This window comes from Odocoileus virginianus, unplaced genomic scaffold (genome assembly GCF_023699985.2).
Source record: "Odocoileus virginianus isolate 20LAN1187 ecotype Illinois unplaced genomic scaffold, Ovbor_1.2 Unplaced_Contig_21, whole genome shotgun sequence".
Lineage (NCBI taxonomy): Eukaryota > Metazoa > Chordata > Mammalia > Artiodactyla > Cervidae > Odocoileus > Odocoileus virginianus.
Window position 1 is genome coordinate 1,347,562 of NW_027224338.1, and position 144,179 is coordinate 1,491,740.

Consider the following 144,179-nt stretch of genomic DNA (forward strand, 5'->3'; position numbering starts at 1 on the left):
CAGGCAAGAACACTGGAGTGGGTTGCCATTTCCTTCTCCAATGCATGAAAGTGAAAAGTGAAAGTGAAGTCACTCAGTCGTGTCCGACTCTTCGAGACCCCATGGACTACAGCCTACCAGGCTCCTCCATCCATGGGATTTTCCAGGCAAGAGTACTGGAGTGGGGTGCCATTGCCTTCTCCGGTACTCAGCTCTACAAAGGAACAAAAGATGGTTATGGGCAACTGCCTTGAGGCATCCCAAATGCACAGTTTCCTGTTGTAATCTTCACAGAGTAGGCATGATACATGAGAAAAGGGAGACTTGAAGAGGGTAAGTTACTCATCTAGGGACACACAGACAGGCGATAGCAGAGCCAGGATTTAGCTCTCGGGCTGCCTGAAACTTTAGCCTCGCCTTCTTCACTGGGGAACCCTACCTTTCTTCGGTCTTATATTTATTTTCTGCTCTTCATATAGAATACCCAGATGAGAATTGTTGGGACTTCATCACTTGGTTGAAAAGACTTCCAGGGCCTAACCTGCCTTTTTTCAGTCCAATCTATGCCTCCTCACTTCCTCATTTCAGTCTTTTGAAAGCACTACTTGCACCTTTTGACTCAACTTACATTATCTTTCCCCAGGGTATTGTGCCACCATTATCTGTCACTGTATTTCATGACAGTCATCCAGATGAACCTGTACTTGGTCAAAATGTTGTCATCACAGGCCTCAAAATCCCCACTCCTCTTTGCCCACTCCTCTTTCCCACTCTTCCCCATCCTTCATGGTCCAAAGGGAGACCTACCTTCTCTACTCACTTGCACATCAGCCTTGCACTGTCTTGGAAGTTTTCCTGGGCATATTTTGGGCTTGAGGCATAGTGAGAAGTGACTGTGTCATTGAACTTGGACTCAGAGGGTCTTGATTTAAGACTCAGAACCGGTTTCCTCACCCATGAATTATGGAAAATAATGCAGGCTTCACAGATAATTCATGTGGAAGCAATACCTAAACACTGCTGCACTAAACAAATGTGTTATTAGCAGGAGATTGCCTTCACATGGAATTCTTTCTTCACCAAAGAGTGTGACACTTGGAAATCATACTATAGGAAGGTTGATTTTGTGATAGTCCCTGGATGGATGGATGGAGGGAGGGAGAGGCTGAAGATCACTTAGGCGTTGGCTCTGCAGTTCAGACAAGACGTAATGGAACCTGGACAAGGGCTGACGGAGGTTGAGTGGAAAGAAAGGCTCAGTTTGGGTTTTTAATGAAGAGAGAAGAAGTGTATAACAGTAGGATAACAGTAGGCAACACTGGCACAAACGGAAGTATGGCGAGATACCTGGAGCTGGTGATTAAATCTGTAAACACAAATGAGCTCTCAGAGAGAAGAGAAACTAAGGCAAACTTCAGGTACTGGAGAAAGAATACTGAAGGGAGGTAAGGAATAAGGAGACAGGAACAGAGCACACCCATTAACTTCTTCAAAGTCGCTGATCCTTCTATTACTGGTACTTCTGTAAATCTGCAGAGGGACCAAGAGGAAGAGTGGCATCCATGGAACAAACAGCAAATTGGGATGAGTGTCCTAAGGGCTGTGCATTGTCTTGTGTTTTTTTTTGCTAGTGTCTTTCTCCACATGGATATGGATCCTACCTCCCCAAGCAGGGTGCCAGCTTCCCAAAGGTCTCTGGTCTTTGGAGTTTCTAGGGCCTTTGCAGGAGAAGGCAATGGCACCCCACTCCAGTACTCTTGCCTGGAAAATCCCATGGATGGAGGAGCCTGGTAGGCTGTGGTCCATGGGGTTGCGAAGAGTCGGACATGACTGAGCGACTTCACTTTCACTTTTCACTTTCATGCATTGGAGAAGGAAATGGCAACCCACTCCAGTGTTCTTGCCTGGAGAATCCCAGGGATGGGGTTGCACAGAGTCGGACACAACTGAAGTGACTTAGCAGGTCCTTTGCAGAACCAACTTTTGCACACAGGAAGTAGTCAGAACACAGCACTTGGTTGGTTGCTTTCTTTTTTTCTTCAAGTTTTCATTCTTCTTTTTAAAATTAATTAATTAATTTATTTATGACTGTGCCAGGTCTTTGCTGCTGAAGGGGCTCTTCTCTAGTTGCGGCACATGGACTCAGCTGCTCCACGGCAGGTGGGGTCTTCTCAGATCAAGGATTGCACCGTGTCTACTGAGCCACCTGGGAAGTCCATTTGGTTGCTTGAAAAGGGGCAAGGGAGGAAAGTTTCCTGGTGAGATCTAGGCTGAAGACAGGCTTAATTTGTCCAGTAAACTCTTAAGAGTTCTGAAGTAATCACTAACATTTAAGCAACAGGAGATTTCTGGGAATTCCCTAGTGGGAATCCGTAGTGGTCCAGTGGTTAGGATCTGACACTCACTGCCGTGGCCCAGGTTCAATCCCTGGTTAGGGAACTAAGATACTGCAAGCTGCACTGTGCTCCCAAAAACAAAATATCAAATTTCAGATACAATTCTAGGTCTTTTTCCCCCTGGAAAACTGCCCATCAGGCAAGAGGCATTCAAATGAAAAGCCTAAAAGACCTTTTGGAGGCTGCTGGGGGTAGGGTCAAAGAATCCTGAAAGAAATCAGGACCTCTGCGAAGGTGCAAGTGTGGTAGTCATTTTGTATAGACAGGGCTCTGGACACTCAGAAGCAGGAGCCATCAGCTCTTTTGTGTGGGGGGATGCAGATCCATGAAGGTTTTCCAAGAAGAGGTGCTATCTCAGCTGAGTTCTGTTTTTATTTTTATTTTTTAATATTTATTTGGTTGCACCGGGTCTTAGTTGCTGCATGCGGGATCTTTAGTTGTGGCATGCGAACTCTTAGTTTTGGCATGTGGGATCTAGTTCCCTGACCAGGAACTGAACCTGGACTCCCTGCATTGGGAGTGAGAAGTCTTAGCCACTCAGCGAAGTCCCCTCAGCTGAATTTTTTTCTCAGCTGAATTTTGATGGATAAGTATGAACGACTTGTCCGAGGAATGGAGGGGAATGAAAAAGTATTCCCAGCAAGGGCAGGGTGAGGATGCAGGCATGATGGAGAATGGTGATGCATTCTTGTGGGGCCAAGCACTAGATACAGAGAAGGGAAGGGCCAGTGAGAAAGTTGGTGATGGAGACTCTGGCCCAGTAGCAAAAATCCAGAGCTGTCGAGTGACTTGGCAATTGATCTGGAAAGTAATACGGTACGATGCGGGGAGAGGCGCAAGGTTAAGTGATGGCTGTGGGGTGGCTGGGTATGGTAGGGGAGAGACTGGAGGGCTGCGAGACAATCAAGTATTAAGGAAGGAAGCGATGTCCTATTCCTCATCCGCATGTTTGGCAACCAAAACAGCTCCTCAGTGGGCCATCTCTTGGCCATCTCATCCCAAAGCTGAGAGAGTGACCGGGGCTCGAGTAGTTTCTGCCTTGGAAGCCAGCAGCAGTGAGTATATACTTTGTTCTTTCCGCCCGCCAGCGAGTGACCTTAGTGCCACCTCAGGAGAAATGCCTCACCTGGAAAAACCAACTCTACCACAATACAAGCCAAATACATTTTGGCTTATTTATCTCTCCTCCCTCTCAGGCTGGGTAGCATCTGGCATGTAGTAGGTGCTCAATGAACATTTATTAATCTGAAATAGAGACATTCATATGGAATTCGGGCTTCCCAGGTGGCGCTAGTGGTAAAGAACCCACCTGCCAACACAGGAGACATAAGAGATTCGGGTTCAATCCCTGGGTCGGGAAGATTCCCTGGAGGAGGAAATGGCAACCCACTCCAGTATTCTTGCCTGGAGAATCCCATGGACAGAGGAACCTGGTGGGCTACAGTCCATAGGGTGCAAAGAGTTGGACATGACTGAAGCAACTTAGCACGCATGCACGCATATGACTAAAAACGCTGGCTTAAAACTCAACATTAAAAAAACTAAGATCATGGCATCTGGTCCCATCACTTCACAGCAAATAGATGGGGAAACAGTGGAAACAGTGGCAGACTTTATTTTCTGGGGCTCCAAAATCACTGCGGATGGTAACTGCAGCCATGAAATTAAAAGATGCTTGCTCCTTGGAAGAAAAGCTATGAACAACCTAGACAGCATGTTAAAAAGCAGAGACATTACTTTGCCGACAAAAGTCTGTCTAGTCAAAGCTATGGTTTTTCCAGTAATCATGTATGGATGTGAGAGTTGGACTATAAAGAAAGCTGAGCACTGAAGAATTGATGCTTTTGAACTGTAGTGTTGGAGAAGACTCTTGGGACAGAGGGGAGATTAAACCAGTCAATCCTAAAGAAAATCAGTCCTGAATATTCATTGGAAGGACTGATGCTGAAGCTCCAATACTTTAGCCACCTGATGTGAAGAACTGACTCATTGGAAAAGATCCTGATGCTGGGAAAGATTGAAGGCAGGAGGAGAAGGGGACAACAGAGGATGAGATGGTTGGATGGCATCACTGACTTGATGGACATGAGTTTGAGCCAGGAGTTGATGATGATCCGGGAGTTGATAATGGACAGGGAAGCCTGGCATGCTGCAGTTCATGGGGTCACAAAAAGTCAGACACAACTGAGTGACTGAACTGAACACATATGGGATTCAGTCAAGGGCCTTACATTTTTTTCAGTCTTGGTTCAGCTACTTAAGAGCTCTGTGGCTGTAGATAAGCCACATAACTTCAGTGAGACTCAGTTTGCTGATCTATTTTCAAAATCACTAAAATGTTCTATGAGTATGAGCATGTGCCTAGAAGCACTCTGCAAACTCTAAAGTACTGTTTAACCCAAAGTGGTGTATCCATAAAATGGGATACTATCCATCCACAAAAAGGAAATGCTGACATGCCACTACATGGATGGATCTTAAAAAACAAACATGATGCTAGACACAAAAGGCCACATATGACATGATTTCTTTTATGTAAAATGTCCAGAATTGGCAAATCTATAGAGACAGAAAGAAGATGAGTGGTTGCTAGGGGTTAGCGGGGGAGAAGGGAATGGACTTTACTTGCTTAATGTGTTTTCTTTTGAGATGCTGAAAATATTCTGGAACTAGTTAGTGGTGATGGCTACACACCATGGTGAATGAATTAAATGCCACCAAATTGTACACTTTTTTGGCCACACTAGGTGACTTGCAGGATCATATTTGCCTGACCTGGGATGGAACCCAGCCCCATGAGTAAAAGCAAAAGTCCTAATCACTGGACCACCAGGCAATTCCAGGTTAGTGTATTTTATCTCAATTTAAAAAACAAACCCCAAAGGCAATATGAAAGTTGATCATCCTGAGATGTTGTTGTTTCCTGCACTCTACCTGCAGCCCCCAGTCCATTTTTTGGCATTCAGAGAACTTACAGAGTAGGTGCATCTCCACTAAGGAGTGCAGAGAAACTGGAATGGGAGTGAGGGGGATGGGGAGGAGAGCTACAGGCCATCAGAAAAGGGAAGCTAGATGGTATTTGTTTCGCAGATTGCCAGTTGTTCACCCTGTTTGTATTTAAATGAAAGGAGGCTTTGAAGTGGGAGCTGCCTCTGAGCAGGGTTTGGGGTTCCTGCCTCGTGTGGTAAAGTTCAGACTTGTCCAGATTCGTTTCTAGCCAGAGGTTACTGTTTCTGGTGGAAAAGGCTCAGGTTTTGGTTAATAATACATGAACAGGAAGAGCTAAAGTAAATTGGGGGGCAAGGAATGAGTTCACCATGTACTTGATGTGAAAGGAAGTTTTCTATGATTTGGGCTGCAGAGTTTGGGAGTATCTTTTTCTCATTTAAGGTGGTTGGGTTTCATTTTATTATTAAGGTTGGTCCCATCTCAGATCGTATTCTCTTTGGGAAAGAACATCTTTAAGCAAATGCATCAGCGAGTGAAAGTTAAAATTGCTGGGCTAAGTTCTAGCAATGCCTTGAGGACCTGATGATTATCAGTTTAAGGAAAACCTGGACCATTTGAAAGTCCCTCGAAAATGGCACGAAATTCATTTGTACTGGAGTTTGTTTCTGCCAACCCACAGAAACTGGAAGTCCCACTTACAGATGGGTCACAATCCCGTCTGTTTATGCTGATGATCTCCAAGAGTTAATAAAATGTAGAAGAGTCTATAGCGAGCTTTCAAAACAACAGCTAGCTACTTTCTACAGCTCCTCACAGCCTGCCACATCAACCAGGTTTACAAACAACAGGGGAGGGGGAAGTCTCAACAAACCCTATGAGGGCGATAATTGTAATGATGGTTCATATCTTCACCCTATGTAATTTTATGGGAATTGAGAGTCTAGCCAAATAATAAGTTCCAGCCCCTTTTATCTGCCCAGTTCCCAGCACACTCCCGAGGTGTCTGAGGCACTTCTCACCCTAACCTCTTACAGCAGATTGTAACAATAACAAGGGTAATGACAAGTTCCCAATCTGCACAGTTCCCTTCATTAAGGAGCCCTGGGAGCTTCAAAAACATTCATTAATGGAATCTGACGAAGCTTAGAAGGTGGGAAGACTCACCCATTTCCAGTTTTCAGCTGGCTACGTGGAGACAGGGTCCTAGAGAGGTCTGAGTTTCTGTCAAGAGGCTTAAGGGCAGAGGGGAACTCGGTGGTCCTTGGTTACCTCTATTCCATGTGACCTGGGAGTCATCTCTGGATCTGGGGGCAACCCCAGCCGCATGCCAAGTGACTTTCCTTCTCTGGGCCTCAGTTTCCCTTCGTGCAGAAGGAGATTTGGGGCCAGAAGGTGAGTTTGGGCCAGAAGGTTTCCAAGGTCAACCCTGAATCTGCCAGCTCGCCCCCTGCCCCGCCCGCGCGGCAGTTGGGGGTGGGGGGTCCAGAACCTCCCGGTTTAGGGTTTGATTAGACTTGTAGCAGAACCAGCTTGGGGGTGGGGGGTGTGTGTGTGGGTGGGCTGAGAATGCCTGCCAGGTTTCCAAACAGGTGAGCACCATTTGATGGAAAGCAGGTCTGAGGAGGCCAGGTGAGGCTCTCTAGGGCCAGCTCGTAATCACAAGTCCCTAGGCTGCCTGCAGCAAACAATGAGATTAATGCCAGCGTTTTCCATTTCTAGCCCAGGAGCTGGGCGGTGAGGAGCGTCCTCCAGGCTGCGGGGCGGCAGCGGCGGGGTGGGGTGGGGGTGGGGGGATGGACTCGGGGGGTAGGTATGGAGACCAGAGGGCTCGGTCTGGCTTTGGCCAGCGGGCAGCAGGTCAGGTGGCGGCACGCAGAAGGCCGAGGACTCGGACGTGGGTTCCAAGTCCCAGCCGCTCGGCCCGGTCCCCAGGGACTTGGGCCTTTCGACCCGGAGAAGTTAGCCGGTCCTCTCCGGGTGGGGGGCGGCGGGCAGGCTCCCCGCCTCCCGGGAGGAGGGAAGGAGGGAGGAGTCCGGCGGGGCGTGTCGCGCGAGGGAGCGCCGCGCGCCCGGCGCGGCCCCCTAGGAAGTGGATTTGGTTGCTCCGGATCCAACCCCGCTTCCAGGTTTTCTCCCGTCCCGGCCCTGCGTGCTCCCGCCCGTCTCCGGCGCCCCCCCCGCCGCCCGCCCCCTCCCCCTGGGTGCCGCCCGCTGGGCCAAGTTTGTCGAGCGTCGCCGCGCACGCCGGCCAGTCAATCAGCGGTAGAGCTGAAGAGGGCACAGCCGCGCGGCCGAGGCCAGAGCGAGCCGAGCCGAGTCGAGCCAGCGGAGCGGACCAGCGCCGGGCAGCCCGAGCCGCGCGCCGCGAGCGCCCGCCGCCGCCCACGCCCTCCTCGGCCCCCGCGGCGCCTGCCACCTTCCCCTCCTTCCCCGCGCCCCTGTCCCGCCGCCGACCAGCTCGCCGGGATCGCTGCCCCCGCGGAGCCCGGAGGTCACCGGCCCGCGCCTCCGCTCCCTCTGGGCCGCGCAGCGCCTCCACGCCTTCCTCCTCCTCCTGCTCCCCGGGCCGGGCGCCTGGCACCGGGGACCGTTGCCTGACGCGCGAGGCCCAGCTCCACTTTTCGCCCCGCGTCTCCTCCTCCTGCTCTCCTTCTCCAACTCCTCCAACTCCCTCGCCCTCTTGACTCCGCTCTCGAGCCCCCGTCTCCGAGCCCGCCCGCCCGCCACTTTCCGTCCGGTCCCAAAGGTGGGAGCGCGTCCGCCCCGGCCCGCACCATGGCACGGTTCGGCTTGCCCGCGCTGTTCTGCACCCTGGCCGCGCTCTGCGCCGCGCTGCTGGCTGCCGAGCCCAAGTCGAAAAGTTGCTCGGAAGTGCGACGTCTCTACGTGTCCAAAGGCTTCGACAAGAACGATGCCCCCATGCACGAGATCAACGGTAGGTGGGAGCCCCCGGGAGGCGAGCACCGAGACGGGCACCCCGGAGAAGGGGCCGCGGCAGCCCCCTGGCCCCGCCGGTCTCCGCGCCGCCGGACGCAGGTAGCCGAGACGGAGAAATGGACGGGCGCGCTGGAGCGAGCCCCGGCGCAGAGCGTGCCCCGCGGCGCGGCGGCCCCCGGTGCGCGGCGGGCGGAGGGGCACCCGGAGTTGCCCGGTGTCACCCTCGCTCTCTGCTTTCATCCCCCAACTCCCTCCCCCGGTCTCCCGGGTCCCAGGAAGCCCCAGAGGACTCTGGCCCGCGAAGTGCGTGTCACGGGCTCCCTCGCCTTTTCCGGGTTGAACTCCTTACTGGGCTCCCCGCTTTTGTTGTCGGGGTGACTAGAGGTCGGGTGGGGTGGGGGCCGCCATTGAGGGGGGTTTCTAGAGCTTGCCAGATTCCCGGGGGCGCGAAACGTGGAATTTGAGTTGAAGTTTCATTGATTTTCTTTAAACCCACTCCCCGCCTCTCCCACCCCTGACATGGATGAGGACTTTTAGTAGCTCCAGCGGCTTTAGAAGTGGCCTTTAAAAAGAAAAACGACTCTTCAGCCCTCCAAACCCTGACTTTTGGGAACTCTCCTGCTTTCCGGAAGGTGTTGGACGAGAAGGGTATCCCCCCCCTTTCTTTTTTTCTCACCTCATTTTAAGGGTTAATTGCACTTTCAATTACAAACCTTTGAAAGGACTGATTACGGGAAACCTGAATCTCAGTTTGGAGATGGTTGTGCAAATAGAGACAGTTTAGCCAGTGAAAAAGTTACCCGGATTTCGGCGCTGGGGGTGCGTGGGGTGTTTGTGAAAGCCCTTCTCCGAGCGCCGGTGAGGCAGCTTTGCGTCGGGTGCCCTTCGGCCCTCCTCGCCAGGCGGGCGGCGGTGGCCGGGCCGGTCCCCTCTGGGTGGCACTCAAGCATTCGCAGAGAGGCCAACTGTTCCGCGCAGCCCCGCGGGCCGCGCCGGCGCAGGTAGCCTGTTCGCCCTGAGGGTTCAGAAGGAATCACGAATCTAGCTGGCCGATGGCCAGCTTAACCTAACGGAGAAGTGAGCGATTCGAGCCCCGGGGGCCAAGCCTCCATTCCGAACCTTTCATGGAAGTGAGCAGAGCGCGCCTTTGCCTCGCGGTGTTGGTCACCCGGGTGGGGCGGGCAGGGGGGCGGTAGCCCCAGAGGAAATACTGTAATTTCAACCAGGCGCTTCCAAAGGCTTAGGAAGACTCGGGGGTCATTTTTTGGAAAGGGCTATTAATACCCTTGGAGATTAAGTGCAGTCATCAATTACACATAAATTACAAAGGTAATTGAGGGAAGTTGCTGGGCACTTTTAAGAGTGTGACCGGCATCTATCTAGAAATAGAACCCAAGAAATCGGTGGAGCAGCCTAGGAGCCCACGGCACCTGGGCAGTTATCAAGTAACTCGCACATTACTGATTAGAGACTGTTTGCCCTTGAGCTGCTTGTCTTTGGGGGAGCTCAAGTCTGCCCAGTGGCACGAGTTTATTGGCTGGAGAGCCCTAAAAAAAGCCCTCTTTCTTTCTCCTCTCCCTCCCGCCCCTCCTGAAAAAGTAAAGCCAGCAGCCACTGAAGCTTGGAGGCTCCACAAGGTCAGACCTAGGGTCTTTGTGCCCTGCACGGTTTGGGCCCCGGGGCCCAGCGGAGATGATTGGCGTGAAGATTACAGTTGTCATTCCCACGTTTTGAAGGGATAGATGCAGGGATGCACTTAATGGGAATGTGACAAGTTTTCATCTTCTGCCCATGCAAAACAGTATGTGCCTTTGAGGTGCAGTGGAGGCGTTGGGGGAGTGGGTGGTGAAATTGCCCTCCCCACCTTCTCCAGCTTTGCTCTGTGCAGCCTTGCCAGGGAGGGACATCTTTCCTAGCCAGCATCTCAGGAAAAAGGAAGTTTGCAGGGTGCTCAAGGACAGTGCTAGGTGATCCCTTCAATTGTCATGGTCCCCAGAAAACACCTGAGGAATATTTTTGCGTAAATGTTTCTCTGGACATATCCCCCCCCCATCCTAAAGATAGGAGCGTTATTACTGACCAGCAGCAGGAAATGGAAGCTAATGTGCTCACACCCAAAACATTTTATTCTTTTTGTCTTGTCCTTCATCTCCCTCCCAGGGCTGCTGCTTTTATTTCCCCTTTTGAATGACCTACTGGACTGCATTCTCCCGAGGAACAAAGGAAGTGCCTTTTTAGCTGGAATCCTTGGAAGACCACCAAGGACTTGAGCTCATGCAGTGCAATTTCGCACCACTTTCAACAATAACAAAAATGCATGACTGAATGGCTCAAAAATGTGGAGTGTTAGAGGCATTCATTTGAGTCTAGGACACTGTCACAACACAGACAGACCCAAGTAAATACCTTTAGATGGTCAGTATAGAAACAGGGGTAATCTTTACTATCACCCTGGCCTCTCCAGATGCCTACATTGTCCTTGTCTCTCCTATGCTCCACTCAGATAATTTTGGTCATTTGGGAGAGCATAGTCAATGGGATGATTTGAATGAAATAATTGCCAGGCACTTTCCTTGGTTGAAGCGGGAGGTGTGTGTATTTTCTTAAGTGCAAAAAGTCCGCGATTGTTTTCCAGGCAAAGGGTCACGGCGTCTGAGTGCCTAGCCCCAGGCTTAGCCCAAGTTGAAGGTTTGATTCCCAACGGCCTTGCACTTGCCTTCTAGAGGTTTGAACAGGCTTTGAGACTGCTCCACGTTCTTAAGGACTCTCAGTCTTTTAAGATCATAATTAAGATAATTTGATGTGCTCTCAAGGGTGTCAGGGAATATATCAGGCTGACAGGGCCTCCAACCTAGGTCTTTCTTGCGTTGCCTATCCACTTGACCCCTGCACTTACCAAATAATGGGCAGCTCAGATGCCATGATCAAAAGGGGTCTTTAATACAAAATATAGATTTTTGTTCAGCTTTCATTGGGCATATCTTCTGGAGCACGTACTATGTGTGATTTTCTGTGGAGGCAGTAAAGAGGACAGGAGGGCTCTGCCCCTAGGACCTTCCCAGGTAATAGGGAGATAAGCTGTGTATACACATGACGGGAATACAACATGGTGTGTGATAAGTACCATATGAGTGGTGCAGATGAGGAGAAAGGAGGGCCTGGGGAGTTCAAGGGAGAAGGGATTTGGGACTAGGGTATTAAGTCACTAATGGTAGTTCAATAGTTAAAAAATAAAATAATATTTATAATGAAAAATTGTAAAATCTTAGCATTTTCATTGTGCCTCCCTCCATAAGGACAGGATAAAGGACATGCAACAGTTGGCGTTTTATTACTCATCTAATCATTGCTTGAGATTATCTTGAGGAGTGAGCCAGTTTGGTTAGAAACCTTAAGCTTGCCAAGGTGAGGTCGAAGGCTACCAAGGAGAACTTGGCATCATAGTTGTGACTTGGGAGCTTTTGTTTTCCTGTTCCCATTTACGTTTATGACCAGTGCATCTGTGAGTGTGCTCACACACTCGTGTGTGTATCTCCAAGGGAATCACATAAGCTATGCTAGGATTACGTGGGAGAATGTGTGTTGGAGAAGTAGGAATACTTTCTGCTATTACATTGATTATTACATGTAAGACACAGCGTGTCTTCAAGGTTGTATTCCCTTTTACATTCTTTAACTCTGTGAGTTAGATTTTGCTGAGAACTTGTGATTTTTCTCACCTGTCAGTATAAAAATTATCCCAAGTTTCCTGGACATGCTCAGAAAAGAATTTAGGAAAAGTTCTAGCTTACGCAGCCCAGTCTCTAGTTAGAACATACAAATATAAAATGTTTGATTCAGCATAATTACTATTTTCCTTTTTGATTTGACTCACATTGGGTTGCATGCAATTTCAGGATTAGCTGGAGACTAGACTGAGGAATGAAAAAGGAAGTTTTCTTTTGTTGTCTCAACAAGGGAAACAGCATCAGTGTTCATCTAAGTCACTTGGCTCCTGAATAACATCATCTGTTTTAGCACTGAATTGGTTGCAATATATGTTTTCCAAAAATGCATTTTGGCCTCAGTGAAAAGATTAAGTGCTTTCTCTGGGCCTGGTCCTAAACATGATCATCTCGACTCTCGTAGAGGGCTGGTTTTGGAAACATAGGCTATGAGAGAACCTATACTTGCACACTCAGTGGTGTTTGACTCTCTGTGACCCCATGGGGTGTAGCCCACTAGGCTCCTCTGTCCATGGGATTATCCCAGCAAGAATACTGAAGTGGGTTGTCATGCCCTCTTCCAGGAGATCTTCCTGATCCAGGGATCAAACCTGTGTCTCCTGCATTGGCAGGCAGATTCTTTACCACAGAACCACCTGGGAAGCCCATGAAAGAACCAGTAACTAACTAGTTAAAGGTCATCACCACAGCACTATGCTGATGCTATACCCTAATGGAGACAATCTAATGCTAACTGTAAATTGTATTTCCTGGGCCATGGGGAGCCAAAGATAGCTTCTGAGAAGAGGAATGTTATTAGTCACAGTGTTTCTGGAAGATAACTAGTGGCACTGGGAGTTCAGGGTTGGTGAGGCAAGGGGGATGGATAAAGGTAGGGAGGCTGTTTGAAATAGTTCTGAGCTGGTCTACGTGCCTCTTGTCTGTCCCCCTCCCCTATTCCATCCTAAGTATCACCAGCTTCCTTTCCCTTCAGCAGTGCTGAGTGGACTCCTTCCTCCGCTTTGAGCTTCCCTGGCTTCAAGCATCTCAAATGATAGTTTCATTGAGTCACTCCTGAAGCCCCCAGGGTTATGTGCCTTCTTCTTCTGAAACCCTGGCTTGAGTCAGATTCAAGGTCTTTGCACCCAGCTGTCTTGTATCCTGGTTCATCGTGTGCGCAGGCACACGTGTGTCTTCTTGCCTCAGCTCTAAGTGAACGAGGGCATATAGCAGCTCCTGGTGTTTTGTGTGCCCAGTGGTACCAGGTACAGGCGTGCAGTGCAGTATTTGTTAAACAGGTGTGTGTATGGTGGGGAGAGTCACATAGACAATTAGATCGCGTTGTCTGGCAGGACACCAGTGCTCTCATCGGATTATGCTGCCTTGATGACAGATAGATCGTCATTCCGAGGTCTCTTGCTCTCCTGGGAAACTTTTGGGTCTAAACATTCTGAAAAGAAGTAAGTTTAGAGTAAACCCTCCTAGAAATGTTATTATAACTTGGAGACTGTTTTTATTCTTTGATGGGACTACTCGTCTTTACCACTTCATTAATAACTGAGTGTCATACGAATTTTTCAGAAGGATTTGGAATTCTGATTTTCTTCCTGGTTTCTTTAAGAAACAAACAATTGAGACTTTTGTGATTAGGCAATTTAAAGCAAATGGAGAAGAGTAATTTAACACCTTAGATTCAGCATATAGAGCTGTTCGATGCACATAAATGACCTTTTTAAAAAATGTTGTTTGTTGTCTTTACCAAGGTGAAAAACACAGGCTTCAGGATATCGATAGTTTATATGAGCAGGGACTTCCCTGGCGGGCCAGTGGTTAGGACTCCATGCTTTCATTGCCAAGGGCCTGGGTTCAATCCCTGGTCAGGGCACTAAGATCCCACAAGCAATGCAATGTGACCCCCAAAAAAAAAAAATTTTTTTTTAATACAAGCAAACACACTAAAATGTGAACAGGTAAAAACTAGCATTTTTCAATTCCACTTGGTTAAACATCTGTTTCTTACTATCGAGAACATGAAAGTGCAGAAAATTCATGAAGTGATTCCATCCTGGAGGTAATTTGAAATATTATATTTAAGTTCTGATGCATTTAATTCAGCAATCTGGTGGGAGAGAAAAATCAAAGAGATCCATCAGCCAGGTATTCAACTTTTGAAAAAGAAACTCTAACAAATGTTAGAAATTAGGAAAAAAATTGAATGGAAGAGTTAAAAAAAAAAAGTCAATAACCTCCAGGAAGCCTGGAAACTATGTAAAAACATCTTATTGGAAGCCCAGATAAATGTGTGCCAAACATCAAAAAGACCAGCTGCTTGGGGGAAGAAAAAAAGAACCCGGCATGACTAACTGGCAGAGTAAAAGAGGCTGCTTCAGGGAAAAAGGCATCTTTAACAAAATGAGAAGAGTTTAGGAAGTCCATGAGGTACAGCAGGGCAGGTACAAACTAGAAATTAAGAGAGCTGAAAGAGAATCGGAGGTGAGCCTTGCCAGGGACTTGAAAGAGGGCTCGGGTGATGATAATGGTGAGAAGGATGGGCTAAGTGAGTCCAGCCTCAGAGGAAAAGCAATATGGCTTCTTTAAGGGGCAGCCATGCCTGATTAACCTCCCAGAATTCTTTGAGAGAAAAGAACCAAGTGCATACAGGAAACAGACCTAGTTTAGACTGTTAAGAATTAGGCAGTGGGATTCCAAGGCAGAGTATATTCAGGAAATTAGTTTGGGATAGGTGAGAATGTTTATTGAAAAGAGGAAAAGGGAAGAGAGGGGTAGAGGGAAGAAACCCCACTGTCCTAGGTGGAGTAATTTACATTGGAAAGACCATGGTTTCTTAGAAAGAGCAGGTCTAGCCCAGCTCTGTGACAAATTAGTTATTTGATCCCTATGGTCAGGTTCTTTTGCCTCTATTTGAAAAATGGGTGTGGGGTTGTTAGAAGACTGGATTACATCAGGGATTCTCAACCCTGGCCATGCTTTAGAAGCACCTGGAGATCTTTTAGAATCCACTAGTGCCTGGGCACTACCCCAGGCCAATTAAATCATACTTGCTGGCAGTAGGGCTAGGTAAGTTTTCAATTTTTCTTTTCTTTTTTTCCTTTGGCCATGCTGCCCGACATGTGGGATCTTAGTTCCCCTACCAGGGATCGAACCCTCACCCCCTGTGTTTGAAGCCCCTTGTAAAATTTTCAAAGCTCCTCAGGGATTCCGATGAGCAGCCATGGTTGAGAAACAGTGCCCTAGATGATCTGAGGTCCCTTCCACCTCATATTCTGTGATTCTGAAGTTTCCAATAAATTTAATCACAAACTTATCTCAGAAGAGTGCTTTGATTGAGATCCAGTGCATGTTTGTTTTGATTTTGGTTAACTTGGTTTTAAGAGAAGGATCTGTTAAACTTGGGGAAAATATTTTGTAGTCAAGATGCAAGTACATGCCATCACCAGTGATGCTTTGCTGATGGTTGAGAAATAAAGACTGGGACATTGAGAGTACTTTGGAGAGATTTAGACAGGAATCCAGCCTTGCTGTTGTTTATTGATTAAGTGTCAGTGTGCTGGGTGATACTTCTTCCCTTTATCTTTATTGGTAAAATAAAAAAATCTCTTTATCCCTTACTTTAATGTCCTCTTTGCCATGTGTTTATTCTCTTCAAGTATCTTATCAAGAAATAGAAGTACAGTAAATCCCTAGGCTTCTGGCCGGCATAGTCATCCAGAACGCAGCTGGGAATGTGGAAGTAAGCAGAAAAGCTAAATGATGGAAACAGCTGTCATAAAGCCCATGCATTCTACTTGGAGAAAAGGCCTTCAGAAATTTATCATCCCCAATCATTGATTGAATGCCTTTTGTATCGAGCAGAATGCTAGGTGCTGGGGATTCAAAGGTTTTGTTCAAAACCAGAATCCAGCTTTTTGGAGGCACTTATTCAAATTTGGTAGATAGGGTTTATAGGTGAGAAGATAAAAAGCTTAAGTTGCCTGGCTTCCCAGTCCAAAACTGGTTAGGAGTAGGCATAGGAGTAGCCAGTAGTGCTGGTTGGAGAGTGGATGGGTCAGAGGAACGGGTAGGTTTAGAGGCAAGATCTGGGAGGAGAGATGACAGTGTGAAACAGGTTGGGTGGCCAGAGGCTGAATAGTAGACCCAGAACTTGCTGATCCTTGGCAGTTGGAGCCCTATTAGGATGGGTGAATACTCAGAGACACCTCTCTAACATAACCGTTGAGGGCACTGATATATTTCAGGGCAATATTAAATAATTGTGTTTGGAATATTCTGATTGAAAAGTTAAGAAAGTATATATGTGTGTTTGTGTATGTTTGGCTATACTGCATAGCTTGTGGAATCTTAGTTCCCTGACCAGGGATTGAACCCACATCTCCCTGCAGTAAAAGCACAGTCTTAATCACTGAACTGCCAGAAAAGTCCCAGAAAGTATATTTTAGAAAAAGTGGACGCCTTCAAAATACAGAAATTGCCCTTGAAAGCATATTGCCTTTTTAGAGCACCTAGTTTCCTGACAGTGCTGGGTCAGTAAGGAGTCAATTCTGTGTGTCACTTTGTTGTTTTCTAGGGTGAAAAAAAAGGCTGTGTATCTTCCTGACCCAGGGATGAAACCTGGGTCTCCTGCATTGCATGCAGATTCTTTACCATCTGAGCCACCAGGGAAGCTCATTAATAAATCAGGGGTTTACTCACAGCCAGAACTTTTTGGTTGGTGATTTTGTTGCTCTGCACTTTGTCTTCTAAGCCCCCTAGAACGTCCCAGGTAGATTTTGTTCTTACAATCTCACCACCTGCTAAACTCACCTTGGGAAACTGACATTCTGACCTGAAGTTATCAAAGGCAAGGGTTGGTTTTGAGTTAGAAGTGACAGGTTTTTTTTTTCTTTTAATTTAATTGAGTGTAGATATTTCTTTTTCATCAGCCAGATTTTCTTTCTTTCTTTTTAAAAATGTATTCTTATTTATTTATGTTTGGCTGTGCTGGGTCTTCGTTGCTGCACAGACTTTCTGTAGTTGGGGCGATCAGGGGGCTATTCTCTAGTTGTGGAGTTGAGGCTCTAGGGCACACAGGCTTCAGTAGTTGTGACACACCAGCTTAGTTGCCTCATATAAGTTGCATATAAGATCTCCCCAGACCAGGGATCGAACTCATGTCCCCTGCATTGGCAGGTGGATTCTTAACCACTGGACCACCAAGGAAACCCGAGACAGGTTTAAATATGTGTATGTTGGTTTCCCTTTTAAACATTTACCAAACGAAGTAAATGGATAATCATATATAAAGAAACAGTAAAAGTTAAGGCTAGGGGTACTATAATAAAAGTGAGGAGACATTTGAGGGTTCCCATCTCTGATGAGGTGGCTGTTTGAACCTTTAAAGAAAAGCCGTTTCTGGTGGATCACACGTGCTCTGAGAGGTGTGTAGCTCCAGGTTCTATCACACTGCCTGGCACATGGGAGGTGTTAGAGAAATGTTTGTGGTTGACGAATAAGTTCAAGCATGATTTGTGACTTTGGTAAATTCATTCGAGGAATGAAATATTTCTATTCATCCATCCCTTTAAATTCAATTAATTAATTTTAACTATTTATTTTAAAATTTCTACTACATTCAGTACTAGATGCCTAAGTGAGAAAAATAAATAACCTTAAAAAAAAAACAAAACCAAAAACCAACTTGTAGTGTTATTTTTCAGTTCGTCCAGAGATGGGAGCTAAGTATTTCATGTGCTTTGTTTTAATCCTGGTGGGACAAATGGTTGCTGCTGCTTACATTGTCTGCTCCAGACATTAACAGGAACCCCACTGTACCTGCCGAGGTGCTTCTAGAGAAAAAGAACCACTGCTCCTGTTCCTTGCTTTGGCTCCTCAGCCTGGTGTTCATGTCCTTCCCCTTCCTCAGGCAGCTCAGGTTGGGCCCCAGGCAGGATTGCCTGTCTTTGTCTAGTCGAGCTCAAGGTCACCTGGTTCCCGCCAACCCCCCAGCCATTCTTTTCATGCCAGTCCTTTCTCCTCCCAGCTACTTTGTCCGTTGGCTTTTGCAAGCCTCTTTAAGCCTGGCTTCTTCTTGATGTTGGGCTTCTGTCCACAGGAGCAGCCTGGGAAGTGGTTTCTCTTGGACTGCAGAGGTTTCCTTAGTTCTCCAAACCCTTGACGTCGGCATCCCAGCAAGCATCAAGCCACAGGAACAATTTTTTCCCTTCAGTTATTGTTTCTATTCCACCACCCGGGTTTGTCTCCATTGAGTTTTCAGTCTGGTGTTTGGTTAATGAAAACAAAGCGCTGTGTCCTTGCAAACTGCAGTGTGAAGCATGTGGTTAACAGTTACTACTTGCAAAGGTCCAGCCTGAGTGGGAGTATCATTTTTCTTGGCAGTCACTTCACAGAAAGTCCTGCCTCTTTGGTGCCAGAATAAGCAGTCATTACATTCCTTACAATTTATAGTCAAATTATTATCTACTATTGTTAAAATTGCCTTAATTATAGAATATTTCCCCATGTGAAGATTTTAAAAAGCAACGCAAGACAACTTTTCACTGGTGTACTTCAGAAATGGTCCTTAAAAATCACTCACTGACTAGCATGTCAGAAGCTATGATGAGGAATAGTTTTTTTGTGTGTTTATGGGGAGACTTTTTTTTAAGGGGAGGCATGTGGTGGGTTCACTTTAAACTGAATCTGAGCTAAATGCCCCCAGCTGGCTGGTTCGTTAATATTCTGCCTTGTTTATCCTGAGTTTGGAACTAATTTTTTTTTTCCCCTGCCCCTTCAGGTCCCATGGGCCTGGATACATTTCTGGGAAGAAGGCTCTACTGGTGGGAGGTGGATTGGTCATTAAGCTGTGTGGCGATAGGAGAAGATGGTCTTGTATCTTTCAGTTTGGAGGGCAAATGAAGAAACCGGAACCTTCCAAAATAAGAGACTGTCCATTTTCTTGTGATCAGAACACAGATTAAGGTGACTGTGGGAAATGTTTCTGTTTAGATTCTTTCAGAATCTCTGCCTTTGGGCTCTGCTTTCAAGATGTATCCAAGAATCTGTCCTCCTCTTTACCACCCCGATAACTACAGTCCTGATCTCATCCCCCATCACTTCTGCCCTGGATTATCACAGTTGGCTCTGACACATCTCTGCTCTGGCTCTCAGTCCCTCCTCCTCCCCATCAGTCTATTCCCAGCACATCAGCCAGTGTGATACTATTCTGTTAAACCTCACTGGGCTCTTAGCACTTCTGCTCAAAGAGCTCCAGTGACTCCCCTTGCCACCCAGATGGAAAGCCAGAGCTTAAGGAGCCTTATGGGGTCTGCCTCTTGCCCCCTCCGATGCCAGATGGTACTGTTGTCTTTGTATTTTCTATTGTCTCCACATGCTGGTCGTTCTTCCTTCTGGGTTTTGCTTACCTATCACCTTCATGGGGAAGTCTTTGCTGACTTCTGTGTGAACTAGAATGCCCCCCTCCACATAAACTTTGTCTCTTCCCCAACTGCTCTATTCAGATCTCACAATCTGACCCGAGGGCAGGAACTGCCTCTTTAGTCACTGTCCTATTTACGCCTGGTGTCTGACGCATTGCCTGGTACTCGGGTGTTCATTGAATGAATGCATGAGTGAGTACTCCTTGCAAGTAGCATGCTGTTTACCCTCCAAAAGCCTTTTCCTAAGAACATTCTACTTGTGAGTGTGAGGCTACATACCTTACCCGCCCTCTGTAGAAAGAGGGTGCGTAGGCTGAAGATTTATTTAACAACTGTTTACCAAGTGCCTCTGAATTGAGGGGCATCATCCTGGGCACTGGGGGTAAGACAGCCACCAGTGCCTTATACAGGCCTGGCCTCACATGCGTGGGGCTCACGGTCTAAATGAGGAGACTCATATTGACTTGACAAATCTCCAAATCAGTATTTAGTGACATCTGTGATAAGTTCTTCCAAGGAGAAGCCCTTGGGCTTGGGTGAATGATGATCAGAGTGAAGCAGAGTGTTTGGGGACTTTAGAAACTGCACTTGGGCCCATAGGCCTCTTCTCACTTCCTAGGTGTGCGTTTTACACCATCACACCCCCCACGCACACACATACACTTGAATGGCAGGGTCTTGAGATGTAAGTCTGGAGCACTTGGGGCGGCGCAGGGGAGATGGGCCTGCATGAGCACTCTTATCTGGTTTTATCCCTTGGCCATCGTTTTAGAGTTGGGGCTTCCGTAGGCACCTGGAAATGCAGAGAACTCTTGTGTCACTTTGCACAGATGACTTCTGTCTTCGGAGTGCTCTGCAGAGGAACCACTAGATACTCTTGAGTCCTGAACCCTCCAGGTTTCTGTGAAAGCTCAGTGTCCATTCTTAATCCTGCAGAGACCACAGAAGTGCAAGTTAAGAAAATTTATTGAAGTATAGTTGATTTACAATGTTTAATTTCTGTTGTGTGGCAAAGTGACTCCGTTATACATATTCTTTTCCATTATGGTTTATCACAGGATATTGACTATAGTTCCCTGTGCTATACAGTAGGACCACTGTTGTTTATCCATCCTATATATAATAGTTTGCATCTTGTTTTTGTTGTTCAGCTTTTCAGTTGTGTCTGACTCCATGGACTGTAGCATGCCAGGCTTCCCTGTCCTTCACTATCTCCCAGAGCTTGCTCAAACTCATGTCTGTTGAGTCAGTGATGCCATCCAACCATCTCATCCTCTGTCATCCCCTTCTCTTGCCTTCAATCTTTCCCAGCATCAGGGTCTTTTCCAGTTAGTCGGCTCTTCGCATCAGGTAGCCGAATTATTAGAGCTTCAGCTTCAGCATCAGTCCTTCTGATGAATATTCAGGGTCGACTTCCTTTAGGATTGACTGATTTGATATTATCTATGCTTTTTTGACCTTATCTGTGTCTCAGTGTGCCTCCGTCACGTCTGACTCTTTGAGACCCCATGGACTGCAGCACTCCAGGCTTCCCTGTCCTTCACTATCTCTCAGAGTTTGCTCAGATTCATGTCCATTGAGTCAGTGATGCCATCCAACCATCTGCTAATCCCAAACTCCCAATCCATCCCTCCCCACCCCTCCCCCTTGACAACCACAAGTCTATTCTCTATATTTGTGTTTGTTTTTGTCTTGTATATATGTTCGTTTGTGTTGTGTTTTAGATTCTACATATAAGTGATATGATATTTGTCTTTGTCTGGCTTATCTCAGTATGATAACCTCTAGGTCCTTCCATGTTGCTGCCAATGGCATTATTTCATTCTTCTTTAATGGTTGAGTAATGTTCTCTGTGTGTGGAGGAGGAGGGGGGGCTTCCCTGGTGGTTCACTTGGTAAGGAATCCATCTGCCAAGCAGGAGATGTGGGTTTGATCCCTGGGTCAGGAAGATCCCCTGGAGAAGGAAATGGCAACCCACTCCAGTATTCTTGCCTGGGAAATTCCATGGACAGAGGAGCCTGGTGGGCTACAGTCCATGGGGTCGCAAAAGAGTTGGACATGACTTAACTAAAATAACAACAAGTGTGTGTGTGTGTGTGTGTGTGTGTGTGTGTGTGTGTATACAGCACATCTTCTTTATCCATTCATCTGTTGATGGACATTTAGGTTGCTTCCATGTCTTGGCTATTGTAAATAGTGCTGCAGTGAACATAGGGGTGCATGTATCTTTTCAAGTTACTATAGCGTTGTCTGGGTATATGCCTAGGCATGGCATTATAGGATTATATGGCAACTCTGGGGCTTCCCTGGTAGCTTAGATGGTAAAGAATCTGCCTGCAATGTGAGAGACCCAGGTTCGATCCCTGGGTCGGGAAGATCCCCTGGAGAGGAAAATGGCAGCCCACTCCAGTATTCTCGCCTAGAGAATTCCACAGACTGACCATGGGATCACAAAGAGTCAGACACCACTGAGCGACTAACACTTTTCACTTTTTTCATGGCAACTCTACTAGTTTTAAGGAACCTTCAGACTGTTTTTCCATAGTGGCTGCGCCAATTTACATCCCATCAACAATGTATGTGGGCTCCCTTTTTTCCACACCCTCTCCAGCATTTATTATTTGTAGACTTTTAAATGATGGCCATTCTGACTGGTGTGAGGTGGTACCTCATTTCAGTTTTGACTTGCCTTTCTCTAATAAATGGAAATGCTAGGTGTTTTTTTTTTTTTTTTTTTTTTTTGACCGAGTGGCTCAGACCAAAGCCCTCTGGCCCCACGGTGACTGTTCCAGTAGAATTCTGGTTCAGCAGAAATGGATCCAATACTCCTGCCAGTCGGCAGTAGGATTCCTTAGCTCTCCAAGCCTCTATGAATGGCAACCAAGTGTGTGTGTCTCCTTGGCTGTGTGTGGGGGGGGGAGGGAGGTGAGCATGGAGACTGGCCAGGGAGATAGGATTGTAAGCGAATGCAGCCTGAGTGATAAGTGTTCCCGCAGTTATCAAGGAAGCAGAATGGGAAGGAGCCTTCCCTGCCATACCCGTGCCCCTCAGAACAGGGTTGACTCCATTTCAGAGTTTGATACTATTTTATTTTTTAAAAAGTTGAAATAGGATCGATAGTTTTCAGTATTTTTGATGAGTGCTCTGGATAAAAATAGGGCCTTATTTTTGTTAGTATGTTCAGAAATTCCGGGCTCTAATGAGGGACCCTGAGGCTGAATTATGTATAGGCACCACCTTGCATGCTTGGCTGTTTTACGTACTGGTACACAAGTAGTCATGAGATCCTAGTATTACCAGTGTTTTGCAGTGTTGAAGGCTGAAGTCCCAAGTTCTTGATTTAATGCAGTGAACTGACTGCATCTGTAGTAGATAGGTATATATGTTTGTATGCAAGAACCAAATCTTGTTTAGATATGCAGATTTATGTGTACCCTGTTTTATATATGGATTAAAATATGAAGCTTTTGCTATATGTCCTATTCTAAATAACATAAGCTTGCACTGTCACTATATAAGGATAAATTGCCTGATTAAAAATAGACATAAGCATTTTGTTTCTTGTTGTCCAAGCAAGCAAATGGTTCAAATGCTATGAAGTACTCATGGTGTGGACTAAGATATGTAGGTTCATGCTGAGGCAAACCAATCATTAGCTCTCTAAACATAGCTTTACCTTTAGGGAGAAGAGATTAATTGTCCCTGCTTTCATTTTAAAAAACAGACACAGCATGGACCGTTTTTGCCAATAACCTAGTGTTTCTCTTGGAGCCTGGAGATTTTCTCTTGGTTCCTTCTGAGTTTAAGAATGAGAGATTCTGGGATGAAGGAAGCTGAGGCTAAGCTTGTTTATCTTTGCTGGGTCTGTAATAAAAGAGCTTGCTAAGCAAATGAATAAGTACATTAGGAGATGTTTGACACCTGCATAGGGTAAGGGAGTTATCACCAAACACCTCAAGGACAGCCATTTTCATTGAGACCATTGTGTTCATTACAAATATGTCTGTTTATTGAAGTAGGTCTCTACGTTGCTTTAAAACTTTGGCGGGGGTGTGGGGAGAAGTCACTTTGTGTTTAAAAAGTGATAAGTCTGCGTTTCTTTAAAATATTGTATAATTCAACCCATATTCCCTCCAATTAGTCAAATTTATAGAAGGCATTTCTATAATTGACCATAGCAACATGAGCGACTAATGGCAGTTCTGCTGTTAGGGTAGGATATTTGTTTTCTTTCTTGAAATCCCAGCAGCTGTTGTATCCTCAGAGTTTGCAGAAGGGAAAAACAGCCCCCCCAAATTGAGATGTGTTTTTCATGTGAGAGAAATGCAAGCTGATCATTAAGAATAAAGGGAAATGATTGCATTGGCACAGTTATTAATTTCAGAAATGTCTTTGAATCTCTGCTATATGCTGGCGTGTTATGCCAGTGCTTTGTGGCTTCCTGGGGTGACATTTAAGAAATGTAAGACTTAGATTGTGTATTTTGCCAAATATAAATTGCCTCTAATATTAAGTGTTTTTCTTAACAAAAATTTGTTGTAAAGGAATTTTTCACCATTTTCAATTACTTGATGTGTGATCAAAGCTTCAATTTTCATCATAGTGTATGTTTAGTAGTATACACTCTTGTGGGAGAAAGAATGCCAACTGTAGACAGCTTCCTTAAGGTATGTCACTTATGATAGTCATTCTTTGAAATGAAGGACAATCTTGATCGTTAATTTTAAAAAGGAAGAATAGGGACTGCCCTAGTAGTCCGGTGGTTAGGACTTCGCTTCTGCTGCAGGGGGCATGGGTTCAGTCCCTGGTTGGGAAACTAAGATCCTGTAATGCTGCACAGAGTGGCCAAATAAATAAATAAAAACTTAAAAAAAAGGAAGTATAGGGCATTTTACCCCAGCTAAATGTAAAATACTGGCAATTTCTTTAAATACCACATCACTCCAGTATGTTTCTTGGTTATATTGAATTCTGTCCACTGAAGCAGTTGACTTTGTGCTTTTGTTCCTTTTTAAACAATTTATTGTAACCTTGATGGGACCTTTCTGACCTCCTTTCTCTTCTCTTCCTTTCCTAATATTTGTTTTGTTTAATCAGTCAATATTGATACATTTTTACCATTAAAAAAAAACAGCCAAGAGGCTAACATGATTTCATCAGCTTTCTAATTGCTTTACTAATGGAAATCTGTTGGTCCCTTCAACATCAAGGGTGCAGTTTTAAAAGGAGCTGGTGACCGATTCTTTAGCCATATGTCTTTAATCTTTAAAAATCTGGCAGGGCCTGAAATTTTCTTCCAAGGCTTTAAAATTTTAATTGTAAAATAAACCCTACCAACTTAAGATCATTTAATCCATATTCAGTAAGATTCCTACAAGCATAGTAATCATTATTATTTTAGTTACCATAGATAGCATGTACTGAGTACTCGCCTTGGGTCTTTTTGGAAAGCATTATGTAGATTAACCCATTTTATATAAATAAAATTAAAAGACACATGATGAAAAGAGAGGGGAATGAGGAATTCTAAAAGAGAGGCTTATGTCAGTGAATGGGCAAGCCAGTAGGCTTTCTCGGTAGCTTTTATTGACAACTTAGAGGAGTGGGATGGGGTGGGAGGTGGGAAGGAGGTTCAAGAGGGAGGGGACATATGTATACCTGTGGCTGATTCATGTTGATGTGTGGCAGAAACCAACACAATGTTGTAAAGCAATTATCCTTCAATTAAAAATAAATAAAAAGAAAAGAAAAAATATAAATCAAATCACATTGAAAAAAAGAAAGCTGACAGTTCTTAAGGCAAGACATTTTCTTGTTGTTACTAAACCTAGAAAGAATTTATTATATAGGATCTTAAGTAAAAGACATCAAACAGTGTAATAATCAGTGTCGTCAACATGATTTCATTTCTTGTACTGATCTCTCATAAAACCCCAAGAAACAACATTTGAGAAATTCAGTCTGGCTTTTGAATCCATGGGATTATCTTTAGTCGAAAGAATTCAACTCTTCTATCATTCTAGATAACTGCTTCCTTTTCGTGTATGAATTCATGTCTCTCGGTTTCTGAGTCAGAGCTCTCCTGTAATGGCCCCCTGATGGCAGCCATTACAGCCACCTGCAATGTTCAGAAAACCAGCAAGAGTTAGACTCCAAGGGAAGTGAGAGCCTGTGGGCTGAAGCCGCTTTAGATCCAGGGACTGAAACCATTAGAGGGAGGCTGGACAGCATCTTTGATTCTTAGCCATTTTCCTTCTCGCTGTCCTGATTAACTCTGCTCTCAGGACTTTGTACCTGGCCCTCAGAATTGTCACAGTGTCATTTGGTCTCCAGAAGTGAAAGTGTTAGTCACTCAGCCTTGACTGACTCTTTGTGACACCATGGACTGTAGCCCGCCAGGCTTCCCTGTCCATAGGCTTTTCCAGGCAAGAATACTGGAGTGGGTTGCCATGCCCTCCTCCAGGGAATCTTCCCAACCCAGGGATCAAACCCAGGTCTCCCTCATTGCAGGCAGATTCTTTACCGTCTGAGCCACCAGGGAAGCCCATTGGTCTCCAGAGATACTGTTTATAGTAGGCTAAATTTTTTCCAATTGAAAAGATGATATGACAATAAAAAGTAACTTTTATGTCCTTTTCACATCATAGTTCAAACCCTATTCACATGAACATGTTTTTATGTGATTGAAATTATAGTGCTTGGTGTATCTGCTGTTTTCTTCCAGTTTTATTGAGGTATTGTTGACATACAGCATAATGATATGACTTACATATACCATGAAGTAATTATTACAAGTTTAGTGAACGTTCATCATCTCGTGTAGATATAACATTAAAGAAACAGAAAAGAACTTTTTTCTTATAATGAGAACACTTAGGATTTACTCTTTTAACAACTTTTATATACAACATACAGCTATCATGCTGTACATTACATCTTTAGTACTTATAACTGGACATTTGTACATTTTGACCACCCTCATGCAATTCTTCCTGGATCTGCTATTTGAAACAGAATATGAGAGGTGCTTCTGTAGTTCTATACAGTTCAGATTTTCTAATGGCCACATAGATGTCTGTGAAGTTGATGCACTAGAATCTATTTGACATATGCCATGCAACTGTGTAGTTATTTTTGGTGGTTTGTAGATGCACATGTTTGTGTGTTGGGTATTAAATTGAGTGCAACAGTGATCATCTACATACCTATGTGTTTGGCTTCTGTTGAAGAACTTCCTTCAGTTAAATTTTATGTAGATCTGTTTTTTGGGTTTTTTTTTTAACTTTCAGAAAGCTTGGGGGGAAAGAAAATGACACATTGCTCTGGTGTCTAAAGCCTGTTGGCAGCACACACCAGACTCCTTTGTTTTAGGTGTGCAGGGAAGAGAGAAGAGAGAAAATCTGAGGTTTAGCCTAGGGACTTGGTCAGCTCTAAGAGTTCAGCTGTTTTTTCCAGCATTTCCCAGATGTACTCTCTCTCAGCTCTTGCCAGGAACCTACATGTACTTTGCTGCCTAAAAACGTAGTTCAGCAATATTTTGAGAAACAGCTCAAATGTTGGCTGCTGGGGGGATGGTGATTAAACCTGAAGGAGAGTATGAATTTTTTGCTTGCAGGGCCTTTTTCTGTGGTTCTTATGCCCTTTGACTGGAGGAAAGTTTCCCACATGTTTGTGCATCCTACTTAAAAAAAAAAAAAAAAGGTGTGTGTGGGGGAACCCAAACAAAACCCGTCCTAAAAACATTTGTCATCTAAACAGAACTTCCTAGAAAGCAGTGCCATTGTTTCTCAAAGGAGGGGCTCGTAATAACCCTCCTTCTCACTCCTCTCCCAGTTTTTGACAATGAAAAGATTTTATGACTATTAGTTGTGAAATGGCTTAATTCAGCTTCTTATTCTTTATGGAAACTAACTTTGCTATGCCTAGTGTCTGGCTCTGGTCAAAGGGCGTTTCCTCTGTCATTGGCTTCCACGGTTTGTCTGCTTTCAGCTTTGTGATCGGGAGGGTACAGTCTCGCCTTTTAAATTGTCTGCTTCATCTTTTATCTTTCAACAGGTCCTGGAAGAAAAATCGTCCAACGGCTTCTTTCCAGGGTCAGTTTTTGAAAGATCCAGGGCTTGCTTTATTTTGACAGGTGGCTGGTGAAAGAGGTGTTTACAGGGTGGGGTAAAGGAGGAGGGCAGGAAGAGGAGAATGGTTGGCTGTTGCTTCTGGGGCTTTCTGACACAACGGCGAATAATTAGGATGCTCTTTCTCCTCAAATGGGGCGTTGAAGGAGGAGTTTGCCAACAAGTCCTCCAGTTGGAAGACAGCTGTACCCTTTTTAGAACCATTTTGGGGTCTTTTGGAACAGAATTAGGATCTGTAGAAGATGCAACTGTGTAGATTAATTGGCTGCAGTGATGCACAGGAGTGATGAATCATTCAAACGGTGTCCTTCTCCCGAGGACCTGTCGCTATGGATCAGTCCCAGAGGCCAGGCCAGCGTGGTATCTCAACGACCCTGGTGTTCCGGGATATCTTCCAGTAGTCCTGACTTGCTTTAGCCACGCTTGCTTTAGTTTATAGCACTCCTGGGGATGGCTAATTACTGACTGCCTGCTGGATAAGGTAGTGCCTCTTTGTTATAACTGAAGCAACTCCCCAGGTCATTTAAATTTGGGTTATTTGTAGCTTCCAGAGATGGCCACTTGTAGGGTTCATGGGCCTTTGTGATGTCTGAAGCGTCAGAGCTACGCATGGATCCCTTACATCTTCTCTCCTGTACCAAACTGCCCTCACCCCTCTTCCTACTGTGCATCCGACTGTTCATCACTTCAGCTTCTCTTTCCTGAGGTGTCAGTTATGTCTTGTTTCATTTGCACAACTCAGAATTATACAATAATATTCCAGGTGGTTGGAAGAAAAGGAGGAGAGTATTTTCTTTTTTGATTCCTACAGCCTCCCCAGGTTCAGGAACAGTTTCATTTTTGGTGTTTTTGATTACATTTAACAGATTAAGCCCTGGTAATAATTAAGAACAAGATGTAAGATGTAAGCCGGTCTAAAACATTAACTAGTAAAACAAGTGAAGCTCAGACAGTTCAGAACTGAAGGGCTTGGAGATCCAGGAGGTTCTTTTCCAGACCCCCTTTTCTTGCTCTAGGCCAGTTTGGGCTTCCTAAGTGGCTTCGTGGGAGGATACAGAGTGATCAGTTAGGGTGAAAACAGGGAGCAGAAGATAGTCCATGTTGACTTTTTGTACTAGAACACTGTGATAACAAAGGCCTCTTGGAAAGAGGGCCATCTGTTAAGGCAGCATAAGCCTTCTATCGTGATGGAGGATGCTTGTTCCACGGGGTTTTAGAAATTCACTGTAAATTAAAGAGCCTTGATATGAAAGAAGATGGCTCAGTTTCCTAAGTGAAGGCAGGTGCTGGCAACAACAGTAATAATAAGTTTTTTTTTTTAATGGAGGGGTTTCAAGAAACTCGACAGTATGCTTTTAATAGCCTTTAATTCCTTTGCTGACCTTTTCCGAAGTTCTAAGCTATTTCATTATGCTATTCAATTTCAGTATTTACATTAGACTTTAAGCCAATTTGTTTGGTTTGGTTTTTCCCCTCAGCGGACACAAGCTATAACATAAGCACAGAAATATAGCACTGCCAGGCAGGAGAGAGCCTTCCTTGGACCATGTGTGACTCAGGAAGCCTGGGTCCTTTGCCCTGCTTGGCCCCCGACCAGCAGAGTGATGGGCATTCAATAACTCATCATATCGGGGCCTTGTTTGTCCCTGGTGTTCATTAAAGGAGGGCATTTAACTAGATTATCCCTAGGATCGTTTCCAGCTCTGATACTCTATATTTCACTGCAAATGTGTTGAGAGCTGATGAGATGATCTGGAAAGATGAGAGGAATATGAGGAAAGCCCTTTCCTCATTGCATATGTATTCTTGAGTACAATAAAACCTTGAAATGAGCGGTTCTGGGTAACTGAGCCTTCTGAATGGTTTTTGTCTCCTTGCTCGCTGTCAGCTGTCATTCTGTACCGCTGTCAGCATGCCCGCTTTTAGCAACTCCTGTCCGTCCCCCCCGCCTTCTTGGCTGCTTCCCTTGTGGTCTTAGGAACCGTAGCATTACGCTCATCAGGACTCTGTGCCAAGTAAGCATACAGAAGCCACGGGGGGAGGGCCTCTCCTGTGACCCTAGCCCACGGACTTTGGCCGATCAGAGCCTCTGGAGGCTTATTTTTAGGTTCCAGATAGGCTGTGTGTCACTCTATCCCTGTTTGTCTCAGGCTAGACATTAGTGTAGTTAATAATAAGCACATTTCTTCTCTAAGCTAACCAGTAAGAGTAGGTGGATGAGAGGAGGCTAGGATGCACTGAGACTGGAAAGGGGCTGGGAAGGCAGTGTGTATCCCAGGGCCTAGCCAGACGGCTCATCTTGTAAAAGATCAAAAAAGTGGTTTGAGGGTGAAGTAAGTCACAAAGAGAAAAATAAGTTGTGTATATTAACACATATATATGGAATCTAGAAAAATAGTACTGATAAACCTATTTGCAGGGCAGGAATAGAGACGCAGACATAGAGAACTGACTTGTGGAAAGACACACAGCAGGGGCAGGAGAGAGGGGGATGAACTGCGAGATTAGCAGTGGTATACATACGCTGCCATGTGCAAAACAGAGAGCTGGTTGGGGTGGGGGGCGATGGAGGGGTAGGAAGGAGGCTAAGAGAGAGGGTATATATGTATGCGTGAGTGCGTGCTAAGTTGCCTCAGTTGTGTCTACCTCTGTGACCCTATGGACCGTAGCCCGCCAGGCTCCACTGTCCACGGGATTCTCCAGGCAAGAATACTGGAGTGGGTTGCCATGCCCTCCTCCAGGGGATCTTCCTGACCCAGGGATCGAACCTGTGTCTCCTGCAGCTCCTGCATTGCAGGCAGATTCTTTACTGCTGATTGACTGGGAAGCCCTGTAAAGTAATTATCCTCCAATTAAAAAATTAAAAGAAACATTTTTTTAAAGACAAAAAAGTGGTTTGGGGTGAAGAGCTAGGCTAAGGAGCTATTTGAGAAAGTTGGAGTCACATTGTAGCTTGGATGCTTGGATTCTAAAGAGAAACGTGCCCTGGGCGTGCCTCTCTGCTTGAAGCAGGATGCTGGCAAGCGCAGGCTGCCCCAGCAAGTGTGTGTATGTTCAGGGTTTGCTTGTCTGGCTGGGGCCTGGAATGTTTCATGCGAGCTTCTGAGAGGCCACAGACATCCTGCTCCCTGTGACTCAGGGCGTAGTCCCAGAGTGGGAATTTGAATCGAGTTAACCCTTCAACAAGTTCAACGGCTAGCCATTAACGTCCCGATATGCTTCCTTATTCTGAAGTCAAAGGATTCATCATTATGGCACAGTAGTCTCTCTGGCCATCAGGCCAATAGCAGTACATATAACCCACAGTCAAGGGCGCTGGCCACACAACGTATTTTGTGGTCACTACTTCTGCCCATTGAAGTCTCTGCATCTCTCTCAGACGTTTGCATCCATTTTCTCTGATACCCACAGTTGGACAACTCTTCTGCTTACCTGTAGCATTTTGCGAGGAAGGAAAGAAGGACGAATGCGTGGACATTCGAATAATGAATATTCATTCATTTATTCTGTAAGTGTTTATGCAACATCGTCTATGTGCCCAACTAAGTGGCAGTTACTAGGAGCATAAAACAGACCGTGTCTCAGTCCTCAAGGAAGTAATCCTCACCTATTAAAATTGGCTATCAGTTTTATTACTTCTCCAGGTCTGGAAGCTCCATGAAGTCAGGCACCCTTTCTTGCTCAGTTCTATAAGCCCCCCATCGTGCCTTGCAACACAGTACAGAGGCTTCATAAGTGTTTATTAGCTTGATCTGAAAACCACCCAGCATTTTGCCCATGAAAGAAAAAAAAGGGGCTTACATTCCCAGAAGCTTTTTCCAGACCATCGTCTTTGGCTTGATGCTTTCTTTGATCTAACACCAGCAGGCATGTTAGTCTTTGAAGCACACACTGCCCTCGACATCAAGTGGACTGAAAACACGGGTCACTGTCAGCCAGGTACCGAAAGGGTCCTCTTTTTATTGTGAAGCCTTCAAAGTAAGGACTGTGCCCATTCGTACTCCCGGATAAGTGCACGTTCCAGCCCACCACCAATCTTGTTATGCCCAGAGTTGCTGAAGTGCTTTAGCCACAAACATGCGTATCTATTGAAAAGATTTGATGCCATCTCCTCAGCTGTAGGAAAGCCCAGCAGAAGAATTGTCCCAGGAAGAATAAGGCTTTTAGACCACACAGCAGTGTTGGAAAAAACGTCTAATCATCTAGTTCTTGAGCTTAAGTCTAGCGTGAAAATAATATAGCTAGGGATAATTTACGCTGAGGGTAAATGGGTGTTCAGAGTTAGCAACTGAAGAACTTACTGGGGGAATTCAATTCAAGCATTGGAGCCTTTTGATTCAAGCATAAGTGCTGCACGGAACTTGAAGGGCTGCTACCTCACAGGTCACATGATTAATAATCAGCAAGCCTTTCGAAGTACAATGATAAAATTAAATCCAGCTCTCATTTACAGGAAACGCTGCCTCTAGTACAGATTATAGACTTATTAGGTTTATCTGGCAAGGCCTGTCCTTTAAGTGCTATATAATTATTCCTAAACCTTTCCGGAAAGAATTTGAGAAATAATATTTGAAACCCATAAGCTATAATTCACTAACAAGGTGGAAATTTCATTTAGTCGTCTGTGCTTGCTTGCTTATTTATTTATTTTATTGTTCAAAAATTAACCTTTACTCACCAGAATTGCTTCCAGTTCTCTGCTGTTTCCATTCCAGCAGACAACTATAAATAACACAGAATTAATATCACTACAAAATGCTTTATTCGCAGCATATAATTGAAACCCACTGCTGTTTGCACGGGGCATGACTGCAATAACAGGAAATGCTGGGAGACAAAAGGAGACACTCTCAGCCCACCCCAAGGATAACTGGAGGCCTTCTCCCATAAAGCTACTTGGCCCTCGTGAATGGAGGCTGGTGTGTTTTGGCCAAGGATGATTTAGCAGACATCTGTACAAACAGGCTCCTGTCAGGACACAGCGGTCAGAAGTCACAGAGCAGACTGGAACAGCCCTTTGGCCAGCCGCACAGGTATCTGCCTTCATGGGCTGCAGGTCCCAACCTCTGCTGCCACTAGCGGGCCGGGGTGCATGAAATTTCTTGATTGAGCCCTCAGAGGGAGGCTCTGGGGGCTTCTGGCTGCTGTCCCCCTTCGAGGCTTACAACAGAATCTGGCCTCTAATCGCCATGAGAATCAGCTTGGGGTCCAGAAGCACCGGGTGTGAGTTCTTTCTTCCTAAAATCAAATTTCTGCCTAAAATGAGCCCTCGTCTGAAACACATAAACTAAACGGAGTAGAAACTGGGCGGGGGGGGGGGGGGGGGGGGCGTCCTTTGTACTCAGAGAATAGGTACTTTTACTTCAAATGTGTCAGCGTGAATTAGCACTATTAATGCTTTCACAACTCAGCTAGTTATTGAGCCGGTCCTTAAAACAAGGGAGGCGAGGGGAATTTGAATAGACAGATCTCTGACTTAATAGCCACTTCTCAGGTTGTTCTTTAGGCTCTGAGCATGTGCACCTGCCTCCCATTTCCATTAACGTCATTAAGAGCTGCGTATCGTGTGTAATACAGGACCATCAGGGTTCTTTATGGCTGTTCTTTGAAAGGGAATAAAATCATGTTCTTTTCATTCTCCTTAAAACATGACGTGTTAAAATTAAGAGCCGTGGTGCTTTTGCCCAATTACTTTTACAGATAAAGTTTCTTGATAATCGCCTAGAAGTGAATTTTCATTTAAACAAGCAAGTTGTGTATTCTTTGTTTAAACATTTTCCAATTCCATTTGTGTCCCTGGTAGAATCTTCTGAAAGAACTGCCGAGATTTAGGGGAAAAAAATCAAAGAACACCCCTCCACCACCAAACACAAGTAAAATTGATGCCAGTGCCCTTACTGCTATTTCACAGCCCACTACTTCCCCAAGGGGCCCCCATATCAAAAAGCTGCTGCACAAAGCTGAAACCCCCATCCTATCCCTTCTGCCCAACTATTGTTTTAGAAATCGCCCTTAATTTTAGCATTAGCTTAATAAGATAAGCCATCCACAAATCACACATGAGGGAGTTTTGGCTCCCTCACTTTTGGAGATGTAGGTCAGAGCAGCAGAAGGACCTCAGCAGTTAAATGACCTGTATTGTGACTAGTACTGAGCACCTATTCTGAGATAAGCTTCAGGGAATGTTTCATCAACTTCATAAGTATCTTAGAAGACGATTATTTTCTTCTTCATTTTTCTGATCAGAAACTGAGCCTCAGTTTTTCTAACTGTAAAATAGGATACTACTTTCAGGGCTTCTGGTGATGACAAAATAAAACAATATATGGAAAGATGCTTCAAGAACCATGTGAACCATACCAGGCGCCATTATTGAGACAGCTACTTCTGATTACGCATAGGTGCTTGGAGTGAAAAATGAAGCAGGGCAAAGGCTAACAGTTTTTTCAAGAGAACACACTGGTCATAGCAAACACCCTCTTCCAGCAACACAAGAGATGACTCTATACATGGACATCATCAGATGGTCAATACCAAAATCAGATTGATTATATTCTTTGCAGCCAAAGATGGAGAAGCTCTATACAGTCAGCAAAAACAAGACCAGGAGCTGACTGTGACTCAGATCATGAGCTCTTTATTGCCAAATTCAGACTTAAATTGAAGAAAGTAGGAGAAACCAGGAGACCATTCAGGTATGACTTTAGGATTATACAGTTGAGGTGACAAATAGATTCAAGGGATTATGTCTGGTAGATAGAGTGCCTGAAGAACTATGGATGGAGGTTTGTTGTAACATTGTACAGGAGACAGTGACCAAAACTATCCCAAAGTAAAAAAGCAAGATGGCAAAGTGTTTGTCTGAAGAGGAAAATAGCTGAGGAAAAAGGAAAGGCAAGGGAGGAAGGAAAGATATGCCTAACTGAATGCAGAGTTCCGGAGATTAGCAAGGAGAGATGTGATTGAGTTGCTAAGTCATGTCCGACTCTTGCAACCCCATGGACCATAGCCTGCCAGGCTCCTCTGTCCATGCGATTTCCCAGGCAAGAATACTGGAGTGGGTTGCCATTTCCTCAAGGAGAGATAAGAAAGCCTTCTTAAGTGAACAATGCAAAGAAATAGAGGAAAACAATAGAATGGGAAAGACTAGAGATCTCTTTAAGAAAATTGGAGATACCAAGGGAACATTTCATGCAAGGATGGGCATGATAAAGGGACAGAAGTTGAAGAGATTAAAGAAGAGGTGGCAAGAAAACACAGAAGAACTAAACAGAAAAGGTCTTAATGTCCTGGAGAACCATGATGGTGTCCCGTCACTTTATGGCAATAGAAAGGGAAAAAGTGGAAGCAGTGACAGGTTTTATTTTCTTGGGCTCCAAAATCACTGCGGATGGTGACTGCAGCCATGAAATTAAGACACTTGCTCCTTGTAAGGAAAGCTATGACAAACCTAGACAGCGCATATATTAAAAAGCAGAGACATCACTTTGCCAACAAAGGTCCATATAGTCAAACCTATGGCTTTTCCAGTAGTCATGTAGGGATGTGAGAATTGGACCATAAAGAAGACTGAGCACTGAAGAATTGGTGGTTTGAAGTGTGGTGCTCGAGAAGACTTTGAGAGTCCCTTGGACTGCAAGAGATCAAACCAGTCAATCCTAAAGGAAATCAACCCTGAATATTCATTGGAAGGACTGATGCTGAAACTCCAATACTTTGGCCACCTGATGTGAAGAGCCGACTCATTGGAAAAGACCCTGATGCTGGGAAAGATTGAAGGCAGAAGGGGCGACAGAGGATGAGGTGGTTAGATAGCATCACTGACTCAATGGACATGAATCTGAGCAAACTCTGGGAGATAGTGAAGGACAGAGGAGCCTGGCGTGCTGCAGTTCATGGGGTCACAAAGAGTCTGACATGACTTAGCAACTGAACAGCAACTTTCAAGTAAAGATTGCAATCAAATGAGCCCAATCTTTTGACTGTTTCTGATGTTTAACAACAGAATTAAGATTTTAAAATCATTTCTGACATTTCTCCTAAGACCACCTCGATTACATTTTTAGACTTCTTTTCCCCAACCTGCCGCCCCATAAAAATTGATTTGTAAATATCACTGCAGGTCACCCTATTTGTGAGCAATATTGAGTCCTTAAATGAAATGCTTTACTACAAAGTCAAAAAGGACATATTCCTGTGAGGCAGAGGTCGTGTCGTCCCAAAGTACATTTTCTTTATTCACTTACAAGTTGGAAAGGTGCAGGGACTTGGTAAGGAAGTAATCCTAGGCTCCTGGAGGCATCAATTACCTGTATTAAGGTACATTCTGACACTCTTTTGCACACAGATGTGTGTTTGTTACGAGTCCTGGCTTAGGGTTCTCTGGCCCTGATCTGGGTTCAGAAGGGGTGCTGAGGGGATCCTCAAGGGCAGTGCCCCTCAAGAGGCTCTTAGAGACTAGAGAGAGGGGTTAGTTAGTCTTTTCAAGCTGGATCCAGTTGGTCTTCCTGTTTTTCAGGGGTTGGGGTTATACCCCTGTGCCCAAGATGTGACATCTGTGCTAGGAACTTCTTAAAGTGAAAGTGAAAGTCGCTCAGTCATGTCCAACTCTTTGTGACCTCATGGACTATACAGTCCATGGAATTTTCCAGGCCAGAATACTGGAGTGGGTAGCCTTCCCTTCTCCAGTGGATCTTCCCGACCCAGGAATCGAACCAGGGTCTCCTGCATTATTGGAGGTGAATTCTTTCCCACCTGAGCTACCAGGGAATCCCAGGATCTTCTTAGGGCTCCTGGTTACTGGTAAGGTCTTTGATGACACCCTTGGGGAGTGATCTCTGACCTAGGACCTTTCAAGGTTCCTACATGTACCCCAAGGTCTGAAACCTTCCAGAAATGCTTTACATGTGCCAAAGATAAGGGCCAGAGTCTGCTTTTGCCTTGAGCTCTCCCTCCTACTCGGGTCGTTGTGCATCCTTAAGTAACCTTTCAAACTGAAGACTGACACATTTATAGCAACCCTAAAGTTCCTCTCATCTCATGGTCTCCCTTTCCCCTTTCAAAGTTTGAACTTTGAGATCCAGGGTGGCGGCAGGGGTGGGGTTGTTTTTTTCTTTCTTTTTTTTTTTTTAAGAAATGAGTTTAATTCACTGAAGATTTAACAACAGGGTATGGCCCTGCTCCCCTTTGTTTGAAAAAGATCCTTGAGACTTATTAACTTGAAAAAACTGATAGCATGATCCCTTCCAGGAAAAAGGAGAAAGAAAGATTGTATGAGTCCTTCTCATAAAGGAGTCAGAATTGTCCCAATCAGTTAGGGCTTTTTTATTTTGCTCATGGCCATTTGCTGTAGGTGGTGGATTCCTATGGACACGTTAAAGTGCGATTCTTTGTGCATTTTTAGTTCTATGAAGAAAATTCTCATGTTGCATGTTCACAATAATAAGCTACATGTTTTTGAAAGGGCTTTTTAACTTTAAGAGCACCTCGTAATATTTTTAATGGACTTTATTTTTTTAGAGCAAGTTTAGGCTCAGAGAAAATTTGAGCACACAGTACAAAGAGTTCCCATATAGCTCCTGCCTGCCCACATGCACAGCCTCCCCCACTATCAACATCTTGCACCAGGGTCGTACATCTGTTACAATCTGAGACTATGTTGATGTATCAGGGAGCCTGCATTATCAGCCAAAGCCCATCCTTTCTTTACATTAGGGTTCTCTGGTACATTCTGTGGGTTTTTGACAGATGTATGATGACAGGGATCCACTATTACAGTGTCACATGGAATAGTGTCACTGCCCTAAAAATCCTCTGTGCTCTGCGGATTCATCCTTGCCTCCTCCCTCCTACCCATCTACCCCACCCCCAACCCCTTGCAAGCCCTGGACTTCCAACTGTCTCCATAGTTTCACTTTTTCCAGAATGGCCTATAATTGGCATCAGATAGTATGTGGTCTTTTCAGATTGGCTTCTTTCAGTTAGTAATGTGCATTTAAGCTTCCTTTGTGTCTTTTCATGGTTTGATATCTCATTTCTTTTTAGCACTGAGTAATATTTCATTGTCTGGATGGACCAGTTTGCTTATCCATTCACCTACCCAAGGATGTATTGGCTGCTTCTAGATTTTGGTAATTATGAATAAATCTGTAAACATCCTTGTGCAGGCTTTTGGGTGGACATAGTTTCCAGCTCATGGATAAATACTATCTAGTATGTTTAGTTTGATAGGAAACTTCCAAACTGTTCCAGAGTGATTGTGCTGTTTTGTATTCCTATCAGCAATGAATGAGAGTTTCTCTTGTTCCACATCCTCACCAGCACTTGGTATTGTCAGTGTTTTGCATTTTAGCCATTCTATTAGGTGTGTAGTGGTATCTCATTGTCGTTTTAATTTGCAGTTCTCCAGTGATGACATGGAACATTTTTTCAAATGCGTTTTTGCCATCTGTGTCTTTGGTGAGGTGTCTTCTTAGGTCTCATGTTTTTAATCAGGTTGTTCATTTTCTCATTAATATTTTTTCATCCTATGATAGATGTTCATTTGTTCTCTTCTAACTGGCTGCTGGACATTTTAATTTTGGTTACATATCTCACCTGAGATATGTAGGTTTTAAGGTGGATCATACCTGGTAAATGTTCCCCCTGGATTTGCTGAAGGATTCACTTTTATTACCATGATTCTGGTGAAAGGGCAAGTAAAAAGTTAGTGATCAACTCAGTGTACAGCTGCCAGCTAACCTGTTGAATGTATAAACTTGTTGAATGTATAAGCCCAGTTGGTTCTGTTATATATAACACAGGGTATTCCTTCTTAAAATTATTGTGCTATGCAAAATCGTGCAGTAAAACCAGAGGCCTTAATGGGAATATTGGGGTTAGGGTACAACACTAAGTATCTTCACCAGTGGCATATTTAAATAGCAGGAAACATAATAAAAGCAATAACCTAGTTTTGTACATTCTAAATGGTTTAAAAATATGTACAAACTACAATAAAGATGAGCCACCTCAAGTTTGCATGGGGGTTCAGAAGGGTTTAGCCTGTGAGTTGTGGTGAAGAGGTGAATGGAAGGTTATCTGAAATCAGATGGTAAATTAATGTGAATGGGTGTGACTCAGTCCAGTGAACTGAGGGAACTAGTTGATGTTTGTGTGTTTATGTGTATGCTTGCATACACGTTTTGTGGATTCCTACATGATTTGTTTCAGCTGGTGGAATTGTCTGCTTTTTATTGTTTTTTTACCTAGGATTTCTTGATGAAATCAACATGAAGGAACCATGTGGGGGCTATGAAATTCACATTGTGCCCAAATTGTTTCCTAACACAACAATCACAGTGGAAGAAATTTACATTTTCAAAATAAGCATTGTAACCTATTAGTCAATTTCTTGAACAGGGTGTGGGGGGTTCATTTCATCCTCACATATGACCTCCTTTGTCCAGCTGCTCTTGAGGGCCCACCGACCAGGGCGCTTATCACCAGTCATTCCCTCCATGGGGGACCTCTTGTGCTGCCTGGGGAAGCTGGTTGGCATGCGAAGAGTGATTTCTGGTTTTATATTGATGGGAGAATGCTGGGTTGTTTAAGACCTCTGGCTTACTCAAAATTACTGCTGTGGATGAGGCATTGGCCAGCACTGAGTGGCGAACAGGCTTCACTGGAGCTGGTCTAAGTAAGGCTGGCTGCATATTTGAGCCCTCGAATAGACTGTCTTCCTAGAGTAATTAAAAGCATATTGAAAGCTGGTCTTCTTTGCCATCTCTGGCATGGATTGTAATAGGACTGGATTCCAAGTGTCTCTTTTCTGTGCACTTTTCCCCTTATGGGTTATAGAAACCATCTCTTGCTAAGGAGAACTTTCAATCAAGTCAAAACTTCTGTTTTCCAAGGGAAAACAACACCTTAGAGAGGAATTTATTTTAAGAAATAGATATTCACCTTGCATGTAGACAAGTGCTCTAACAATACCACCATGTTGCCCTTCTGTTTTGGGAAATAAATACATTATTGTTAGTTTGGAGGGAGGGATTCTCCATAAAAGACAGATGCTCTGCTCTATGTGTATTTCCAATGATCCCTGCTCAATAAAGATGCCGTGGCTCTATCATTCTTGGGAAGCTTTGGGGTTTCCTGTAGATTGGCTGAGACAGATAGGGAGGTCCTTAGCCTTAAAACTTCTTGCTACCTGGGAGCTACATCAAAGGTATGCTCTGCTTGATTGGGAATGGGTCCTTGGAATTAGGAGCTAACATTTTAAAAAGGTTTTGTGAACAAAATTCAGGACCATCCCATCTCCCGGTCAAAGCCATGTAGTTCTCCTGGAGCCCCATGTTTCTATGTTATTGCTCTTTAGAACCACTCTCTTGTCTGCAGAAACCCCATTTCAGCACTGCTTTTCATGTGTTTCTCCTTTCATCCTGACAAAACATTGTAAAATTACTCTTCTCCCCCCAATTTTCCACTTACGGGACTTAGCTCCAAGTCCCTTGCACTGGATTAAGCAACATGCAGTTTGAACACAAAACTTCTGTTTTTTAACTCTTGTTATTGTTGCATTAGATTTCATATAATAGAGAATCTACTATTTTTCACCTATTTCCTTTTTTTTTTCTTTTTTGGCCATATCACGTGGCTTGTGGGATTTTAGTTCCCTAACCAGGGGTCAAACCCACGCCCTCAGCAATAAAAACGCAGAGTTCTAGCCACTGGACCTCCAGACAGGTTGCCATTTTAACCATTTTAAAATGTCACAGTTTGGTGACATTTAGTACATTCCACAACATTGTGCAACAGTCAACACTAATTTCTTTTTTCATGTCAAAAGTAAAATCCTGTATCATTCTTCATCTGCCCCCCCCCCTTGCCTTGGCAGTCATTGATCTGCTTTCTGTCTGTAAGCATCTTGTCTATTCTGGATATTTCCTATATATGAAGTCATACAGTGTTGGAACTTTTGTGTCTGACTTCTTCACTTAGCAAAGTTTATCCCCACAGTTGCATCTATTGGTATTTTGTTCTTTTTACAGCCAAATAATAGTCCATTGTACAGACATACCACATTTGTAATCCATTCCTCATTTCATGGATGACCTGTGGGTTGTTTGTACCTTTTGGCAATTTCAGCAGTGGTACTATGAACATTCATGTACATGTTTCTGTCTGAACACCTGTTTTCATTTTTCCTGAGTCTGTATGGAGGAGTGGAGTTTCAGGTCATATGGTAATTCTGTGTTTCACTTTTTGTGGAGCTGCCAAACTGTTCTCCACAGTGGCTGCGCTGTTTCACACTCCCATCGGCAGGTGAGAGGTGCACGCAGGTCTTTCTGAAGCTGGAGGCTGTGTTCATTTTCTTAGGCCATACCATCTCATAAGTCCCAAAGGTTCCAGCAGCCCCTTGCCAGGTGTTCCCTCCAGCCAACAACAGAAGCAGGTTTCAGGGGGTCTTGTGTTGTGAGGGGAAGTTGTTGGTAATTACCACTTGGGCTTGGGGAAGAGAACAGATGTTTGCAATCAGACATGGTCAGTGGCCATCCTCCTCTTCCTCCATGTCAGATAATGAAGAGCATAGGTGCTGGAACCACACACTGTGTGAGCTGCCAGGGAAGCCCAAGAAATACCCAGAAAGGGCAAATCAGTTACTACCTAGGATTTAGGGAGTGATAACTGTGGTAGCTTCCCTGGTGGCTTAGATGGTAAAGAATCTGCCTGCAATGTGGGAGACCAGAGTTTGATCCCTGGGTGGGGAAGATCCCCTGGAGAAGGAAATAGCAACCCACTCCAGTATTCTTGCCTGGAGAATTCCATGGACAGAGGAGCCTGGTGGGCTACAGTCCATGGGATCACAAAGAGTCAGACACGACTGAGCGACTAACACACAGCTGTTGTATGGAGTTTTTAGGAGTCACAAAAATATTTTGATATTGACCTTGGTGATGGTTGGAGTAATTATACTGAAAACCATTGTGTGGTATATATATTTTTTGCCACACTATGCAGCTTGTAGGATCTTAGTTTCCTGAGCAGGGATTGAACCTGCATTCACAGCAGTGAAAGCACTGGACCACCAGCGAATTCCCTGTGTTTTACTTTAAATGGGCAAGTATTAATATCTCATTAAAACATTAAAAACCAGAGTTGGCTCTGGAGCCTTACTGCTGCTTATTAGCTTTGGCCTGGGACAAGTTCATTAGTGCCTCTGTTCCAGGGTTCATATGTGTAAAAGGTGATAAAATAATAGGTTGTACCTACCTCATATCAACGGGGCTAATATACATAATATAGTGCTTGGCATGGTGCCTGACACATAACCAGTGCTCGGTGCATGCTGGTAACTATTAATATTAGCATCATAAAATAGTTTTTGAAGATCCAACTGATAGATGGTGTTCATGATGGGACAATGAGGACAGGAAATAGGTAGAATTCCTCTTAAAATTTGAATTCTTAGTTCAGCCCTACTGCTGAGGGCAATCAGCAATGCAGGACCGCGTAATGAGGCAATAATTCGGATAGTAATGGGAGATGAGGTCATGTGGCAGGGGGTGTTGGGTAGACCTAAGGGCTAGAAAAAGAATATTGGTACTGATGTGGGAGAGGAAATTGTATTAAAAGGCTGCTCTACCTTCACTGACAGCACATGTTGGGAGGTCTCGGGCTCTGGGCTCCAGGGCCTCTGACCCCCTTGGAATTCTCTCCAGTTCCTTTAGAGGTCACGATCCGATAGTTGGAGGAGTTGTCGTGTGGAGGAGTCGTGGTATAGAGTAGCTCCCTTGGATAGCTTTGCCTAATGTATCCCATCCCTAGGAACCTGTGAGGTGCTTCAGTTCAGTCGCTCAGTCATGTCCGACTCTTTGCAACCCCATGAATCGCAGCACACCAGGCCTCCCTGTCCATCACCAACTCCCGGAGTTTACTTAGGTGCTAGCAAAGAAAGCAGCCACTTTTCAAGAGCAACAGAGGAAAAAGCTGGAATGGGATGGGAGGCAGGCGCCTAAAGGACAGAGAAGGACCTATGAGTGAAAAAGAAAGCTGAACAAAATGCCGAGCTGCTCCTGCCGGTCCAGTTGCTCTCAGGCTGAAGGGCTTCCAGAGAGAGCCGAGCCATCGTTTGTGTTCACACTTGCAGGCTCCAGGCATGGGACAGCCTCCCGCAGGAGGGGCACACAAGAGCCGAGACAGCCACCCTCCCCCCAGTACTTGAGAGAGACTCAGAGTAAACACACAGAGGGACTGAAGATCATGTCCAGAGAACAAGCTCACAAGTGCCACAGGCTGGCTGTAAACCGAGTGTATCAAGTGCCCAGAGAGTCAATATGGTTGTGTTTAGGTTCACCGGGTGCTTTTCTTCTATCTCTGCGCCCCCTTTCCATAACCCGGCGTCCTGCATGGACTGATCATGTTTTACAGCTGGGAACACCCTGGGTTCCCGACCCGCCAAGTGATTTGTCACCAAGAGATGGTTCAGCATTGCTGTCTGCTTCTGCGAGGGTATTTGTGTTGGATTCCATCATCGGGGTAGATTGCCTCTGCCAGCTGAAGCCACACACGCACACGCCGTGCCCGAGCCCAGGCCCTGGGCCATCGCGGCAGATACATTGCCAGGATGCCGGCGAGTGTGAAATGCCATTGGCAAGGACCAGGGGCTGGAGCGTGCAGCCCTGTTCCCCTGGGGGAGGTGGTTGTGGGCTCAGATGTACAGCTTCTTCCTGCCTGCTCGCCAGCCCCTCCCCAGCCTGCTGTCTGTCCATCAGCTGCAGGACTGCCGGCCGGTGCCCGCGGACTGCTCCTTGGCATCAAGCCAGTGGCGAGCTAGGAGCCTGTGACTTTGAGACTTGGCCCTTTTCAGTTCTCTTTGTTTCGAAAGAAGTTTCATCCTGGCTCTCTTCAGTGGCTGCGGAGGATTAGGAGAACCCCGGGGAGACTTGGCTATAGGACAGCTCTCAATGCTGTGCTGGGAAATTTGAAGAGGGGCCATCTCTCTCTGTCTTAGTTCAAGTGACATTCTTCTCTACTTTCCTAAATGGGTTTTTACTGTTGCAAACCCTACAGCATAATCCCCGCGTGTACTTTTGTGATTTTGCAGCTATGGAGGGGATTAGACCAGTATCTGGACCAATAAAATATGGTAAGGACTGTTGAAATGGACAATATGAAGGAAAGTTCAAATCTCAGTGCTTATTTTTAACAGTTGGACTAGTTAGAATCAGTGCTAACTTTTCCAGGTTAGCATTTCTCATTCTTTTTTAAAAAAGAAAAAAAACGAGAAGTCTGCTTTTTCAATGCCTTGATAAAAGAAAGAAGGGAGGCTTTGCTCCCCTGAACAGAGCTTGACAGTCGGATCATTAAATGGTCAAAGGTTATGGTATCCCCAAGTACAAGTGGGCCATTTTCCAGAATGTGTAACTACTTGTACTTTTCCTGGTTTAATATTCTGAAGAAATGGAAATCACCTCAGTTGTAAAGTGTTTTCGTATTAAGCTTTTTTATTAGTGTCAATGGCTTTTAGCTTTTTTTTTTAAAAAATGCTATTTACTCCATGACTATGAATAACTTGTGTTCTGAGCATCTGATTATTAAAATAGATGGACAGATTTTTCCATTTTCCATAAACTGCCCTTTGGTGTAAATATGAGATAAATGCCTCTCTCCACCTTGTTAACCATGTTTCTTTTGGTATCTTGGGGAGAACTTAACTGTGAGCTGCTTCTGTTAGATTTATTACCTTGAGGACACATTAACAAATCAAAAAGCTGTAACCGGCTGCATATATACATACCAGAGGTGTGGAGTTCAGTTTCTGTAATCCCACAATACACAAATGTTGGCAGAATTTCCATGATTGTATTAATCCTGTGAGTTACTCTGTCATGCATGGTAGCTGATATTTACAAATTGAGGTCTGGAATGGTCAGAAGCTTTGAAGATGTTTTATTATGCAGTATGTGAAATTGGAAGTGTTTTAGACTCTTGGCTAACCGGGCAGCAAAAAGTACACAGTCTCCTAATAGGGTGCAGCAATCTCCTAACAAACCTGAAGGCTGCTGGAGAGTTTTTATAGCCTAAACCAACAATGTTTGGTCAAAGGTTTCACCAAGGTCTTACTCCCTGTGGATGGGTTTTTGATATCTGCTGTGAAATGTTAGTTCATTTCTATGTCATCTACCTACCTGTTGACTGACTTGCTTAGTCAATTTCTGTATTGTGAGCTCAAATGGAATAGGATAGCCCTGCTACAAGGAGTTCCTGGGTCTTTGAGGGCTCCGCTTGATTAATGGGAGAGGATTTGAGCATAATTAGGAATCACATTGTGTTTGAAGACTGGAAGTGGAAGCCCAAGAAGGGTCACTGATTTGTCCTCAAGGTCATAGAGTTAGGTTGAGTCAGCCTTGCTTCCTTGCAACATATGTAACAGTCTGTATAGAGGTTGCTTTTGCGCCCCGCCCCCCCCATTGGATACTGTCACCCTTTAAAGGTTTTTGTGATCAAAGAAAGCCTTGGCTCACCCTAGCCAGCTCTTTGTGACTTTCCACATTTCTGTTTCCTCCCTTCAGCTTCCACCAGTTGTCTTTCTCTCCCATCTGCCTTCTCCCTTCTTGTTCCTTTCATTTTGTTGTTGTTGCCCCTCTCTAGAAAGTCTCCAGATAGTGTTCAGTAGTTTCAGAACAGCAGATGATGTTCCAGGGACAAATGAATTACCCTTTGGTTTGTCTAAAGAGGAGGACTTTCTTTTTCCTTTGGTGGCTATGAGGGGAGTGTTTGTTCTGGTTTCTCAAAGCCTTCTGCAACCACAGCAGTCTCATGGGTTGGAGTATTTTTTCCCCCAGCTCTACAAGTCATACTATGAAAGTCACCGTGTTAAAGTGTACAATTCAGTGGTTTTTAATATAGTCACAGAGTTGTGCGACCATCACTAACTCTACTTTAGAACAACAATTCAGTGGTTTTTAATATAGTCACAGAGTTGTGCGACCATCACTAACTCTACTTTAGAACAACAATTCAGTGGTTTTTAATATAGTCACAGAGTTGTGCGACCATCACTAACTCTACTTTAGAACAACAATTCAGTGGTTTTTAATATAGTCACAGAGTTGTGCGACCATCACTAACTCTACTTTAGAACAACAATTCAGTGGTTTTTAATATAGTCACAGAGTTGTGCGACCATCACTAACTCTACTTTAGAACATTTTTGTCACCCTCCCCAAAGAAACCCCTTTAGCAATCAGTCTCCCTTTAGCCCCCTGCTTAGTCCTAGGTAACTACACATCTGCTTTCTGTGGACAGAGGGGCATCCTGAGGGCCCTGTCTCCAGTCCCTTCCCTGTGATAAGAGTCATCGTGGACAGTGGCCTTCCCGATTTTTGCCCGTTTTCCCTCAATAACCTGGAGATGAGTGTGCCCTGTATTCCAATTCCTATTCTGTAGGCTCCACAGTCGGACTTTGCAGAGCCTCCCTTTCAGATGTCTTGACTTCCTGCAACCTTGTTGTCAGATGATGGCATCCCCTTTGCCTCGGAGCCCTGGTAATGGGAAAGCCCAAGACTGGAAGCTTCCTTAAGGCGGGGACTTGGAGACCCCGGCTCTGAGCCCGGTGCATGCCTGCCACATGGGAGACGCTCAGTGTTGACTAAATAAGTGAACTTATGCACTGATATTAACGAAGATGAATGCCATTGTGTGTGTGTGTGTGTGTTTTCTTTAAATAACCCAACTTTGGAGTCATTTTTAAAATAGCATGTAAAGCTGTCGTCAGAACGCATTTGAAGTGTATCTCATTTTGTGTACTAGTGAGACATGGGTACTTTTCTCTCAACCATTTTGTGTATTGTCTTCTGAGTCTGGTGCTCTGTTTGAAGGGGGGGAGAACTGAAGGTTTAGAGGATACAGTCAGACTAGTGCTATAGACATCAGTACTCCATGTAGCTGCTTTGGTTCTTTTTAGCATTGTTCTCCTTTATCTGAGGATGAGCATCTGCTAAGGAATGCTTTTACTTGCCATTGAGGACATGCATGTTGTGCATTCAGAAAATAAGTGGTATTGAGAGATTCTATCTCAAATTCCTCTGAGTACTGTAACAGGGGGCCTGGCATCCAAGTTGAGAAGGTGTCAATAAAACATTAATGGGGAGAGTGCAGGAGTTCAGGGCATTTTGAAGCTCAGCACATGTTCGCATCCCTCTAAAATTGGTGAAGACTCCAAAGTGAAACCTGTAGGATCATGTGGTTTTAATGTTGTCCTGCAATAAGATATGAAAAGCCACACACTAAGGAGCACAATATTGAAAATTGCTTTGAACTTGGAAAGCTCGCTATCTCAGCTGTCCCAGCAACTTTCAAAACGTGATAAGCAGGAATGCAGCAGTTCCAAAGACATGTGCTTGCTCTTAAGCAAACGCCTCAAATGCTCCTAATTTGTACCAGAGACCTTATCAAAGGCCTTGGCAAAACTTCCAGTTTGGCAATTATGAGTATTAGTTGAGCTTAACCTCTGAGGCGTGGGGTGGGGGTGGGGAATGAGCATTTCATGCAACTCTCAAGGCAGGTGGACAGAGAATGGAAAAAGAATTGAGAAGCAAAGGGGCAGGAATTTGAGAGGACCCTCTTTTTTGAGCCACTAGAACTTTCCCTCCAAGAGCACTGTCCCCACCAGTCAGGCTGTGAGAGCTCATGATTTATTAATAACGTTAACCCCATTGGTGAACACTTGGCTTCATGTTAAGCTTTGGATTGTCCCTGCTCCCACCCTTAGGCTCCATTTAGGAGCCTGATACCGCTAGGAATCAAGGCTTTCTAAAGAAATTGCTTTCATTGTTTACTCTTATTAAAACTTTTTAACAGTCCAGAAGACAAATTTCGTGTTAGGAAAATAAGTGATGCATATCTGGATGTCTGTGACCTTGAAGTAATGACTGGTTTTCCTAGAATTAGAATCTGTATTTCTTGAGAAGCTTTTAAGTAGATTGTAAAAGAGCAGGTCAGAGGAATATTTTCAGAGATGCAAAGTATCTATAACTTTGCAAATACAATGGTCAGAAACAAAAAATAACTCCATCTTCCTCAGGAAGGCTGAACAAATAGTGTTTATCAGTAAATGGAGGCCATAGCTCTTTTTCTCTAACATGTGACAGGGAAATAAAAATCTTTTCCTGTATTTTGGCATTTAGGAAAATGTTATAATTTGCTTTTTGGAGGAGTGGGGAGTGTATGTGTGTGAGTGAGGAGGGGGAACACATTTTCCTTTATACTATGTGTTTCAATCTTTATTCATTTTCAGAAAATGGAAGAAATGGGAAGAATTTTGAAGGAACTAGTAAGTTAGGTGTTGCTATTGAACCAGAAACCACATTTGCTGGTATTTTCTCCGTGAACATCTGAGAGTTTTGGTTGTCAGGAGTAGTCCTGAAGCTGATTGACTTGGGGGGGGGGGTGTCGTTGGGGTAGATGTAGGGGTAGTAGGTGTAGATATAGGGGTAGATAACTCGGAAGAGAGGGACCCAAGTGTTAAGCTTGAAAGTGAGTCAGGAGGTTTCGTTCCAGAAAATGAACACCAGCATGTTATGATTGCCCTTAATTTATACCCTTAGGGCCTCCTTAAAAAACAAAAAGACATAAATTGAAAAGCAAAATTTGGGCTTTGTGGAGACTCCTCAAACTGTTAAGCCAGGGTCTGGGTAGAGTGGCCTTGGGTGTTGAGGAAATGGAGGTGCTTATTTAGGGTAGGTGGCCTCACTCTTTGCTTTGAAAACACCTGCAGCCCTTGGCTCAATCTTAGAATGACTTTTAGAATGTCCTGGAAAGCAAGTTATCTTGGGGCCTTAGTTTCTGTTGGTTCGGTGAATTGTCTCTCCCTGTGAGAAACCTTGTAACTCATATAATGGCTTAAGGGTTTTCTTATATTTATATGAACCAATTTGGAAAAAGAGAACTCAACTCAAGCTTGTTTTTTTCTATCAAAGAAAGGGTATGCCCATTAAAGACAAGCTTTGTGTATGAAGATGGCTTTATTTATATTTAGAAATGATGGCTTCAGGCTTCTCTTTGAGTTTATTTAGATTCCAAAACCTGAGCATGTTTCAGCACTGGGGCAGGAGGGACACTGATATTTCCCCGCGAAAGACAGTAGTGATTTGAATAAAGCAGAAGTTTGAGTAATGTGTGTGTGTGTGAGAGAGAGAGTTTTTAGTCCTGCAACTGAAAGTTATTTAAAATAATGAACACCGTAATTCAAAGGGCTGCCTTAAGAATATCAGTGAGTATGAGTTGCTTCTTAGCAATTTTTGTAGTTCTGCCCTGTCTTGTTTGTTGTGGGGGTCATGACAGACTCTGAGAGAAGAGATATTGAGGCTAGTTTAGGCCTGAAAGCCGAATAAAGTAGGCTTTTAATGAACAGTTTAAAAATTTGCCATAGTTTCCAACTACATTTATTATTTGAACACGAAGATGGCTTAGGACTTGTAAGAAAAATGATGTTCATAAAACACACTGAAGGGGAACTTGCTGAAGACTAATTTCATATATGTGTACACACACACACAGCAGCAGCTAAATTGGGATGCCACAGCTTGATGAATTTTTCAAATATTTTAGCAAAGGTTTCAGAGCACTCATGAAACAAACTAAGGATTGCTTGTCATAGCTAATAAAGTTTGCTTGGATCTCACTTAATTTTTCTGCTTCACTTCACAAAGTAATTGAAACTTCCTTTTTGCTTCAAAACCCCCGCCCCCTACCCCAAGAGCTAGTCTTAAAAGAACCTCTCTTTTGGTTAGCAATTCTATGGAATTTTTCTGAATGTAGGACTAGGTCCTTAAATAGTTACTGAGCTAGTGGTCATTCAGTCCTCGAAAGGGAAATTAGTTAAATCTGTAAGTGGCTTCTGGAGGCTGAAGAACATCCAAGGAGGAAAAAATGGCTTATTACAACTGGAGCATTTAAAGCATTTCTTGGGTAAGACTGGAAGTATGACCCAAGTCGAAAAGTGGAGATGAAACTGTCCACCTGGAGCAATGAAGGTATGAAAAAAGGATCTCCAAGCAACCTGAAGAACTTAGGTATGGGAACCCTGAATTGATGCAGATGAGTCCAAATGAGCTTTCCCAGTGTTCCAGCGTCTGCTTGTTGGCTTCTCTATTTCAAGTGGTTCTCTAGAAAATTGCTTTTTTCCATCAAATAAACCAACCCAGAACCCTTAACCAACTCTTGCAAAATAGCCTCTCCCTCCCTCCCTTCCACCCATGGTTTGTTTTGGGTTGACAGTAAAAGACGAGACAGATTGTTGACTTTACCATAAAATTTGGGGAGGGGAACGCTGTGGACAGATTTTGCTGCTGTAGTTGTGAGGTGAACAGAATCCTCAGATTGCATGTCCCATATTCTCAGGGCAAAAACGCTTATTTTGGGAGCAATGTGGGTGGGTTTTGAGGCACTTTTCTGTTCTTGTTTTAAAGCATTTGGTAAGAAGACACTTGACTTTGAAATTTTACTTTCATATGTACTGGCTTGAGAACTCTGACCTCCCACCTCCGCTCAATCCACCTTGTCAGCTTTCATTTTTAACTAAGTAATCAACTGGTTGACATAACTTGCTTATTTTAAAAGCAATCATATGGGAGTAATTTGGCCTTTTTTTTTTTATCAAGTCGAGTGTTAATTATTTTGATCTGCCTCTTGAATGGTGGGTTGTTAATAGTAATATTAGTCACAGCTGGGCTGTGAGTGCTTGATTCCAGATTCCTTGGTTGAATGTTTCATAGGTCACTAAACAATTTTCTGATGAAAATGATTTATTTAAAGCCTAATTCTTGACCTCTCTCTTCCCCCAGTGCCTTAGGATAATTAAATGCTCAGTACTGTACCTCTAGTTACTTGCTGTTCAAGAATTCCTCATTTCAATGTTCATATAATATGCAGAAAGAATTATGTATCCTAGAAGGAAAGCTTTGTAAATACTGGGGGTGTTTAATTCAATTTAAATTCATTTAGGAGAGACTAGTACCATGGATGGAGTGACTGCATTATAATTCACCATGCAAATGAAGCATTTGAAAAAAATTTGATATTCTTGACTAGGTTTATTGTCATTCATAATAGTATATTAGGTTTCTTAGCTTAGCTCAAATGGCCTAATGTGTATACATTTAATATCATTTAAGACAGACTCTGGTTATCTCATGTAAGTGACAGTGGCTCTGAGAACTATAACTTCCCAAAAATATAAGAAAAAACAGGAACTAGGGTCAAAAGCCCCACAGGGTATAAAAAGGTCATAACCTTTCTCAGAGGAGGCAAACTTAACTGATGAACTAGTTTTTGAAGAGCACTTTATTACATGAAGGAATGTAGTAACAGGACTGAAAGCAAACATATAGCAGTAGTAAAGGTTAAATCAGTTGTATGTTCTGCTATGGGGGGAGATTAAAGGATGCGGTTTTGTATAAAATTATTTAATTATAAGTAGGCTAAAAATGTCCCGTTTTTGCATATCAAAAAGGTACAGATCTTCCTCAACTTAACAATAAGTTGAAAATGCATTTAATGCACCTAACCTACAGAGCATCATAACTTAGCCTAGCCTACCTTAAACATGCTCAGAACACTTAACATTAGCCTACAGTTGGGCAAATCATCTAACACAAAGCCTATTTTATGATAGTGCTGGAAATATCATGTAGTTTATTAATTACTGTCCCGAAAGTGGAAAACAGAATGGTGGTCTGGATACAGTGGTGTATGGCTGGTTTCTCCCGTGAATGCATGGCTGACAGGAGCTTCAGTGGCAGCCACTGCCCAGCATCACCTACCACATATCCCTAGCCCAGCACAAGATCAACATCAATGTGGTTTCAAGTGGAAGAATGGTGAGTTGAACCACTCTAAGTTGGGAAGGGTCTTCACTGTATTTTATGACATCTTGCACGTATACATCTATGTATAAGTAGGATTTGGGCTTCCCTGGTAGCTCAGATGGTAAAGAATTTGCCTGCAATGCAGGAGACCCAGGTTTGATCCCTGGGTTGGGAAGATCCCCTGGAGAAGGGAATGGCTACTCACTCCAGTATTCTTGCCTGGAGAATTCTATGGACAGAGGAGCCTGGTGGGCTGCAGTCCATGGGTCACAAAGAGTTGGACACGACTGAGTGACTAAGCACACGTAAGTAGGATTTACACTTGGATATGTGAGCAAAATCAAGAAGTCATGTCAAAGTCTAAAGGTCCAATTTTTTTTTCTTGCCACACCAGTTCCCCAGACCAGAGCTCGAACCCCTGCCCCCTGCATTGGAAGCAGAGTCTTAACCACTAGCTTGCCATGGACGTTCACTCTTATATCCTTTAATATTGAAGTAATGGTGTCAATATTTTCTTAGATGACAAAATTACCATCTTCTTGAAGATCCTGAGAATGAAGCTCTAAGTGAATCAATAAAATCTTTTAGATGATAAGTAATGAGAGGACAAAGATGTCGAAAAGCTAATACTTAACAGTGCTTTTGTGAAATGAAGACATTCCATTAGACCTTGGTGTGGTGGGTGGAAAGAATGTGATGTATTCGGCATGGATGTTGCAAGTTCTATAAAATATGCTGCATCACTGGCCCTGGGGCTTCCAGGTGGCCCAGTGGTAAAGAACACCTGCGATGCAGGAGATGCAGGTTCGATCCCTGGGTCAGGAAGATGCCCTAGAGAAGGAAATGGTAACCCACTCCAGTATTCTTGCCTGGAAAATCCCATGGACAGAGGAGCCTGGTGGGCTGCAGTCCATGGAGTCAGACATGACTTAGTGACTGAGCATGCATGCATCCTTATCAAAGGGTTTGGTTTGACCACTCAGATAATTGAGATTGAAGGATGGTTTGACCATCCAGATAATTGAGATAAAATTAAGGCTTCAGATGCTGCCAGGGAAAATAATAGCATATACATTTCATCCCCAGTTCTGTTTCAAGATGATTCACAGTTGGAAGATAGACAGCATAGAGTTTAACCACCAGGCATTTTTTTTAATCCCTTTTATTTGAAAATCTCAGAAAATACTTTACTTGAAATAGTATAGGTGAGGGAGAGGCTCATTTTTCCGGTCTGCCCAGCACAGTCCAGCCAGGTTCACACCTGTTGCCAGCGTGATTGTTAATAGTACCTTTTTTCACTCTCTTAATGTGTTCTGGTGTGGGCTGTAATTTACGGTCACCTTAAGGACAGGAAATGGTATATTCACAAAAAGAACTCAATAATTTAAAATGATTTAAGAGTCTTGCTCCAAAAAAAAAATGGGTAAGTGAACTTGCAAATCTTTTCTAGACGTGACTTAGCATAAGGTTGAGGAATGAAGCAGCAGCAGGTTGATGTCCTGGCAGGTTCTGTGTATGTAGGAAGAGCACTAGAGGCAAGAAAGCCATCTAGATGATGTCTAGAAAGAAACACTCAGAATTGATTCTGATGACATTCCAAGGCCACCGTTGGGACTAGCACTTCTGTCACTGGCTGCGCACGCAGCTGCAGTAGGTTCAGAACAGTCGGGCCTTCTGTCCTGGGAGGGGTTTTGTGGGCTTAAAGTGTCTGCCTCCCTCCAGAGTGCTTCTGCCTGAGAGTTGAATATGCAACTGCCTTCCTCCAGGACTTGCCAGTGTTTTTGTTTTTGAAATGACCAATAGGGAATCTCTTCTTCTTTGTGAACCTCTTTCCAGGGAACAACAAAGAACAGCAAAGAAGTGCTCTCTTCTGTTTTATTTGTGCATTAAAAAAAAAAAACTGGTTACAATACTATAGGGCGAAACTATGAATTATGGTTTTGTGCTCAGTGATCAAATATCCTCAGCCTAGGGAACACCATAATACCCAAGGTACAGTAATGTCCAAATAGTGCAGAGGTGTTTTTTGGATCAGATTTATGTGTTTATTATGATGGCATGTAGTTTAGTGGACTTCGAGCTGGTAGACTGATTTCCGGGCTACATTGGATGACCTTGGATAAGTCACTTAATCCCTCTGTGCTTTAGGTCCCTTTTCTATTTTTTGAGGCTTAACACAGCTATAGAAATCCTCTTCAGGGTTGAAGGAGTGAACTGCTGGCTTCCAGGAGTATATTCACTCACTCAGCCTTGTGTCTCACTTGCTAAAACAGGAGAGGTCATGGAGGGCTTTGTAAGTGCCTTCAGCTCTTACCCTTGCCCCAAGCAGAATGAGATTCCGAATGCGGAAAGTTCCCTGGACAGGAATGTGCAACCTAAGTGCAGGGGGAGGCAAGAGGGCCTGGAACTGGCCTGCCTGCAGGACTATTTTTAGTTCTGGGGCACTAGGGTGGGTCAGCTCCTTTTCCAGGGCAATGTTTTAAACTAGAGCCTTGAGTGGCAGGCCCCTCTGGGGAAGCTTTAAATTGGGCCAGGATGGGGTCCCAGTCCAGCCCTGGCTGATGATAGGAAAACTTAGTTTGGGCAGCAGTGGTGGGGCAGTTACAAGTTATTTACAAGCAGAGTATCTCAGTTGAGAAACCTGGATTACCTTGGAGCAGTCAGAAAGTGCTTCTTAAGCAGTGTGGTTCAGAGAGACATGTCAGAGAGAATAGGGCAAGGAGCAAGGACAGACCCACAGATCCCCGTATTTTAAAAGCACCTTCGTTCATTAAGTCCAGATTTGGACCATCTCAGCCTGCTTTCTGTGGAGCCCTGTCCCCTTGGAGTGCATTGTCAGAGAGCTTCACCTGTGGACCTTTATGGTCATGGGAACAGGTTAATGTTCATCCTGCTGTCAGTGGTGATTAGAACACTTTTTAGGCTTTTCCTACCTTAATCAATTGCAAGTGATTTGGCCTCAATTCTTTTCGATATTAAATAGAGAAAGACCATAGTATATTAGACCTGGAGCTAGCCCAAAACTTAAGTTTGTTGCTTGGACACAGTTTATGAAGTTGGTCCTAGGGACTTCCCTCTGTCCTGCTAGGCTGGCAGTGAGAGTAGATTAGTCTGGCAGTGGTCCTGGGAAGAATGTTTTGCTTTAGTTAACTACCGTTTAACTCATCACTGCTTTTCAGTTCTCTACCCTTTGATAGAATGGGAATCATTTTCTATTTGTCTGTGGTAGAAGTTTAAAATTCATTTCCAAAGCACAAGTCTGCAAAGGGGCTCCATTTATTTGTCTAGAAATGTCCCCCCATTAGCCTTGGCAGGCCTCCAGCCTTGCAGACGTAATGGACCGAAAACTCTGCTAGTTCCCAGATTTTGGCATTCATACATTGGAATGTACAAACTGAACCACCCCCACAGAGGTAGACAAAGCTGTAGTCTCATAATTTACAAAAATACAGCTACTCTATTTGGCCTGCTACTATATGCAGAATTTAGAAGTTGCCTTTGAACTCGGAGAAGTGGGCTTGGAGAAGAGAAAGTACACTGCAGAAGGAATTCAAAGTGATCAGGAGATCTACCTAAGAACCTCTAAGGACTTCCGTTGACTAAGAAATCAGAGGTTTAGTCTGAAGGCCGTTTCGAGCCCTCCTATTCATTCACACATTTATTGAGAACTCAGCCAGGTACTGTGGCCCTAAGGACACTCGGGAGAAAAAAAGAAACTGTTGACTGCCAGAGGAGCATTAAGTCTAGGAGCTCATTTGGGGACTGATGTTCCTCAGCTCTGCCCTCCGCTGGAAGTTCCTGGGTGCCCCTGAGAAGCAGAAGCGTGGGAACATAAGATGTTAGAGCTCTTTTGAATGTTAGAGCCAGAGGAGAGGTCAGATTCATTTAACATACGAGGTCATTGAGACTAAGACAGCCAGTTACTTGCCCCGCTTCACCCAGCTGCCTTGTTGCAGAGCCAGTTCGAGGACCAAGGCTTCTCATCTTTATTGCTCTTTAAATGATACTGTGCTACTTATGCTCTTTTTGGCCTCAATAGAACTTGGGAGACTTATAAATCCATAGATGTTTGGGAATGTCTCTTAAGACCAACAGGTTGGGAACCACTGAACTGAACCATTGAAAACATATGTGTGTGCTTTAATGGAATGACAACATTTGGCGCTTTGGTCTTGGAACTTAATGTTATGATCTGAAATGCTTTTAAACTTGAGTCACCTCAGTGCATACCTGATCCATGCGTGGCTTCATTACATACTTTTGACCTGAAATACATAAAGCTGATAAGGACTTGAGAAGGCTGCTCTGATAGCATGTAAACACTTGGAGGGCTGATGAATGTCCTGCTGTATCCTTGCTGTCCAGCTCTTGAGGGATTGCTTCTTAACATTTCATCAGCCAGTCATTTGCTATTTCTGATCATACTGTCTAAAAAGCACACACTCTAACCTAACATCCAGTACAGAATGTTGCTCCATCCTTTTGCAGGGAAAAAGCATGTGAAACAGCTGCAACTATTTAGGAAAGATGAGTAATGCAGAAAATAGTGCATATTTGCAGGTTTTAACAGACTTGTTTCCTTTTCTAACAAAAAATAAAGGAAAATAATCAGTCTGTAGGTTTGGAAGACTTTTGAAAATAAAATCACTCTAGCTTTGGTTTATTAAATGATGGAAATTCTTAAAGACTTTCATGTTCTGAAGAGATTTACCACTCAGTGTTTCTATTGAACATCAGAATAAAAATGGAGTAATTTGAGTATGAAAGATCAGTAAGTCAGAGGGTATTCTGGCAAGAAATCTCAAATTCAACAGGCTTTCCAACAGATGGTTTTGACCTGGATGCTTGGTAGGATATTGTTATAACTGCAATAGAAATGGGAATGGGTGGGGTGGGTTGGTGGAATAATCCATACTAGACTCCGAGCTCCTTTAGGGCAGAGAGTATGCTTATTTTTTTCCTCACCATCTGGCACCATGCCTGACACATACTGGGTCCCCAGTAAATGTTCATTGAGTGACTAGAGAAAGAAAACTGGTGGAGATAGGTACAGCAAGCAAGGTAGTAACCTGTGAAGTCGCTCAGTCGTGTCCGACTCTTGGCGACCCCATGGACTGTAGCTACAGGACTCCTCAGTCCATGGAATTTTCCAGGCAAGAGTACTGGAGTGGGTTGCCATTTCCTTCTCCAGGGGATCTTCCCAACCCAGGGATCAAACCCAGGTCTTCTGCATTACAGGCAGACACTTTACCGTCTGAGCCAACAAGAAAGCTCAGGTAGTAGTGAATGACTAATGTAATGATACTGGGATAAAAAGGGGAAGTTTTAAAAAGGTGGAAGCCATAGGTTGTATCTATAGGCAGTCACCAAAACTACAGTTGAAGTAGAATGAAAGATTAAGAAAAAACAAATTAGGGATGTTGAAAAAAATCACTTGTCTTTGGGGCTAAAATTCTGCAGCTGTAATCAGGGGAAAAGCTCAGCCCAGCAGCCTGAGTAATGAATAAGAAGAATTTTTCAGAATGAAAATAAATCAACAAGCTCTGTGACTCTCCAGTGAAAGGCCAATTGCTGCCTCCCAGCATCTTTAAGAATGACATTTTACTCACCCAAGCCATTCTCCTCTAAAATGAATTGATAATGTTTGCCTTAGTGGTATCTCTTGTTAGAGAATGAGACTGCCTTAAATTTCTTACTCAGGTTTTAGCTGTGTCAGAAGCAGTGGATATTCTTAGATTTTCAACAGCATTCATATCTGGATGTCTTTGGGATATAATTTGTTGTGTTCTGATCCGGAAAGTTGATTATGTGTTTCTTTTACCATTTCTGAAAAATGTGATTCACATGAGAGTTATTAAAAAACGAGGAGAGTGTTATTGGATTCTTATTTACTGTTTCATTCCAGTTTTATAAGTGTGTGTGTGTGTGTGTATTTGTGTGTGTGTGTGGAAGTTCAGAATGCTCTGGCTAAATTCTAGGATGAAAACAGGAAGTAGTGACTATATTTAAGTGTTTTCTTATTTGAGGGATTAAAACCCATGTTTTAGAGTTTGTTCTGTTTTGGTCATCACTCCCAATTTAAATGGCATTGTTGTTTTGTGGTGGCTAGAGCAGCTTGTGGAGACCAATAACTTGTGTGAAACTTGTGAGGCCATTTCAGATGGTATTCTTAACTCTAAGATGTCTCTGGGTGGCATTCAGCATACTCTTTGGCCTATCTGACTGACTCAGTAATTCCACTCCTAGGTACATACTTAAGAGAAATGAAGCCTTTTGGGCAGAAAAAAGAAAAACAAAACACGTAAATTTGGGGATTACTGAGATTTTAGTGTTGTAAAGATGGTTTCCTATTTAATGTTTGTATCCAGTATCAAAATAAAAACCTACTATAATATTTGTGACAACATGATCCACAGTTAGTTGTCACAAGGTGGAAACAATCTAAATGTCCATCAACTGATCAACGCATAAACAAAATACAGGCCTACCTCATTTTATTGTGCTTTACTTTATTACACTTCACTGATACTTGCGTGGTTTTTTTTTTATATATATATACAAATTGAAGGTTTGGCAACCCCGCATGTTGACTAATCTGTCAGTGCCATTCTCTTGACGTTAGTTGCTTACTCCGTGTCTCTCTGTCACATTTTGGTAATTCTCACAGTATTTCAGACTTTTTATATTTGTTCTGGTCGGTAGTCTTTGTTACTATTGTAATTGGTTCTGGCATTTTTTTAGCAGTAAAGTATTTTAAAATTAAGGTCTGTACTAAAGAATGAATGTAAAATTAAGGCATAGCACAGTGTAAACATGGGGTTCCTGGTGGCTCAGGCGGTAATTCACTTTATTGTGGTGGTCTGGAACCAAACCTGCAGTATTTCCGAGATATTCTTCTTTGCTATATCCATACAATGAAATATTATATAGCCATAAAAGGAAATGCTATATAGCCACAAAGAGGAATGAAGCACTGATACATGTTACAACACAGATGAACCTTGAAATCTTCATGCTTTGTGAGAAAAGCCAGTACAGAAAGACTGTATATTGTATGATTCCTTCTGTATGAAATGTCCAGAATAGGTAAATCCATAGAGTCAGAAAATAGATTACTGGTTGTCTGGGGCTGATGTGTGTAGGCGGTTGGATGGGGGAGAGTGATGGTGACTACTAATAGGCATGAGATTTCTTTTGGGGGTGAGGGAAATGTTTTAGAATTAGATAGTTGTGATGGTTGCAAAACTCTATGAACATACCAGAACCCAGTGAATTGTACACTTTAAATGGGCAAAGTGTATAGTATGTGAATTATATTAGGATTTTTAGAAGTTGGTGGGGTGGATGTGGAAAGAAGCATGTTAGTGTCGTTTCTGATGTCCAGTTCTCAGATGGCTAATGTCAGGGTTCACCTGACTGATGGGATTCAAGAATTACAACCTGGACCACAAGAGACCAGAGCGCTGCGGCTGCTGCTGCTTCAGTCATGTCTGACTCTGTGCGACCCCATAGATGGCAGCCCACCAGGCTCCCCCTTAACCAGATAAGTTGTGCCACCTTGCACAAGTTCATCCACATTGGCAGGGAACTTCATTTCCTCTTCTACAGACTGAGGAAACGTGATCTCAAGATCATTAAGTCCCTTCTAGTTTTTAGTACTTGGAAACTTTGATAGCATTACTAATATACAAGCTTATTTCACCATTTTCTATTCCCAGAGAATGAAGGGTGATGTTGGGAAATGAGCAGTGGAAAAACAGCATATCCTTTTTCATAATAAAAGGATTGAGGATGTCTGGAGAAGGGTGAAAGAAAGAAATGGAACTTGGCTTAGTCTCTTTGAGCTGCTATAACAAAAATACCATAGATTCGGTGACTTAACAGAATTTTTTCCTCACAGTTCTAGAGTCCAAGACCATGGTGCCAGGAGAGTCTAGTGCATGTCCAGAGTCAGTGTATTGGAGAAGCAAATGGCAGCCCACTCCAGTATTCTTGCCTGGAGAATCCTGAGGATGGAGGAGCCTGCTGGGCTGCTGTCCACAGGGTTGCATGGGGTCGGACACGACTGAGGCGACAGCATGCATGCGCATTGGAGAAGGAAATGGCAACCCACTCCAGTGTTCTTGCCTGGAGATTCCCAGGGACGGAGGAGCCCGGTGGGCATCATCTATGGGGTTGCCTGGAGTCTGAGGCGACTGAAGCGACTTAGCAGCAGCAGCAGAGTCGCTGTCTAGTGAGAGCCCCTGGAATATTTTTATAAGGTCCCATAGCCCATTCACGAGGGCTCCACCCTCATGACCTAATCACCTCCCAAAGGCCCCAGCTCCAGATAGCATCACATTGGGGGGTTAGGTTTCACCATAGGAGTTTGGGAGGTGGAGGTACACAAATATTCAGCCGATAGCAGAGCTGTATGTTTAAAAAAAACAAATATGGTTTTTCAGATTGTTGGGGGTCAAGGGCACAAATGTCAGGGTAATTCGTATTAGTGATCCAGGCCAGGAATTGACAATAATTTACCCATGCACCCCTTGGCCTCTCAGTCATGGCATTCCCAGCTCTCAGTCATTCCTCAGTTTTCTGTCCCTCATCACCATTTGTTTTACCAATAGGAGCATCGTCTCTGCCCCCCCCCCCAAACTCCTTCTGCCCTTAGGCTCGCTTGCCTGACTTGACTTACCTGTTATTTGTTTTATTTATTTATTTTTGGCCAAGGGGCCTGTGAGATCTTAGTTCCCCACCAGGGATGGAACCCACACCCCCTGCAGTGGAAGCACAGAGTCTTAACCACTGGATTGCCAGGGAAGTCCCTGACTTAACCTGTTCTTTGTAGTGGGAGGCAGCTATGCAGATCCACAGCAGCACCCATTCATCCCTCTGAGAGGAAGCAAGGAGGGTACAAGCTTTTTCTGAAAAGTCATCATCATGGAGGTTTTCAGGAAATAAAGCAAGTGTAAGCAAGCCATCCCAGGGGACCGTTTTCAGGACATCTCTCATCAAGGAGGCTCGTTCCCCTCAGAAATGCTGGCAGCATGTAGGCTTTCCATCCCTTCTTTAGCAAGGCATTTCTCAGTATCCAAATCAGGGCCCTTTAAAATTGTAAAACCGTGCATAGAACATTTGTATTGTGTTTGTGTTCCATGTAGGGTACAGGTTTGGCAAGTGGCATTTGGTCCTAGCAGTAGAATGAGAAATAGTGAGTTACTGTTGGCTCCAGCTTCTTCCCTTCTCTGTCCTTTTTCTTCATGGTTTTGGTTTCTGTATTGTTTCCCTTGTGGTTCAGCTGGTAAAGAATCCACCTGCAATGTGGGAGACCTGGGTTCGATCCCTGGGTTGGGAAGATCCCCTGGAGAAGGGAAAGGCTACCCACTCCAGTATTCTGACCTAGAGAATTCCATGGACTGTATAGTCCATGGGGTCGACTGAGCGACTTTCAAATTGTGTTTAGTTTGTTAGGGGTCTTTTCCTTGCTGAGTCCTTCCTTGTCACTTGTTCTCTTTTGGGAGAGATGAGCCACTTTTGCATGGGTACTGTAAAATGAATGAATGAGAAAACTTATGCAATTTTGTTTTCCAGAAACTTTGGTTATTTTCGTCTTTGATATTACCCAGGTTTTCTTCCATTTCATTTCCCTGGAGTACTTCAGACAGCAGTGGTGTTTTTCCTGGTGTGTGCTTCTTCTAAAGGCATGTGGTTTGAAAGATTGCTCCACTTCAGGATCTTATTTTTGCTTTCTTCTTGGATGTTTCAGATCAATTTCCTTCACTAAGATCCGGTTGTCTTGAGAGAAATAAAGAATGATCTGAAGTGCAGATAGCAGAGTGTCTCCTCTCCCCAAATGAGAAAGTAGGTGTTTGAAGAAATAAGCCCACTTTGAGAAATAAACCTTATTTTCATGTTTACTTAACTCTTCTCTCTTTTTTTTTTAACTCTTCTCTTTTAAATCTTCTGGGATTAACATTTTTGGTAATATGAATCAGCCGTTTGATGTCCTTTGAAAGGAAAAAACAGCACTCTGGTCAGTTGTATCTCTGGTATGGACACCACACTCAGGTGAAAGGAAGAGGAATGTTTTGTTGAAACATAAAATCTAAGGATTTAAATGTATACAAAAGAAGCCAGTTTTCCCTAATGAATTGCCCCATTGATCTCTCTCTGAACACATCTAGAACTTTGCATGAAGCTCTTGGGTTGTAGCCTCAGACACTGTTGACCTTACCCTTGTGACATTAAAATGTTATGTGTTGGTTGTGTTGCTTCCTCTAAAAAGGAAATATTTGGGGTAACAGATTTTTCTAGATGATTATTCTCTTACACATCAAACAAACTTATAAAATGTTCTAAACATCTCTGTGAAAATATCTTGGAAATATTTATTCTCTTGCCTAATTAAATAGAATGATAAAAATCATAATTAGTTAAAGAAGACCCAGGGCCATCATGAAAATCATTTAATAAATGATGCTCTGACGTGGTCATGTCCTTAGGGCTTTTTGAAGGAACTCATTGCCCCTAAGCTAAATGGCCCCATACTGTTCTGCCTCTGTGGCTCTGCCTCCCTTTTCAGCCGTCACTTGAGCTGTCATTGATTTGGGTTCCCTGTTTGTCCTCTTTCACCCAAGGCAGAACTGAACGTCTAGAAATCAGACAGCAGCAGCAGAGTGGGTTAAATAGGCAACTGGAATATTTGTGTGCAAAATAAAGGCTATGTCCCAGAGGGTGGCTCCAATATTCTACAGTAAATTTCACAGACTTTGTCCCTGCACCCCACCTCCACCCCCCACTGTTGTTGTTAAAGTCAGGCTTCTCTTGCTCATTGGGTTGTCTCAAAAGTTGAAGCAATGTGTAAGTGAGAGATTGCTCTGCTTCTGGGGTTGTTTATTGAATGAGTTTAATATATGAGGAGTCAATAAAAAGAATACTCTTAGAGCCTCTTTTAAAACTTTGGCATTCTGCTTATCTCTTTTGTATCTTTTAAGGTTCAGTGCCAGTATGCAGGAGCACGGGTACGTGATAAATGCTTTCTGTTGGCACCCTCCATAAATTGTATATTCAGGGTCCCATTTATTCAAATGCATATTCTCCTTGCCTCACCAACCTGGCAAGCTCTGGTTTATTAGATGAACAGGAATTTTCTCCTTTGCCAAAATATTTGGTGTTCTGTCTCCTCCATCGGCTTTATTTTTGTAAATATGCAGTGATTTCACCTTTATCATAAAGTTGGCCAGCCTGCTTGATTTGGAAATGAGCCCTACTGGTTTCTACTTCCCAGGGTCCCCTCTGGAACCCTTCTTATGAATAGGAATTGCATTGACAAGCACCAGTCTCTCTGGCAGTGGCTGTTTGTAAAGATGGCCTACACATGTTGGCCGAAACAGTTTCACCCTTGAGTTACTTCAAAACTGACTGGTGGATACCATCTGGTCCCAGTGATTTATCTACTCCTTGTTTGTGATTAGATGCATAGCATCGTGTTGACCACCATTTGATCTAGTACCTCTGACCTGCTGAGTTCAGTGTTCTGCTTTGGGAATGCGAACCTCCAAGACAAAGAATTCATTCAGTCTCTCAACCCGTCTCCTTTTTAGCTCTGTGACTGTGATTAAGTGAGTCCTTGGATGCTCTAAATGGCATCCTCTCTTTGATAGAGAGAGAGCGCGCCTCTTACTCTGTTGACTTGGCAATCTCTTGCAAGTTGCTTCTGCCTAATTTTGATTTTGTGTCTAACCTGCATGTCTTTTGGGCTTTTCTATATACCCAGTCTGGAATTAACTTTTTATTTCATCAAGATACCTTCACTTCTTTTTCACTCTGCCCTTTTAGCTGTGCTGAAGTTTCTCTCAGAGTTCTCTCTCTCCAGCCCTCTTTCAAAATATAAGTGCTTGGGAGCACTTAACTCTGAAGTAACAGGTAAAGGACTCTTCCCCTCACCCCCGATTTTCAAACTAATCTCCAAACATGTTGCATGATGTTTACTTTTTGAACCCTTTTTTTTTAATCCCTCAATAATGCCTGGTTTTGTCATAGCTTCTTACTCTAAAATGGGGCAGGGGGGAATCCATGCATTGTGTTTTGCACTTTTCTTTTCTTCTCCTGATGAGTTGTTAAATTGCATAGGGCTGTGATCCCCATTATATACTCTTTATCCTGTTCCTCAGTGCCTGAGTTCTGTATTCTACTCAGGATCAAGGCCAGGATCAGGCCCCTGTTCTCCCCTCCCTCCCTCCCTGCATACCCCCCCCCCAAAAAAAATACTTGCTCAGGAAGCATTTTTTATCTCTCTAAACCTTGCCTACACATCCTGGCAAGTAAGTATTATGGTGATGAATTTTCCTTTTCTCACTCATGTCCATAAACCTTAGGCACAATTGTGAGGGATAATGGAGGGAAGTCTATGGTCCCAGTCTAAAACCTAGTAGAGGAAGACCTGTTTGACAGAAATAGCAAAGAAATAAAGCGAGTAGAAGGAGGTGATCAGGTAATAAACTGACAGATGCTCTGAGGTCAATATACTCTCATCAGCAACATCAAAAAATCAGCACTTAAATGCACCACAATTGTGCAGGGAGCTGTCATTTCCATCTTTGTTCTCCCTTCCTTTGATGTGATAGGGAACGAATTCCCTTCATCTCAGGGTGAGTGTTTTTTTTTTTTTTTTCCTGGTTTTTATTTGACACACATTTATCCTTAGATATTCTAAATTTCTGAATCATTCACCTTTATCTTATAGAGCAGAGTGTTCTTTCAACAAAATGATTGGCTAGTAAGAAAGAACTGATCATTTGTCAGGATAGTGCAGTTAACTTGGTGTGTACTCCAGGCATGCATATTCTTTTTTTAAAGTAATATGCTTATTTAAGTAAGTAAATAGGAGTGTCTTATTTCAACCTTTTGATTTGTATTTGTGAGTGCAGGAGTCCTAGAATGCAAATGATTCATACTTTACATGTAAGAATACTTAGGTATTGATGCAGAGTTGATTCCTCAAAATATTAGGCTAGGCTATTGCTGGTATTTCACCCTTTTGACCTGAAATAATGGCAGCTTCATATGAATCAACCTTTATCATTTTGTTTTTTTAAAATCTCCCAACAGTGTAAGAGAGTCATTTTAAAACTAAAGAAAAGGTTCTCTAACCTGTAATCCCAGAGTGATATTGCTATAGCCTGAATTTTTACCAAGGGACAGTCTGTGTTTTGGCTAAATAAAGCTAAATTGCTGGTTTTTTCTGTAATTTTTAGAAATATGGTTCCTAAGCCTAATAATAGTAGCTGTAGTAGTAGTAGCAGAAGTAATAATCACAACAGGAAAATACTCTTCCTTTAATTAAATATAGTTGAACCCCAAGGCATAGAAAGGATCCCCCTTCTGAGAAATACACAGCCGTTCCTTGGGGTGGGGGTTTATGGTTACAAGATCCCCCAGGAAACCAAAATCCACAAACATCCTAGCACATCGTTCCACATGCTTTAACTCATCTGTAGATTATTTATAATGCCTCAGTTCAGTTCAGTCGCTCAGTTGTGTCTGACTCTTTGCAGCCCCATGAACTGCAGCACACCAGGCCTCCCTGTCCATCACCAACTCCCAGAGTCCACCCAAACCCATGTCCATCGAGTTGGTGATGCCATCCAGCCATCTCATCCTCTGTCATCCCCTTCTCCTCCTGCCCTCAATCTTTCCCAGCATCAGGGTCTTTTCCAGTGAGTCAGCTCTTTGCATCAGGTGGCCAAAGTATTGGAGTTTCAGCTTCAACATCAGTCCTTCCAATGAACACCCAGGACTGATCTCCTTTAGGATGGACTGGTTGGATCTCCTTGCAGTCCAGGGGACTCTCAAGAGTCTTCTCCAACACCACAGTTCAAAAGCATCAATTCTTCAGCGTTCAGCTTTCTTTATAGTCCAACTCTCACATCCATACATGACCACTGGAAAAACCATAGCCTTGACTAGACGGACCTTTGTTGGCAAAGTAATGTCTCTGCTTTTTAATATGCTGTCTAGGTTGGTCATAACTTTCCTTCCAAGGAGTAAGCGTCTTTTAATTTCATGGCTGCAGTCACCATCTGCAGTGATTTTGGAGCCCAGAAAAATAAAGTCAGCCACACTGTTTCCACTGTTTCCCCATCTATTTCCCATGAAGTGATGGGACCAGATGCCATGATCTTAGTTTTCTGAATGTTGAACTTTAAGCCAACTTTTTCACTCTCATCAAGAGGCTCTTTAGTTAACACAATGTAAATATTATATAAATAGTTGCTGGACATTGAGTGGGCTTCAGCTTTTGAAATGGCCTTTCCTCACTACATTGAAACCGATTCCAGAATATGATTGAAAATCTTGAACTGTGGTAATGCAAAAACTGAAACTCCAATACTTTGGCCACGTGATGTGAAGAGCTGACTCATTGGAAAAGACCCTGATGCTGGGAAAGATTGAGGGCAGGAGAGAAGGGGGCAACAGAGGATGAGATGGTTGGATGGCATCACCGACTCAATGGACATGAGTTTGAGCAAGCTCTGGGAGATGGTGAAGGACAGGGAAGCCTGGCATGCTGCAGTCCATGGGGTCACAAAGAATCAGACATGACTGAGCGACTGAACAACAATGCATATGCTCCTGTAACATTGGCTGTAGTTTGGGATCATGCTACCTTGACTCAGAGTTAGAACGTAAGATTAAATAGATTTTATTTTTCAAGTGAAAAATAAAAATACAATTTTCCAAGTGCACAATTTATGGTTCTATGAAAAGGGACAAAGAAAGCTATTTTCTATTCATTATTGCTAGTTACCAATACTCATTTAAGTACACTAAAATGTTTTCTAATTCAAACAGATAAGCACACTGTTATCTTTAAAAGAGATGGACATTTAATATCACTTGGCATCTGTTTTCATCCTCAAAGACAGTTTAAAAAATTGCCTCTCTTGGGTTACTGTGGGATCTGGAAAAACTACAAACTTGCACAAATATATGTGTGTCTGCAAGGAGAAGGTTACTTTAGTTTTATTTTCCTTTGAAGTATCTTTAAGAACCACGTACCATTGTTCATTTTTCACATAGGATAAAACATCTTAAAGGAGAGGAGCCGAAAACAAGTATATTAAAGTGACATACTCTTTTCTGGCAGAAAGTCCCAGTATGAAACTGGGTCCTTGAATTTTGCAAAGGAGACTGTATTTATTGCCCTTCTTTTCTAAGAGGGGCCATTTTAATAATTTTGCCATCACTTCAAAGACTTTTCACAATAATTATAGTCAATAATTGCAGTAGTAATGTAGTATGCCATCTGCAGACTCTGTGTAATGGAAACTAAAGAGAAAAACATGTCCTTCTGCTTGATGGAGGTTACTGTGAACTTGAGGCCCTGGTGCCAGATTGCCACTAGCATCAGCTTTAGGCTGCCCTTCCAATACTCAGCCTTGGGTCCTATACCAGTTTCCTTTTCTTTCCCTGGACCCATTTCTCTTTAGTTCTTGCTGTCTCTCTCTCCCCTACCCCTGCCACCAGCACCTCCCCCATCCCCCTTCACCAATGGGTCACCTTCTCAGACTGGAGGAGTAGTTGGAGCTTCTTTGGGGATCAGATATTTGACCAGATCAGTTGCTTTATGAGGGAGTAGTTGGCCAATGGCCCCAAAGATTTATGGAAAACAAGTTGGATATTGAAATAATGAAACAGATGCTTACTCTCCCATTGCTCCAGGCTGTGGAAAGCTGTTTGATGCTTTGGATTTGTGAACATCAGGCCTCCAGACTGTGTCCTGGCCAGATTCAGATTCTGATGCTCTGGTGGTTCTCTTAGGTCCTGTGACAGACACTGATCTTTAGTGGCTCCAATGGCAGCTCTAGGGCAGGAACCTTCCTGTCTTCTTTGAGGCTCAAACCAGAATGGCCTCTCTCCTTTCATCCCCACCCAAAGCAAAAAATGGGAACAGGAAACCCCTTTATACCTAGTTTTCTGACAGTTCTGCAGGAAACAGGGCCAGATCACCTCCAATGTACTAGTTGCTTTCTGGGACATTCATATCTATCTCTGTGGCCCTGGATCTGGCAGGCCTATATCTGAGTATGGTCAGGAATTGAATAGGCCTGTGGGGACTTGAACACAACAAACAACTGGCTTTTCTCTTTTCCTTGTCACTTGCTGGCAAGGGCAATCACTTTTCCATCTTCTTCTGTAAGGAAGTAAATTTGTGTTTGTGTCATAAATAAGTAATCACGTTAATCCGTTAATTTAGTACCCAAGATCTGCCCTTACTTTTCCCTTCTCTGTGATAACTTAAACCAGAGGAAAATGGTAGGTGACTGGCATGGCAGCCCAGCCGAAGAATTTCCTAACTGATACCTTACATTTAAGTACCTTTTTATTGGAGTTTCAGAGCCCAGAACAAACAGGGATTTTTTTTTCTAGCATGGTAGAAAGGAATTGTATACTGTCTCAGTTCCTTTGCTGTTTGGTGGGTCAGTCACTTGAGGGCATAGAAGCTCCTCTCCTAAGACCACAGCAGCAAAACTTGAATGGGGTGTCACACCAGTGATTTATTGACTATTGGGTATTAAGGTTAGGGAAGTTCATCATCAAGGGATCAGGTTTAGATTCACAGACTTTTCAAAAATCAAAGCATGAACATTGTCTGCAAGATGGGGTTTTAAAATTAATTTGAGTGGTTAGTGACCTGATTTGGCAAACCAAATAGCTAAAGCATTTGTGTGAAGCTTTTCCTTTGTGGATTTTGCTTTATTGACCAAGAAAGGCAGCAGAAATAGACCCTTAAGGAATTTGTTCATTGTAGGATTTTGCTTTGAGTCTAAACTAATATATTCTGTTACTGTTGAGAACTGAAAAAATGGCCACAGCATATCTGGCAAGGTATCATATATGAATATGTAACTCTCTCCCAGCTTGTCAAAAGGACCTACTATAAGGCACATCTCTTGAAGCCTCAGTGTAGGATGCATGAGTTGTGGTGGATTTACCTGGGATAGAATCACCTCTTCTCCTGTCTTTTGAACTTGAGTTGTTTCTAGATAAGATCAGAAGACCACAGAGAGAGATCTTTTGGGGAGGGGATGGAGGAGTGAAGTAATTCAGAAGATACAGTAAGAGGGAGAGAGAGAAAGCCTATAGAACAACAATAAAGTCTACATCAGATTATCTTGTCATTTTCAAGAGGGTGGAGCCCAAGCATTTTTGCCTTCTCTGCACTGAGGAATGGCGTCTGGCATGTAAGACACACCGGGTAAAAATAACTAGATTAAGCGCCCCCAATTTTTTGTGCTGCCAGATTGGGCCAAAGGTTAGTTTTGGAGAAGTGAATCAATCCTTTGATATAGACTTGGGAAAAATTTTAGGACAGGGTTTCATTTCCAGATAGTCTCTTGAGGTGGACTGGTTGAAGTAGTAAATATACTGAATTTTCTAATTCTAATGAACAAATAAAATATAATTAAATCAACAGGTCTGAGCCCAAAGGAGAGATTCTGAAAGCTGAGATTGGGGAGTTGGATGGTGTCAAGGAGACAGTCATTAGAATAAATAGGGAGATGACCATTAAAATAAATCCCAGTTAGACCTGGGATGCCTCACTTATAAAGACAGACGATATAATAAAGAATGGGACCATGGAAAGTTAAGCAAATTTAATCTTCTAAGGAAGGCCAAGATCATTTCTACAAGCGGAGTCTCTGCTTGACTAATGACCTTGTGTTTTCCCAGAGACTAAAGCATATGTGGATGAAGGGAAACCAGTGAACTTGATCTATCTAGGCTTTCAAAAAGCTTCTCCTGGGATTGCACCAAGTCAAGGCAATGTAAAATAACTGGTATCACCATAGAATTGTGGGACTGTTTCACCAAGTACTACGATTGGCTTAGAGGCAGGATGCAGAGGGTTAGGGATAATAAGTCAAGTCTCTGTATAGCTACATTAAAGTGGCATTCTCTCCAAAATTAGGATGAAGAAAATTTTGCTTAAAACTTTAGTAAATGGCCTAGGAAAGGAAGTGTACTTTACTTTTGGCAACAAAATGGGAATGAATTCTAGGGGACTGTCCCAGGCGTGGCAGGCCCAGGTGTGAGGATACTAGATAATGGTGAAGAGGAGGGTTTTTTTGAGGGTTGGGGAAAACCTTCAAAACAAGGGCTCTGCCTTTCTTCCATCTGCCTGTGCTAAGATGTGCTAAGGCTGAGTTTTTCTCTCATGTTATAAAAATGAACCCCTATTAAACTGTGGTCCGTGCCCATGTCCATGGGAATGGAGACCAAGAGTCCTTACATGCAGATCTGTAGTGTTCTTCAGTCTCTCAGGCATGTCTGACTCTTTGCGACCCCATGGACTGCAGCTTGCCAGGCTTCCCTGTCCTTCAGCATCTCCTGGAGCTTGCTCAAACTCATGTCTATTGAGTTGGTGATGCCATCCAACCATCTCATCCTCTGTCAGCCCCTTCTCCTGCCCTCAATCTTTTCCAGCATCAGAGTCTTTTCCAGTGAGTTGGCTCTTCATCAGGTAGCCAAAGTATTGGAGCTTCAGCATCAGTCTTTCCAGTGAATATTCAGGGTTGATTTCCTTTAGGATTGACTGGTTTGATCTCCTTGCTGTCCAAGAGACTCTCAAGAGTCTTCTCCAGTACCACAGTTTGAAACAATTCTCTATTAGGGTAACCTGTAACTTACTGTGACCCTTAACAAGAATTTTGTGAAAGTGGATTTTAAGGGTTGTAATGAAGTGCAAACTAACCTGTTTCATTGATATCTGGCTGGAATTTTTAATGTATTTATTTATTTATTTGGCTGCATCAGGTCTTAGTTGTGGCATGTGGGATCAATTTTCCTGGCCAGGGATTGAACCTGGCCCCCCTTCACTGGGGAAAGTCTCCTGGCTAGAATTTTAAAGACTGGTTCATGTGGCTTGAAATCTGTTGTTAGAGAATCATTTTTCTTTATGTGAGTCAGTGAACTTTGTTATCATTCAAAGTAAAAGCATTCTAAATAGCCATTTGGAGAAATATCTTTGGGAGAATTCCTAATGAATGACTATGTTGTTCTTTAGGTATATTTTCACTAGAAAGTAGATTTACTGAAAACCTATTTGCACACTATTCTGGAGAGAGGAATTTTAGGTATGTCTTCAAAAGGGGTGAGTAAAGAGAAGCTTAGGAGGGTTTTTATTTTTCTAGTTACCCAAGCTGAAAAGAAGCATGGAAAAAAAGAGAAAATATGTTTAAAATATTCATGTCCCACTCGACCTGTGACATGTCTATAAAACAAAAGGTATTAATATTTGTATTAGATCAAGTATCTGGTATTGATAAGCCTCCCCACCAACTACATTTTTAAAAAGAAACTGTTAATTTTGTATCGGGGTATAGCTGATCATGGTTTCCCAGGTGGCTGTAGTGGTAAAGAATCCACCGGCCAGTGCAGGAAACAAAAGAGACCCAGGTTCAATCCTGGGTCCAGAAGATCCCTGGAGGAGCACATGGCAACCCACTCCAGTATTCTTGCCTGGAGAATCCCATGGACAGAGGAGCCTGGCAGGCTACACAGTCCATAGTGTCTCACAGAGTCGTATACGACTGAAGCAACTTAGTACGCACACACACATAGCTGATCAATAAACAATGTCGTGATAGTTTCAGGTGAACAGTGAAGGGACTCAGCCATATATATACATGTATCCATTCTCCCCCAAACCCCCTTCCCATCCAGGCTGCCACATCACATTGAGCAGAGTTCCATGTGCTATACAGTAGGTCCTTGTTGGTTATCCATTTTAAATATAGCAGTGTGTACATGTCCATCCCAAACTCCCTAACTATCCCTTCCCCCCCTTCCCCCAGCAACCATAAGTTCATTCTCTAAGTCTGTGAGTCTCTTTCTGTTTTGTAAGTTCATTTGTATCATTTCTTTTTAGATCCCACCATATAAGATATGCTCACCGACTGCATTTTTCTCCTACACATGGAATAAAGTTGGTACCCAGATGTTGATCCTTTCTAATCTTGCTGTGAAACCTCAATGGCTGTGGCAGATTATCTTTGAATGAGGCTCTTGGGGGATTCTTTAGAGATGAGTGAGAAATAATAAGGAAAATCGCTCTCTATTAGAAGTGTGGTGTTCAATCAGCCCCTGGGAGGAGGGGGAAAGGAACATAGTCAGTGTTTTTTCTGAGAATGGCTTCTCCCTTGCCTTTCTCTGAGGTCTGATGTGCTTGCCTGCAGGAGACTGCTCACAGAGACCATCTTAAGACTTACACTAGGGGTGCAGAGAAAGGACAAGATGCTGGTGGCCAGCATCGCCCCATCCTGAGACTCCTCTGAGCCTGGTCTTAGAGATGTCTGAGACCTTTGAACTGTCTTAGAAATGGCCTTCCCAAGGCCTTGGTCTACCAGGAATTTGGACACACGGCGTGGGTACATAGGTTCCAGAAAGAAGTACCATTGGTCACCAAATAAAAAAATGTTCTAGCCAGTAGTGTTTCCTCTCTAGGCTACCTTTTATTTTTAGTTGAATATGAAATAGGCATATTTGGTCTCAAGCTTTCTGTTAAATGATGAGCCCAATGGAAATCATAGATTAGTATTTGCAAGAAACTCTGAAATGATGCTACCTGACTCATTGACATGAAAGCTCTTTGTTACTTGCAAAACAATTAAGAGACCTTCTTTTCCTGCCTCCTGCTCCCCCTCCCCTGATCCAAGATCCCCAATACATTTCAGTGAGCCTTTTATTAGAAATGACTGCTTATGTGGTATTTACTGGATCCTCAGAATTGTTGAAGAGATTTGGGTTAATTGCCAGTATTATTATTCCTGTTGAGTCCTAGATCTGGATGAAGTGGTTGGAAATGTGCAAAATAGATGCAGTCACTCTGGCTGGTCTAAAGTAATGGTAACATAAGGTCAAAGTATGCATTTCAGGCCATTCACTCAGTTTGGTGGTTGTGCCTTTCTTTGGTAAACCTTTGGTACAGTTAAAATGGGGTTTTAAGATTGTCGGATAAAAACTTAGGTTCATAATTTGCTTATCAGTATAAAGCAATAAAAAGCCCTGCTTGATTTCAATCTGGAGTGGGTTTTAAAGCTGTCGCAAGCTCCCTGAAATGAAGTGTGGAGTTTGAAAGTAGCAACCCTAACTCTTCCAGCTACACTTACATGAAGTATTCTTAGAAAAATATAATAAAACTGATGTTTGAAATGTATGTGTTTCTGATTGGCCTGCTAGAGAACCTTGCAGGATTAGTGGACCTAAAAATAATTGGCAGCTAAGCCCTCCAGAGCTATATTTTGGCAAGGTTTTTCAAAATGCTCACTAGCTGCATTTCTCCTACTGGTTGGTAGGCGATCTCAAATCATACATCTCCATAATGACTATAATTTATGTGCTTTATTATTAAGGTTTAGGTCAAGTAACTTCAGGCTTTGGATGTGCAGAGCACTTTACTTTCAGTCATTTCACTGCTGCTTTGCAAGGGAGGAAGGATGGGTTAATATATACATTCCCTCACCCCCCCGGGATTATTAAAACCTTTAGAGATTTTGTTTCTTTGTTCCCATGAAGCAGAGCATTGTATATTCCTCCTGGGGTTCTTAGATAACCTGGAGGGGCTGGAGTTATACAGCAACCTGTGTTTTAGCTCACTTTGTGGCTCCATGAATTTAGATCGAGAAAGTGAACAGAAACTATTTTGGCAACCCTTGAGACCAATGGCTAGGAATTGTTTACTTCAGAACAAATAAAAATTAGTTACAGAGTAAAGTAGCAATTGAGGGATTAGGAAAATTACCCCAGCAAATAATAGCTTGATGTGATTCCCCAATATTAGGATTAAATCAAGTGTTTGATGTAATATTGATGAAAGGCAACTCCCCCACATATTTATGCTTTTTACTTTGAAAACTGAAGCTTTCTTTTTAAAAAGAAAGAAAAAAACTTTATCCTGGAAGTGTTAGATTTACAGAATTTGGGAAGATAGAGCACAGAGTTTTCCTGTACCCCACATCCAGTTTCTCCCATTATCAACATCATATGTTTCTGTGGTACCTTGACACAATTGACAAACCAATATTGATGCATTATTAACAACCAGTACATTTTTTAAATTAATGATTTCATTGAGATATGATTTATAACCCAAACAATTCACCCATTTAAAGTATACAGTGACTTTTAATATACTCACAGAATTGTGTGTTTATCACTAACATCAATTAGAACATTTTCATTATCCCGAGAGAAATCATACCTTTAAGCTTTAACCCCTTCCTTACTTCTCACCCCTGACCTCCACCCTCCCCCCTCAGCTCCAGGCAACCACTTTCTGTCTCTATAGATTGACCTAGGCTGGACATTTCACATAAATGGAATCATAGAATATATGGACTTTTGCAAGTGGCTCACTCACTTAATAGAGTATTTTCAAGAGTTCACCATATTGGAACACATTTCAGAATTTCTTTCCTTCTTATGGCTGAATAATATTTCATTGTTCAGATACATCCCATTGTGTTTATCCATCCATTGTTGGACATTTGGCTATTATGAATAATGCTATTAACATTTGCATGTAAGTCTTTGTGTGATTTCCTTTGTGTGTTTTCCCCTAATTTTTTTTTTTCTGGTCCAGGATCCCAGCCAGGGCACCACATTACATCTCATCATCATGTCTTGCCTAAGACAAGGCTTTGCTTTTGAAGGCCCTTTAGATAAATAAATGTCTGTACTTACTTGTCATCAGTTCCCTGTCACTTATGCATGCCACTCAACTTCTAATTGATAATACTCTCTCTTCTGGCTATCTTTATTCCCCTAAATTCCACTTCCAATAAGAAATTTCCCTGTAATACCTGGAAGAAAGAAGATGCCCCTCTTCTAGGCCCTCTCCCTCACAAAGTACAGGTCATCAATGAAGTCTCTTCCTGGAGAACTTTAGTAGCTTATCAGTATAATAGATGTTCTTAATTTCTGTCTTGGTTTTATTATTCCACTGTATTCACAATGCTTCCTTCTTTACAAAGGGCTCAGCCTCCAGTGGGCAAGTGACTTCCCCTCGAGCTTACAGTGAATCAAGTAGGGCTGAGACTCAAACCCATATTTCCAACTCCCTGTATCGGTCTTCTTATCCCCAGACTACCATTAGACTCTGCAGAATGAAAGACTCAGATAGTATCAAGTATTTGAAAGTTTTTAAAATTCAGTTCTTTAAAACTGCTTGTCAAGAGCTGAGTTTTCATAAGCCTCACCAAGGAGGTAAAAGAATTAAACACTGAGAAATATAAAACATTAATAAAGGAAATTGAAGATGATTCAAAGAACTGAAAAGATATTCCATGCTCTTGGATTGAAAAAATTAATGTTGTTAAACTGGCCAAAAAGCAACCTGTAGATTTAATGCAATTACTATCAAATTACCCATGACATTTTTCACAGAACTAGAACAAATAATCTTAAAATTTATATGGAACCACAAAAGATTCAAAATTGCCAGTGGAATTCTGAGGAAAATGCACAAAGCAGGAGGCATAACTCTTTCAGACTTCAGACAATTCTACAAAGCTACAGTAATCAAAACAGTGTGGTATTGGCACAAAAACAGACATATAGATCAATGGAACAGAATAGAGAGCCCAGAAATAAACCCACACACCTATGAGTCAATTAATCTTCAACAAAGGAGGCAAAAATACACAATGGGGAAAAGATTGTCTTCAAGTGGTGTTGGTAAAGTTGGGCAGTACATGTAAATCGGTGAAGCTAGAATACACTCTTACAACATACACAAAAATGACAAGATACCATAAAACTCCTTTAAGAAAATATAGGCAAAAGACTGTCAGTCATAAATTGTACCATTGTTAGGTCACTCTACCAAGGCAATAGAAATAAAAAATAAACAAGTGGGACCTAATCAAATTTATAAGCTTTTGCATAGGAAAAGAAACCATAAACAAAGCAGAAAGACAACCTATAGACTGGGATGTAGTATTTGCAAATGATGCAACCTACAGGGGCCAAATTTTCAAAATATACAAATAGCTCCCACAATTCAATAACAAAATCCCCAAACAACCAATTTTTTTTTTAAAAAAAGGACACAATACCTAAATAGACATTTCTTCAAAGAAGACATACAGATGGCCAATAGGCACATGAAAAGATACTCAACATTGCTAATTATTAAAGAAATGCAAATCAAAACTACAATGAGGTATCACCTCACACCAGTCAGAATGGCCATCATCAAAAAATCTACAAACAGTAAATGCTGGAGAGGGTGTGGAGAAAAGAGAACCCTCCTACACTGTTAGTGGGAATGTAAATTGATATAGCCACTATGGAGAATAGTATGAAGGTTCCTCAAAAAAACTTAAAAAAAAAACAAAAACAAGCTACCATATGACCCAGCACACCTACTCCTGGGCATATATTCAGAAAAGATAAAAACTCCTAAAAAGATACATGCACCCCAATGTTTATTGCAGCATTATTTACAATAGCCAAGACATGGAAGCAAAGTGAGCATCAATAGACTTGGTTTAAGAAGATGTGGTACATATATATAATGAAATATTACTCAGCCATTAAAAAGAGTTAAGCAATGCCATTAGCCACAAATGGACCTAGAGATTAACACACTTAGCCAGAAAGAGAAAGATAAATACCATATGATATCACTTATATGTGGAGACTTAATACAGTGCAAATGAACATATCTATGAAACAGAAAGAGACACAGATGGAGAACCAACTTGTTGTATTCAAGGGGGAAGGAAGGACTGGGAATTTGGGATTAGCAGATGTGAACTACTATATGTAAGATGGATAAACAAGGTTGTTCCCTATATAGCACAGGGAACTATATTCAGTATCCTGTGATAAATTATAATGGAAAAGAATATACATGTATGTGTGTGTGTGTATAACTGAGTCACTTTGCTCAATAGCAGAAATTAAATACAACATTGTAAATTAACCATACTTCAATAAAATTAATAAAGCAAAAACCCAGAAACAAACAAAAAGCTGAGTTTTCTCCAGATTCCTTTCTGCTTGAAAGGCTTTTGCAAAATCAGAACCTCTTACATTGGCAGTTTTTCTAAGTACTTTCCAGTCGGTTCTTCTCAAATGCCCCTCACTGCAGTGCTCACCCTTAGGGTGCAGTTTGTATATTTGTTATTTACCAAAGGCATTTGGTTTGCGTTTTGAGGAAAATCAGTTGGGCATCAGAGAATGTCTGTCTTCCAAATTGTGTTGGCGCAGGCAAGCCTGAGTTTTCTGCATTGTGTCCCATACACTGGCTGCTGTTTCCTCCATTTAGAACTCTGGCAGAGTAATCCTGAATAGACTTATTCTGTCTCCTACAGGTACAGAAAGCTGATACCCTAGTAGTAATTACAAGTATTCCTGTATAACCATCTCCCTCCAAATGTGTGAGAATCTGAGAGACATTTTCTTGACTTCTAGTTGGAGTTCAAAATGAAATTACAGTTAGAAGTAGTTAGGTTTATAGTAAATAGGCTGGGAACCCAACCACCATTTTTAACATTTTCTCTAGGTAGGTGGGTAATGAGTAATTAGAAGTAAATGGACGTTAGCTCCACCTCGTCTGTACATCAGAGCCAGCTTTAGTGGGAGGAGTAAATGAAATAAAATGAGAAAGCCCAGTTTTGCAGATTGCCTGCCGCAGATCCGTGTTAAAGGATGGACTGGATTCCTCATTTTCAATGCCTGCTTCTTTAACCATTGATTGGAAGTGCTGCAGGAAAAAAAAAAAAGAGCCAATCCACACTCAGCAGGATTGAGTAGTAATTTATTGTGATTGTCTTTGTTTAGCTTTGAAAAACGAAGGCATTGATATTAGGACTAAGGAGAAATTACATCGAGCTGGTGTGATTGAAAAAAGTTTGGCTCTTTCGAGTGATTTTTTTGTTTTTAATGCTGCAGAGTTAGGCTTTAAAAGCACGCTTCATTGACTCTCATCCAAGCCTCTGAGGACAAGGCTAAGGGACCTTTTTTCTTTTGAGGGCCACTGACCCACAAAGAAAAAAACCTAATCAAGGGCCATGTACAAAAAGCAACTTAATTTAGGTGCTTCCTTAGAAATCCATAAAGCCTTCAATACACCTGCTTTTGAACTTAAGAACAGGGAACTCTCAACAAGTATAACAAATACAAAAAGTCCTTCAGTTTCTCATTATGTGCTGTTAAAAGAGGTGGAGTGGGTTAAGAGAGAATAAGATGAGAAGAGTGAAAAGGGGTGAAAAGCAGACAGAAGAGGTAAGGGACCAGAAGAAGGCTATGGAGAGCACAGCCAGCGTCCCAGAAGCAGGAGGTTGAGTTAGGGACGTAGAGGAGGTAAATGATGGCTGTAGATCATAGCCCTGTTTACTTGAACTATTGGATGAACTAAGACTCCCAAGTCTTCTGTGGCTCTAATGCTTCAGGCTTTAAAGCTAGAATTCTTCAGAAAGGGCATGTGTCAGAAGCTCCTCTCACGATCTCACCCCCTGTCCCACATTGGATCCTGATGTTCCTATACTCTACTCTTTCAGCCTAAAGACCAAATTGTGACATCCTTCTTAAATGAGAAATACATAGGATCACCAAGTTTAGAGGAGATCTCCAGAAACAAAAGGCATTTCTCATTCAGACCAAGCATTTTAGAAGCAATCTCCAACAAAGTGGAATGTCTTTCCATCGATACATATGGCCTGGCTTTGAATCATAGAAATCATTTTTGGGTGTTAAAGTAAAACTATTTATGTTTTAAAAATCAAATGAGTTGCTTGAGTTCTTGCCAGGATGCAGGACTGTAATTTCTTCTTCAGATGCACCAAGAATTGTCCCTTTTCCTCCCTTTGAACTTCTCATCAGCCAAAACTGGTTATGGCACCAAATCCCTAGTAGCCCAAGTATGGTTTGGGATTTATTTCACAAGTGTGTCTTGGACAGGGCTTCTGGCAAGAATGTCACATTACATTTTCAAGTAACACCTTTTAGAAATGCAGACAGATTACATGGTGTATTCAAGGCTCAAATGAGCAGAAGTGGCTCTGTGATGATTTGTAGCCTGTAAAAATCTTAAAAAGTAGCTGCTCTCTTATTATAATTCATTTATGTAGTTTTGTACATCCTAAGTTCTCATTGTATTTCAGTTCATTTTCTATGTGGGATGTGAGTGTGATATGGATTTGTTTTAAACACAGTTACAAGTACTGTAACTTGAACTTGCTGTAGTAGTTGGGGACCTTTGCATTATTTTTTTTGTGTGAAGATTGTGTTGCGGGGGGGCTCTTCCACCCTAAAACCAGGAGACAACTGGGTATCTCTTTGCTAATTAGATGTCTCAGTACCAAAGACCTGCTGCGAACTTGTTAAGCCAGTGAGGAGGCAGTTTTGTTTTTGGTTCTAACAAGGTGTTTCCAGAAAACTGGGCTTCTTCCACTAATGAGATCTAAGATGTTCAGCAACCTCACAGCTCTAAACTCTTTCACATCCTTCCTTAGCCCCCATCCCCACCCCAAAGGTTTCAAAATGGCAAAAGAAGCATTTTGTAGTTTCTGGATGAGGAAGTTATTTGAAGATTATTTCCCTTCTCCTCTTCTTTAAATAGTCCTTTAATGCTGCAAACCCGTTTTTGTCTGGCAGTAACACTCTCCCTACTTTTTAATTGCCAGGAAGGAAGAATGATCAGGAATATATCTGATTATGTAATTATTTGCATCTGTGCAGTTGACAACACTAGTGTTAGTCAAATAAATTGCCAATACCATGTTATCTGAAGTCTGCCCCTGCCACAAGGCTACTTTACTATCTGTCCGAGGTGAAGACTTATTTCCTCTAAGCAGCCACAGCCAAGAAGCAGCAGTGGTCGGCTCCTGGCCCAGTTCATGTCCACCATTAGTGTTGTTACACAGATTTTATTCTTCATTCCTCATCCCTTGTTTTATTATTCGCACTTAACCATTGAAAGGTTCATATGTCTTCAGCATATGCCTTCCTGAGTTCCTGAGACCTTAGGTCTTTTCAGAACCCTTTGTCTATCATGGAACATGAACTGCAACAACAGGAGGAACAGTGAAGATACATCCTTGTAAACCAGTAGAAAATTATACAAGGGTACCTATACCACACACTTAATATTGGCATAACTAATGTGATGGTACCTGGTGGGATTATTTTTGAGTGGCATCGTATCTGTCAGTCATTATAAGGGAAAGGCATGGTCTGTTCGAAGGGTAAATTTTGGTCTGTGACAGAGGAACAAGGCAGGAGTGAAGTTTGGGGTTTGTTAAAAAGAAACTCTAGACTCACGTCCAAACCACAAACAGAATGCTGTTGGTGTAGGGGAGGCAGATGGTTTGTGCATTGAGCTGCTATGGAGTGAATGTGTCTTGGACATTTTCCTTGACTCTTCGAGCTACATGAAGATTACATTTATTGAAAGCCATTAGTCTGTATTTGGATGAATGAGTGACTTCACCACACACAATCATAAGGTCAATCTTCTGGTGTCTTAATACCTGTAACAAGAAAATCTTGACATCTGGGCTTTTGCAGGAATATCACAGAGATGAAGCCAAGCATGTGCACCTAAATCAACCTCTTCCCTCTTGAACTTGATGACTTATGTTGGAGATTGATTGTCCTACGTTTTCTCTTCCAGGTGATCATTTGAAAATCTGTCTCCAGGGTTATACCTGCTGCTCTCAAGAGATGGAGGAGAAGTACAGCCTACAAAGTAAGGAGGATTTCAAAAGTGTGGTCAACGAACAGTGCAATCATTTACAAGCTGTATTTGCCTCCCGCTACAAGAAGTTTGATGGTATGTATTGGAACTTTGGTCTCAGTAAGTGTAGTCATTTACTTATTTATTTATAGCCATGTTGCTTGTAGGATCTTATTTCCCTGACCAGGCATTGAACCTGGACCACGGCAGTGAAGTACTGTGTCCTAACCACTGGATGGCCAGGGAACTCCCTTGAATTCACTTTATACCTTTTAGTCAAGCCACATCCATGAGCTGCCAGTGAAATTTGTACAGTTGCTTCTCCCTGAGCGCCCTTCTTCTCTCAGTGCTCATTTTCTCTCAAGATGCTCTCTTTCCTGGATCCCAGGGGCAAGTGAGCCTTACAGTTTTAGTGCTAGAATCCTTCCAGATACACTAGGATCTGTATGGTATGGTAGCCATTATGGAAATATGGTCACAAGAAGCCAAGGAAGAGATTAAAGTAGTTTAAATGCTTTCATTTATTTTCTTGGGTGAACACACAATAGTGTTGTTGACGCAAGTCACTTACAAAAAAGCTTTCTAATAAAAAACAGGCATCTGAAAACTTAGCCAAAATAACCATAGATATTCTGCAGATGCTGGACTTCAAATTTAATTTCAAAATGGCTCCCCTAAAGCCAAGCAGAATTCCTAGAAACCATGTAGAACATAGGATTAAAGCTCAGCTCTCGAGTGTCCATGCAGCGGCGACCCAGAGGTAGCTCCTGGGCTCTAGTCTTCAGTATACTGGGCTCCATCCAGGGCCTCATTTTAGCTGGAACTTCAGTGGTTCAGATGGTAAAGAATCTGCCTGCAGTGCAGGAGACCTGGTGTTTGATCCCTGGGTTGGGAAGATCCCCTGGAGTAGGACATGGCAACCCACTCCAGTATTCTTGCCTGGAGAATCCCCATGGACAGAGGAGCCTGGTGGGCTGTAGTCCATGGGGTCGCAAAGAGTCAGACACGACTGAGTGACTAACACTTTGAATTTCACACTTGGTCTATCTATGTGACACTTGATCTTAGCCAAGGCCAAGAAGCAATGGTCTATACACATCAAAGCCACAAACAAACCCATTTCAGTCCTCTGTGCCAAATACGGATTCTCAGATGCACACTTCATCTTTTCAGAGTGAAGAAATAGTCAATCTGAGTTATATGAGAGGGACTTCAACAAACCTGAAGCAATGTAATAGATAACAGACTTTCAAAACTAGAGTTACATGGTCCCAAACACCTCAGGATTCCTTTCTCTGGTGCTGTTCACTCAGTCTGAAGATTGTTGTGAAGTAGACTTTAATTTTAATAGAAATGATTTCCTTTGTGCCTGTTGTAAAGGCCATTCTAATTACATAGTACCTTTGAAGCATGCTTTTCCTGACATTCTGTGTGGTGAAGAAGTACAAGGCAAATTTTCAAGATGTGAAATGTCTTTGAGCATTTCTGCAAAGGGCTCATTACCATGGTGAGAAGTGGGACTAAATTAGATTTGATCTAGCTGATAAGGCAGTCCCCAGTTAAAGAACAGGTTGTATTTCAAATGTTGGCTTTGAGATTCGTTACTTGAAACTGATAACTGATTTAATAAGTGTTAGTAGGTTCCCAGGCTACATGACAAATGCATAATTAAACTGTAATATAGGTGAACTAAATTTTTCTATGTACCGATTTTTGTGCCCACTTTCCCCAACACTTTGTGTGAGGAATTATGCTTAGTCTGTATCTCCTTTGCCTAAATAGATGGAAATAATTTATATATTTCTGTATCCTGTTGACATCACGTGAAGATGAGTGTTACTGGCAAAAGACATCATTAGACCACCTGTGTCTCCTGGTCACTAAATTTATCAGTATGATCATTGAAAAGAATGGTATTCTCTTGACTATGGCATTTCCCATTCAAGACAATAACTGAGAAAAAACTTAGAAAGATAGACAGTCATTTTTCAAAACATGGGATGCTAGTAATTAAAAATTACCACTTGGGGGTTTACTAATGGGACTTAAAAGGGAAAATTCCAGCTCTTTAGAAGTGGCTAGCCTGTTTGTCGGAGAAGGCAATGGCACCCCACTCCAGTACTCTTGCCTGGAAAATCCCATGGATGGAGGAGCCTGGTGGGCTGCAGTCCATGGGGTCGCACAGAGTCAGACACGACTGAGCGACTTCACTTTCACTTTTCACTTTTACACACTGGAGAAGGAAATGGCAACCCACTTCAGTGTTCTTGCCTGGAGAATCCCAGGGACTGCGGGGCCTGGTGGGCTGTAGTCCATGAGGTCACACAAAGTCAGACACGACTGAAGCGACTTAGCAGCAGCAGCAGCCTGTTTGTAGCCTGCTGGAGTGGAGATGAGGCTGTTAACTTCCAAGGTCACTACCTCCAGATCACCACATTTCTTATTAGACATGTGTCCTGGTGTGGAGCACAGACATTTAGTGATTTCTCTTGCTGATGGGCCTGCTGGTTTTGCTGTTCTTTCCCCTTCACATTCCCCATGGTTTTATAGCATTATTCATATGACTCCAGTGTGTAGTTTTTAAAAAGCCATACAAAGAAACTTTATCAGTAAGTGTTAACATATGTTTTTTTAAAAAGTAGAGAAAAACAGTTTCTCTTGCCCATCCCTACCAGCCTTCACCTTCACTATATGTGTTTAACACTGTTTCTTTGTCAGTTTTCAAAACTGGCCATGAAAAATGATTATGAAACTCCAGCTTGTTTCTTCTGACTTCACATTAGACTATGGCATAGACAATAAAGGTAGGCGGCATAGATTTAAATTATTTTGAAGGTGTAGTAGCTAAAATGTGTTTGACCTGCAGATCAGAACAGAGCTTGGATATTTTGCTTCCCCTCCCCCTCCAAGTTAGGTCTTCTGAGACAATTAACTGCTTCTATATGGTAAAAGTTGATTGGTAGCCAAGAAACCATAATCTGGTGGGTGCTGCATTTATTGATTGATTTTTAAGGTTGGCAGTTACGACCTGCCAGTGCTCCACAAGGCCTAAGGTGATGTTGAGTGAAGTTGTACAGAGGCTGTTGTGACTCTCAGAAATTCAAGGGTGGGGTGATTTGGTCACCACCTTTGTAAAAGCCAAACCAAGGGTTATTGATGTGAATGGAAGGCAGGAAGTTGAGCAGAGTAACAAGATGGTGACTGGAAAGACAAAATGGGGCAGCAGGGTGGCACAAAGAAGGCTAGTGATAAGTACTGAGAAAATAGTGAAGGACACATGGGAACAGGGGAGGTCAGACTACTTCAAAGAAGCATCTTTGGCCATCTCCAAGCTTACAGTTTAAATTCAAAGTGACTATCCTGAGCTCAGGCAACTTCCTCTATCATCAAAGCCTCAGTCATGTTTATGAGATACCACGTTTTTCTAAAGCAGGAACAAGTGTTTTTTATAACATTTTAAATAAAAACAAGGTTTTTTGAGGCTTTTCAGGAATTCACCCTTTTTAACCAGAAAGCATCCAATTATCATACTGCCTCAATGAGCTCTGGGCAGAGTCCAAGCACCAGCTCTGGCGTTTTGGAATCAGTTAGTCCCATTATCTCTAAGGTCCATTGTTCTACACCTTTAATTTTCTATTCTTTGCACCTGTACAGTGCATAAACCAGTTTTTAAGTTGTAAACTCTCCCCATGTGTGTTTTGAGACCTGACTGAAGTACAGAACTTCCTTAGGCATCAGTTCCCCCACCCACACCCCCTTTCTCAGATATCCCATGTATTAAACCAATACCTCTGAGTTTAGGACTCATCTTTGTATTCTCCTATACTTTAATCTACTCTTTGACTTAGAATGTTCAATACCAGAAATCTACTATCCTGGGCTAGAGACATGGAGCCAGACAGAGTTAGCTGCTCCCCCTCTTGGTCAGATCTGGGAATTTTTCTTTTTTTTTTTTTGAAGTATAGAACTGCTAATTAACATAGCTGAATCAGTTGTCTCATAAATATGCTAATCAGATACTTCGTTCAGGGGGCTTTGAAAGAATTGCTTGGCAAAAGGAATAGAAATAATAGAAGTAGGGCATAATCCGTGTTTGGGGACCACAACATAAAGACCCGCCCCCAAATGTCACATTTTGTGAGGCTAGTTGTTTTTAAAAGAATCAGAGCTAAATCAAACAACCCAAATAGATTAAGAAGATTAGAGCTGCCATGTTAAATGTATTTTCAAATGACATAGTAAAAATGATGGGAACAACCACAAAGATAGATTCTTACTTACAGACTCCCCAAATCAAATTATTTGCATGTTGTTTTGCAGGTTCAAAAAGACTTTTTAAGGAAATTGCAGTGTTGTCTGATGGTAATCCATTGGGGAAACTGCTTTCCTTTGCCATTGTGGGAGCAAATGTAGCAACTTTGGGCAGGAGGCGGAGCCTACCGAGTTATCAGCCTGGTTGGTTCTGCTGTGAACCCACTGTGACCTGGGGCAATTAACTGGTCTCAGTTTTCCCATCCATAAAATGAAGGGGTTGAGTTGGATGTTCTGTAAAGACCCTTTCAATTCTACAAATTCTGTGAATCTTCTAAACATGTGACCAGACCAGCTGCTTCAGTGAAAGGTCTTACAAGATGTTAATTAGGCGTCTGCATGGTCCCCTCTATTTTCCTCCTATCATTTCTTAACCCTCCGCTACTTTCACCAGGTCTTTGAAAACCCTCTCATGGGCCTGAAGCTTGTTAACTCGAATAATAGTAGAAATGTTCTGAATTAGCTTAAAACGCACATAAAAGAAATAATTGTCTGTCCCATCTATCTGAAGAGTGCTTCATGTCCTGCTTTTGTGAAATGATAGAAAACAGGAGGGTTGGAGAGCTTAAGTGAAGGGTGGCCACTCTTCAGATTGAGCCAAATTTGTGTTTTAATCACTGACTAAAAATTCTCCGTGGTTCATCCTGGCCATTACTTCATTAGACCAATAGGCAAAGCAGTGTGGAGATTCAGCGAGTTGAAGGCATTCGAATTCACATGCCTATGAAAAACAAATATATAGCCAACTAAACTTCATGGCCATTAGCTAAGCTGAAATTTCTGAAATTTTCCTGACCCCTGACCATAAGTATTTTTCAACTGCATAGTTCTCTTACTGTCCTTTGCAAGGCCATACCAACTTACTAAAGACTTCCTGGGTCTTTAGTTTAAGTCTTAAACATCCTTAAGATAGATGTGTCATGGAAATATGTAACATACCCAAACCATAGTGTTGTTTTTAAGCCTTATCTCGGGTTTCATTCATTAAGATGTCTTTTTTAAATTTGTTGCTTCTTAAAACTTATATTAAAGTACAGCAGGCAAGATGAATAGCCACAACAAGTACAGAAAAAGACATGAGGCCTCTGGCCTTCCTGCAAATGCAGTGTTCCTTTCAGATCATACTGTGCTTGGAAAGCACTGCTACTCTGTTTTCCAATTCTGTTTTCTTTGGTTTTTTCCCTCCATCCAAAAGAGACTAAAACGCTGGGTATTTTTCCTAATTCTTTGATAATCTCTCTGTGAAACGTGACTAGAACGAGCCACTACCAGTTTACTGTAATCAAATCAAGAGCTCAGACAAAACACACTCGTTTCTGTATTGACAAAGGTTTTCTGCCTTTTGAGCTGTTATCTCAGGTGTGACCAATTGTGACTGTGGTGTTGGTGCTATCATTGAAAATGCCTGTGCCGCTTTCAGAGAGCCCCTGAGCACTCTCTCTTTGGGCCTCTGCTATTAGCTGTGGCTTCAACAAGAAGCAGCTGATCTGTTTGGAGGCAAGTAAATACACAGAAGAGCTTGAGCCAAACTGCTTTTATCTGTTTTTGTTGGTTCATTGTGCTTTGAGCCTGGGAGTTGAGAACCTTGTTGATCATCTCTGCTCACCCTTTTTTTCCATGCGTCTATCTGTCCTGGCAAAGAAAAGGGCTTATTTGATCTAGCAGTTATTCTGATTGACTGAGAGAATTCCCAAGCCATTCAGGCCTTTCTTGTTCATTGTCCTGGCCCACCTCCACCACCCCCCCCCCCCTCGCTCTCTCTCTCTCTCTCGCTCTCTCTCTCATAATAAAGGGGACTCAAGCAGGGAGTGCTCCATGGGCACACCTTTTCTGTAGGTCACTTTGGCGTGTGTCAGACGTGTCACATAGGTTCATTCATACCCTTTGAGTCAATAATTCTGCTTCTAGGTATTGATCACAAGGAAAGAAAAATCTGCATACAGATTTATGTACAGGAATGTTGTACATACATTAATTCCTGTACATACATTAATGAAAAATAGGAAATCAGTCTAAATGTCCCATAGTGATTACATTATGATTTGCCCATATAGTGTCATAGCATGCAGTGGCTAAAAATGATATTTCTGGAAGCTTTTTAATCACATCGGAAATGCTAACCATACAGTGTTACGTGAGAACAGGGTATAAATACAGTATGACTTCAACCGTGTGACAACACATTCCTTCATAGAAAAGACAGGAAAGAAATTCAATAAACCATTGTTGTTCTCTCAATGGTGGGATTATGGGTAATTTTTATTTTCTTTATACCTTGCCATATTTTCCACATTGCTACAACTTCAAAGGAATAGTTTGTAGGAAAAAACAGTATTTTTTAACAAAAAATGTAAGAACTGCTTTGGTGTTTTGCCACTTTTGGGTTATTTTCAGCATCATGATACTCACTGTAGACAATTAGGAAAAAGTAGGGAAAAATGCGTTGAAGCCTTTAAGTTGGATGAATATGATAAGGGAAAAAGTCATTTTTGAAAGCATGAGGTGGATTACTTTTCTGATTATGTCACTGCAAAATTGGAATGAACAAAATTGAGAATCATTGAAAAACATCATGCTGATTCCCCAATATCCCACTGTCACCATTGTATACCTCATCTTTTTTTGGTCAGGTAGATAATGTATATATGTACATAGAAATCAGAATCATAACTGATTATGCTACTGTGCATCCTTAATTTTCATTTCATATATTAGATCATGAACAGATAGACCATATCTGAGGCTTGTGTATAAGGTCATATCATATAATAGACGTGGAGATTAGTATATGGAGTACTTGAAACACTACTCCAGCCTCTTTCTTTTCTTTTCTTTTTTTTTTTTTTTGGTTGGAGGTTTCTTAAACCTGCCCCCATGGGCCCTTCTCAGCAAGAAGGGATACAGCTGTGCTAAGGTGACTTGGCTAGCTGGTGCTGGGAGGATCATTACTAGAAATGGAACAAGGTCCAGGGGAAGGGCTTACAGCTCTGAGCCTTGTGTCCTGGGCCAAGTTACCCGGAGAGAGAAAGGAAAGGAGCTTTAGCATTCAACATGCATTAACTACTGAAAGCAACCTTGGGAAGAAAGGGCTGCTCCTACTGTGGCTGGATCCCCCAGCCCCTTTCATATGTTAACAGCCCCTAATAAGGGCCGCAGCTGGCAATGGCCTTGTCATCCTAGGAGAGGTCCATTGTTGGGCGATAGCTGATGAACATTAGTCAAGTACAAGTCCTTTTAGTGCACCATGCCCTCACTAGCAGGCACTCCTGAGGAGGGAGATTATGCCAAGCTGGAGGACAGTGCCTGTTAAAAACTTAACATGGATTTGGCCAGAAAAGCAAGACAGAGGAGACAGTCAGAAGCCAAAGTTTCAGTTTGGTTTGGTCAGTAAAATGCTTGTTTAATCTGCCCCCCCACCCCCGCCTCCATTTGTAAATGCCTGTGTTAGCTGTTCTTCATCAAATACTTAAGGTCTTGGGTGAAAGCATGGATAGCTGAGTTTTCTTAACTGTGAGAAGTATGATTTGTAGCATTTATCAGAAGGTTTCTTTCTCAGGAATTTTGTGGATGTGGTAACTTACTGTTTGCACACCACACCAGGGCTGTGAAATAAGGCCTTTTACAGTAAAAAGGAAATTAATCCTTATATGTAAAAGGCAGCTTCCTAATAACATAAATACAAGGGGGTAATTTATAGCACCAAGCAAATGGATTGAATAGAAAGGGCCCCCAGTCTCTTCAGGTCACGGGTTAATTCTAGAATGCATTCTAACTCATTAATCAATAGCCGGTCAATTGTTTATAAAGTAGTAACTAATGGCATTTAATAGCAGAACTGAAGGCCTTTTGACCCATTTCAAGAATTTTGAATGTTTATTTGATGCAAGACAAGTGGCAGTGGATAGAAGTTCCAAAAGCACACGATGTTCTTTTTGTAAAAGACAGGATATTTACATAGAAAACTTTTATATGGAAAAGTTTTGCCTTTTCACTCTGGTAGTTTTTCCCATCTTGAATGGGTACTACTGACAAGAAGAATAATCACGTTTAAAAAAAGGAATAATCACATGTTAAAGGTGGAAAATAGTCCCAGTCTCTTAGCTCAACCCTTGCACTGAGCTGCTTCTGGCAAAGAACATAGGTGAACTACATGGGGGTGGGGCATTGACCTACTGTTTCTGAATTCCTAATTTTCCTTTCCGTAATTCTTTGCCTTGATCTTTTTGTACTGGGTTAACCAAAAAATTTATTCAGATCTCTCCATACTATCTTGCAGGAAAACCTGAATGACCTTTTTGGCCAACGCAATATATATATATGTGCTATATGTGATATTCTGTTGTAGTATCATGTGTAATCTCTTCCTTGGATCTCTCCATCCCATGTTTTTCACTCAGGAGTTGCTCCACTCTTGTGGATGTCTGGGACATTTTACAGCATTGGAAGCTACAGCCATTAAGCATCTTTATCTCTGGCTAAATTGCTCCCAGTTTTATAAGGTCTTGGGTCTTAACTGTTTTCCAGCAGCTTTGGCTTAATTTATGTTCCCCCAAGATCGATAATATTTGACTCTGCCAAGAAAGATAAAAACCAGCCTTGAAAGTTTTTTTTTTAATGATTGTAGATATAAAGAAACTCTAAAGGTGACAATATCATTTCATATATCATGAATGGTGTCCATTTATTGAGCAGCTATTATGTGCGAGGCATGATCCATAATGAAGGGAGCAGTGATAGTTCCATTTAATGGAGGAAGATGCAACAGGCTCGCTGAGGTTTAGATCTTCTGTCCCATCAAAGTCACACAGCTCATAAATGAGAGGTCTCATGCCTTTCCCGCTGTGTGATGTTGCTTTAGATCCTGGCATGTTACACTGTTTATTTCCATTCCTGTGTTAAGTGGTCATTCATGAGCCCTAGGTGTAGCAGCTGTTTGATCCTTAGAACATAAACCCTTAAGCCCCCAAACTGAAAATTGAAGGAGAAATAAACCCTGATCAGAGACACCGTATTTCTCAAATGCTTATAAACTGTCTCCTCTCTGACTCTTCTTTCGGACACCAATAGCATCACTTAAAACTGACTCCCTGAGCAGCATTTTTCATGAACATAAGCAGTTCCTACAAGGGAGATCGGATTTCCAATTAATTCAGCTTCTGATTGTGGTGGAACTCTGGTTGACACTGCCCCTGACTGGTTCTGTTTTACCCACCAGCTGTCGTATAATTGGCTTTAGGCATAATGTTTATGAAAGAATGATTGCTAGGTATCTCAGGCCTGCACGGTTTTTCTTCGGGAGTTAATATCTGATTTGAATAATGGGGTAGGAAGTAGAGATGAGCTTTGCAACAATGAAGTTGCTATTAATGGCTGGGGACTATGTCCTGAATGTCTAGTTTGTGTTTGGTACCCCACTGTAGAAGGAAATGTAGGAAGAGAGGGGGATGGGGATGTGAAGGAATCTACAAGAACATATGAGAGCTGCCAGTTAGGTAAGAGGAACAGATGCAAACGCTTTCCTCCCCGCTTTTTTCCTTACAGCAAATTGTGATGCTTTGATTGGTATTGTACCTAATTGGTATGGATTTTAGAATCTAAATTATATTTGCCATCCTTAAAAGATCTCTTTGAGACAAAAAACATAGGTGGAATAGTCCCATTTACCAGGCTGATAAGAACATGTCTGGGGCTTCCCAGGTGGTGTTAGTGATAAAGAACCCACCTGCCAATGCAGGAGACATAAGAGGTGCAGGTTCGATCCCTGGGTCAGGAAGATTCCCTAAAGGACACCGCAACCCACTCCAGTATTCTTGCCTAAAGAATCCCTTGGACAGAGGAGCCTGGTGGAGCTCCTCCATGGGGTGACAAAGAGTCAAACACGACTAAAACGACTGAGCAAGAACATGTCTAAGGAAGGACCCTTGGTGGTCCAGTGGCTAAGACTTCACACTAACAATCCTGCATTTGATCCCTGGTCCGGGAACTTGATCCCACATGTTCCATCTAAAGAGCCGACATAAGTACAACTAAGACCAAACACGGCCAGATAAAAACTAAATATTTTTTTTAAAAAGAACAGGTCTAAGGAGAGATGAGGTTGAGTCTCTTGGATCACTTGACTTTTGTTCTGTTGACTTTGTAGGTGAGAAATAGATGAAAATAAAAACTTGCTATATGAAATGAAAGATTAAGGATTTTATAGATGCTTTAAAAATCTCTGGTGCCTCCATAAAACCATGTGCAGAAAGTAGCAGGATAGTAAAGGTGAATTGGATGGAGAAAATTCATCTTCCTAGAAACTTTCATTACAGTCTGCTTGGGCAGGAATGTTAAGATGCATGGCAAAACCATGTGCTTTGATTTGAGCACATAGCAACCACTTGGTACATACTTGTCAAATTGCATAGTTTGGAGAGATCAAATTATCAGATTTCTAACTCCTTATATCAGTGTTATAGAATGTCTATATATAATCCACTCAGCCTTTATATTTGCAAGTTATGACCACACTAAAGAATCTTTTAAAATGTGAAGAAAAGGAAATCAATTTTCTGAATGGTTAAATGAATTAGAGCCTGATATGTATGAAAACTAAACTCTGAAAAATATAAGCTAGCATCACACACACACACACACACAAAACCTTCCTAGACAGAATTTGAGTCCTGGGAAATAAAGTCCATTGTGGTATTAGGTAGGGAACATGCTGTGGTAAAATCAGATCCGTTCTCTGTTGGATCATTGATCTTGTACCTCAGTGTAGCTATATAAATATCTCTACACTGACCCCCACAGGCTTTTGACACAAATGAGGAAGTCTTGAGAATGTTTTATTTTTACCATAAACTTTTCAGTGTCTTAGTGATTCTTTGACCTCGAACACTTTTAAGCCTAAAAAAATAAACTCTGGCTTTTCATAGTAGTATTCAGTTAAAACCAAGCTATCCATGCCATTCTGCCCCCACCTTTAAAAAGAGAATTCATTAGAAATGTGAGTATTCAGAATTATTTAATGAGTCATGAGAGCACAAGTCAAATCATTCTCAACTTCCCATTTCTACAGTAAATGATGTGTGCCAATTTTATGAGCAATATAGTGAAAATCCAGTATAGGGAAGGACCTATGCTTGTCTTTGCCATCCACTCTTTTGGATGGTTGAAATATTAGTACCACTGGGTTGACACAAGTTTTCCACATTGATAGCAGTGACCAGGCTTTATTTTTCCAGTATGTGAGAGCCAGCGCCACTTGGCAAGGATGCTAGTGACTCAAGGACGGTATGGCAAGTGGACCAGCTGACGTTTAATGTCTTTTCTCACTCCAACTTTCCCCAACTTTAACATCTTAGAAAAATGCTACCTCCATCCTGACTCTCAGTTTCAAGATACTTCCACATAAGGAAATTCACCCTCAACCACCTTCAAGAAATGACCCCTAAGAATGCAACAAAAAAAATGAAAACCCAATTTATTGGAAATGTATTTTCTTCTAATTAAAGCATTAACCCTTACCCTGAATGCTTCACATTCAGCACAGTTCCTGAGCTGGTGATGACTGCTAGTGAGAGGCAAAATGGGATAAGTTTCATTGGGAGTCTTTTTTTAAAAAATTTATTTATTTTTTTAATTGAAGGGTAATTGCTCTACAGAATTTTGTTGTTCTCTGTCAAACCTCAACATGAATCAGCCATATGTCCCCCACTTCTTGAACCCTCCTCCCTTCTCCCTCCCCATCCCACCCCTCATTGAGAGTCTTGATTCTCAAACTGTAGGGTGTAGCAGAGTCCCAGATGGCTGCCCCCTCCCCCCGGGGTTTCTGATCCAGTAGGTTTAAAGTGGGATCCAGGAACTTGTGACCCAGTGATGTCAATGCATGTCTATACCATGGGACCACAGTTGAGAACCATTTGGGATCTTGCCGAGAACGAGAGTCCTTCCCAGGTACCTGATAGCTGTAACTCTTTTCATATGGTTCCCCTAGCTCCTTCTGTACTTTATGTCCTTTCAGGGAGTGAATTTTGGTAAAAATGCCAGGCTGTACAGTATAATGGGGATCTCCCTTTCCCTCACTGAAGAAAACCCAGGAAATAAAAGGCAAACAGTAGAGAAGGGTTTTGTAGTGCTATTGCAATTTGATAAGCTCACTAATGTTCTTCTGGCTTTGAAGGAGCTGTCTTATTTTTCTTTCTGCTCCGCGTTCACTTGGAGGCAGCTTCTATCTTGATGCAGTCCTTATATTTTGCTTTGGTATTTATTACATTTCCTGCTTATAAAAGTGATACCATGAGGTGTTTATTTTTATACCAGACATAGATTCTTTCAGAATGATTAATGTTGCAGAAGACTGTTAACTCCTCTTTTCAATGAACTTCCTGAGAAAAGATTCAGGAGAAACTAATTTACTATTTGTATTTAAGAGATTAAGTCTTTAACATTTAGGCTGTGGGAGTATGTGATGGCCAAAAAGTAAATCTGGGAAGGGGGGGAACAGGTATTCTTTTTTCCCTATTTATTTTCCTGTGTTACCTTATAAATATACCAGATCTGTGGCTGAATCTGCTATGCATTTCATTTCTGTCTTTCTGGACTGGAAAGAATCTCATGGTGTTACTGTATGAATCCTTTAGGAACCCAAGGCCGCTTTGGTTACCCCAATTTATGCTGATGTCACAGGGAATACCTGAGAACTTCTTTTCTTGCTTGTGTGGGGTGTTTCATTATGTTTCTTGGCCTCAAGCATTTCTCAGGCAGTTTTCTTATATGTCATGTAGATGTAAGAAGGAGAAAGGCGGTTAAAATCATGTCTAAGTAAACAGCACATCTTGAAAACACCTATCCTGGTGTCAGGTTACAATGAGGAGGCCTTATTCACTTCGGTTTAGATTCTTACAGTAAAAAGTTCAGGGAAACTTTACGTGTTCATTTTTGTCCAGTTCTTTATTTACCTTGTGACTGACTGAGAAAAGGAGGGAGAGAGGGAGACAGTTTTATATTGAGTCCTGAGAAATTATTGGTTTAAAGTTTCTTTTTTTATGTAAGTGTCTTTGTGACATAGGTTTCCTTTCATTGGCAAACTATCAGAGTTGCCAAATTCCCCCCAAAGAAATCCACCCTATATACAAGCATGTTTTCCAATTTAATATCAGAGCTTCTTTTTTCAGTTTTCAGATTTATCTGAAAAGCACTCCCATTATTTAGTTATTGAGAACCCTGTCTGTTTTGGATTTGTGTCTAGAATTCTTCAAAGAACTACTTGAAAATGCGGAGAAGTCCCTGAATGACATGTTTGTGAAGACATACGGCCACTTGTACATGCAGAATTCTGAGCTATTTAAAGATCTCTTCGAAGAGTTGAAGCGCTACTACGTGGCAGGGAACGTGAACCTGGAGGAAATGCTGAATGACTTCTGGGCCCGCCTGCTGGAGCGCATGTTTCGCCTGGTGAACTCCCAGTACCACTTCACAGACGAGTATCTGGAGTGCGTGAGCAAGTACACAGAGCAGCTTAAGCCCTTTGGAGACGTCCCTCGGAAACTGAAGCTCCAGGTCACTCGTGCATTTGTGGCAGCCCGCACTTTTGCTCAGGGCTTAGCAGTTGCAAGAGATGTAGTGAGCAAAGTCTCAGTGGTAAGTACTGTTTACATTCTATGTTATTGTTTTGTTTCATGTTAAAAAACAGTCATCTTTTCTTTCTCTCCCCTCTTCTCACCTACACTTTGTCCTGATACATGAGCATTGTATCGCTGTAAACAATACAGTGATGAACATCTTCATATATTGTCCTCATTCTTTTCATGGTTTCCTTGGTAGCCATTCTTAGAAATGTGCGCTACCTGCTCTTGACTTGATGGCTTTGCAGAATTATCAGGAAAGAGAATGAAATTGTAGTATGCGGGAGAGAACAGATGCAATGGACCATTGTTTTCCTCATTTGTAAATTACAAGAATCAGATGAGACCAGTATTTTTCACAGTGTTTGGAGCCAGCTAAGGGGGTACCTCAGGGGCCTTCTTGACAGGAGACAAGGGAGATGCAGACTTAGTGGACAAGATTCTGCATCTGTGCCTTTACCTCCTGGCTGCCCTAGGAAACCTTTGCTCTCAGTTTTATGTAGTAGGGTTTTTTGTTTGGTTGGGTTTTGTTTTTGCTTAGGTTTTTTTTTTTTTTTTTTTTTTTTTTTTGGTTGCACCAAGTGGAGTCTTCGTTCCCCAACCAGGGATCAAAACCATGACCCCTGCAATTGGAAGCATGGAGGCTTAACCACTGGACCACCAGGAAAATCCCTGTAGTAGGATTTTGAGCAAAATTTCAAGGAGGGAAAAATTCTATGCCTCCTTCACCCACCCCCTCCCCACGGTGAAATTTGCAAACGTTTTGAAGGCCTTTCCGCCTCTACCTTTCTGTGACTCAGTGCCAATGAAGACAGACTATTCCAGAGCAAAGTTATCTGTGTAGGGCTGATCTTAGTGCTACTACCATTAGACCCTCAAAGGGTCATACCCAGACAACATGGGCAGACCAGGATTCATGGCTCCCCTGATTATAGAGGAAACTTAATTTAACAGAGTGAAGATAAAGAATTATGTATTGTGAAAATTAAGTGCTTATCAGACGTTTTGTTTTAGCGTTGCATGGTGTATTAATTGATTGGTTGCATTCATTTTTACAGTTGTGTGTGTTCATTTTCCCAGCCATAAAATGACAGGAAACAATTCTTTATAGCACCTTGTTCATTCCTTTCCCTCCTGATATTTTCATCATAAATTGCAAAAAAAAAGAAATATTGGGGCATAGGAGAGTTGGGTGGGAGCAAGTAGGGAGATGATGGTTATAATTAAAGGAATAGCCTGGTTCCTGAAATTCTGCCCACCCCAGCACCCATTATTAATTTTGGAGATGCTCATGTCAGAGCCCCTAAACAATGCATAGTGAATCCAGATCAAAGTTATTGACATCATAGTTCCCCTCACACATCTGCCCTCTTTCAGCGATTCCTTGCATTTATCCTAAGCTGAGTAGCCAGTAAGGCACTGCTGTGTGATTTTGAATGTCTGTGTGCATGTGCGTGTGCATGCCAGAGAAGGACTAGAAAACCCTTTGCAAGTGTTTTAAAGTGGTTTCTTTACATTAACCTCCCCCTTCCCTTTGAGTTTATTCCTGTGAAGAAGGACCAGGCTGACACAAGCTGGCTGTGGTGTTGGCCTCACTTGGCAAGGTTGGGGCCCCTTAGAGAACTGAGATTCCAGAATCCCTAACTGGAGGAGGAAGGTGGTGGTCGGAACAAGGAAGCAGGTTAGAAGCTTGAGGGCTAGAAGGCTAGTCTTCGTCACGCCACCTCCCAGAGGAGAGAGAAATGAACACTTGCAACTTCCCTGTGTTGCATTTGTCTTGACATAGTTTTCAGAATTAACTGTGGGCAATCAGCAAGACTGACCATTACCCCCTACTTACCTATGCAGTAAACAGTATGTGACCCAAAAGGAAATAATCACAATTTCCAATGTTGCTTTTGATATGAATTTTTTTTAAGCAAGAACGAAATTTCTGTGTACCTTAGTTTTGACAAGTTGTTTAAGAAAGTTACTTTTCAAATAATGACCCTAGATTTTTTCAGAATTGATCCCTATTCTGTATTCTCATGTCTGCCTGAGAGATATTTGCATTATTTTGTGAGGATGCAATGAATACAAGCTGTAGAGCTCAATTTACTTTGAGCAAAACATTATTTGCCAATTGTTTAGTGGAAAATACTGTTATGACTTAAAACATTTTTTATTAAAATATAGTTTATTTCCAATGTTAGTTTCTCATCTACAACCAAGTGATTCAGTTACACACATATATATATACACATACACATATTTTTCATATTCTTTTCCATTATGATTTATCCCAGGATATTGAATATAGTTCCTTGTGCTATACAGTAAGACCTTGTTGTTTATCTATTTTATATATAGTAGTGTGTATCTGTTAATCCCAAACTCTTAATTTATCCCTCCCCCATTCCCTTTTCCCTTTGGTAACCATAATTTTGTTTTCTATGAGTCTGTTTCTGTTTTATAAATAGGTTCATTTGCATCTTCTTTTAGATTCTACGTATAGGTACTACCATATGGTATTTGTCTTACTGTCTGACATACTTTACTTAACATGACACTCTCTAGCTCCATCCATGTTGCTGTAAATGGCATTGTTTCATTCTTTTTTATAACAGAATAGTATTCCATTAAACAGGTACCACATGTTCCTTATCAATTTGTCTGTTGATGGGCATTTAGGTTGCTGCCATGTCATGGCTATTGTAAATGATGCTGCTATGAACATTGGAGTGCCTGTATTTTTTCAAATTAGAGTTTTTGCCATAAATAAGCCAAGGAATGAGATTGCAAGATCATGTGGTAACTGTTTTTGGTTTTGTAAGGAACCTCCATATGGGGCTTCCATGATAGCTCAGTTGGGAAAGAATCCGCCTGCAGTACAAAAGACCTGGGTTTGATCCCTGGGTTGGGAAGATCTCCTGGAGAAGGGAACAGCTACCCACTCCAGTATTCTGGCCTGGAGAATTCCATGGACTGTATATAGTCCATGGGGTTGCAAAGAGTCGGACACAACTGAGCGACTTTCACTTTCACTTTCCATATGGTTCTTCATAGTGGCTGTACCAATTTACACTCCACCAGCAATGTAGGGGGTTCCTTTTTCTCCACATCCTCTCCAGCATTTATTATTTGTAGACTTTTTAATGATGGCCATTCTGACTGGTGTGAGGTGGTACCTCATTATAGTTTTGATTTGCATTTCTCTCAACAATTATTGAAGGTGAGCATCTTTTCGTGTGCTTATTGGCCATCTGTGTGTCTTGCTTAGAGAAATGTGATTATTCTAAATGTTATGCTTATAGTTAGAAACCTTAAAGAATAATAATTTTGCTTCATTACTGAGCATCTTCTCAACCTAAGGACTGACTTGAAATCAAACTCTTCAACTAGGTTGAGTTGTATCTAAATTATGTAATAATAAGACACTCAAGTATGAAATCAGTTTCTAAAACTGCCAAAACACAAATTATGTAAAAATCTATCATCTATGTAATGTTTCTTTTTAGAAGGTTGTAAATTCATTACATTTGTTTTTGGACTATGACTACCAGTTCAACAGAGATTTTCATTTAAGGTGTAGTGTGTATTTAAAATTGAAGATGTTGAAGAAACTACATTTGATTAATAAGTAAGCTCTAACAGTTTAGGGACTCAGGGAATGTTTTTTCATATAGATTCCCACCCCTGCCAACTGTTATCCAGTTGTACTTTACAGGTGGACTAGAACAACCCAAGAAGTAAATATTTCCTTCTTTTAGTATCCAGTAGAGTTAATTACCTTTTTAAAGAGACCCACCTCACCCACTTCATCTAACAAGAGGTTTGTAAAGTCAAATATGAAGACCATTGCGGTCTTGGGGCTAGTTATTGCTTACTTAACTCAGAGATGTTCCCACTTTCTCTTCATTATCATATGCCCTGCTTTTCCAGTTTACTTGTGCAACAAAAGGGTTGCGGTTATGTGTTGAGCAATGATTTGATTGTCACTAAGCCTTTTAAAGGCCATTAGCACCAGCAGGCTTAACTGACGGCAAGAGAAGTCACTTCTTAAAGTATACTTGCCTTGCTTCAGTTTTTCTGGGCACAGACATCCAGAGATTTCAGCTTACTCCGTTGAGCTTTGCAATTCAAACTGCAGAAAAGTTCCTTTAATTAGGAACAGATGGTTCAAGAATACCCCGGTGCTCCACATTTTTGTATTACTTATTCCGTCTTTACTTGTCATGGTTCATGATACATTTCTTATTTACCTGCTTGCAGCAGCAGTTTTGCCTGGAAGGATGAAGTCTGTTGTGGTCTTTCAAAAATGCACAAGTGGTTACATGCACCATGAAAATCAATAGCTCCTATGCCAAAGAGAGTTGCATTCTCATGGTTTCAATTAACACTGACATAATGGGGCTATGTCTACACCCCCACCCCAAACCACGGGGACTATAATTAGAAATCAGTGCCTTAGCATTGTGATGTCTAAATTACTATCCTGCCTTGAAAACGAGATCCATTGATCCCTCTTCATTTCTGTCGATTTGCAGTGCACCAACACCTACAAGAGTACTATACAAACTATTTTTCCATTTTCCCAAATTTTTAAAATGAGCAGTACAAAAAAGCTTTCAAGCGTACATATGTATTGAGCCCTTAAGATTCTTTTTCAGTCACAGTCTTAAAGACTAGAATTGCAAAGAGGAAGGAGGGATGTATATATATATTCTCTACACTATAATATATACAGAGGTAGAGATGAGGAAGGTAGGGGTATGGGAAGTGTCACAGAGTAAAGATTCTCAAAATGGTAATAGAGCCTTCTACAAGGGGGAAATACAAGGATGCTTCAATTTAATCACTAAGTTATGTCTGACTCTTTGTGACCCCATGGACTATAGCCTGCCAGGCTCCTCTGTCCATGGGATTCTCCAGGCAAGAATACTGGAGTGGCTTGCCATTTCCTTCTCCAGGGAATCTTCCCAGACCCCAAAATTGAACCTGCATCTCCTACCTGGCAGGCGGATTCTTTAACCACTGAGGCACCTGGGAAGCCCCTTGACTTATCATTAACAAGTCTAACTAAAAACACAACAACACTTATTTTCAAGCATTTCTGTAGTTGCAGTTTTACCTACCATGTGGCCTAAATACTCTTGTATGGATTCTAGCTTATTTCATGCTTTATGTTACATCTTTGAAATTCTACTATTAGGGAAATAGGAGCATCTTCACCTTCTTTCTTTGCACGTGTGTGTATTGAATCCAAAACTAGTTGGGAAATTGTTGAATAAACCCTTCACATCTCACAGCGTGTTTGGGTTCCCCATCTTTTTCTTTAACCATAATTTGGAAAACAATTTCCTGTTATTTTTATTTGGTGCTTATGTTACCAAGCAACAGATAAAAATCTAGACCCTTTCTGTTTGTTCAGTACTATTGGCAGCACAGGGGAAAAATGTTGTAGTGAATGTATGTTAGGAACTGGAAGAAACTAGGAGGAAATGTGTTTTTAACTTGAGTGCCGCATGTTGACTGCCATCACTGTGTAATGTGGCTGAAGGCTCGTTCTGAATTACTGAAATGAAATCCAGGCTGTGTGAAGAGCTCGGCTCCAGCATTTCTCTTTTTTCAGGTGGCTTGCAGTAGTTTTTAATGTGGTGTTTTGAAAATGCAGGTTATTTGGTAGAAAGTCCTGATCTATATTAAGAGAATCTTTGCAGAGAAAAGGACATTTCTGCAAAAGCTTTTTATAGCAGAAATGGCATGCGGATGTCATGTTAAATATATATTCTGAGGAAGGTAGGAACGAGTGTTGTCAAGAGTCTTTACTAAGTTAAAGAGTCTTTACTAGTTAAAAAGGGAAATGAGGATCCCCCTGCCCCACCCTGACGGACTTTTACCATAAAACAAACTAGCAGCTAAGATCTAAATGCTTGTTTATCTTACCATTTAGAAACACCTTAGTCTTGAGGGGCTTCCCTGGTACCTCTGTTGATAGGAGACCCTGGTTCAATTCCTGGGTCGGGAAGATCTCCTTGAGAAGGGGTAGGCCACCCACTCCCGTATCCCTGGGCTTCCCTGGTAGCTCAGACAGTAAAGAATCTGCCTGCAGTGTGGGAGACCCGGGTTTGATCCCCTGAGGGAGGATATAACACCCCATTCCAGTATTCTTGCCTGGAGAATCCCATGGACAGAGGAGCCTGGTGGGCTACAGTCCATGGGGTCACCAAGAGTCAGACACGACTGAGCGACTAAGCACAGCATAGTCAGTCTTGAGGATTTCATAAGGCTTGTAAATTGGCTATTAATATATTGTCATTATGCTCAGTAGCTCAAATTGATTTTGATTTGCATTAATAAATATTGAGTCCAGATGATGTTCCCTTTCTTTTAGGTCCCCCAAAGTAAACAAACTAAGCCATCCCATTCTTCTATAAATAATGTCCAAAACTGCTTCTTATGCTCAGCCAATAAAGAATCCACCCTGCAATGTGGGAGACCTGGGTTCGATCCCTGGGTTGGGAAGATCCCCTGGAGAAGGGCATGGCAACCCACTCCAGTATTCTTGCCTGGAGAATCCGCATGAACAGAGGAGCCTGGATGGGCTACAGCCCATGGGGTCACAAAGAGTCGGACACGACTGAGCAACTAAGCACATGCAAATAATATGTCATGTTCTAGTAGAGACCGATCATCTCTGCTACATTTGGCTGCTAGTTTTTCAAAATGTGAAAACTTTGGCAAAATATATATTGTTTTTGGTTTTGTTCAAGTAGCCTCTTTTCTCTCCATGTCTACCAGTGTTTACTTGAGCTTTTGAGTTCTTTGTATCTCGACTGCTGATGAATATTTTCTTTCTCACCCTGTAGCACCTTGAAGCATTCTAAAGATATAGCATTGAGTGCATGAGTCATTAATCTTTGTTAAAAACTATGTCATCTCATCCGTAGTGTCCAGTCATACACTGTTCCATGTAGAACAGTTGCATCCTAACTTGTTCTCCCACCTTAAAAGCTGGTGAATAAATTTGAAGCCTGCAAATTCTCATTAGAAAATATCCAGCCCCAGAGCTGAGATGGTCACTGTGTGTGGATACCCTGTGCTAAATCATGGAGCTGTGGAGAAGGGCCAGCCCCATGGGCTTCCCTCAAGGTTCCTATGTAATCTGTTACTCAAAAGATACACATTAAGGAAATTCAACGTACCTGCTCCCAGACAAAACTGCCCGAGTTCAAATCTTGGCCATTTACTGGAAGATCTTGTGTCTATTCCTTAATCTCTTTGGGCCTCTGCTTCCTCGTCTGTGAAATGAGATGATAATATTCATCTCCTATGATTAGTTCGAATCTTAAATGAGTTAATACGCATAAAGTACTTTGAATGGAACCTGGCACACATAGTAAGTACTCAATATCATATAAATCTGTGAAATCCAATAAAAGGTATCAGAAAATGAATTCTGACATTGAAGAGAATATTTTTGTCTTGAAGGTTTACACCTCAATCTTCATGATCATGGTGGTTTAGTTGCTAAGTCTGTCCGACTCTTGTGACCCCATGGACTGTAGCCTGTCAGGCTCCTCTGTCCGTGGGATTCTCCAGGCAAGAATACTGGAGTGGGTTGCCATTTCCTCCTCCAGGGGATCTTCTGACCCAGGGATTGAACCCAGGTCTCCTGCATTGCAGGCAGATTCTTTACCAACTAAGCTACGAGGGAAGTCCAACATAGATATTGAATTAAGTATTCTCTCTGAGACCTTTAACCCATTCTTTATGTAAGAGCAGGAAGAGAGGAGTGTATAGTTTTCCTGTTCTTTCCAAAAATCATTTTGAGAAATAACTCTTAACTGCTAAGAGAGGTCTGAAATATCTGACTTTTATAAAAGCCATCATGACTAACTCCCACCCAACTCCTACCCCAGCCCCAGGGATTCTGGAAGTCACAGGTGGACCCAAGAGACCCTTCTAAATAAAAATAAAACATATCAAATGTTAGTCAAGAGCTGTGACCCAAAGGAATAATCAGATTGATCATTTTAAGTGGCATACCATGCCATAGAGAATCAGTACATAAATGAGGATTAAAGAAAGATCTTAGAGTATGGTTACCCCTTTTGTTAATCCCCATGTGGCATGATCTACCACTCAGCCTTGGGTCTTCTGGAGTAAATTACTTCAGTAAGTAAGTTCTTTGAGGACTTCAGAGGAGTAATTGATTTTGAGTGTTATAAGGGAGTAGAATGTGAATGAAGTTGATTTTATATTCAAAATTAATAAATCCCCAGAACAAAGTATGATTTAGTCCACTGTTAAATCTGCCTATGGGTGAAAGGTTTGCCATTGGAATCTTGGCAAGACCATTGAGAGATTGTAAGGGAGCATGGTAGTCCAGAGTCAAAAAGGAGGGCTTGTCCTTGTACTCTGGATTCACCATCCTGAGCTTGGTCAGGTCAGTGAGAGTGGGGACCCAGCACCTGAGGTGGGGTGGTTTTATCACTTCTTCTGGGGGAATGAGCATTGCAGGGGATCCCTATTTCTGTAGTTCTGATGACTGTTTTAAAAGCCTTTGTCTTTTACTGGGGCCTCATCCCACACAAGCGGTTTATTTCCCAGGTTCTGAATTCCCTTCATGTAGAATACTGCATGGTGGTCTGAGTAGTGGTTGGAAGACGAAAGACAGATTTTCTCTAACTTTGGTGTTTCAAATGTCCGTTCTCATCCTAGCTTTCTTATAATTTCCCCGTCTGTCTTCTCAGTCTGGTATTTAGTGTTTCCATAGCATGTTATAGCTGAGTTACTTGTGATCATTTTTAGTAGTTACAGAACAAATCATGTGCAGAACATGAGCCAGCACTTAAAGTATGAAATGGAAAACCTCTGCCAAACCCAGCTTCATAATCTTCCTTTCATAAAACTCTACTGTGTCACTTGGTTTGATCTCTCTTTTTAAAACTTCCATCAACCTATTTAAGGAAAGGATAGTACTACAAGGCCTACTGCCTAAATGATTTAGCTTATAGTTGAACCAAGGATACAGTGAACCCATCCTAGAGTTAAAAAAGAAAGAAGGGGGAAAGGACCTCTTTGACCAAAGTGTTTCTTGAGCACGGTTACGGAGTTTAAATTTTTGCCTATTTCCTAATGGTCTATACCATTTTGAAATTTCTTTTGTGTTTTCTATGGTCTAGAAATTCCTACTTGCCTTGCTACCTAATCAGAAATGCATTCCAGAAAAATCTCTGGCCCATAGTAGGTGACCAGTAACCACTTGTTGACATTTTAGCCCTTTTTACATTGTTTTCTGCTACAAGTCCTTTTTTTCCTAATAAGCATTGTAATGAAAAAAATGTCATGCACTAGCCTGCTTTTCACAAGACATTTTTTTATAACTCTTTACCTCTCCAAAATCCAGCCGTTTTAGCAGTCTCACCAGTGTGGAACCTAATTAAAGATCAGAAAACAAGCAATGTTTAACATTTAAGTTTCATATTATTTTCTTTAAAGAGGCAGCGGCACATGACAGATGTGGGGAATGATTTCAGTGTTTGCTAAGGTGCAGTGCTAGAGTCAGATGCAGCGAAGTGGCTGTCCACAAGTCAATTGTTCTCTCTGGCTTTGGTTTTTTCATCTATTAAATGTGAGAGCTATACTCAGTTGTCTCTAGGGTCTCTTCCAATTCTAAGACTTCTATGATTCTCTGACCACCTCCTCTCCTCCCTCCAGGCTTGTTTGTTCCTCTGTCAAATGAGAGGGTGAAAAAGTATCAAAGTCCTACGTCTCTGTAACTTTAAAGGCATGCTCTTGTTTTCTTGTCCAGAAAACCTAGCTTTCCAGCATGGCTATTCCTTAAGGGTATTGGTTAGCCAAGATTTTACTGTACATTAATACGTGGTTAAAAGGACCCATTTAGTGCCTAGGAAAACATTTGGCACTGGTTAAAACTGTGGAAAAGTCCTAATTCTTCCTAGGGAACCTTGACTTCAGTGTATACAGTTACATCCTGTTGGACAGTCGTCCCCCTTTACACTTGAGTTCTGTTTGAGATAAGAGAGTGTGTGTGTACATCAGATAGGAGCCTAACAGTGTGAAGTTTTTCTCCTGACAGTGTTAATCCCCCATTCCTGTTCCTAAGGCTACTGTTGATAAAGTGGTATCCAAAGTTACACTCCAGAGCAGGTGAAGTGCACTGCTGCACTGCCCTGTGTCCCAGCATCTGTTCCCTGCGGTGGTATCTGCTTTCACAGTGTGTTTGCAGAACTGGTTGGTACTGATAGAGAGGAATGCAGTAATCCTCTGATACTGACTCCAAAAGGGGAGGGTGGGGCCGAGAGACTGAGAAGACCGGACCTCTTGGGGAGCTGCCAGCTCGTGATCCTGGCCATGATCCTTTCTAAGCATTGATGGAAATGAGTGACAGCGTGGGATCAGCTCTTCTATGTCCAGACAATTGCATCCTATAGAAGTGGAAAGATGAAACTAAGTCTCTATCTGCAGACGCCGTTGAGCTCCATCCGATTTCGGCGCCACCTTCATCCTTGCTGCTTCCCTTGCTCATGAACTTTTAGTAGCTCTCTGTGTCCTGCCATATGGTGTCATTTCTGCCTGGTGTCCAAGCCCCTTAATAGCCTGGCCACATACGCAGTCTGTCCTATACGCAGGCAACTTTATTTCCCAGAATCCCTCAACCCCATCATCCACAGTCTGCTCCGTACCATTTATGCTTTTGTTGATTTCACTCTCCCTTCCTTAACTGCAGTATTCTCCCTTCATTTGATCATTTCAATCTAAACCACTTGTGATCAGCAGATGCAAACTATTATACATAGAATGGATAAACAACAAGGTCCTACTGTATGGCACAGGGAACTCTATTCAATATCCTGTTCTGAAACATAATGGAAAAGAATCTGAAAAATATAAATATATGCACAGCTGAGTTCCGCTACTCTACAACAGAAATGAAGCACAGCATGGTAAATCAACTATACATCAATAAAATTTAAGATATAAATAAATCAACCCCTTCTTCAGAATCTAAGTCCCACGTCTTCTCTCAAGTGGGCCCTGAGCACTCCATGCTGCTCCGAAGCCTCAGACAGCCTTCACATAACCCCAATTCAAATTTATTCATATTCTTCCATGTAGGATACATCCATTTTGCCTTCTGTGCAGCTGTGGGCCCAGAAAGGAGTATGCACGAGCTACCCTTCTAAACCTTGACGGGGGGCTTGCATTGGAAAGGGCGGTCTAGCAGTTTGAAAAGAAGACGTGCCCAGATTACAGTCTGGCATGGCACACCCAGTGATGCCCATCTAAAATGAGTGGGAATAGTTGAGTATGTGTGTGTGTCATATACAGCTGAGTTGCTGAATGTTCATTCCTACCTCCCCATGCCTTCCTAGCATACCCTTTTTCTTTATGTAATCTTGCTGTAATTCACCTCTTCAGTAAGCCCGCCAGGCCATGCTACATGTGATCCATTGTGACTCACACGTGAAATTCATGGCCAAGCCTTCAAAGTCAAGTTGATAGACTTGCAATAGATATGCAGTTGCTGTCTCTATTTTGGCCCCACCATTGTCTGTTTCTTCTCCCAAATTAGGTGAATCCCACCACCCAGTGTACCCACGCCCTGGTGAAGATGATGTACTGCTCCCACTGCCAAGGTCTCGTGACTGTGAAACCCTGTTACAACTATTGCTCCAACATCATGAGAGGCTGTTTGGCTAACCAAGGGGATCTTGATCTCGAGTGGAACAATTTCATAGGTGAGCAGTTGATTAATGTGTTTGTGTCACTCCCGGGCTTCCCAGGTGGCCCTCTGGTAAATAACTCACCTGCCAATGCAGGAGACATGGATTCGACCCCTGGGTTGGGAAGATCTCCTGGAGGAGGGCATGGTAACCCACTGCAGTATTCTTGCCTGGAGAATCCCATGGACAGAGGAGCCTATGGGCTACAGTCCATGGAGTTGCCAAGAGTCAGACACGACTGGGTGACTAAGCACCCACGCACGTACATCACTTATTAGGGATAGCTCACCTTCCAGCCACAAGAAATGTTTTATTTTTTAATTAAAAAAGATTTTTTTTTTTGGCTGTGCTGCATGGCTTGTGGGATCTTAGTTACCTGACCAGGAATTGAACCCCTAGCCCCAGCAGTGAAAGTGCCAAGTCCTGCCCACTGGACCAGCAGGGAATTCCCCAAGGATGTTTTAATTGTCAGTGATGGAATTTCTGTTCATTATAATAGTGATTCCCAGAGTTCTGATGGTACTTACCACTCTATGAGTAAATGTTCCCTTGACCTAATGGTGACATTTCTGAAGACAGTGGACACCAAGCAAATACCAGTTTTCAGTAATGAGAAAGTGCCTTTTTGACATTTTCCCCCAAAGATTAGTTTTAGTTCTACATCATAGGTTCATATCCATGTAAACGCTGGAGTGCAGCCATCACTGACCTGTGGAAGGAGCTTTTCAAATGTTATATTTGTGACATTGCAACTGAAACTTCTGCATACCTGCCAGATATCACTTAGATATTTGGATCAAGTGCAATCTGACTGTGGAAATTTTGCAGTTATATTTCTATAGAGGATTTAACAATCATAGACTGCTCTGGTGAGAATGGAAGGACTTTTGCCCTGAGAATTTCAGAGGTCAGTGTTCTCACCTACAACTTAAAACCTAGAAAACCTATTATAGAATCCAGACAGTGATGGAAGTGACCTAGCCAGTTTCCAAGAGAGTTAAGTATGATTTGTGGGAAATGACAAATTAGGGATAATTAAAATATCCAGTCATCAACTCCCTGGATGCCTGCTTAATGCATATGGGAATCCTGGAATGTTAGTGGCAGGTGTTGAAGCTGCTATCTGTGTGGCTGCACACACAGACTATCAGTACCCCAAAACAAACTCCCTCCCATCCCCCAGTTGCATTTGCATAATTGCAAATTTTGAGTGTCTTTGTCAGCACCTATTTTTCACTTATTTGTCCACATCATGCGCACAGGTATGCAATTTGCTGAGGGTTTTTTGTGGGGAGGGGAATAGGGGGATTTGAGCTGGGGAATGCCTTTTAGTCTGCATGAGATCTAATTATATTAAGTCTGAAAGTGCATCAATAAATTGGCTTCAACAGATTCTTGAGAATACTGACACAAGGGAAAAAAGATGTGAATATTAAAACACCACAGCACAATTGTAGGCTAAATAGTTCAAAGCTAGAAGACCTGAAAAAAGTCCACACACAGAAAAGCTGAATCCCATGAAAGAGAAGGCCTAAGACCAGACACACACACACACACCAGTGGCATATCATGCCCAGAAAGAAGCCATGGGAGAAATTGTTACTTGAAGATATGTCCAAATCTAAATTAAAGTTGATATACTTTTTCTTTTCTTTCTTTTTTACTCGCCTTCTTACCTTCACCCGCAAATGTCATGTTTGTGATTCACTTTTGCTTAATTCATTTTTAAGAAACAAGATGGTTTACCTTTTCACTTTTCCCTGTAACATCTAATGCACTAGTTCTCTGGGCGAAGCAGTAACACTTGCACACAGTGATCTAGGTTGGCTAACTTTTCTACAGGCACATCATGAATAATGCACATTATTCTGTTATTCTGACATGTCTGGGAGAAAGTGTAATGCATAAATTTGTCTTTAAATACAAATTCTAGGGACTCCCCTGGTGGTCCAGTGGCTAAGACTCTGATCTCTCAATGCTGGGGCCCTGGGTTTGATCCCTGGTTGGGGAACTAGATCCCACATGTCACAACTAAGACCCTATGCAGCCAAATAAATAAATAAAAATAAACATTTAAAAAAGAAAATTCTATATATTTTTCCAAGAGCTTGCAGGTCCATATCAAAACCATACTCTGGCTTCCTTAATTTACATCTTCAGCCACTTACTGTAAATCAAGGAGGACTTCCATGGCTGCTATTCTTGCTGTGTGTTTTACAAATTACATTTGATATCTTCAGAAACAAAATCAAACTCAAGTGGAAATTGGTGGGATTTCAGAATCAATTTTCCTCATTTATTTTAAATTATATTTTTTGGAGGGAGGAGGAATATAATTCTATCTAAACTGCATTTTTAATGGGTATTTTATCCTTTATTTCTAATAAGCTGATATAAAAGGCCAAGAGTAACAGACATTGTTAATCTCCAGTGCTTTTTCATGGATTTTCACAAGGGTTTAATTAATTTGCTCTGTGGTTGTCGAATTCAGTCCCAATTTACATGCCTGGGCCATAAGTTCAGTGGTTTTTTTTTTTTCCTTCACAAGGAATTTTTCCTCCTTTAAATGACTGCAGTTAATGAATGGTCAAGGGCTTTTTCCCCCTGTTTATTTAAATCAGATCATGGGGTTAAGTTGGAAAACTGCCTTTTGTTAATCCAGTCTGGTCGTGAGGCTAAAGATGTGGGTTCATGATTATCAGCAGCACAGAGCAAAAGGAATCACTTTTTCTTGTGAGAAGGGGCTGCTTTGTTGCAGGGAGGGAGGGAGCTGTCATGAGCACTGAAATGCTGCAGTCAGACTAGAACCTTTAAAGAGACTAAGGATGAGTTTTTCTTTTTTTTTTTTTATAATTATTTTTATTAGTTGGAGGCTAATTACTTCACAACATTGGAGTGGGTTTTGTCATACATTGACATGAATCAGCCATGGAGTCACATGTATTCCCCATCCCGATCCCCCCTCCCACCTCCCTCTCCACCTGATTCCTCTGGGTCTTCCCAGTGCACCAGGCCGGATGAGTTTTTCAAATCTGCTTTTCCACTGTGCCCTCCTGTCTCTCTTGAACTGCACCTATTAAACTGTCACCCACCTTGATAAAGGTGGATCCAAATAGTTAAAACACCTTGGACTTGGTTTCTAAGCAGTTATAGGAAACCCTCTTTTTGAAAAATAGTGCCCCCACAACAAAAGTCAATTTCTGGAGAATCATAAATTATGTGTAGGTGCAACTTGCTCTCTGTCATATACTACCATTGTGCTAACATTCATTTGACTCCCAGCCAACCTTATTCACGTGTCGCTGCCATTGGGAATTTAGTATGAGGGGGTTGGAATTGCTGGCTAGGCCATCAGCTAGTTCCTGGCAGGAGGCAGGAGCTGGTCAGCTGTCCCCCAAAGGGAGACCTGCAGCCTAGATTCATCAGAAGCAATGACACTGGATCTGACACCATCAGATCATGGAGGCACCCAGTAGATGGCTTAGCAGGACCTGTCCCAGGACTGAGCAGGGACTTTGGTTTCCGGGCTGCAGGCTCTGGGAGAAACACAGCCTCGCTCGCATTCTTCAGCAACACCACACGCAGCGCTGGTATGACAATTCCAGCCCCACTCCCTTCTCAGGCCCTTGTGCATGGCCAGCCGGCCTGGAGTTGACAGAGACGCCAAACAGCCAGAAGAATCGGGGTTTATGTTCCCTTTCACAAGCACGTTCGTGATCTGGCCTTTCCTCACCACTAGGGAAATAAGTATGATGGGATGCACTGTTTCCTTCCTATGTAAACCTCTGTATTTGGGATTTTTCTCTGGAGCTGGTGACTTCTTGACTCTGAGGGTCTGTGTTCTGCAGACATGGTGGTGCTGATACTTTGACAACGATGAACACGTTTAGGTTGTGCTCCACTTGTTTACAGGACTCCCCTTTCACTAGCACATCAAACACATTTTTCCTCTCCTGGAAAGATGGTATATTCATGCCAGCAGGCTTTCCTTAGAGGTTGGGAGTGTCAGTTTTGGTGATTACCACAACGTGACCTAAAACTTCATTCATTATGACTGTCCCCCCAAATGTGCATTGCTCGGAAGTCTACTCATGGTTTGTGACATTGGAATTCTGGTTGAGAGAAATGAGCTTGAGCTTTAAAATGTTGGGCCACATTCGTTCTTGGGGGAGGTGAAAGGTTGCTGACCAGCTACGAGCTTAGGTAGAAGTTCAGCTGTGGCCTATGCTTTGAGAGGGACACAACTCTGTTCTAGAACCTTGCCCTTCTTTCTGGCAGCCATCCTTAGACTACCTGAAGGCTGTGGAGTATGTGGGCCTAACTCTCCTTTAAGGGGAAAGAGCACATGGAAAAGTTCACTGCTTGCCATAAATGAGACATCCTTTTTCTTATTTGGAGATGACCTTTCCAGTTTCTTCTAATTTTGCACAATAAGTATCAGGGAAAACTACTAACTAAATCCCAAGAACCATGGATGACAAGAAAACCAGTACAGGGGGTGTTTGTCTTTAAGAGATTCAACGTGTCCTAAAAAATTCTAGAATTTTCCAAAATGTAGAAATGATTTGCTGAGTAATTAATGAAGACACTCATTGTAAACACAGATTTTGTGCCTTGTCTCTGTTTTTTCATTTGAATAAAAAGTGGCACGTTTTCTGCTTTAAAATAACTCAGGACCCTTGTATTTGAAATTGGAAGTTTATCTTAATACAAAAATTGCATTTTACAAAATGCCATTATTTGTAAAGTCCTTAGAATTCCTAAGGAGGTGCCTAGAATTCCTAGGAACACTTTCATTTATATTTTCTAACTGTGTACCCAAGCATCTGAAAGGGTTTCATTTAAAATATGAAAGAAAAGAATTGATATGCCAGGATTTGAGCTGATTTATGTTTTTGACTCTTGTAAATCGAACGTGAAATGGGAAGAGCCGTGGAAATCCCTGGGCGAGCCGGCATGTTATTCTACTCAGGCAGAATCTGTCAGGCAGGAGCTAGGTCAGAGCTATGCAGTGACAGCCACTGATACGTGGAGGGATGAATTATCAGTGTAATAGAAGGTTCCCAATTTTGTTTTCTCGCTGGGGAATAAAGTCTTCCTCTGGCAACTTCCCTCTCTAGAGAGCTGGTGGTATATAGCGACTGAATGCAGTTTCGTGTCATAGAAAAAGATACAAAAGCATGAATTAATGATGATCATGCCTCCCCCTCCAACACCCCCCACCAAGGGAAACAGACAGTAAAACAATCAGACTGATCACTCAAGGCCAAGCTAATGATTTACTTTGCTGTATTGTTCTACCCCAAACCTCATGTTAGATGCTATGCTGATGGTGGCCGAGAGGCTGGAGGGTCCTTTCAACATTGAGTCAGTCATGGATCCCATCGACGTGAAGATATCAGATGCTATCATGAACATGCAGGAGAACAGTGTGCAGGTATCTCAGAAGGTAAGGAAAGCAGGTCCTGGATTGGAGAGGCGGGGCCCACTCTAGCCTGCTATGCCTCACATGGCCACATTTATGCCCATGCAGGTTTTCCAGGGATGCGGACCCCCCAAGCCCCTCCCAGCCGGTCGGATATCCCGTTCCATTTCAGAAGGCACCTTCAGTGCCCGCTTCAGGCCCTTCCATCCCGAGGAGCGCCCCACCACAGCAGCTGGCACCAGTTTGGACCGATTGGTGAGCCCTGGGGCAGGATTGGCCGTATTTAATGGCAAAAAACTGAAAACATTTGCTCAAAATATAGGTTGATTTGGAGGATTCCAAGCACGGGGTCTTTTCAGGTGAAACTTTTCCAGCAAATTGCACAGGGATGTCAGTGAACCTGATGTCCTCGCTCAGAAAGTTCATCCATAGAGCTAGAAAGTGGGGTGCTCTGAGGCTTATCTGAACACCTACCTTTTGTGTTACAGTACGGCTAACTCATAGGCTGGATCCTGAGCCATCAAAGCCCTGCACGAAGATACTGTGTTTTTCCAGCGTATCTCTGGGGCGTGGGACCTGGAGGCCCCAGGTGGCAGCTCTACTGAAGAGCAGGAATGGACAGTGGCTGTAGGCACTAGGCAGCTGTTTTTGATTTTAAATGGCAACTTAATTCAGAGCTTGCATTAATTAATTAATTAATTTAATTAATTCTTTTGGTGATTTTATACATTTTATATAGAAGTACTGGGGCAACCAGTAAGGTCATTCGGGTTTTCCCACAAAATGGTGTGGGAAAACCTGAACAAATTTTTGGCCAAGCCAAAATCTGCATTTTTCTCTTCAGACTACAGAGAGACTCTGGAGATACTTTTGACATGATCTGAAGGCACATCTGTAGGTAGTTTTGAGTTTTTACAGAGATGTTTTTTTTTTTCCTCTCTCTCTTAATGAGGTTACTGATGTCAAGGAGAAACTGAAGCAGGCCAAGAAGTTCTGGTCCTCTCTTCCTAGCAATGTCTGCAACGATGAGAGGATGGCTGCAGGGAATGGCAATGAGGATGACTGCTGGAATGGAAAAGGCAAAAGCAGGTGAGCCATCATTGGGCAAGTGTGCAGTTTCTCCCTACATGCCTGGGGAACTTTCAGAGAAGGTTTGCTCGGTTGTTTCATCAAGGCGTTGTGTAGCCTTTCACAAGCAGGTGGCAACAACATGGAACATTTCTAGGCATTCTTAGGAATTGGCATAGAAGTGTCAGGAAGGTCCCCAGCTACATGTAGAGAGTCTCAGGGCAAAGGTTTGTGCCTGTGGTTATATGATAGCGTTACTGCTGCAATCAAGGATTGAGTTGTTCTAATAGTGTCATTATTTTTCACTGCTAGTGGCAAATACTAGAACCTAGAAAGAATCTTTTCCAATCTTCAGCAGCTTTTGTTTTACTGATCCTCTTAACGAGGTCATTTCTCATTGCAGGTACTTGTTTGCTGTGACAGGAAATGGTCTGGCCAACCAGGGCAATAATCCAGAGGTCCAGGTTGACACCAGCAAACCGGACATACTGATCCTTCGTCAAGTCATGGCTCTTCGAGTTATGACCAGTAAGATGAAGAATGCTTACAATGGGAATGATGTGGACTTCTTTGATATCAGTAAGAATGTGTGCTTCTAAAGAACAAATTGTTATATGTTTGTTTGTACACCTTGAGATGAGAAAGAGCAGAATAAACATTCCCTTTTTTTTTCCCCAAAAAAATAGGTGACGAAAGCAGTGGAGAAGGAAGTGGTAGTGGATGTGAGTCTCAGCAGTGTCCTTCGGAGTTTGAATATAATGCAACTGACCACTCTGGGAAGAGTGCCAATGATAAAGCCCGCACCACTGGGGTCCCTGCTAGGGCCTGCCCCCACCTCCTCACTGTCTTTTGCATCTTATCCCTGGTTATGCAGAGAGAGTGGAGATAATTCTCAACCTTAGAGAACAAGTGTTCATCATCAGTTACAAAGGCACTGGTTATCACTTTTATACCATCCTAGTGACTTTGCTTTTTAAATGAATGGACAACAATGTACAGTTTTTACTATGTGGCCACTGGTTTAAAACATGCTGACTTTGTTTTTTCATTCAGTTTTGTGGGAGAAGGGGACTTGTATGTAAGGTCAGTCTGGCCTCCTCAGAATCATGTTAAATGTGGCTAACAGTGTAGGTACAGAACTGTAGTTAGTTGTGCATTTGTGATTTTTATCACTCTGTTTGTTTGTTTTCTTTCTGTTTGTGGGGTTTTTTTTCCTTTCAATATGATCTCACCTTGTTTCTTACAAGAAAACCAGGGTCCTTTCTTGGCATGTAACATGTACGTATTTCTGAAATATTAAATAGCTGTACAGAAGCAGGTTTTATTTATCACGTTATCTTATTAAAAGAAAAAGCCCAACAAGCAGTAAAATTGCCATCTATCCCTGTTGTTTTAGTTGCCTTATCTGGAGAGAAGAGGAGGTGTTGTATTTTTTTTTCTGCAATGTGAAGGCACAAGAGGGCTTCTGAGCCACTTGTCAGGTTGTGTTCAGGCATCAATTCAAGAAGAAGGTTATACTTCATTTATAGCTGGTGACTGGAAGAGGCTGCAGACTACCCATTTTGGTTGAGTTGGGTTGTATAAACTTCAATCACAGATCAGTCCATTTCTGGAAGCCGCTTATCCTTCTAGAAGATTCTTGATCTCCCTTGAAAGATATAAGGCATTCAGGGTATCCCAGGTTATCACACTTAATTTGGGGGTGGGTTTGGTTTGGTGTTTTTTTTTTTTAATAGAGGCAAGTTAGCAAGCCACTGTGCTGGTCTTTGTGTCCACACTTGACCCACTTTGACAAGATCAGGTGTGTTGAGGGTGGTATGGCCATAGACCACCCTCTTTGAACTGATATCCCACCAGCAGAAGTAAGTGTCTAGCAATCTCACTAGGTCCCTCTTGTTCCAGATTCCAAACCCAGGCATAGCTGTCTGGAGGGCTAGCCAGAATTGGGGTACAGCCTGGGCTCAGGCAGTAAGTATCAATACTCAAGCAAAGTTTTTGTCCATGCATGTGTATTTGCATTTATTTGGTTTTGGATCCCAGTGTTTTGTTTTGTTTTTAAAAAAAGATTCTAAGGTCTTATTGAGTCTTTTTCTTGCCCAGCCCTGCCCCATCTGAAAGCCAAAGGTCTTGCCATGGTTCACAGCTGTGTGCTACCATATCAGCCAAGCACCCCAGTTGGGGAGCTCTGAGTGTCCAGATTTTTCTTCTCATGTTGTTGGGCATTTGGGGGGGGGGGGCAGGGAGGAATGGGAGTAGGTAAAACTGAGAAGAACACATCTTCGGGGTGACCTTTAATCACGCAGGTGAACTGACAAAGGCCATTGACTCTTGTCCCAGACCAAAGAGTAACCACTGCCTTGGCCCCTTTGGGGCTGTTTCCTTGTGTCTTTACCAAATGACAGCTCATAAAACTGTGAGAATGTAACAAATCACGTTAAAAGGAGTTCCAGAAGTCTTCAGAAAGAATCAAACTCTGCAAAGGCTCTTCTTGCTTTAGACAGCCATTCAGATCCCAACCAATTCTCCAAAAGCTGAAACCCACAGAGAGGTTGTTTGTGTTATTGTTCAATCTTCAGTTATAAGAGTAATTCTCTATTTTTATATTGAAACGTAATTACTTGATAGCTCAGGGTCTACATTTCATTCAGCTTTTTACACCAAATTCTGCAGAATGGACAAAATGGAATATTGGGGCTGTTATAAACAGAGGCTTAATTTTATTAGAAGTAGCCAGTTATTTATTAAAGCATGATGTTAATAAAATAGGCATATTCTGGCTCATGTGTATAAGTTTTGTTTCTTTTAAACAAATCACAGAAGACGTAAAATTGAGAAGGCGCTCCATTTATGTATGAGGAAAAATTGATTGTAAATAGCTAAGCTGCCTTGTGAGAACTTGGAAAATGTGCTGATACTTAGTAACTACCTCAGTTGTGAGGAATTTCCTTTTTAGCTTAGACTGCTATTACTTTTACTTGGTAGAAATCAATCTGGTCTCCAAAATGTGGCTCAGAGAGTTATCCCCATAGACCTTGTTAGATTGTTTTTAATTTAAAACCTTGAACTCTGCCCAGCTGTTTTCTTTCAGTCAAGTTCTCGAAACCAATAACATTTTCCGAATTAAATATTCTTGAAGGTTCTTCTGGAGTCTAAATGATTTGTTTTCTTTCTTTGCAATTTTTCCTGTTACTCTTTTATTATTTAAATTGTCTCCTGCCTTTGAACTTGAACTATGAAATAAACAAATCATAGATTTTTCCATTCAGGTCTGACTGGATAACTGTTGGCTTCCAACCAGCTGGCAGACTCACACCCCCACCCTCCCCAAAACAGGAATAAAGGCAAGTTGAATATTTTAAAAATCTTAAGAGTTCAGTATATGAGGTAGAAGGAAAGCTTTGTGAGGAGACCTTGCTTTTCCAAAGCCTCAGTTAATAGTTAATAGCATGTGAAGAGTTTGTGCTTTGCAAAGTCATTAATTAATTACTGGTTACTTTCAAACACTTCACTCACTCTGTACCTTAAGAAACATGTTACGAGTCTTAGATTGTATTTTATTTCAAAACTAGTAATTAGCACCTGTTATTTTGCTAAAACTGTACAAACAATTGACTTAGATTTTTGAACTTTAGTTTCCTGGCTGTTAGAAGCCTAACAGTATACAAATAATTTTTTACGAAAATTAACAGTTCAATCTTTAAAGTGAACCTTACTGTATGTGATTACAAAACCACAATAAAAATAGGTATAGGTATGGTGCTACACAAAATTCTACTTCCCCTTTTATGTTGGCAGAATATGTCTATTTGCATAGCTCAAAGGTAGTTATGTTAATAACAGTATCTACTACAGGAAGCGTCTGTGTGTGTGTGTGCACTTTCTCTCAAGCAAAGACCACACTATCAAATACAACTTTCTTTTTGAAATAAAAAAAGCACTGAGAATAATCTTCTAATTAGAACTTAGTAGGAAAAATGTAATTTGGCATTTCGTGATATACTTTAAAAATTCAGTTTCTACCTTTAAACTCCTGTTTATTTTCTTTTAAAAATCCTTCTATATATGTGAAAAATACCTGCAAGATAACATGGTAATACAGGAATTCAAGCCCATCAGTAAAGCTAATGGCCATGTAATAAAAAATGCTTGTCTAATTGAGGTTTTAAGCAGGTTGTATATTGACCAGGTTGAAAAACAAAAGCCTGTACTACGGAAGTACAAAGTGAAAGTTTCTATCTTGTTCTTGCATTCATCTGCTCATTATCCCTACACCCTAGATAAACTTATTAGTTATTTCTATATATCTTCTTCCAAAGTTCCTTTATGCAAATATAAGCAAATATGAATAGAGATTTTTCTTTTTTGTCTCTTTACCTGAAAGGTAGAATATTATGCCCAATCATCTCATATTTTTTTAGGTTTCTCATAACTTTAAAAAGTATTGAGAGGAAGAGGAGACCGTAAAGGACTCCTGTTCAAAAGGCATGGCTTCTCTGTGCTACCACAATTTGGATTTTTACTGCATTTTGGCCCAGATTAATCTGAGTAATTTTTCAAGAAATAAACATGGAATTGATGAGGAACAGTTTGACCCTATAGTGCTATAATCCCAGAGTGCACAATTAGGATGCTCTCTGTGCTTCATTAAGGTTCATTTTTGGCACTTTGTTTCCGTATCATCACCAGCAAAGAAGACCTTGGGTAAAGCGATCGGATAGATCTTCTTAGAGCACAGCACATTAATACCACTGTTAATGCTTGGAAATGGTTCAAGAAGGAAATGTCATGCCCTGGAGTGGACTCATATTCTATTAAAGTACTCTTAATATTTCCTCAAGCTCAAATGCCTCGAAATAGCATCAGCCACCACACAGGAAGGAGATGAGAGTGTTAGGAAGATGTGTAACCAGATTGTCTGGGATACCACATTAATTATCTGTCTAGTGGTCAGGGAATCATTAGGATATGCACGTGTCCAAGTTCAGTTTTCATGTAAGATTAAGTTTTTACTCATCAGGGCATGAAGTGACTTCTAAGTTCAAAAGTAATCAGAAAAATTCCAAAAATCATTGTTCAGCTTGAGGGTCCATGTGTGGAATTAAATGCCCAATTTTACTCTACTTTTGATATTTCTTCAAGAAATATTAGGAATTCTGGGGGGGAAAGTATAGGATCATTGGAAAGAAGATTTTCATACATCAATCCTGCCCGGTTCATGCTGATAAAAGGTGAAAGGTATGGTTAAAGAATTGAAGAAACAGCACATGTGTGATGACACAAAATGCTTTTCTAAAGGGTTCGTGGTCTGGGACTTCCCTGGTGGTCCAGTGGTTGGGACTCCACATAGGAGGCATGGGTTCAGTCCCTGGTCAGGGAACTAAGATTCCACATGCCTCTTTGGCACAGCCAGAAAAAAATAAAAATCATTAAAGAAAATAAAGGGCTTGTGGTCTAATAGACTTTAATCAAAGTTCCCTGCACTTCGGGGAAGTTTTACAACAACTTTCTTGCCCTACTATGTGTTGCTGTGTTTCTGACCAGAGAGAGTTGGAAGTCCTGTGTGTTTGTGAGTATAAACAGAGTTGTATCTACACACAGAGGTACATTTGTGTATTTTCAAAAACCCTGTCACTTAGGGCTGCCTTCTCCCTGCTGGCAGTGGTGTATGCTTGGGGAACGCAGACAAATTTTAATAATAGCCTAAGGGAAACATAATTAGGAAGGTAGGTCTCCTGCCAAGGGGGAAAAAAAATACACGCACATATAAAATGCATTCCAGATAGAATTTCTTAGATTTACCACTGCCTGGGATTTGCTTTTCTGCCTCATGATCGACAGCCTCCAGCTGCCCATAACCCTTTCTTCTTGGTGACTTGCTGCATGGGGCAATTTGTGCCAAGTTGGCCAGAAATAAATAGTCATGGTCAGCGGGTGGTTTTCTGAATATACCCTAGGATCTCAACTCTGACTGCAGCTGACTTTAAAAGTCTTTAGTGGCCCTGCTCTCACTTCTCTCTTTTTGTTGTTATTGTTCAGTCACTAAATTGTGTCTGACTCTTTATGACCTCATGGACTGCAGCACACCAGGCTTCCCTGCTCTTCCGCATCTCCCAGAGCTTGCTCATACTCATGTCCATTGAGTCAGGTGGCCAAAGTATTAGAGCATCAGCTTCTGCATTGCTCCTTCCCATGAATGTTAAGAGTTGATTTCCTTTAGGATTGACTGGTTTGATCTCCTTGCAGTCCAAGGGACTCTGAAGAGTCTTCTCCAACACCACAGTTCAAAAGGATCAATTCTTCAGCGCTCAGCCTTCTTTATGGTCCTACTTACATCCATACATGACTACTGAAAAAACCATGGCTTTTACTATATGGACCTTTGTCGGCAAAGTAATGTCTTTGCTTTCTAATATGCTGTCTAGGTTTGTCAGCTTTCCTTCCAAGGAGCTAGCATCCATGACTGAAGTCACTATCCACAGTGATTTTGGAGTCCAAGAAAATAAAATCTGTCACTGCTTCCACTTTTCTCTTCTATTTGCCATGAAGTGATGGGACCAGATGCCATGATCTTAGTTTTTTTTAATGCTGAGTTTTCACCTAGCATTTTCACTTCTCATTTAAGTATAAGGAAAAATTGTGTTTACTCTTTTGTTGGAGTTCTGAATACTTTGCAACAAGTTCTGGCAGCAGCAATGAACAGAAAAACAGCACATTGACTGTAAAAAAGTCATTCCTTTGTACTTCAGTTAATTCACCTGCAGTGAGGCAGGATGACCCTGTGTGGCTGGCACTAAAGCTAGGCCATGGCCATGATCTCACAGGATCTTGAAAAGTAGAAACCCTTCCATTTTGCAGATGTGTCAAAGGGATAAGTTGGGTGACTTGTCCAAGGGGTGACAGGTAAGAAATGCAAAAGCAAGAGCTGGAACAGGGCTTTGTCTGCCACAAGGGCCTACTTATCTCGGGCGCTATTTTTCCTTCTGTTACCCTTTCCCCTTTATTTCACATCTGAATAGGCAGGAAGGAATGGTGCTTGTCAGGCTTGCTGCATGAAGAGCTCTCCCAATCCTGTGGAAGGGCCAGGGTAAGGGTCATAGCAGACCTTGGTTGACTTGGCTGGCCCGAGTACAAGGCGAGGAATCAAGGACCACCTGGAGACAAATCTTGAACATTTTTCTAACCACACACAGTGGCTCCTTGCTCAGCTGACTTCAAGTCAGAAAGAGCTTCGATGATAGTGGAAGGGGACCTTGTGGTTGTAAGGAACTAGCATTAAGTCATGTGACTTTGTCTGCCCCAGGACAGTATCATATGATCATGTATGAACTGGCATTGGGGGTGCTGGACAGCTGCCTTGCTGAGAAGGGACTCGCTGAATACCATGGTAATGAATACCATGATTTATGTTGGAAAAATTCATACCTGTTTAATCAACTGGAGTTTTGTGAGGAGGTAAATACATCTTGCAATAAATAAGGCACAGTGAATATTATCTGGGCTTCTTAAAGAGCCCTTGAGAAGATTTCAAAGTCCTACCCGGGTTAGAGATAGGACACAACCGAGCTTACAGGGACTATTCCAGCCTGGGGAGTGTAACAAAAGCTTCCTCCTGCTGTACTAGTCTTCATGCTGCTTAGAAATGATAACATCTGAAGACAATCTGTGCTTTAGGGTCCAGAGATTTTGACTTACCTTTTGCTACCTAGGGCAAGGTGGGGTGAGGAGGAGAGAGAACCTGGGAGCTTTGGTTGGTTTCCTGAATACATGTCCAAGCGTGCCCATCGAGCAGTATGTGCTATAAAGCTTCGGAAAAGTCCTGCTCTAGCTGTATTCTGATTTTGGTGTTTGATCTCAATCTTGACACAAGGTCCAGAGAGATGTCATTGAAAACCAGCAGGGACCACGGGCTCTGCCTCCAAAAGAAAGGCAAGTGAAGGCCTCACTGGTCTACGGAGAGAGGTGCTGAGAGGCCATGTGACCCCCACCCCCAGATGTTGTGGGAAGAGCAAAGTCCTAGGACTCAAGGCAAACTGTCTTAGAATGTGTAAATGGTCCGTTTTGAAGAAAGAGGAGTTCTTCCTTTACTCAATGAATAGTGACTTATGTAATTGGTTAAACCAAAGGTGCTGTAGGCTGATGATGGACAAAATGGTGGATAGGAGTGGTGTAGAGGCAGCCACTGTGGGGGCTGCCAGAGGTTGGTGTTCACCTTGCCCCTTGGGCCACTGGCCTACACACAAGTCAGAGCTGGATGGATCCTTATGTGCCCCACATTGTGTAATTTGCCCTCTAAATTCCCTTTTGGAGAACTGTAATTTATGTGCAACCAAAGTATTTGAAATTCCTTGTAGTATTGAAACAGACTCCAAAGATGAAATACCTAGAGATGTCCGCCCTTGGTGAGCAGAGGTCTCTAATGGCTCTGGGTATATGGGCCTCCCAAATTACATGGGATTTGAGACAATAATCTGATTTCTGACACGTCTGGCCTTGCTCTGTGTTGGAGGACAAGAGGGAGGATGTAAGTAAGATGGAGTCCTCCTCGTCAGGAAGCCACTGGGGAGACACAGCGATGTAGGACTAACTTCTGAGCATGGTAGTGTGATAGGTATGGGTAGTGAGCAGGTGGAAAGGAAAGGTGTGTGAAGCGCAGAGACCATTTCGCTAGTACAGGGTGGGGCAAGGGTGAGGTCAGTAGGAAGCTCTCAGAGGCCAGGCAATTTTCAGTTCAAGGGAGCGGGGACTTCCCTGGCGGTCCAGTGGCTAAGACTCAAGCTCCCAATGCAGGGGGTCCAGGCTCAATTCCTGGTCAGGGAACTGCAAGGAACCACATGCTGCAAGGAAGATCAAAGATCACATGTGCCACAACCAAGACCCAGTGCAGCTAAATAAATATTTGTATAAAATTCAAGGAGGGCACAATCTAGTGCAAATTATTGAAAGGACTTGACCTGTTGCCCAGTGTGTATAAAGAAGATAAACTAAATATGAGGTTACCCTTGGGTTTGACCACATGCTCAGCACAATATAGCCTGAAAGGGCTCAGTTCCCTTCATAACTCGTGCACTCTGGCTTCCCCCAAATGATCTTGATTTGGAGCTCTCTGGTAATGACAACCCAGTTCCACTCACGGAGTACTTTTTGGATGTCCAGGCTCAGAATGCAGTCAGACACATCAGATATTTGCACTCCGGCCACCCACCTGCACATATCTCCATTTCTTTGAGCACTGCCTCCAGCTCACCTGCACGGCCAGGCCCTCCAGAGCTCCCAGGTATATTCGGCCACACCCGTCTGCTCTGGCTTCCTGGCTCTGAAGAAGAACATGGAGAAGCATCCCAGGAGTCTGGTTCCCCAGGTACCATCCTGCACAGACCTGGGATTGCAAGGGAGTGAGGAAACATCCTGAAACATTAGACAGCCAGTGAGGGGGATGAATGGGCCAAATATCTTTCAGGTTAAAGGAGGAGGAGCCCTGCCTGCTTGCCTCCTGCCATCCCAGGTGGTTTATGTCACTTGACCGCTGGGGTAGTCAATCACAGTTTGAAGACTACGAAGTCTCCATTTCTTCCTGGGCTTTTCGCATCTAGACTTCGGGTGCTGGAAACACAGTGGTGTTCCAAGGGTCAGGAGTGCTCCTCCAAGGGATGAGGAATCAGAAGCTGCTTCATCCATCACAGGCCTTTGCCCAGAACAGTGGCTATTTTCAAACCTTGCTCACCAGGTTCCGCGGCCACTAAGGCCCCTGGAGGCGGGATGACCGCCTTCCCAAGGCCTGCACGGAGCCCCACCTCTGGCAGGGGACCCAGGTTAGAGCCTGTACAGGAAGGAGCTCCAGCTGCGGGACCTCTGAGATCCTGGCTCCGTCTGCCCTCTTGGCGCCCTCTTTGTGGGCTGCACACTATCCACATTTAGAACTGGCCTGGACACCGACCATTGCTGAGTGATAGCAGGAAAGCTGCATTTAGATCAAAGCCTTAGGCTGAGGTTTTCTGGAAAATGAGCAAAGAGAATGAAGCCTGGTTCTTAAGGCAAGAAAAGATTCTAACTTTCTAATAATGTTGTTGTTCAGTCGCTAAGTCATGTCTGACTCTTTGCGACCCCATGGACTGCAGCATGCCAGGCTCCTCTGTCCTCCACTATCTCCTAGAGTTTGCTCAAACTCATGTCCACTGAGTCAGTGATGCCATCCAACCATCTCATCCTCTGTCACCCCCTTCTCCTTTTGCCTTCATATTCTGATTTGAGGGTTCAAAACAGAGGAAGATCCAAAGTGTCCCTTGACCTCCCATCACCCCGACCTTTTACTGTTCTCCATCCCCAAAACATGCCTCATCTCTACTCTTTTCTACTAGGACCTCTAGAGGAGAATTCCACACACTAAGCCTTCTATCCAGGAGGCAGGCAGACAGAAAACTTAGGTGAGCACCTGTCCAGCCTCTTAATTACCCATCCCTACCCCACTTCTCTCCACCTTTCTCCCCAGTTTCCCACCAAACTGAGTCCCTTGAAAGTTACCATCTCCTTTGTAAAGGGCTTCCCTGGTGGCTCAGTGGCAAAGAATCTGCCTACCAATGCAGGAGACGCAGGTTCAAACCCCTGGGTTGGGAAGATCCCCTGGAGGCAACCCATTCCAGTAGTCTTGCCTGGAGAATCCCACGGGCAGAGGAGCCTGGCAGGCTACAGTCCACAGGGTCGCACAGAGTCAGACACGACTGAACAACAGCAACAGTCCTGTTCTAAAGAAATGCTTTTCTCTCCTGGTCACGTAATGAAGCTTCCCCAGCTTCTCTGATGGCAGAATTGACAGGGAGAAAGGAAGAAGCTGTGCAGAAGTGTTTCCCAGGATCAAAGTCCCATCTGTATCTCCCTGAAGAATCCAAGCTGCTCTTGGAAGCCCAGTATGGGAGGAAATGGGTGATGCTGAGTAATCCCCTGTTCTGTCTTTCCTGTAATCTTCTGGCCCAGACCATGTGGATTAAAAGAGTGGTTTTGCCATATCTCTATATGATGTTAAGAGGACAAGATCCAATCAAAGACTGTGGTATTAGTTAAGCCCATCCTGGCTCAAGTAAGGATAAATCCAACTCAAAACGATCTAAACAACAAGGGATTTATCATCTCATATAACAAGAAGATATGATGTAGGGATGCTCCAGGAATGCTTATTTCTCAACATTATTATCAAGGATCCAGAGCCTTTCCATCTTTTAACTTTGAGCTGTTGAGTAAGAAAGCTAAGCTAATCAAGATTCGTGCCCCGGGCAGAGTCCAGTCTTATCTGAAAGACAAGGCCACAGGGAAGAGGATGAACACTAAACTACCCTGAACAAATTAGGGGCTGATCAGCAAGGAAGAAGAGAGGAATGGCTATTGGGTAGGCAGATAACTGGGTTGGTTACACCAGTAGGCACATAGGGCACTCTTGCTGCATCCAGGGTGGCGAAGTGCATGGTTGTTGTTGTTTGGTTGCTAAGTCGTGTCCGACTCTGCAATCCCGTGGACAGCAGCAAGCCAGGCTCCCCTGTCCTCCACTATCTCCACTATCAGATTCATGTCCACTGAGTCGGTGATGCCATCCAACCATCTCATTCTCTGTTGCCCCCTTCTCCTCCTGCCCTCAATCTTTCCCAGCATCAGGGTATTTTCCAATGAGTTGGCTCTTCACATCAGGTGGCCAAAGTATTGGAGCTTCAGCTTCAAAAGTGCATTAGGCATCAGCAACTTTGACAGGGATAGAAAACTGCACGGAGCTTCAGGGATTCCAGAATGCAGAGCTACACAGACATAAGTTCACCTTCTAGACATACCAGCTCAGCTCAGTTCCCAGGGTCTCTTCAAGGACTTCCAGGTCAATCTTGAATCCTTAGTGATTCGTTGTCCTCTACAACAGTCCTGCCAAGCGGTTGCCCAACCACTGCTTGAACAGCTCCAGTGACAGGGATCTCACTGCTTCACCAATGGTGTTATCTCTAGGCAGCTCTAAGTATTAGAAAGGGTTTTCTGCCGACTCCAGAGTGTCCACATATGTACTGTTTGCTCAGTGATTAGGTGGCAAAGCCTTTGAAGTTGCTGTCAGTGTTTACTGGAAATGGAAGTTTTCAGATGTTTCTAACTAAAATTTCCTTGCAGATTCATAAGTGTTGCCAAGAGATACTTTAAAAAATAAACAATTGAGTAACTCTGGGAAAATTTTGGCTTGTCTGCATTAAGATCTGTAGATATTTTTCATAATTCAAACCCATTTTTGGCTTGACTGGTTTAAATTTTAACAAGAGGTTAGACCATAGCATAACCTAATAACTAACATTTGGTGGGGGGATGTTTTAAGGAAATGCCTTGTGGTATTAGCTTTAAAAGTAGTCTTTGTATGTGAGTCCCACATAGCTCCTGCCCCAGTTAGATTGGAGAAGCCTAGCTGAACTCCTCGTTGTCCCTGTGGGAAGAGGAGGTCATCTCTTGCTCTGAGAGTAAGATAGTGTATTTGGTGTGTTCACATGAATCTAGATGAATGGGAAATAGCAATGGCTCCTGCCTTGGCCATGACCACAAGGACTTGGTAACAATGATGGCTGTGCTGCAGTGGGTGGGAGTTGGGGACAATGTCTCAAGGGGATTCTAGGGTAGAGATTAAGGTATGTTTTGTCCCCTAATAACTGTTCTTCTCTGGATACAGGGATCGCCACTCCCTGATCAAACCAAAGGAAGTTGCCCAGGCTCACCAGAGTCATAAATTCTAGTCAATTGTTTTTAATCTCAATATGATGTTATGGAAAGATTTTCTCTATGTCCAGCTGGGAAGATTGCCCATAAGTGTGCCTGCATTGTCAGAGACATGATATTACTTTTTTAAAAAACTGAAGTATAGTCAATGTACAGTAATATTATATAAGTTACAGGTGTACAATAGAGTGATTCATAATTTTTAAAGGTTATACTTCATTTATAGTTATTATAAAATATTGGCTATATTCCCTGTTTGTACAATATATCCATATAGCTTATTTTATACTTCATTCCCTACCCCTTCATTGCCCCTCATCCTCCCCTCACCCCACTGGTCACCACTAGTTTGTTTTCTATATCCTTGAGTCTGCTTCTTTTTTTTTTTTTTATTATATTCACTACCTTGTAGTAATTTTTCAGATCTACATTTAAGTGATAATCATACAGTATTTGTCTTTCTCTGACTTATTTCACTTAACATAATGCCTTTCAAGTCTATCCATGTTGTTGCAAATTTTCGTTCTTTTTCATGGCTGAGTAGTATTCCATCCTATATATGTACTGCATATTTTTTATCCATTCATCTGTTGATGAACACTTAGGTTGTTTCCATGTCTTGGCTATGAACATTGGGGTGCATGTATCTCTTCAAATTAGAGTTTTTGTTATGAAATAAAAAGTAATATTTCAAGGTTGATTCCCCAGTGAGTCACAGGAGCAGTGAGTGGCTAACCTCTTGAGGGAACAGCCTAAACAGACCCTATTGGAAAAATGAGAACATGTCTGTTAAAGGAGAATGGCCACATGTGACTACTGGAAATTGGGAGCTATCTTCTGAAGGTTTGTTCCACAGGCTATGTCAGTCTCTAATGTTACCCCCTCTTTCACCACTCTCCAGATTCGTGTTCGTTCCCTCTACCACCAATTCTGAAGCCACTGTCCTTGTAGCAATGCTACTTCCTTCCACCTCCCTTCTTTGGGACTGGCCACCCCATGTTCAGATATGGGATTTGGGTTTGGTTTCAGCTTTGTAGAAATATGATTAAGGCAGAGTTATACTTCTCTAACAGTGACCAAGAGCTTGACATAGTCTGTGGAACCAACCTTCAGAAAATTGCTCCCAATTCCCAGTAGTCACAGATGGCCATTCTCCTTTAACAGACATGTCCTCATTTTTCCAATGGTGTCTGTTCAGGCTGCTCCCTCAAGAGGCTAGCCACTCACTGCTCCTGTGGCTCACTGGGGAGTGTCTTCCTAGGCTGTGGCACACTTGGGGGCCCATTTCCTAACTCTGATGATGGATATAAATTTTTTTAATAGCCAGAAGTTGGTAAAGGTCAAGTCTGATGCCCTGACCAAAGGACTTGGTCAGTAACCAGACCCTTCTGCGTATTATATGGGTGCCAAGGAAGCCAGGTTCTCGTGACCTCAGTGTCAAGGTAAGTAATTTTGCTCAGAAATGGGATGTGATTATGAAAGGAGAGAGATTTTCTCATATGGCTCTCAGAAACAGGTTCTGAAGGCAGGTCACATTAACAGTTGCTTCAAGTCTGTACTTGAGAGGAGCCAGCATGCTTGGAAATGTAAGTCCTGCTCTCTTGTTAAAAGTCACAGATTTCATGACCGTATGGACACATGGCGGCTGGTATGAGGCTGCATCAGGAGGTCCTATCAACTGGGTGGTCTTATCCAGCTCACTTTAAGGTTGGCTGTTGTCATCTTGTCACCCATGACCTGCTTCTCTGGCAGTTAACCACTGGTGTGATCAGTGCTCAGACCCGTCAGAGCCTCAATCTGCATAATCTCTCAGGGACAAATTCTGAAACTCAAAAAAATTAGTGAGAGAAGCCAGGTTTGCCCCAGGCCCCCTCTGCCTCCCAAGTATCAGTCTCTTCCCTCCCTAGAGGCTCCGACATTGACAGGGAAGACATTGTCACTGAGGGATTTGAGGTGAGGGTGGCGAGGACGGGCAGGGCCCTGGAGGCTGCTTCCAAGTTCTCCAAGTCACTCATTAGCTCCAACAAACACCAGCCACTCTGCTGTTTCTCATCCTCAAGAGAACGTGCCACCAAGATGGTCTCCAGAACCTTGTAATGCCTGGCCAAGAGAAAGATGGTTTCCATTTAGTCTATACTTTTAGCTGCTTCCCCCAAGGGAAGGCCTGGCCCATCCACTTCACTGCGTAAATAACAGGCAGGAGGAGCCTGTCTGGTGACATGGGCCAGACTTCTCGGGTCCCTCCACGGATTGCAGATAAGCTGAGTGAGGACTCAGGGTGGAGGGCACCATGAGTGGATACCAGCCAGACCACCATGGCCCAGGCAGGTTGATTATACAGGCAGATCCCAGCTCTGGAGAGGGCTGGACTGGTGAGGAATTGGAGGCTGTTTCAACAGTCGACCTAATTTGAGACCTAAGTAAAAATGTGTGTTTGGTAATAGAGACACTCATATTGAAAACAGGTGGGGTTTGGGCTTTTGCCTACTCTCGAAAATGGATTGTCTGAGGCCCACAGTGCTTTTCTGGCTCCAAAGTCTGCCTGTTTTGGGTTTGGAGCTTCACTAAGGATGAGGCCTGCTTGAGCCTCTGTTCTGAAGGGGGCCCTTTGCAGGTTACCAAGGATATGGGGTTTTCGTCAAGTTACAGACCTTGCCCCACAGTGAAGAGCAGCAGGAAGCCCAATTTCTGTCCTGTTGGTCATCATGTGCGCCTATGCTTCCTGGGGGCAAGTGAATAAGCAGCTGCAAAACTAACTTGTAGGGGACTTCCTCGGTGGTCCAGTGGTTAAGACTCTGCTTCCAGTGCAAGGGGCACAGGTTCCATCCCTGATCAGGGAACTAAGAGCCCATATGCCACGAGGCATGGCAGCATGGCCAAAAAAAAAAAAAACTTACTTGAAGCCCTGGCTGTACACCAGTTACAGTGTAAATATGTAGGAGAGGCAAAGATGGGGCTTACATGCTAATACAAGGCATAATATGCACAGGAAATGATAACAGTAGAAGGTAACACAACTGCCAATCAAGCGCTATGGTCTAGGGCTCTCCAGACTGTTCTCTCAAAGCTTACTATAGTGCACTGAGAGTGTTTCATAAGTAGAGTTGAGTCATTAGTGTGTCCGTTGATGCATTTATTAACTCAATCCATAAACTCTGCTTCCATGGAAAGAGAGGTCATTCACACAAGAGTATGTGTGTGTGTGTTTTAAGTGAGGGCTCCGAGTTCTTATTTAAATAATGAATTTCCTTTCTTTTCTCTCTGCAAACCATACTCTCATCTTCACCCTGTAGTGAGTGTATATTCAAGTGCAGGCCGGAATCAGTCAGAAAGTGATCTGTCCAAGTGTTGCTATGTAGAAACAGAAAGCTGTTTCCATTCATATGCCCAATCATCCGTAATACCCTGCATCTCATCTCATCTTTAATATTTTATCATTTTTAAAGAGAAACAACACTCATCATTGTATAATAGTTACAAGTGGTCAAAGTAGGGCTTAATTGGAGTTTTTGTGGGTTGACGCAATTGATGTGCTAGTTCCACGAATGTGAAGGTAGAGCTCAGACAGGTTGGAAGGAGGGCATAGTGGGGCTCCCACCACCACCACCAGCCCACTCTGGAAACTTCCTTTGGATCAAAAGGACCATTATGTTTAGGTAACTCTTGGGTGTTTGAATGCAATTTCTGAAGTACTACCTGCTCTAAATATCAGTGTTTTGAAGACAACTTAATGGATTACTTTAGCTCGGATTACCTTACCCACAGCTGGGAAGGGTAGCCAAGGGGTTGAGGTGGCCCTTATTGTTAGCGTCACTTTTGATTGTAGCTTATATTAAAAGACTATGAATACAATGAAGAAAATAAATTTAATGTGAGATTTTCCAATGTGTTGGGCCACATTTGGCCATCTATGGAATTACTGGGGAAATTACCTGCAAGATTTTACACAGTGATCTCAAATATTTACTGGAATGCAGTGAATACAAAATCACTGACACATACAAATCCTGATGAATTTGCAGGTGGATATCTGCTGGGTTTTCATCAGCAAGCGAAATGATTCTCTGAATTCAGTTTCCAACTGGGAAGTTCCACCCTAGCTCTTTGTTTCATGTGAAAACATGAACAAACTTGGTGTGGCTTTCTGGCTCTCACTGAAATGCCCTGGAGCCTTTCCGCCTCTCTGCAGTCTGTGGGGCTGAGCCTCAAGTTGGACTGCATTGCTCTGAAGCCAAAGGCGATCTGAGATTGGAGGCTATTTAGTTTATGACCATTTGGGGGTCTTAAACCCTCATGAAACTGAATGGGTCTTTTTAATTTTGTTGCTGAGTTAGTGTGGTAATTGCTTCCAATTCCATTTCATTCTGGCTGGGGTCTCGTGCTCTTGTTTTGGTTTCTTGAGGATTGTACTTGATTTTCTCACTTGAATCCTATAAAGGTGCTATCCACAGTGCTCTTAGGGGACCATTCTTTGGCCATTTTCTCTGATACCTGGTAAACAACTAAAAAGTCCTGTTCCTAATCAGTGACTGGATGGAGCAGGAGCAGGGAATTTTGATCCCAGTTGTGAATCTTTCAATGGACTCTCCTGTGAAGCTCATTCTTGGAGGACACCTCCTTGTTAAGGGAGGACCATGGAGCTGAAGGGAATCTGCACTGGATGTGACCAGAGGGAGCGAAGACAGTGTTAAGTGCTTGGTGGACCTTTTGGAAAGATTTCTCTTTGCATATCTGTGTGGGTGAAAATGTCCATGTGAATATGCTTTGGTTAGCATGGAGTCACCAAAGTTAACCTAAGTAATGAACTTAGAGACCCTTCGAAACCTTTTCTGGTCTCTTTAGGCCATACTGAAATCCCCATATAACTAGCCATTCATTTTTAAATCAGAAGAAATGAGTCATATTTGTAGGTAAAAATGTTGAGCAATAAAGAGGAAAGGGAGAGGGTAGAAAAAGATCAGGTACAAGCACAGTACATGTGCTTCAAATTTTTTATTCCTGAGACTCTTAAAAGAGAAATGAAGTTTTGAATTTACCAAGTCTAACTGGACATGGAACAACAGACTGGTTCCAAACAGGAAAAGGAGTACGTCAAGGCTGTATATTGTCACCCTGCTTATTTAATTTATATGCAGAGTACATCATGAGAAATGCTGGGCTGGATGAAGCACAAGCTGGAATCAAGATTTCTGGGAGAAATATCAATAACCTCAGATATGCAGATGACACCACCCTTATGGCAGAAAGTGAAGAAGAACTAAAGAGCCTCTTGATGAAAGTGAAAGAGGAGAGTGAAAAAGTTGGCTTGAAGCTCAACATTCAGAAAACTAAGATCGTGGCATCTGGTCCCATCACTTCATGGCAGATAGATGGGGAAACAGTGGAAACAATGGCTGACTTTATTTTTGGGGGGCTCCAAAATCACTGCAGATGGTGACTGCAGCCATTAAATTTAAAGATGCTTACTCCTTGGAAGGAAAGAGACATCACTTTGCCAACTAAGGTCTGTCTGGTCAAGGCTATGGTTTTTCCAGTAGTCATGTATGGATGTGAGAGTTGGACTATAAAGAAAGCTAAGTGCAGAAGAATTGATGCTTTTGAACTGTGGTGTTGGAGAAGACTCTTGAGAGTTCCTTGGACTGCAAGGAGATCCAACCAGTCCATCCTAAAGGAGATCGGTCCTGGGTGTTCATTGGAAGGACTGATGTTGAAACTCCAATACTTTGGCTACCTGATGCAAAGAGCTGATTCACTGGAAAAGACCCTGATGCTGGGAAAGATTGAAAGTAGGAGGAGAAGGGGGATGACAGAGGATGAGATGGTTGGATGGCATCACCAACTCAATGGACATGAGTTTGGGTGAACTCTGGGAGTTGGTGATGGACAGGGAGGCCTGGCGTGCTGCAGTTCATGGGGTCACAAAGAGTCAGACACAACTGAGTGACTGAACTGAACTGAATTAGGTTTTCTGATTTCAGAACAGGTTAAAGTGGGGTTTCCTTTCCCAACTGTAAGCTAGAATTGAAATTGAGGCCAACTTTGTCTTCTTAGACTTAGAAAGTATTTTCCAGGCAGAGTATTTTAAGGCACAACTCTCCTTATAACTCATCAGTATATACAGAAATGTTTGAACAAATGCCTTCTTCATTTCATAGCAAATAAGGTGCTGATAAGATACAGGAGTAAAAATATAACCACCTGTTCAATAAGGAGTTCCAGAGGGGAGAGAGAGGGGAGAAGAATGTGTGTGTTCCTGTGTCCTCAACCCAAGGACTTTCCTAGGGACCCAAGTTACTAAAAGAGATGTGGGTGAGTCCAAACCAACCTTTCATAACATTTGCTGCTTTCTTAGAAATAAACTGCAACCAAGCATCAGGCAATGTTCCTTGGGCATTGTTTGAGGGCTAGTTTGCAAAAGTCAAGTGAAGGAATTGTTTGAATCTCCTTTGAAAAGCACCATGTAGCTTTTAAGAGATTTATCAAAGTCATTGAAGTAGCTTCTGAAACAAAGGGGGGGATGTAATATCTTTTTTTTTCTCGGCCACATAGCATTTGGGGATGTCAGTTCCCCAACCAGGGATGGAACCCATGCCCCCTGCAGTGGAAGCTCAGAGTCCTAACCACTGGACCACCATGGAAGTCCCATGTAATATCTAAATTGTATAAACCTGTCATTTGGGGGCTAGAAAGCAGCTGAAGGTGAGGCAGCGTTAGAGGAGCCAGCATTTTGCATTCACACTCCCTTCGTCTTCTTTGCCTGCTGTTTAGTCACTCAGTCATGTCCGACTCTTTGCGACCCCATGGACTATAGCCTGCAAGGCTCCTCTGTCCATAGGATTCTCCAGGCAAGAATACTGGAGTGGGTTGCCATTTCTTCCTTGCCTACTTTTTCAGTAATGGATTTGTCAACAGCAGGATTAACCTAAAGAATTCCCTGAGAGCAACGCCTTGTTAGTGAGCAAACAATTATAGTAAGAATGTTGAGATTTGGGCTCAAATTGTATTTTGTTACACCGACTTCCTACAGACCTCAGGTGAGTATGGTATGGAGGGCTTTAATGTGAAATGATCTCTATGAAGAATTTCATTTTCCCAGGATCTTTGAATGAAATGAATACTGATCCACTATTGTTTTCTCCCAGGGCTTATCTGGAGGGAGAACAGAGGGGCTATAGACGTGTGTACTCCTCTCTTTCTTTGGGGCAGAGATCAAGCAGATAAGAGTGAGGGATCTTCAGCCAGCAGGGATTCCCCTTCAAAGAAGGAATGTGAGCAGGTCAACTCTTCCAGCTCTTGAAGGATTTGGGTGAGAATTTGTATGTATTTACATGTATAGAATTGGACACCTAGTCCTCTCAGCTTGGGCTCATACATCAATTTGATCAAGGGATTCTACTTAAACTTCTCTTGACAAGGAATATTCATCCACACAGAGCTGGAGGGTCCCACTCTTCCCCCAAACCCATGCTGCCATCAACCAATTCCCTGGAAGAGTAAGGCACCAGATGCAAGCCTCCTTAACTGTTACCGTCCACCCACATTTCACCGTTTTATTGATGAGAGTATCATGGAAGACAGTACAGTTTAGAACACACGGAAGATCAGCAGAACTTTGAACATGCAGGTAAAGAAGAGTACTCATTGAACCAGAAAATCTGGAGCAGGGGCTTTGCTGTTGTGTGAGTGATGAAGGAATTATTAACAAAAGTCAGCATCAGAAACCCACTTTAAGCTATTCTCGGCTGTTGGTTTTATTTCTGTTAAAGAAAGCTCTTGCAAAACATAATCCATGCTGTAGGTTCAGTCATTCTCAGTACTTTCCAAGATCTTCGTGATGTCCTGTGTTTAACACCCGCTCCAGGTGTTGTTATAGAAACACGAACACTAGGGTCCTTCCTGCTTCCCGTCATCAAATACTGCTCTTTGACTAGAGCTGCTCAGAGGTTTCCTCTTTAACCTTTTCAAGCCCAGTGGTGTGTGGGCTCCACATTCTTTTCTAAATATGCAGAAGCCACCTGTTTGAGAATGTGGTCCAGAATATTGCTGGGGCTCAGTGTCAGGTTCACCACTTTGCCGTTTCCGGAATCCACCCATATGTGTGTCTATATTTAGTCACCACCATCAACATTTTCCATCTCTTACATGTTTAGCCAACTTTTGTGTGGGCTGTTGCTTTGACCTTGCAGTGAAGTTCTAACCGTGTATGGGACCCAAAATAAATAATTAAAAGATCATCTATTCACTGCAGTCAGCAACCTCCTCAACCTATTTCATTTCAGCGACAGTTGGGACCCAAGCCAGGCATACTGGAAAGACGAACAGCTCCTCTCAATGGCTTTGGGTCGCTGAGAGTCTTGTACCTGCAACTTGGGTTTTGCACTTTAGCAGAAATGCTTGCCCACAGATGCACAGCGGGGCCCCCATCCTCTCTAAGAGGGGTGCAGGTGACATGATGGGGACTGGTCACAGATGCCTGCTGCTGCTGCTAAGTTGCTTCAGTCGTGTCCGACTCCTGTGCGACCCTATAGACGGCAGCCCACCAAGCTCCCCTGTCCCTGGGATTCTCCAGGCAAGAACACTGGAGTGGGTTGCCATTTCCTTCTCCAGTGCATGAAAGTGAAAAGTGAAAGCAAAGTCACTCAGTCGTGTCCGACTCTTAGCGACCCCATGGACTGCAGCCTACCAGGCTCCTCCATCCATGGGATTCTCCAGGCAAGAGTACTGGAGTGGGGTGCCATTGCCTTCTCCACACAGATGCCTAGGCCACAGCATTCTAGAAAAGGCCCAACCCTTTACCCATTTGAGTGGGACAGAGATTGGTGACAGAGACTATTTCTGGGAAATTCACAAGGGGAAGGAAATTACACAGTGTAGATTGCTTTATTTAATAATTTTCTCCATAAAATCTGCTTCAAATGAACACCCTGGTGGTCCAGTGGTTAGGACTCCATGCTTCCACTGCAGGGGGCACAGGTTTGATCCCTGGTCAGGGAACTAAGATCCTGCATGCCTCACGGTGTGGCCAAAATAAAAATAAACTAGCTTTTTCTTTAAAAAAAAAAAAAAAAAAAGGAACAGCCAGGAAAGATTAGCAAGGAGAGGGGATGTGACAAGTTGAGCCTCCAAAATCAGGGGAGTGTTCTGGGAAGGGCCTGAGGAAGACTCCATGATGAAGTCAGCTTATTTCTGGAGCTCTGCATATGGCTGGTCATATGTTAGCCTCCAGTGAAATATCCCCTGTTTAACAGCAGAATGGGAAAGTGGGTTATAGAGTAAGCTGTGGATGGTCAGCTCCACGAGGGAGGGGCCCAGGTTTGTCTTGTTCAGGCACTTGTCCTGGAACAATGCCTGACACAGACTAGGAGACCAATAATTATTTAAATCCATAACTATACATAGTATCATAATGTAGTTTAAAGAACAAGACATTAATAAACTCGTTGGTCCCCTTTGAAGATATTAGGTAACTAAATCATTTGAACAATGGTGAATAGTAAGAAAATATCAAGCATTTATCTTTCTTTTCTATATAAACCATACTCCCAGGGGAACAATATTATGAGGGGAAGATTTGTTTTACTGAAAGCATTCCAGCTAATAAATGAGGAGAGATGGACAGAATTGAGGTGTCAAGATTTTGTATCCACTAATAAATCAATGAATCCAAACCTTGATCATCAGTTGCATTAGCATCATGAGAAGAATGACCAGGCATCGATTGCTTCTTGATGAACTTCAAGCCACCACTTACGAAGGAATCAGCCAAAAGAATCAAACGTGAACCTGATCATGCTTCTAACTTCCAATAGACAGGAAATCTAGGAAACAAGGCAGTACATTGCCATGAGTAAAATCCAGGCTGGGAAGCTGGACAAGACAAATGCAAGAGAAAAAAAGAGAGAGAGAAAAGGGGAATCTGAAAGGTTTTAAAAGTCTTAAGAAATTTATTGATTAATTGCCATGAATGAATTGGAGGTTGATCTTGATTTGAACAAATAAATTGTTTTAAAATCTTTTTAAGGGAGTTCCCTGGGTTTCCCTGGTGATTCAGATGGTAAAGAATCTGCTTGCAGTGCAGGAGACCTGAGTTTGATCCCTGGGTTGGGAAGATCCCCTGGAGAAGGGAATGGCAACCCACTCCAGTATTCTTGCCTGGAGAATTCCATGGATAGAGGAGCCTGGCAGGCTACAGTCCATGGGTTGTGACTGACTGAGCGATTAACAGGCATACACAAGGGAGCTCCCTGGCAGTCCAGGGGTTAGGACTCGGCGCTTTCGCTGTCGAAGGCCCAGGTTTGATCCCCTGGTTGGGGAACTAAGATTCCACAAGCCTCGTGGTGTGGCCAAAAATAAATAAGCAAATCTAATATTTTTTAAAAGAAAGAAACAACCATTGATAGGTGAATGATAGCAAGTTGAAGCAGAAGACTGCAGCTTGACAAGCTCATCTGTGCTCAGTGGCTAGCCCAAGCCACAGAGCAGTGGGACTAATTTTAGTTCCCACCTGCTGGTGGAAACAGGGCTCTGAAGATTCTACCAGGCTTGATTGGAATTAGTATATGCTCCATTTCAAGACCAGTTATCAAATCAGCTAGATAAAAATATTTGTAACTTCCAAGGGTTCTGTTTCAGGATGTAGGAGCCCCGTGCACCAAGGCTGGGGGAGGCTGCAGTCTGGTGAGTGGCTCAGAGCTGGACACTGTTGGCATCTTTGAAAGTTAAGGGCAGTTAGAATTGTTAGTCTAAACGGGAATATTAAAGTGGAAAAAGGTGTCAACAAGAGCCAGCCAAGCTCATTGGAGAGCTCATTCAGGGTGAGGAGAGAGAAAATGAAATTTGCCCCCAAGAGAGCCATCCTGACTTACTCCACTGATGGAGGTGTGTCTTCGCTAAGGGTTACAGTCTAGTTTGGTGATGGTGCATCCCCTGATTTTCTGAATTGTACTGGTTCCAAATTGATTTCTTACCTCACTGGCTTATTTATCATTTGGTTTCTAGCCCCTATCTGCTTCCCTCAAAGAACTGGAGGCGGCTTTCTTCCCTAGTGAATTTTCAAACAGGACCATTTTGAAAGACCTTTTCACACTGCCAGCAGCAGCGGGGGCCGGCGGGGCTGTGGGAGGCAGGCTGGGCCCCCAGTTCTGGTTACTGAACTATTCAATATGCCAAGTATTTACAGGGCACCTGTGTGCATAGTTCTCTGGCTACAAAAGAGAAAGAAAGGCTGTTTCTGTCCTTTCTCCTTGGCTCAATCCACTCCCAAGGCCTCAGGAACTCGAAGGGGTGGGGAGCAAAGGTGAGAACCCTAGAACAAAAGGGGACATGTGGCAATTAGGAACTCAGGAGCCTCCTATAGACACTAAAAGACAGCCGGGCCCTTTTAGACATCACCGCCCATGCTTCCCAAACTGAGGCCGGCAGACCCTTAGGGCTCCAAGACAGTGTGCTGGCCACAGGATAGGACTTGAAACCAGCAGAGAAAACGTATGTCTTCTTTTTCTTTAATTTAATTTATTTTATTATTTTTTATTTATTTATTTTAATTGGAGGCTAATTACTTTACAATATTGTGGTGGTTTTTGCCATACATTCACATGAATCAGCCATGGGTGTACATGTGTTCCCCATCCTGAACCCCCCATCCCATCCCTCAGGGTCATCCCAGTGCACCAGCCCTGAGTGCCCTGTCTGTTGCTTAAAGATATTAATTAGAAAGTGAAGGCAGGGAGAGAATTTTGTTTTTCCTTTTTTAGACTTGCTATTTCTACATTAAAACAAATACATGGGCATTTATAAAATGAAAACGTGAGATTTCTAAGAAACTCCCTGCTTATGGCAGACTGCTTCAGATTATGCTCTGAGCCAGCCTCCCCCAAACCCCTCCCTTCAGTGGGACTTGTATTGGGTGATATTTCTGTGGGGAATTTTAAGGGCCTCTAAGAATTATAACTATACATCCCAGTGCTGCCCAAGTGCTGTATCACTGTGCAATACAATGTGCGCCACATGTGTAATTTCAACTTTCTAGTAGCCACATTCAAAAGAGAAAACAGACAGGTGAACTTGATTCTGGGAATAGATTTCCCTTAAGGTGACATACCCCAAATATTGTTATCTCAACATGTAATCAATATTTTAAAAATTAGTAATAAGATAGTTCACTTTCTTTTTTTTTCACATTAAGTCTCCGAAATCTGGTGTGTATTTTCCACTTACCACACATCTCAATCCAGACCAGCCAGCTTCCCAGGGTTCTACAGCCACACGTCACCAGTGGCAACTTTGACCCCACTGGCCCCGGACTGACCCCCTGCCACAGCAGAGGAGCCCGACTGCCAAGAATGGACTGCGCGGGCCTCACCTTCTCATTTTGTAAATGAGGAAATAAGGCCAGGACCGGAAGGTACAGTTTCTAGTCTGCCTTCCTAAACTTTCCCAGAAGACTTCGTATTCTTATGTCAGATCTTTACCCCTTTCTTCCCTTACAGTGTGACTACTCTCTTGCTTGGAGAGCAGACGCACACACATACACACACATGTACACCCACAGAGCATTTGCTCACATGCTTTGCCTTTTGCTTTCCACATTCCCTTCCTAGTCCCACACAAACCAAACTGCTCTCTCCTGTGGCCTGTTGCCCCCAGGTCCAGCCTTCCAGACAGCAAAAGCAGACACTCCAACCCCAGGTCAGAAGTTGATAAGTGCTAGTGACTTCACGTGCAAAACCTTCTCCATCCCCACCCTGTCTCACTCCACACACATTCCCACATTTTCAAAGAGGCCTTCTGGAAATCACGTCTTATCACACTTTGTGGGTAACAACGCACCAGGGCTGTGGCCTTTTGGGGTGGGGTGGTTCAATGCTATTCCAGGAGCCTGTACAGTCATTGTTCCAATCAATGAAGAAATTCAGTGACTCTAAAGAAGAAAAGGAACTCACCCACAAGCCCTCTCCCCAAGCATAAGCACTGCCCGTAGGATTTCCTTCCTGCACGGGGCCTTTTGATGGGCCTGAGACACTTCGGAGGAGGGCCAGCTGGGACCAGGACCACAGTGGCCGTAACCTTGTCTCAGTGAGTTTCCCACAGCTTGGCTGCTCGCAAGGGCTTCCTTAAGGAAGGGGAGTCCCCGCCCCTCCCCCAGGCAGCCCCTCCTTAGAGACGAGCACTTGCCGGGGGGGCTGGCCCTGAAGCTGTCAGTTGTGCACACAGGAGCCCAAGCAGCCTGCGGAGGTTCTTTGACCCCACTGGCCCCGGGCTGACCCCCTGCCAGAGCAGAGGAGCCCGACTGCCAAGAATGCACTGGAATCCCGCTGAGGCTGGAGCCGCAGCCGCGAAAATGCGCGGAATGCCATTTGTTCAGACACACTGGCCTTTGCACAGAAAAGCTCTTTGGGCTTCAACAAAGGTAGGATGCATTGTTTCAGGACTAAGGGTCTGATCCAAGTTCACTTCAGTCGGTCTTAAAAGGAGGACGCCAGCTCATTAAAAACAGAGCAAAGCAGCGGTGCTGCAGAGATGACTTGAACTTGACAAAGTTCCCACCCGGTCTCAATTTTGAGACTGATGTCAGATCTCGTGTTAAAAAGAAAAACCGAAAGGAGAAAAAAAAAAAGAGCCCTTGGGCTGTTCACAAAATGGGTACTCTCATAAAGATAATTCCACTGTGATCTACAGTGTAAGGAAAAGATTTAGAAATGACTATGATTTAGAAAATGATTTTTGTAATTTAAAAATTATCATTAGAATTAATTTTCATTAACTTGATGGGATTCCATTTTGGTCGTGGTGGAGGCGTGTTCGCTGGTGAGAGGTATGTAGTAAAGTAGCATCAGAACTAGGCTAGGGCTAACATTTACCTACTACTTTCAATTTGACACAACTTTTTAAAAAAGTCTTTTTTCTACATAATTAAAATATAACCTTCAAGGTAAGCAAACAGGTATGGGCTGTTACTATGGTGAGATGAGGAAACTGAGGCAGCTCACCAGAAAGTGAAGGGACTAGCCCATGCTGACAAGGCATATCCATTAAAAATAGTGTTAATAATACAATCATCATTTTAACATTATTTTTACTGGGTTAATAATACAATCATCAGGGACTTCCCTGGTGGTCCAGAGGCTGAGACTCCATGCTCCCAATGCAGGGGGCCTGGAGTCTGATTCTTGGTCAGGGAACTAGATCCCATGTGTCACAATGAAGATTGAAAATCCCATGTGCTGCAACTAAGACTTGGTGCAGCCAAATACATAAATATTTTAAAAACGACTCACTCTTTCAAAAAAAATCATCAATTATATCACACGTTATGGCTTACTGGAATGCAAAAGTAGGAAGTCAAGAAACACCTGGAGTAACAGGCAGATTTGGCCTTGGAGTACGGAATGAAGCAGGGCAAAGGCTAATAGAGTTCTGCCAAGAGAACGCACTGGTCATAGCAAACACCCTCTTCCAACAACACAAGAGGAGACTCTACACATGGACATCACCAGATGGTCAACACCAAAATCAGATTGATTATATTCTTTGCAGCCAAAAATGGAGAAGCTCTATACAGTCAGCAAAAACAAGACCAGGAGCTGATTGTGGCTCAGATCATGAACTCCTTATTGCCAAATTCAGACTTAAATTGAAGAAAGTGGGGAAAACCACTAGACCATTCAGGTATGACCTAAATCAAATCCCTTATGATTATACAATGGAAGTGAGAAATAGATTTAAGAGACTAGATCTGATAGACAGAGTGCCTGATGAACTATGGATGAAGGTTTGTGACATTGTACAGGAGACAGGAATCAAGACCATCCTCAAGAAAAAGAAATGCAAAAAAGCAAAATGGCTGTCTGAGGAGGCCTTACAAATAGCTGTGAAAAGAAGAGAAGCCAAAAGCAAAGGAGAAAAGGAAAGATATTCCCATTTGAATGCAGATTTCCAAAGAATAGCAAGGAGAGATAAAGCCTTCCTCAATGATCAATGCAAAGAAATAGAAGAAAAACAATAGAATGGGAAAGACTCAAGAGATCTCTTCAAGAAAATTAGAGATACCAAGGGAATATTTCATGCAAAGATGGGCTCAATAAAGGACAGAAATGGTATGGACCTAACAGAAACAGAAGATATTAAGAAGAGGTGGCAAGAATACACAGAAGAACTGTACAAAAAAGATCTTCATGACCCAGATAATCACAATGGTGTGATCACTCACACCTAGAGCCAGACATCCTGGAATGTGAAGTCAAGTGGGCCTTAGGAAGCATCACTACAAACAAAGCTAGTGGAGGTGATGGAATTCCAGTTGAGCTATTTCAAATCCTAAAAGATGATGCTGTGAAAGTGCTACACTCAATATGCCAGCAAATTTGGAAAACTCAGCAGTGGCCACAGGACTGGAAAAGGTCAGTTTTCATTCCAGTTCCAAAGAAAGGCAATCCCAAAGAATGCTCAAACTACCGCACAATTGCACTCATCTCACACGCTAGTAAAGTAATGCTCAAAATTCTCCAAGCCAGGCTTCAGCAATACGTGAACGTGAACTTCCAGATGTTCAAGCTGGTTTTAGAAAAGGCAGAGGAACCAGAGATCAAATTGCCAATATCCGCTGGATCATCGAAAAAGCAAGAGAGTTCCAGAAAAACATCTATTTCTGCTTTATTGACTATGCCAAAGCCTTTGACTCTGTGGATCACAATAAACTGTGGAAAATTCTGAAAGAGATGGGAATACCAGACCACCTGACCTGCCTCTTGAGAAACCTGTATGCAGGTCAGGAAGCAACAGTTAGAATTGGGCATGGAACAACAGACTGGTTCCAAATAGGAAAAGGAGTACGTCAAGGCTGTATATTGTCACCCTGCTTATTTAACTTCTATGCAGAGTACATCATGAGAAATGCTGGGCTGGATGAAGCACAAGCTGGAATCAAGATTGCTGGGAGAAATATCAATAACCTCAGATATGCAGATGACACCACCCTTATGGCAGAAAGCAAAGAAGAACTAAAGAGCCTCTTGATGAATGAAAGTGAAAGAGGAGAGTGAAAAAGTTGGCTTAAAGCTCAACATTCAGAAAACTAAGATCATGGCATCCAGTCCCATCACTTCATGGCAGATAGATGGGGAAACAGTGGAAACAGTGGCTGACTTTATTTTTTTGGGCTCCAAAATCACTGCAGATGGTGACTGCAGCCATGAAATTAAAAGATGCTTGCTCCTTGGAAGGAAAGCTATGACCAACCTAGACAGCATTTTAAAAAGCAGAGACATTACTTTGTCCACAAAGGTCCGTCTGGTCAAGGCTATGGTTTTTCCAGCAGTCGTGTGTGGATGTGAGAGTTGGACTATAAAGAAAGCTGAGCGCCAAAGAATTGATGGTTTTGAATTGTGGTGTTGGAGAAGACTCTTGAAAGTCCCTTGGAATGCAAGGAGATCCAACCAGTCCATCCCAAACTGGGTGTTCATTGGAAGGACTGATGCTGAAGTTGAAACTCCAATACTTTGGCCACCTGATTTGAAGAGCTGACTCATTGGAAAAGACCCTGATACTGAGAAAGATTGAGGGCAGGAGGAGAAAGGGGTGACAGAGGATGAGATGGTTGGATGGCATCACCGACTCAATGGACATGGGTTTGGGTAGACTCCGGCAGTTGGTGATGGACAGAGAGGCCTGGTGTGCTGCGGTTCATGGGGTTGCAAAGAGTTGGACACGACTGAGCTGAACTGAACTGAACTGAACTATATAGCTTACGTGCATGTTCAGTCACTTCAGTCGTGTCCAACTCTTTGTGACCCTATGGACTGTAGCCTGTCAGGCTCCTCTGTCCATGGAATTCTCCAGGCAAGAATACTGGAGTGGGTTGCCATGCCTCCTCCAGGGGATCTTCCCGACCCAGGGATTGAACCTGGATCTCCTGCATTGCAGGCAGATTCTTTACCACTGAGCCACCTGGGAATCCCTATCACTTACATGTAGAATCTAAAAAAAGGGGGGGATACAAATGAGAAGTAATAGCGTAGATGTGGAAACCAATGTATGGCGACCTGGGCATAAAGGAGGGGAGAGATAAATTGGGAGATTGGGATCGATATGTACAAATTACCATATAAAATAGATAACCAGTAAGAACCTACTGTGTAGCACAGGGAATGCTACTCTGTGAAGACCTACATGGGAAAAAATCTAAAAAAGAATAGATATATGTGTATGTATAACTGATTCACTTTGTTGTACAATAGAAACTAACACAACACTAAATCAACTATATGCCAATACAAATTTTAAACCAAAAATACAAGCATTATCATTATCATCATCCTGCCAATAACATCTGACACATACACTGCCTCCTTCATGCTAGTTACTGTGGTAAGGGTTTTGAACATATTTCCTCATTGCACTAACCATAGCTGTATGGAAGAAGGTGTTGTCATTCTTCCCAGTTTATAAATGAGGAAACTGCAGCACGCTGATATTCAGTACCTTATCTAGAGTCACACAAGTTAGTATGTGTCAGAGCCTGTGTTTGAACCCAGACCTCTCCAACCCCTAATCCTCCATCCCATCACCTTTTCTCCTTAGCAGAGTGGAAAGAGCATTTGAGAAATATGAACAGTAGTAATTGCAGCTCTGTCATGTTGACTCCAATGCAAACTCCTTCTTTCAGCATTTATTGAGTGACTACTATATGTATGGCTGTGTGTGTGTGTGTGTGTGTGTGTGTGTGTGTGTGTAGGGAACATGGTGGTGGGGGCAGAGGTTAAAGAGAAGAGATCATTAAGAAATTTGCTTATTTACTAATTATGAATTTATTTGTCTACTGTTCCTGTCCTCATTGTGTTTATGCTCCAGGGTGGCAGGCAAATGTGTAAAAATCTAATGAGGTGGAATGCTAAGGGGCTGAAGGGAGGTACCAGTAATCTGGGCTTCCCTGGTGACTCAGTGGTAAAGAATCCACCTGCCAATGCAGGAGATGCAGGTTTGATCCCTGGGTCAGGAAGATCTCCTGGAGGAGGGCATGGCAACCCCACTCCAGTATTCTTGCCTGGAAAATCCCCATGGACAGAGAAGCCTGGTGGGCTACAGTCCATAGAGTCACAAAAGAGTTGGGATGCGATTTAGTGACTAAAACAACAACAATTGGTAATCTACCGGGGGAACCAGTCCTCAGCTTAATGCAAGAAAGGGAGGAAGGGATACACTTGCCCCTGAAAACAGCCTAAGCGTAAGGCAGGGACATGGGGCCATGTGACCAGAGCAAGGCCAGGGAGAGCAGGAAGCTGCATGTGATTGGAACCTAGGAAGCTTGAAACAGTAAAAGGGGGGTCCAGAAAGGCAAAAGGCAATTTAGGGCCAGATGCTTGAATGGAATGCTGAAGAGTTGAACTTTTATTCCTTGGGTGATGGGGAACCATTGAATAATTTTGAGTAGAAAAATGAGAGAAGGATATAACATGCTATGCTTTTTTGGGGGGGCGGGTAGGAAGGAGTCAGTATGGCCACTCTTTGAGGCATGCAAGATCTTACTTCCTGGGCACCTGCATTGGAAGCACCGAGTCTTAACCACTGGACTGCCCGGGAGTCCCTGATTTGCTATGCTTTTTAAGGAAGCATGCAGGAGAGGCTGGAGGCAAGTGCCTTCACTAAGAATGCTGGAAGAAGATCCTGAGTTCCAAGTGGAATAAGAGACATCAGATGATACTTCCTATCAACTACAGCATGCACCTCGTCCACCACCTCTGAGATTCCAGTTTGGAGAAGTAAAAGCATGACCATGATCTATTAACTTAGTTCTTAGGAAGAAAAGAACAGGTCCTGTTGGGGGGCATTCCACCTACAGTAGTAGTTTCCTAATGTTACTGTTAACACATTATCACAAATGCAGTGGTTTGAAATCACACAGATTTATGATCTTCAAGTTCTGGAGGACAGAATTCCTAATATCAAGGAATTGGCAAGGCTGTGTTCCTTTGGGAGGCTTCACCAGAAAGCGGGTTTCATTCCCTTTTCTAGCTTCTTGAGGCTGCATGCATGTCTTAGTGGATGACACCTTCCTCCACTTTCAAAGCCAGCAACCCAGAATTTTCAAATCTCTCTGATCTCTGCTTTCATTGTCATATCTCCTTCTCTGACTCTGAGTTTCCTGCCTCTCTCTGTATAAGGTCTTATAAGGTCTTTATAATGACAATGGGTCCACCTGGATA

General features: G+C 42.7%; 1 protein-coding gene across 1 annotated transcript; it reads left to right on the top strand.

Moving 5' to 3' along the window:
- Positions 1 to 7,535: 7,535 nt before the first annotated feature.
- GPC4 (glypican 4) lies at positions 7,536 to 115,516 on the top strand. The gene is made up of 9 exons (XM_020916515.2): positions 7,536 to 8,259; positions 80,048 to 80,206; positions 93,657 to 94,048; positions 105,614 to 105,779; positions 111,083 to 111,213; positions 111,298 to 111,444; positions 112,142 to 112,278; positions 112,661 to 112,836; positions 112,944 to 115,516. The coding sequence occupies exons 1-9, from the start codon at positions 8,100 to 8,102 to the stop codon at positions 113,144 to 113,146; spliced, it is 1,671 nt and encodes a 556-aa protein (XP_020772174.2). The 5' UTR covers positions 7,536 to 8,099; the 3' UTR covers positions 113,147 to 115,516.
- Positions 115,517 to 144,179: the final 28,663 nt, after the last annotated feature.

Excerpts from the sequence above, each read along its gene's own strand:
- GPC4 (XM_020916515.2), top strand. The coding sequence starts at position 8,100 with ATGGCACGGTTCGGCTTGCCCGCGCTGTTCTGCACCCTGGCCGCGCTC. Across the intron at positions 8,260-80,047 it reads CCCCATGCACGAGATCAACG|GTGATCATTTGAAAATCTGT; the intron begins GTAGGTGGGAGC and ends TTTCTCTTCCAG. Across the intron at positions 111,214-111,297 it reads GTGTGCAGGTATCTCAGAAG|GTTTTCCAGGGATGCGGACC; the intron begins GTAAGGAAAGCA and ends ATGCCCATGCAG.